General features: G+C 30.1%; 11 protein-coding genes across 16 annotated transcripts; 5 read left to right on the top strand and 6 right to left on the bottom strand.

The window, feature by feature from the left end:
- Positions 1-6,194: 6,194 nt before the first annotated feature.
- Positions 6,195-35,961, bottom strand: Frl (formin-like protein). The gene is made up of 17 exons (XM_018540259.1): positions 35,590-35,961; positions 30,324-30,407; positions 28,261-28,347; positions 24,646-24,725; positions 22,008-22,147; positions 21,448-21,623; positions 20,257-20,333; positions 19,633-19,948; positions 19,330-19,446; positions 18,195-18,435; positions 17,825-18,099; positions 17,000-17,267; positions 16,787-16,914; positions 16,264-16,708; positions 15,807-16,081; positions 15,383-15,496; positions 6,195-6,446 (listed from the first exon to the last, which is right to left on the bottom strand). The coding sequence occupies exons 1-17, from the start codon at positions 35,809-35,811 to the stop codon at positions 6,234-6,236; spliced, it is 3,258 nt and encodes a 1,085-aa protein (XP_018395761.1). The 5' UTR covers positions 35,812-35,961; the 3' UTR covers positions 6,195-6,233.
- Positions 35,962-36,707: 746 nt separating this feature from the next.
- mof (males absent on the first) lies at positions 36,708-41,528 on the top strand. Its single transcript, XM_018540258.1, has 8 exons — positions 36,708-37,032; positions 37,265-37,518; positions 38,970-39,060; positions 39,134-39,261; positions 39,362-39,592; positions 39,857-40,101; positions 40,186-40,416; positions 40,906-41,528. Exons 1-7 carry the CDS (start codon positions 36,834-36,836, stop codon positions 40,403-40,405), a joined length of 1,368 nt encoding a protein of 455 aa, XP_018395760.1. The 5' UTR covers positions 36,708-36,833; the 3' UTR covers positions 40,406-40,416; positions 40,906-41,528.
- Positions 41,529-50,328: 8,800 nt separating this feature from the next.
- Positions 50,329-56,317, bottom strand: cta (Guanine nucleotide-binding protein subunit alpha cta). The gene is made up of 5 exons (XM_018540263.1): positions 56,102-56,317; positions 52,248-52,508; positions 51,116-51,166; positions 50,762-50,979; positions 50,329-50,686 (listed from the first exon to the last, which is right to left on the bottom strand). The coding sequence occupies exons 1-5, from the start codon at positions 56,315-56,317 to the stop codon at positions 50,329-50,331; spliced, it is 1,104 nt and encodes a 367-aa protein (XP_018395765.1).
- A 1,618-nt stretch (positions 56,318-57,935) lies between these two features.
- Positions 57,936-61,366, top strand: LOC108774226 (uncharacterized). The gene is made up of 6 exons (XM_018540281.1): positions 57,936-58,080; positions 58,435-58,527; positions 58,597-58,724; positions 58,802-58,946; positions 59,565-59,845; positions 61,182-61,366. The coding sequence occupies exons 1-6, from the start codon at positions 58,016-58,018 to the stop codon at positions 61,298-61,300; spliced, it is 831 nt and encodes a 276-aa protein (XP_018395783.1). The 5' UTR covers positions 57,936-58,015; the 3' UTR covers positions 61,301-61,366.
- Positions 61,367-66,035: 4,669 nt separating this feature from the next.
- On the bottom strand, positions 66,036-73,794 carry Su(dx) (Suppressor of deltex). Its single transcript, XM_018540254.1, has 12 exons — positions 73,553-73,794; positions 72,852-73,010; positions 71,888-72,316; positions 70,116-71,466; positions 69,815-70,046; positions 69,074-69,381; positions 68,371-68,613; positions 68,052-68,211; positions 67,687-67,961; positions 67,067-67,292; positions 66,897-66,993; positions 66,036-66,342 (listed from the first exon to the last, which is right to left on the bottom strand). The coding sequence occupies exons 2-12, from the start codon at positions 72,907-72,909 to the stop codon at positions 66,170-66,172; spliced, it is 3,552 nt and encodes a 1,183-aa protein (XP_018395756.1). The 5' UTR covers positions 72,910-73,010; positions 73,553-73,794; the 3' UTR covers positions 66,036-66,169.
- Positions 73,795-77,600: 3,806 nt separating this feature from the next.
- On the top strand, positions 77,601-80,248 carry LOC108774230 (synaptotagmin-1). The gene is made up of 7 exons (XM_018540287.1): positions 77,601-77,740; positions 77,848-78,029; positions 78,711-78,898; positions 79,088-79,195; positions 79,303-79,423; positions 79,508-79,851; positions 79,909-80,248. The coding sequence occupies exons 1-7, from the start codon at positions 77,601-77,603 to the stop codon at positions 80,203-80,205; spliced, it is 1,380 nt and encodes a 459-aa protein (XP_018395789.1). The 3' UTR covers positions 80,206-80,248.
- A 5,526-nt stretch (positions 80,249-85,774) lies between these two features.
- Positions 85,775-88,321, bottom strand: RpLP1 (ribosomal protein LP1). Its single transcript, XM_018540257.1, has 4 exons — positions 88,083-88,321; positions 87,383-87,533; positions 86,318-86,419; positions 85,775-85,874 (listed from the first exon to the last, which is right to left on the bottom strand). Exons 1-4 carry the CDS (start codon positions 88,152-88,154, stop codon positions 85,861-85,863), a joined length of 339 nt encoding a protein of 112 aa, XP_018395759.1. The 5' UTR covers positions 88,155-88,321; the 3' UTR covers positions 85,775-85,860.
- A 200-nt stretch (positions 88,322-88,521) lies between these two features.
- RpL12 (ribosomal protein L12) lies at positions 88,522-89,928 on the top strand. The gene is made up of 4 exons (XM_018540261.1): positions 88,522-88,638; positions 88,740-88,813; positions 89,151-89,543; positions 89,893-89,928. The coding sequence occupies exons 1-3, from the start codon at positions 88,602-88,604 to the stop codon at positions 89,535-89,537; spliced, it is 498 nt and encodes a 165-aa protein (XP_018395763.1). The 5' UTR covers positions 88,522-88,601; the 3' UTR covers positions 89,538-89,543; positions 89,893-89,928.
- Positions 89,929-91,401: 1,473 nt separating this feature from the next.
- Positions 91,402-92,696, bottom strand: Der-1 (derlin 1). The gene is made up of 2 exons (XM_018540280.1): positions 92,055-92,696; positions 91,402-91,727 (listed from the first exon to the last, which is right to left on the bottom strand). Exons 1-2 carry the CDS (start codon positions 92,491-92,493, stop codon positions 91,408-91,410), a joined length of 759 nt encoding a protein of 252 aa, XP_018395782.1. The 5' UTR covers positions 92,494-92,696; the 3' UTR covers positions 91,402-91,407.
- Positions 92,697-93,543: 847 nt separating this feature from the next.
- Positions 93,544-98,367, bottom strand: PICK1 (protein interacting with PRKCA 1). 4 transcript variants are annotated; one of them, XM_018540241.1, is made up of 5 exons: positions 98,162-98,367; positions 97,852-97,919; positions 95,239-95,557; positions 94,777-94,972; positions 93,544-94,688 (listed from the first exon to the last, which is right to left on the bottom strand). In XM_018540241.1, the coding sequence occupies exons 2-5, from the start codon at positions 97,905-97,907 to the stop codon at positions 93,997-93,999; spliced, it is 1,263 nt and encodes a 420-aa protein (XP_018395743.1). In that variant the 5' UTR covers positions 97,908-97,919; positions 98,162-98,367; the 3' UTR covers positions 93,544-93,996. The 4 variants fall into 4 exon arrangements, with proteins under 4 accessions (XP_018395743.1, XP_018395745.1, XP_018395744.1 ...); XM_018540243.1 differs by lacking the exons at positions 97,852-97,919; positions 98,162-98,367 and adding exons at positions 96,611-96,723; positions 97,392-97,536; XM_018540242.1 differs by lacking the exons at positions 97,852-97,919; positions 98,162-98,367 and adding an exon at positions 97,551-97,654.
- Positions 98,368-98,797: 430 nt separating this feature from the next.
- On the top strand, positions 98,798-111,045 carry LOC108774234 (translocon-associated protein subunit alpha). 3 transcript variants are annotated; one of them, XM_018540297.1, is made up of 7 exons: positions 98,798-99,001; positions 100,862-101,035; positions 101,322-101,581; positions 101,753-102,024; positions 109,132-109,627; positions 110,241-110,392; positions 110,492-111,045. In XM_018540297.1, exons 1-7 carry the CDS (start codon positions 98,938-98,940, stop codon positions 110,895-110,897), a joined length of 1,824 nt encoding a protein of 607 aa, XP_018395799.1. In that variant the 5' UTR covers positions 98,798-98,937; the 3' UTR covers positions 110,898-111,045. The 3 variants fall into 3 exon arrangements, with proteins under 3 accessions (XP_018395799.1, XP_018395798.1, XP_018395797.1); XM_018540296.1 differs by lacking the exons at positions 109,132-109,627; positions 110,241-110,392; positions 110,492-111,045 and adding exons at positions 103,038-103,126; positions 104,314-105,346 and having other exon boundaries at positions 101,753-102,020; XM_018540295.1 differs by lacking the exons at positions 109,132-109,627; positions 110,241-110,392; positions 110,492-111,045 and adding an exon at positions 103,038-103,280 and having other exon boundaries at positions 101,753-102,020.
- The last annotated feature ends 5,445 nt before the right edge of the window (positions 111,046-116,490 follow it).

The raw sequence follows: 116,490 nt of genomic DNA, 5'->3' as shown, positions 1-116,490 counted from the left end.
TATATTAGGGTGGCTCTTATTTTATACTTGGCAAAAAATTTTTTTTATGTATTTGTTTGCCGATCAAAACAGTTTCAAATATAAAAAAAAACAATCTTTTTTGTCAAATTTGTTACCACATACCTGTCAGCATGTGTTCTTTTCATTTGATTAAATTTTAGAGAGATGATTTTTTAAATATTTGGAACTGTGTTATGGAGAGAGAGAAATCGACAAACTCTAATACATGAAGAAAAAAATCCTAATATTTATATATAATCTTTCAATGACATATCATTTTAAATGGCTTTATTGTATATAAATATAGAAATATAATTTTTTATGTTATAAAGGTGCCTTCAAAACGAATTCAATATATGATATATTAAAAATTATTTAAGCTTAAAAAAGTACGAAGATATTAATTTTTCAATTTTCAAAGACTCTCTCTTGTCTCTCTTTTTCAGCTCAGATAAAATACGAAATACTTATTTTATAATTTTCGTATTTCTATAAGAGAAACTTTTTGAATTGTATTATTCGTTCTAAGACGCTCTGTACTAAAAAATGGTAATGGCAATGGACATAATGTAATTATTGTCAATGTGTCGTTAATACGATTTGTTACAAGTAAGTACATATTCGAAAAAATGCAATGTATATACATTGTATTATATATTGACTTGTCACGAATATATGTAATTTAAATATATAGGCAATATATCATTTAAAATTAGATCCTATTCTTTTCTTAGATTAAAAACATTTAGTACCTTAGTGATAAAATACTTTATACGTTAATCATAACTGTATTATTTAGTATTATAATATCATGAGAGTATACAGAAATCTGATTTTAAAAACAGTAATCTATACTATTTAGAAATTTTTTAATCTTAGTATGAGTAAAGATAAAACATATAAGATTTTATAATTAATAAAAAAAATTAACGATTTATGGACCCGTGTGAAACTGGCCCCCCAATATTAAAAAATCGATTTTTTTCTTCATGCATTCGTTTGCTCATCGTTTGCTCACGATTGCTCAGTTGTAATTTTTGTTTGCTCACTCTTAGTTCAAAAGATATACGAAAATTATGTTTTGGAGGGCCAACTTCACACTAGCCCCCCAATATTAAAAAATCGATTTTTTTCTTTATGCATTCGTTTGCTCACCCTTAGTTCAAAAGATACAAGAAAATTAAGTTTTGGTATCGAATTAAAAAATCGATTTTTTTCTTAATGCATTCGTTTTCTCACAATCTTTTGAAGTAAGGGTGAGCAAACGAAAATTCCAACTGAGCAATCGTGAGCAAACGAATGCATGAAGAAAAAAATCGATTTTTTAATATTGGGGAGCTAATGTGAAGTTGGCCCCCCAATCTCCATCGTTAATATTAGAAATCGTACTATAAAGAAATAAAATTTATATACCTACATAAAATGTACGTAACTGTCGGCCGATCTTCGAATCGCCTCCGCCTTCCGCTGTCCCCCTCGTGGTAATATATTATTAGATAAAAAGGTTTTAAATTTTTGAGTATCTTTTTTTGAACATGGCTTGAACTTTTCATTTTTATATGATTTTTTTCAGATGTCACTTACTTTTTAGAGTACAAATATATCACAAATATATATAAAAAAAATGAATTAAAAATATATAACGAAAGAGTGAAATACGGCGAAAGAGAGGTGTGGTGGGGACAGGGGAGGGGAGGAGAGAGGACGTTACAAAGTTATAATACGGCCTTGAATGCGGATTGAGAAGAAGAAGACTTTACTTCATTTCTCATAAAAATTATCACTTTTCGACCGCTTGTATCTCCAGAACGGCTTGACCGATTTAAAATTTTTTTGGCTCAAATTAGTCGTAGCGATGCCGCCTTTCAGGACATATAACGTTTGATTCAAAATTTTTTTATATTTTAGTAGTTTTGCACCCCCGAAAAATGGACTTTGGTGGCTCGGGATAAGAGACTTGTAGTATCTTTCAGTTTTTGAACATGGCTGGAGACACTACTGCGTCTCCTGATATGTATGGAATATATCCTATGTATATTAGACATGACGTTTTTAGAATATTCTCAGAACATCATGTGCTGTCTGGGCAAGAAGTCATAATATAAATCTATTTCGTAAGCATATACACACTATACACATACATTAATTTTATATAATAAATGAGTACATCTCATTTTTTTTATTAAAGTGTTATTACATTTATTTATATATCGTGGCTTTATACAACGAGTATATTATTAATTTTTACAATTGTGTGTGAAAAAAATAGCTTAGTTTACAATCCTAATAATAGAAATTTCCTTCAAATATTGCTAATATGCAATATATGCTAAATGATACAGTACAGAAAATATTTCATTTAAATACATCACATTGGCAGTTATTTTCTAAGTAATTATAATAATTACATTATATTTGTTCAAATATTTTTTTTTATATTACAACATTTACATTTTTTTTTCTTTAGTAATATACTATATCAAAAACGCGTATACAAAAGTAAAAATATAACTTCATTTTTTCTAAGTTCGCGATATGTTTTCAATTAGGAAAAAGCTTGTAGAACTGTAGTCTTTTACTACTTGTTAATTAAGTCTACAACTAAACTGCTCACTTCCATATGTTTATTGCTGAACATGTTCGTATGATGTAAGATAAAGTCATCAACCACCCAAAATTAGGAGGGACAGTTCCAAATTTTGTCTGAAATTAAGAATACATAATTATGAATTGTTCCTCTTTTAAATGTGAAAATAATAAATGTGAAATAATAAATAAAAATAATAAGTATGAAATATAGTTTTCAACTAACATATAAAGAATTTTATGCTATTTATTTAAAAATCCACATTCATAAAAAACATTCAGTAAAAAATACAATTAAAAAAAATTAATCTCGTAACTTTCAATGTAATTTTTGCGATCTCGTATGATGTTATACATTAAGAGTTACTAGTTATTTACAAATATAATATTTTTCATGTATAATAATATAATGTTATTTCATTAATTAAAATTTTTAATAAAAAAGTGTTTATATATATATATAATTACAGTTAATATTGAATTTTTTAATGTCCTTTCTCTCTTCAGTAGTTGATTACCGTAAATTTTTTAGTTTCCAAGATAAAAAACATTTTAGAAAAAAATGTTAATTTTCAATATTACATAATTTAGGACCAAAGTCTCATAGATACAAAACATCAATTTAAAAAATGTTCCCTCTTTGAACTATAAACTCTAGTAATTAAGAACAAATAAGAGTACAACGTTGTTGATACGTACAGTAATAAGAAGTGAATTTGTTCAAATTATTAATTTATTTCATTTAAATAACAAATTTAGTATGTTTCGACTTACTTTGGAGTCATCATCAGCTAATACAAATTTAACATTTTTTCTTTGTTCGAATCACATTAGATTTACAAATTTAATGTTGTAACAATCTTTGTTGTATTTAAATTAGTAATTTGAAGAAATTTACTTCTTATTACTATCAGTACCAACAACGCTGTTTACTCTTATTTATTCTTATTTATTCTTGATCACTGGAGTTTATGGTTTTGAGTCCACACAAAGATTAGGTCTAAATTAGTTCCCTCTTTCTTGTTTAAAATGTATTTTTAAAAAACTTTTTTTTATGATTTTTCTTCATCGGGATATTTAAGTTTTTGTAAAATGCAAGAAATCGCAAGCATCCTCGAACAGTAATATATTGTATATAAATATACAGGGTCTGCCAAAAGTCTCGAGTCATCTGAATAATTTCTGAAATTCGAGATATAAGATTGAAATTTACAGGAATACAATGGGATCATAAAATCTATCATTGAATCCATTGATCAGTAAAAATACCGTTAAACAAATTTCGAACTACCAGAGAAAAATGAGCTGGAGCCCCATCCTACTGAAATCAAACATTTTAGAAAGCTTCTTCAGCAATATCTTGAATAGCCGGTATCACTTGATGTTTTAGGAAATTTAACTAATTATCTGAAGTTATGTTATCTTCAATGAAAAACGGTAATATAATACGATTAACCATTATTTTGGCCCAAACGTTAGTCTTCTGAATAACAATGTTCAAATGATTATAACTCTGCGAAAAAAATTGTTGTTTTCGTCTCGAAGAGCTCTTTCAAATAAGTCCTCACTCATTTAAGATTTTTAGGCCCCCTTTTCCCCCCTCTCCCCGAGAATGTTAAAGTGGGTGTTTTTGAGGTTTAATGATAGATTTTATGATCCCTATACATTTCAATCCTACATCTTGAACCATTCAGAAATTATTCAGGTGACCCGGGACTTTTGGTGGACCCTGTTTATAAATATATAGTGTTGGTCATTTAATAAACTCAAAATCACGTGCACTCACACATAATATACATACAGATAATGCATGTGCATGGGTGGACATACGTAAAAACATTTTAGCCTCACTTTTATCTCTTTCTGTTAATCAAAGTGAGCAATCTAGTTATAGAAGTCTTTTAACAATAAAAACGGTGAATGTTCACTTTATGGGATCCAGCTCCGATGATCTTGACCTTGACATATGTTGTCAAGGTCATGATTCTGAGCAACTTTGCCTTGACAACTAGATGGCGGACTCTTATAATTTTGGAGATATTCAGATTCCGCCACCTAATTGTTAAGGCAAAGTTGCTCCACAATCATAACCTTGACAACATATGTCAAGGTCAAGATCATCGGAGCTGGGTCCCCTAAAGTGAACATTTACCATAAAATCTTTAGAAAATGGCAGCATTGATCGATATGTGCTTTTAATTCACATATTTTCCTTACATTTTAGCTCGATATATATCGATTATTAAATATGAAATGCTCTTATACAGTTATTTATTTGTATATTTACGCGTATAACATATAATTATGATATAGATTTGTGTATATAATGCATGGTATTTAAGGAATGTAATATATGCAAAATTATTTTTGAAATACTTTCAAAAGATATCTGAGACAACTAAGAAATCTCACTTTCATTTATATCATAACAATACATGTTATATGTCACAGAAAATTATACATATACATTCCTAGTTACTTATCACTTATGTAATGTATTATTTTGATTTGTTAATTATTGTTATTGTAAGATACATTTCTGTAACTCGAAAGTATGACTCGAAATTTTTCTAATACCAAGTGTAAATATTTACATATTTTAAATCTTGTGCATTTACTTTCAAGCCGATAGGACTTGTGTAATTTCGTAATAAGTTTTCCTAACTTATTACATCTCTTTAGAATAACATAAATATGATAAACATTAAAATCTGCTACTTTTTTAAACCAATTTAACACACTTATGTTAAGAATTAAATGACTCTATCCGTTTGATATAAAGCAATTACATAGGTGTAAACAATTAATTTAATTAACGGAAACATTGATATGAAAATTATAAATATTTTCAACATATATAACAATCAACAACAATTAAGTTTACATAGTTCAACGTTTACATATCTCGTATATATGTTAAAAAAAGTGAAAAAAAAGATAATAGTGCAATTAAGTTATAAATAAATGTAACGTCAGGAAATGTTGACAAAAATATAATTACTTAAATGCGTAAAAAGTGCCTTAATTAATATAATATTATGCTAACATGAAAAGTACTTATTATTAGATATCTTTAATTGTGAGATTCACATATGAATTATGCATAAAAGGATAAATATGTAAAATATCGTGCATTTATGAATATCATTTTGTGGTAGATTTTCGCAAACGCGCGATATTTTTATAAATACCACATTCGAAAAATGTTATATCCAAAAACTGTTTAAATTTCAAATTTATACTATTGCATTTTTAGCACCACTATTCACAATTCGAGCACACAAGCTTCTTCTAATTGTACGTATTAAATATCGTCGTCCTACAATTCTTTGTATACTCATAACAAAGTATATTTGTAAAAGACTTCCAAAAATTGAAAGAATGTACAAGTGTATATTCAGTTGTGCAAAAGCTATTAATATTTTCAAAAGTATTCTCAAACTATTGGTGCTTCTTTACTGAGATTTCCATCGCAGTTATATAAAATTAAAGAACATATTCTGTAACTTTTAACGACTGTAACTGCAGCTATAATAGGTAAGAGTTGCAGAATAAGCTCCTAAATTGTAATGAAGTTTCATTATTTTACAAGGCAAAATTCTCTTCAGTGAAAAATCTTTGAAACGCGTATCGGTAATGTAAAAAAGTTAGAGTTCAAGCTCTTCAGCAGTGCGCGAGAGTCTATGATTATCGATACGTCGTCGTTGGCTACGTCTTACAGCATCCGCTCTGCGATATGGTTCGGATCTGAGACCAAGAAGAATATCCTCTAGAGCACCATTATACACTTCGTCTTGTTGCAGCAACTTTTTCTCTTGCACTAATCGTGTCTTATTCTTCAATTCGTTTATAACAGCATCCTAATAAAATGTAACAGAATGTTAATTATAACAAAAATTTTTTTTAATATTTATATAAAAGCTCTATATTTATAATAGTTATTACAACATATTGAGTAATATGTATATATACACATACACGGTACGCACACACACGTATACAATAAATACATATCAAATTAAACGGGTCTAACTGAATTCTATTGCAAACCAGTAGTCATTTAGAAAAATTACACAGGCCTATAAAAAAAAAGGTATTCTGTATTGATGTATGTCAGATTCATATTCAGCGATTAAAAATACATAGAATAGCTAGGTTTCCATCCCAGTACAGAATACTTTTTTAAAACTAATACGAGAACAGGGCTACGAGCCTGAGATTCATCAAAATCTTTAATTCTATTAATTATAATACTTTTAGAATACTTTTTTTTGTAGGCCTGTGTTAGAAACGAAGAGATATACATAATTTTTACATGATCAAAAATCAGAAGTTGGCCACCGCAGGGCCAAAACTTTATAAACCAAAATAATTAATATAATTTGTAAAATAATTTTGTTATATTATACATTGGTATACTCATTAGAACAAATGCTCTTTACAACTTTATTACATCAAAATATTTACTTTAACGTGCAAAAATTATGTATATTTGCTAACATAGATAAATTTTTCTAAATGATCATTGTACCTACAATACAGTTTAGTTAGAACTGTTTAATTTGATACTATAGGTATTTATTATAGTACACTACCTCTTTACGAGATAAAAAGGGGTATACAATACCGGAACACTCTGTGTATGTATACACAATTTTGTGTGTGTGTGTGTGTGTGTGTGTGTGTGTGTGTGTGTGTGTGTGTGTGTGAGTGTGTGAGTGTGTGTGTGTGTGTGCGTGCGTGCGTGCGTGCGTGCGTGCGCGCAGGGTGTATTATTTTAATTAACACACTAAAATATCTCTTTAATATTCCATTTTGGAGAAAAATATTTCAGACAGAAGTTATATGGTTTCGAGTGGGACATAAGACGGTGCTACTGGTTTGATCTTGAAAAATTTGAAGCTTAAGTCTTATTATAATATAATAAGACTTAAAGACTCTAACAGCTTACTTCGAGAGCTTTCAAAAACGCTATATACACTACACAAAAAAATTAAAGGATCACTTATTCCACCGTGCAAAAATAGGTAAATTTCGAAACAGAATAACTTCGTAAAAAATCATCGTATCGAGATTTTTAAAAAGGCATTTTAAAGCTTGAAATCTCTACTTTTCAGACTTGTACTTAAAAATATCGTATTACTGATATTTTATAAAGTTACACAAACATAAATGAAGATTCATCAGATCTCAAAATTTTTTACGAAATTTGCGAAGTTCTACGGGGCAATTTAAAAATTGAGGATGACCTTTATTACGTAACCTTCAAACAATTTTCCAAAGTCAAACTAATAACATCATTTATGTCCCCCTCCAAACTATATAACTTTTGTCTGAAACATTTTTCTTTAAAATGTACTATTCAAGAGATATTTTAGTGCGTTAATTAAAATGATACACTCTGTACATACATCATACACACGCACGCACGCATACATGTACACACACATCGAAATTCGTGAATCAAAATACCACAATAAGAAAGCTTTCGAAAAATTAAGTAAGAAAGTTATTTGTAAATTTTTATTTTAAGCAACAGAAGTTTGTGCACTAATAAGGGTTTAAATATGATCAATTACGAATTGCGCGTTTATAATGCTATAAAACTAATACTAGCGCTCGCGCAATTCGTAGATAGGTAACCGTTTAAACGTAATCTGTAATTGACTATATTTGAATCTTTACATCTTATAAACTTATTGCTTGAAATAAGTAAAAATGTAACTTTCTTTTTTAATTTTTTAAAAACTTTCTCGATACTTAAATTCGCACATATTTTATAGAACATCTTGATACATTTTATAAATATATAAGATGCTTAAAATCATCTATCATCCCTATATATTGGAAACGGTTAAAAATTATGAAAAACCACGAAATACGTGTTCATTTATTTAAAGAGGCTGTTCTTTTAAAGAGATTACTTCTGAGGGGGTTGCCGCAGGAAGCCTCAATTCAAAATGGAATTCTTCATATTGTATCATATCATTTGAAAAGGCATTAAAAAAAAGAAAATTTTTAATGTGGAGGTAGATATTTTGACCTATTCGGAAGTTATTCAGTGTCAAACTTTGAAAAATTATATTTATCCTTACGGGGAGACCTATCAATCTCTGTATTAAAAAAAAATTTTTTTTTTTATGCCCTTTTATACACAATGCTACAATATACAGGGTTCTATTTGAAATTTTTGAGTTACATAGGTCCACCCTGGGGCATCCCGTTAGGAAGGGCAATCTCCTTAACTTTTTTAGTTAGAGAAGCCCCTTGAAATTATAGAACATGTACAATTGTAAATATTTTATGATTTTTCATATTTCTAAACTGTCTCCAAAATATAAAAAAGTGATAACAGATTTTATAGGCACTCTGTATATAACTTATAAATTATACAGGATGTTTTCTTGGATCAAACTGTCAAATTTAAAATGTGAATTGAAGATATCAACATAAACAAAATTTTCTTCTGGAAGTTGCTTGCAAACACTTCGTTTAAGAAATATTAATTTCTTACAGAGGAAAATTTTATTTGTTTTGAAGTTCTAAATTTATATTTTACATTTGATAGTTTAATCTGGAAATTCTTTGTATGTTATATATTGATTAAGAAATTTAAGAAAATGCAAGATTTACTAAAATTATAATATCAAATTAAGAAAAATTTAACACAATAATTATTTGTATGCAACTTGAGTTATTCACTAATATGATACCTATATGAAACCTTATAGCAAAGTAAAGCGATGATAGAAGAATTCTCTCAGGCAACATCAATACGAGTTAAAACATGCAAATGCATACTTTGAATGTTATTAATGACTAACAGACCTGATATAATGAATATAAATATATACAAAATATTCAATTGTAATCAATAATGATATAAATAACATACATGTATATTAAATCAAATATAATATGTAATACCTATACGAGCCAACGCAGGATATATGTGTGTGAAATACATTTTATTTATTTAAAAAACAAGATATGTATACGTTTCGACTCTAGTTTCGGGTCCTCTTCAGTACAAAAAAGTTGAAACCTAATTATATACGTCTCATTTTGAAGATTGTGTCCAATCTTGTGGGATACTGTATATCAATTTGGCAAAATTACTATAAAGAAAAACGGAAGTTTGTAAATTCTTTTAAATGAGCGAATCTCAAATAATTTATGTCACTTACATAAAGTAATGATTCAAAAAAAACCTGAGTATTCTGTCATTAAATTGGTAAATTCACTGTATAAAGAATATAATTGTAAATTAATCGTTAGACACTTAATGTATAGAATTTTTCATAACTTACATAAAATAGAAGATTGAAATAAAGTTGACAGTTCGGACTAACAAAAACAGTAATGAAATATTTAATACTTACCAAAGTCAGAAGTGAAAAAGCAAAATATATACATAACTTGAAACAAAGATAGGCTATAATAATTTCATAATTAAAAATAATTGTAATAAAAAGAAAAAACAAAAGTCGGACGATTTTTTTGTACTGAAAAAGATCCGAAACTAGGGTCGAAACGTATACATGTATGTACATGTATACATTTTGTTTTTTAAATAAATAAAATTGTATTTCACACACGTATATCCTGGCTCATATATATGTATAGGCATTACATATTATATCTGATTTACTCTTTCGAACCTGTGATTAATAATTATTATATATATTAAACTTCTTATTTTTATTTATATATAAGATATAAATAATATATAAATTAATTTAGATATATTTTTTACTTATATAAAGTTGCAAATAATTATATATAAACAAGATATTTAATATTATATATCGTTTATAAATTAAATATATTTTACATTCCACAGCTCAACATAAAAATTATTTTTTCTCTCCAAAGTGCCGTAATTCATATCCCGAAGATTTTTTCGCGCTGAACACACCATTGTTAGAACTTGCATAACATATTAGGATTTTATTATAAATTAAGATAAAATAGTATTTTTGACTGCACTGTCAATTTATTTTCATCAAATTATTATGGCCAATTAGAATTTGGGGGAGCAGTTTGAGGGGACTATGTATATTAGTATATATTAATTAGTATATAAATTCACACGAAATTATATATAATCAATTAAAGCTAGACACTGTTATAAGCTTCGTATTCGTATTAGTTATGTTCTTATATTAACGGTATTTAGTATTGAATATTGTGTGTTTTTATAAGTGTTTTAGAACGATCTCATGATTTTATTTCATGCAAATTCTCTTTATTTACAAATGGCATTCAAAGAAACTTCAATGTGTAATTTCTTGCTTATGGCATCATGATTCCATTATGTACATATCAGGCATCAGAAGCCTTAATTTATTCAAAATCCTGACATGATACGCAAATTCTGATGACGGCATTGTGTTCAGCACGAAAATTTTAGAATACGTACTATAATACTTCGGAGAGAATACAATGTTGAATCGTGTCGTTTATCTTTCCTCTCAAACCCTATAAATGTATGAATTTATGTAGGTGTATGTGTGTGGGCGTACGTTTAATTTCTTGTACACTTAACACAAATTTCTTTTAAATAGTAATAATTATTGTAAATATTGTTCACGATAAAAGTAATAATATAGGTAATTACTTTTACTTGGATTATTATGTCTTTAATTTTCAAATAATAAACTTAAATAAAAATAAAATTAAATAAATTTATAAACTAATATACGTTACAATCAGCTATATTGTCTTCTGCTGTTATCCTGATTTTTTTAAATAATAACTCGCAAAATATTAAATCAATGCAAAAGTTTGTGCTCGATTTATCATTCAAAATTAATAATAAATAATAAAAAAAACTTTTGCACTGACTTAATATAATTATAGATGAGACTATTCATGAGTGTACGTGAATGTTTGCTGTACTTATTGCTAATTAATGATTGATATTATCAAGAAAAAAAAATAGAATTTAAATTTAAAAAAAAATTTTTTTTTAACTGTCATGAATACCAATAAAATTCAATAAAAATCCCACAATTTCATGAATAAAAAAGAAATTAAAATAATAAGAAAGAAAAAAATGCTATAAAAATTTCAGACCTTTGCAAACAATAAATATCTTGGTAATGTGATATGTGTGTAAATATTAAAAATCATATGTTAATAGAAGGGAGTGAGAGGGACTTACATGTTATGAATTGTTTCTACATTGTTATGTTATGAACTCCAGTTCATTAAGATGGCGGTGTAACAGACTCTTGTTCGAGTTACAGCAAAATTTCGGTGACTTTAAATCCAAATAAATATGTAACAAATAAAAAAAAACAGGTGTTTATAAAATATATGTTTAAAAAATGGAATAACTCTAAAAGGCACGCTCAAAATAATCAATGTAAAATCGTTTATAATTCCTATAAAACGCCATGCTACATCACAACATGCAACAAATTAATATCCTCTCTTTATATGATATTAATTTTTTGAGTAATCACTTATTCACTTCACTCTTTCATATGCACACATACGTATATGAAAATATTTATAATTGTAATAATTTTAATAAAGATTATGAATCAAACTATGATATGAAATTATAGTAGAGTTACTTTGAACCTCTAAATATGAGAGTATCAAAAAGTATAATTTATTTATTTCTGTAAGTTAATAATTATTCTGTAAGTGTATAATTATAATATTACATTAAAATTACCACTTTTCGACCGCTTGTATCTCCAGAACGGCTTGACCGATTTTTAAATTTTTTTAGCTCAAATTACTCGTGGCGATGCCGCCTTTCAGGACATATAACGTTCGATTCAAAATTTTTTATATTTTAGTAGTTATGCACCCCCCAAATATGGACTTTGGCGTGCTTAAACATTTTAATGTGCTTAAATGGAATTTTCCTTTCTATAATATTTTCTTTTATACTCAAAGCAGTGTATCCAAACTTTTGGACTGGAGGACGTTTCCATTATGTTTATTTTACATATAATGGAATATTTCGAAAAATATAAAAAGATAGAAACAATATTTCAGATAAAAGGAGCACAATATTAGTAAAATTAAAAAAAACACAATTTTTCGAGATTATATGGAAGTTATCATTTTGTTTAATAAAAGGATTTTTTTAACATAATATGATTTCTTTAAATATTCTGCATAAAAACTATTAAAATAAGCTATAAAAAATCAATAATTTATGACATTTTATACTAAGCATATTTTGACGTAAAATATTAAATATCTTGTAAACTATTAATTTTTTAATAATCATACCTTAATTATATTATAAACAGAATAATGAGATGAATCAATTGGTGCAGAGATAACAAAGTTGCTTTAAAAAAAATATATATGTAGAAAAAATGAATAATTTGTTAAATGAGCAATTTTGTGAGTGTGTGCGTGTGCGCGTGCGTGCGTGTGTCATAACCAACGGAAATTATAATTATACAACTATAAAATAACAAAACTTAATAAGTAAAAATTTATTTAATGAAAAGAAAAATATCCAAATAATAGTAAGATATAGATACATTTTGAACTTTTTTAATAAAGTAACACATCAGCAAATATACATCAGTAAAAAATATATAGTAATAGAAGAAGACTTACAATGGAATACAATCAATTGATCCCCTCCAATTTTAATAAGTTTTAGATATGTTAAAATGTAGATAAAAATAAGAGATACATTTTTTAAATACGTGCTGAGTCGCACGTATTTAAGAAGGTAAAAATCTTCCTTAATAAAAAATCAGATTTTTCTTTCAGAGTACATATCGCTGAAACTATGAGATAGAGAAGAATGTTTTAAATAAAAGTTAAATAATTTCAAGAATATATTGTATAATTCCATTCCACATTCAATAGCGCAACATCCCAAAGCGGAATAGAGTCTACCTTATGAGATATCCATAACGATAGATTTTGCAGAATTAGGGGAGGGGGGTTATTAGTTTTATTTCATTTTATCATTGTTTACCGATTGTCAGGGAGAAGATAAATATATTATAGTTTTCGTCCATCTTTATTGTATTAAAGCGATCTCATCATTTTCGTTTTATCAAAATTGTCTATACAATGTTACAAATTACACAAAACAAAAATTAACATGTCATTTCTCGCTTCTAACGTCACTATTTAATATGGCTGTGATGACTACGCAAGAGCATTAACATATCCAAAGTTTATTGAAATCGGAGATCAGTTGGTTGTGTTCCCTTATTAATTACACTAGTTTACAGCAAAAAATTACTTTGAACCGGACTACGTGTGTCTTATAGATTTTTGGATGCTGAAAACGATGCCGCAAGCAAACAAATTCTAACACGTCAGATTTCTGAGATAAATGAGGTTTAATACTTAAAAAAATGATTAGATTTCGCTCGTTTTTTTACAATGTAAAGTATAAAGAAAAAGCGATCTAAATCGAGCAATAAGATTTTTTTATAAAATAAATTTCTAGTTTACAATGTTAATACAACATAAAAATATAAAATATAAAAAAATATAATGTAAAAATAATATCGAACGTTTCGGAATTCACGGGTCCTTCTTCAGCGTTCTTATCGTTGTTACAATGTCATAGAGATGAAAGCATAATGTTGCGGTCTAAGCGACATGGTGTGGTACAATTTGTTCAAAGAAATTGATTCTTCTGTTTTTGTGTGAATGTGGGAATTGTGTGTAAAGTAAGAAATTCATTGTCGTCAATATAATATAAAAGTAGTCAAGAATAAGACAAAGATGAGTCATTTAAATGTAAATTGTCAATTATTGTCTATTATTGTCAATTTTTGTAATACGTCAATTAATTAATTATTTGATTCATGGTGATAAATGTTCGAAAAAAATTCTAAAATGTAGTCTGAGACACGAGAAAAAGTTTTATAATATTGAATATCATGCCCCCATTGTTTATTTAAAAAATGTTAAACAATTAGCGACCGCATCGGCCACAGGTCACACACATGGTGATAGACGTTCGTAGAAAATTCTAAAATGTAGTCTAAGACACGAGAAAACCGAAAAGCTACATAATTTTGAACATCGCGCCCCCATTGTAGCAAAAGTTCCGATTAGAGAACCAAAGTCCAATGACTATGACCCTGACATATGTTGTCAAGGTCATGACCCTGACTGTCCTCCAATAAGTTAGTCGTGCTAATAATCGTTCATAACATGGCTAAAAAATAAGGTATTGAAATTTAAAAAATGCATTTTATAGGGGATGAACAATACATTCGTATAACTCCTGATCGAAATTTCAAGATAACGTTAACCTTCTTTATAAAAAAAAAAAAGTCAAATATCGCAAAAAATCATTTTTTAAGTATTAAACCTCAATTATCTTGGAAATTTGTTGTGCTAGGATTTTTTCGTTTGCGGCATCGTATGCAGCACCTAAAAATCTATAAGACACATCTAGTCCGGTTCAAAGTAATCAAAAAAAAATTTTTTGTAAACTAGTGTTATTTTCAAAGAACATTACAGTGTCCAGGTGAGACACAAATGTGTATTTATAATACAATAATTAATATTTAACCTTTTTATAAAATGTTCGTTTTAAAAAGGAAGAACAATACGTATTTTTTGCAATAATAATAATAACGTATTTACAAATAAAAAATACGTATATTAAAATAGTGTTTTTAAAATGATACACTAGAACACATGCTAGGTATTAACACATGCTAGATATTAACCATTAAATAAAAAAGATTTAAGCGCTTTGACTTCATTCATAAGCTTAGATAAGAGTTAATACATATATATAAGAATTTTACAAAATTAATACATTAAAGGCACATACCTGTTGTTTCTTTTGGTTTAATTTGTTACGTTTTATAACTTCTTCGGAAGTGTTTAAAGCTTCTGCTGCAGCAGCCTCTAATCTACGACGCTGTTCATTTTCTTGATCCGCTGCCTGTAAATACATTTTATTATTCAATTTATGCAATAATAAATGATTTATTAAGACCGTATAACGGTTGAAACTGAAACTTAGATACTTATAAATAATTCTATGTGAATTTATGTACTATATTTGTAGTCTTAGCATATACATTCACATGGAATTATTTATGAAGCACCTAAGATTCAGCTTCGACTATTATAAGCATTATTTCTTGTTGTGTATTCAATTTGTATATTCAATATATGCTATTGCGCTTTCAACAAAACTAGAGTATATATTAAAAATTGTGATATCTATTAGAATGTAATTACTAATATACCTTAAATGCTCTCGCGAATCTAACAAGAAGAGAGAAGAAAGTGTTGGCATCAGCCTGCCTCGGGCTTTCTCCAAAAAATTCAACACATTCTCGGAATGTTTCACCAGCAGTACGTGCATCAAGTTTTAAACGGCGTAATTTCTCCTCAGAATTATTCAAAAAATCGCGCAATACCGTATTATGTTTCTCTTTGCCACGTAACTCAAACTCTTTTCGCACAAGATCCATTCCTTTCTCCAGCTCATGAACATCAGTCGTTATATTCTCTAGTGAAACTGAAATTGTTATATGTATATGTACAGTTGTGCAATATAAATAAAATTAATGGAACATTTTAAATCAGAACAGAATGTAAATCGAATTTTATACTAAACGCTGTTTCATTAACTTATTTTTACATATAATTTATAATTAAATATGAAAATTCCTATATTATAACTAGTCAAATAAGATATACCTGTTGCAGCTTTGTCGATGTACATCAACTCTGATTCAAAATTAGTAAGTTCTGGAAACTTGATGCGTATCGTGGCAACGATGTAATGCAAAAGGCACATCCTTTTATCAGTCGATTTTGTATCTAATAATGTATCTAAGCTTTGCAATTTGAAGCCATATGCAGGGCCTCGTTTGCTACTATTTAGGTAGTTACCAAAGGCAAGAATAATTTCTAATACTGATCTTAATTTCTTTGAACTCTTAACCGAACTGGATGCAGATATCACAGCATGTATTTGTGGCGTAATGAGATGTAAATTGTCAAAAAAGTTTCCTATGTAGTTCATAATTGACAACTTGGTAGATATTCTTTCGACTTTACCAAGTTGCATCAAAAATTTATCTTCTTCAGTCAACAAGTTGATATTCTTCTTTTCTATAATATATTCGCGGTAAGCCTTAATCTGAAATTAATTTATGTTATTGATGTTGTAAATATTTTAATAACGATAATATTTATATTAAATACAAAACAAACGTACTTCTTGATCCGTAGGCACCATACGTTGCAATAATTCTACATTTTCAAGCGAAAGGATTTTTAAGTCGAGAGCATTTACCGCCATTATTACTTTTTCGATTGGCATTTCCATTTTTCGGCGCGATATAGCTAAAATTGGAAAAAAGTGAGAAAAGAGCGAAAAGTTTATTTCTATATATCACATATTATCTCATGATAAATGAGATTTATTTACCAATATTTCGTAATCTTGTGTGCTCTAAAAGCGATACGTTTTCGGATTTCTTGAATCGTTTACTCGGAAAGTTTTGAAGTCCATCGATTTCACTGTTACCGTTGGCTACGTGTCCACTCATACCGATCTTAAATCGCTCTTCAAAGTCAGAAAAGTCGATTTGATTATGCAAACGATCGTCATCCAACTCATTGAAGATGGTACCCCGTACTTGATTAGGTTTCAGAGCAATCCAATTAAGTGTCGGAAGCTTGTACTTTGTTTGAACCTAGGAAGAACGTAATCTTATATTAAGTCAAAGTAATAATCAGAAAAAAAAACAATGAAACAATATTATTTCTTGCAATAAAATGACGTTGATAGCATATAGAAGAAATCAAGATCATTAAGGTGAGTTCTAAATAATTACTATATTAAGAGATCATATAAAATATAGTATCACACTGGACGGCTAAAACATTAATTGCGCATAAAAATTGCGCTTAATATAACAAATTATATACGAGAGCAAGTCAATAAGTTCTTAGAAAATCTGTCAGAGGGCACAGTGTTATGTCACATTACTTTTTGACAAGTAGAATCTTTCAGCTGATTACTGTCAAATTTTGAGCGGAATTCATCGAGAGGTTTTAATTCTATAGACAATTAAAGTGAACATTAAATATTTAAATTATTTAAAAAATTAACAATATTTATAATAGATAAAACGTTCCTTTATATACACAAGTGTAAAATTGACAGATATGATAAAATTAGATACATGTTCAACATTGATTAGTCAAGTGTTAATGCAATATAGAAACGCGAAATTAATGAAATATATACTTTTCGTTTGATAGTCATTGCTCCATTAGGTGCTTGCATCATGCCGGCAGGTGGTGGAGGTATCGGAACAGTTGGTAGTAACTTATGATCTCCCAGAGAAAGAGGTGCCATAGGAGGCGGCGGCGGGCACGGTGGAGGAGGTGGAGGTGGTGGCACAGGAGCCGCTGGAAGCGCTTCATGCGATGTTGGTGACGGTGTCGAGGCAAACATCTCTGACGTAATATTATCCGAATTATTTAGAGGACTTGTTGCGGTGCCATTTCGTAGACTAGCGGCTGAAAGATCGATAGGCATTTACACAAGATTTCGTTTTATGCCATCTATTAGTAATATACATACATATAAATACTTTGATCTAATTGTAAGATACCTGATGAGCCCTTCGTAAGTGTTCCCGTGAGAGTTTCCAGTTCGATAATTTTGTTCTCCAGGACACTCTGTCTTCGGGCAGAATCCTGCCTCTGTCTCTTCAAAGCTGTGAGTTCTTCCTCCACTGATCTACGCGTTTCTAAAGCCTCGGCATAATCCATTTTGATCGCACCTAACTCCGTCTCCAATTCCGCCAATTTTGCTAATGACTCTCTTTCTAATTCTGCCATACGATCATGTGCCTGCGTAAAACTCAATCAATTATATATATATATATATACATCAATTATATATATTTATATATATACACACACATATAAGGTGAGGCATTTTAATCGCCTCAAGCGAATATCTCAGAAACTAAGCGAGATACAAGAAAAAGTTTTATATGACGGTTGTAGGTTTTCTTGGAGAAAAGAAGGTGAAAATAACAGATTTTGGATAAGATAGGGTACACTACCAGGATCAGGTCAAGGTCAACATGAATATTTTAAACCGAACCATATCATCTCGAGATGTGCTATAAGAATATGCAATGAAAAATGGGGTGTTCCATTAAAAAAAATTAATGTGACCTTAACCTGATCGTGGCGACGTCACCCAAGATCAAACGGATATGATCAGTAAATAGATCTTTTTGAATTCTACAACTTTTGTCTGAAACACTTTTCTGTAATACTTATACTTTCCCTGATATTCAAGTGTTCCGGAACTTTTTAGACACTCTGTATATAATTATATAGATTAACGAATAACGACTTTGCTTTACAATAAAGCATTAAAATTGTCAATTTAAAAAATTGCAAAGCAATGTCGAAACATCATAATAACTACGTCAAAGAATAAAAATCATCGAACACTTCAATATTTAGTTGGGTACTTAAATCGTGAGTCGGAAATTAAAATTAAAATGTTAAAAGATTACCGTATAACTATTGTACTTTAATAAAAATAATTAACTAACTATTGTACTCTAAAAATAATTAATTACATATACATTAGTATGTGTATAAACAACAATAGTTAAATAAGTTCTAGTGCCTTTTATAAAAAGTTGTTTCTGTAAATTAGATTTTATGTTTAGCCCATTTTTACTTTCCTAGTGGTTCTATATAGAAAAAGTTTATATTGCTTACATGACCCAGTTCATCTTCTAATTCCGCTACTTTTTCCAATGCCGCAGTCTTTGTCTCACTGTCCTCCATCAAGGCAGCTACATCAAATACGTTATCTAAATACGCTGAGATTTGAACCTAAAAACAAGAGAAAACGTATAATAATTCGGTAAAAATGTAGATCAGGAGAGCCCCCAAATATATAAATATTTGTATACTTTTAGGACATTCTATGAATACTTTAAAAAATTCTGTGCTGTATGTAAAATTTTATATTAATAATTTAATTATATTAATGAATTTTTACGCACTTAATTTACTGACCTGTAGATCTTCGCTCTCTGTGTGTCTGAGCTTCTCAAGATACTCGTCTAAACCAAGCTTCGTGAATTCATACTGTAGATGCACTCTGAAGTTCATGTCTTCTACCGAATGCACTACAATATTAACAAATTGCATACAAGCAACCATAAACTCTATATGGAAGCTGTCATACTGAGTAAAATATTCCATAAGCGTCGTAAATCTTCTCCTTTCGGTACACATCTCTTTAAAGTTATCAAACGCTGACAAAATGATCTCATGGCCACCCTTCACTAGACAAATTGCAGCGAGGAGTTCCAATACTAAAGCTTTCGTCCTGAAAAAGAGTGATACATTTATTGTAATAGCTAAATCATGGGATTATTTATTACACAAAACAATGTAATATACAGAGGATCTGTTAAGTTTTGACAAAGCTTGGATGCAAGTAGAACGGTTTAAGTTGTAAAGAACACTAATTGTAAGTCAAAAATTCCTGTATTATTTTGAAATTATCACAATAATTTATGAGAAATTAATAAGTAAATATCGTCAACTTGGAGGTATTATATACGAATATATTCGTTTAAAATCATCAATCTACGTAATATGAGATATAATAGTAACAGATAATACATGACTTACCTCAAACTTTTGTGGATTAAGCTCAACGCAATGCAATTAATAGCTTCTCTGTGTTGAATAACCATGTTAAATCCATACTGTGAAAAATCAATGTAAATATATTCACATTTTTGAAATACATAATTATTTAAAAATTGTGCTCTTGATTGCAGATAACGGTTATAAAAATATATAAAAAAATTTTTTAGAGAATACATAAACAATTTCTGTTATACGTACATCGTTTCCATATAATTTGCAGATTAAATCATTATGTTTAAAAAAATTAATATCTTGGATACCACAGATTGAAAATCTTGTGTTATTTTCAATGCAGAATAAAGAATCTTTAAAATCGAAATATTTTAAGACATTAAAGAGTTGTTCCTTGTTTTATAGTGAAAATAGGTTGACAAGTGAACAACAAGCACGCGCCGGCCCTGAGCGCCAGAGATCAGAGCGCTTATTCGTTAACTTCAACCTACTCTCCTCTCCTGCAAAAACTACTTATCAGACGCAATTTTGCAAAAGAAAAAAATTGTTTTTTTAGCGTAAAGTATGACATCTTGTACTTCGCCGGCGCGAATTTGAAAACACCCTGTATAAATTCACATAGAATTATTGAAGCCATTCAATATTTTCATTGTAGAAATTTTTTTCCATCTCTTATAGTTTCAATGACATTTGCACCGAAAGAGGAAAAAATCGACCTTTTTCGAAGAGAAAAAGGTTTCACACCTTCAAAGTGACTTAGGGCACATATAAAAAAAAATACGTTATGCAAAAATTATAAAAATTTACGCTTATAATGTACGGGACTCGTTTTTCTAATTACAACGATATAAACATATTAAAATAATAAAAATGAGAATCTTTTAGGATTTTGATGATGGTCAAAACTTTTGACCGAAACGTTTACTTTTATCTTACTTTTAAATATATGACTATGCTTATAACATCTTGCGTTGTGGCTGTATGCTCATTTTATTTATGTTTTAGGATTTTCAAATATTAGACGGGAAGCATAGACTCTTGCATAACGCATAACACATAATGCATAAGAAAATGTACCAATCAAAGTCTTTCGTTTCCTTCCTTTCCATGAAATAAAGAACTCTAATTGGTTGAATTTCTTATGTGTTGTGCAAGAGTCTGTGCTCCCTGCTTTAGAATTATTCTTAAACAGCTGCTTGCATAAAAATTAATATTTACCTTATTGTTCATAATGGCACGCATGCATAATATGCAAACATGAATATCATCCTTTGCTTCACCCATATTTAGGCGTGCCACATGTCGAGATCTCCTTCTGACTCCAGGACTATCTTTAAGCTCGTGAAGAGGCGGCCTCAAGCATCCGTTGTTTAATGGTGAGGTATCAGTGCTCGCTGTATTAATATTGTCACTAATTTATTTTTGAAATATAAACCAATTTGTAAGATAATCGCGTAAGAACATTAATATCTAATTAATAAACAAGTTCGAATATAAACCGCCTGATCGAAGAGTTCAGCTAATAATCTCTCGACCTTGTTGATTAAAATCCTCTTTATTTTATGTTATAATTATTAGATAGTAAACTTAGTTTTCGCGGATTTTTGCTTAAAAACTTATTTATCTCGATATCAAAAGCAAAAAATATGTTATTCAAAGTATTTGCTTCCGCTAGCTATACATTTTTCCTATCTTTTGGGCAATAAGTGGATACATCTAAACTAATAAACTATACAGAATAGATGGATTCTCTAGTTTTACTTTTTTGATTTTCTTACCGGTTTGCAATTTTTCTTCAGAATTTGTGTAAGATTCCAAGAGCCGTTGCTCATGTCGCATCATTAATAACCTAAAGCTGAGATAGTCTATCAAAGCATCCAGGCCTTGATTTTCTTCGTCCAAGAATTCTCTCACCCATCTACAACAATGCTCGGTTCAAAATATATGTAGGACATTCAAAAAGTTAATTCATGTGAATAAATAATCGTATACACGTCAGATAATATTAGTATAATTATTTATATGGTCAATGACTAATACAACGAAATATGTTAATACATTGCACAAAATGAAAAGAGAATATATATAGTTGCAATCATTTCTCTCCTTCATTTTAGATATTAAAAAATTTCTCGATAATTTTATATTTCAAGAGTCTGAAAATTCACACACATTTAAAACTATTTTTTTGACAACGTATTTGAAGGAAAAATATAAATATCTCAATTATACTGTGTGCCCAATTCCAACTTTTAAATTTTTCTAAGATCACGTGTTTGTAACAGGGCGACATTGCTCTCTATTATTTTTCCAAGGAACATAGCGAAATTAGATTTTATCAGAATGGAGAGTCGATTTAAAGTTGTGAACTTTGAAAGAATAATACAAATAGCGAGACTTTTAAGATTCTGAAGCCAAATATGACAATATCACAAATACACATACTTACGTTCGTTCGCATACCCGCACGCACGTGTTCTGAAATGCTTTTTGGATGACACCCTTAGCAATCATTGTAACAAAACTAATAATTATTGAATTCCTCGCATTAAAGCCCTCATCCATAAACCACAGCAAAGTAAAATCAAGTTGAACTTTATTTGGATCTCCTTTTACAACGACATTCTTGACAATGAAATTAGCCAAACGTGCCATATACGCAAAGATATCAAACTTAATTTTAAGTTCCTTATGCGGATCTTTACTCTATCTCCAAATCTCATTTAAAAACTAGTTTTAATTACATTAAATGCTTGTCATTAATCAAAAGCGAATTTTATTTTAAGAATATCTGCTCCAAGAATAAGAAACCTTGGTTTTATCGTATGCAACTCACATGCATTCTTATTATTACGCTAAATTGTCTTAAGAGTAACTACTTCTTAAGACTTCTCCTGTTAAATATCATTGATAATAATCCTTCCTGCAGCTATATGCAGACATCCTATATATCCAAGAGGCCTTCTACATATTATCTTTAACTGCCCTCCGTCTGAACCACACGCAACATCCAGCTTATATACGCTCCGCTTTGTAAGAACTTATTAATTCTGAAAATATTCTCGATTACATTATCCATGCATTACATAATCCTTCAACTATAATTTGCCACTTATTCGTAAGCTTTGGTGTAAAGTCTATAACTGCAATCTATGACTCATATTCGCGCGGCTCTCACTCGCGGTACTTGCGCAGTTGCGCGGGCGTTTCTTCGGCTCCTGGCTCCTGACCTTTTCACCCATCCCAGCAACGAACATCACGCTACTTGTTCCCCTACCGCAAGATATCGGAGCCACTGTCGGCTTCCTGTCAGCTGGTGACTGCTGACTTATGTCGCTATCCAGCGCTAAAACTCTTGGGGTTTTTCCTTGCATACTCTATGTCACCTTTTAATGAAATCTACGACGAGATCTTACATTGTAGAGGCAGAAGCCAATAAAAAAAAAGAAGAAAAACAGCTTACCACAGAATAATCAGACAAAGGAGAAAAGCTTCATGAATAAATCATATACAAATACAATGCCTCTATGTAAAAAAAATCTCTATATAATTAATATAATTTTTTATTTCTATTAACTCAACTGCCACATAAATTAAAAAAAATATTAATGTAATTTATTTAATTTCAATATAAAATTTAACGCAGAAAACGTTGTTCGTATCTACGTGGTGTATACGCGCGCACATGTGGTGTATGTGTATGTGTATGTGTGCGCGAAATCATATTTGGCCTCACAACCTTAGAAATCGTGCTACTTGCACTTGTCAAATTTTAAATCGATGCTATATTCTTATAAGATCTAACTTCGTCAAATTTCTTGAAGAAATAATAGAAGTGTCTCTGACACAACCAAACCTACATTCTTGATTTATAAAAATTTTTTGCGACTACACTGAGTATAGTCGCAAAATTATTCTCTAAATTTCTTAGAGTGAAATCTTACTTCAAAAGAATCAAAATACTATCAATTAAGAGAGTAAAAAATTTGCGCTCTTAAATAAGAGTAGCTGAATTTTGAATCTTTTTTTTTAAGTGATATTTATGCAAAAGAAAAAATCTTACTCCTTTCATAATATGAATCTCATTTTAAAGGGATGATGTACTACTCCAAAAAAAAGTGAAAATTTGCTACTCTTATTCAAGAATACAAATATTTCTTTTTTCAATAGTGACAGTATTTTAACTCTTTTAAAGTAAGATTTCACTCCATGAAATTTAGAGAGTATCAAAAATAGTTTATTAAGAGTATGATTGTTATAAAATTTTTTCATAAGAGAGAGAGAGATACTCGAAATAAAATATGTATTAAAATGTAAAATTATTCAAGTTGAAAAAATTATTAGAGAATGGTTAAATAATTTAAAAAATATTAAAAATATTATGATGGTTAAATAATTATTAGAGTCAGTTCTTACTCAATGTGATTTGTGCGTAAGGATATTTCCAAGTCACGTAATACTTGAGTTGATGTAGATTCTCCGACCATTTTTCTTTTCTGGAAGAACATAAGGAAACGATACGACTGTGTAATCATTAGTATCTGTTTGATAGTGAATTTCTTGCAGATGGATATACAATTGTTAATTTAAAAAGGAAAAGAAATTCAATATCTTTTAAACAAGAGAATTAATCGAATAATGCTAGGTGTTATTTGTTAACTTTATAATCCTATAATTCATATAAAAAATAATAAAAACAACAATACATACTAAAAAAGTAATAAAATAAAACTTTCGACTTTTAATGATTACCTTCAGTTTTACATAATTACAAATTATAAACGCTGTCATAAAAGATATTGTAAATTAACAAAAACGACAAACAAATTCTGTATTAGTTACTATAAATAAATAGCGCGAAATATTCCTTTTTTATATCGTGAATTCAGTTGTTCAATCCTATTAAGGACATTATATTCAAAACTAACTCTCTCTGTTGATCAGACCAATTTGAGAGATTTATTCTGGTTCCCCAACCATTGTACAATCACAATACACGCATTGTATAGTAGGATAAATCCGATGTCTATGTTGCATCTAATACAAAAGCTTAATTTATTAAGTATTACTAATTACTATGTTTAAGGTAAATAAACTGTACCAGTAAAAACTTTGTACTATCTGCTATTATGAAAAAATTATTAAAAATCCGAAATATTTATTTTTCATATTTAAACAAAATTTTTTTAATCCTTTCACTTTTGCCGTATATCTCATAAAGGCAAAATACACTCAATCCCAAAAAAAAAAGCGGTATACTATTATATAAAGTTAGGAAAAATGTACCAAATTTCAAATAATCATAACTTGGTGAATAATGAAGACAAAAATATGTTTAAAAAAGCAAAATGAAGCTTGAAATGATGTCCACTTTAAGATTATTTGAATGAGAATTATACTAAGCCATTATTTTCAAAATGGTCGATGACAATAATGTGTAAAACTGATAATCAAAGGTCAAATTTTGTGATGGTATGTATGGTGTGAATCAAGTGTCGCTGCTTAATGGGACAACATGAACGTAGAAGTTTGGAATTTTATCTTTAAAATGTTTTTTACCGACATCGATACGACCATTTTTAAGTTATTCCAGATTTAAGATACCGCTGTCATTCACTCAAATTATGATTGTAATTCTTCACCCTACAAATTGCGCATGGAGTTTGACTGATCGGAATCACATTGCGCGCGCGCGCGTGGTGTGTGTGTATGTGTATTTGTGTATCATGCTCTTAGCGTTATCCAGGATCAACACTGTGGACGTGATATAAATGGAATACAATTGCAAGACGAAATTAAAAGACTGATAATGAGTATGCTAGATTGTACGAATGAGGTAATACGCGCACGAGGAGGTCAACACACTAGTAATATACAGGCAAGAACGCATTCACGCAACCATACACACACAAACCGCAATTCCGACCAGTCAAACTCCATGAGCAATTTGTACTGGGAAGAATTACAACCATAATTTGAGCTAATAACAGCGGTATCTTAAATGGAATTAACTCAGCGAAAAAGGATCATATCGAGGTCGATAAAAAAACATTTTAAAGATAAAATTCTATACTTCTACGTTCATGTTGTCCCATTAATATGGCAAGTCGTTTTACTTTTTAAGGGAGCATAAAAGAAATTTAGTCTAATGTTAAATTCTTAAAAAATAATTGTCTAAAAAAATTACGACTTTTAATGAATTAAAATTATGTCGTAACATAATAATATTTCCATGAATTAAAATTATGTCAAGGCACAATAGAAATTCCGAATTTTTATTATGTCGTGATATAATTTTAATTCGAATTATTATGTCGCGCGACATAATAATAAAGTTGGGAACCATTGGGTATTACTGAAGAAGAGAAGGGAATTCTGACATTATTTTTATATTTACGATGAGCAAGAAAATTAGCATACGTTTAAACAAACATTTAGTCTAATTAATAGCAAGTATAGTGAAGAATAACGACATTGGATATAACTTAATTGGCTGTGTGGGGGGAACTGATTAATCACATTTGTTGTTTAGTAGAATACCATATTTAAAAATCTACGTGGTATTATCCTTATTTTCTACAGTAGAATACTATTTTTCTCAAGTTATTTCAACAATCGTATATAAACTTATCTTTTTAAAAAAAAAGGTAAAAAAAAAGTGCTAAAGGTGCGTGCTTCTGGTAAAAAAAACCATTTGGCCAGTTTTACCAACTCCAATTACTTAATCGGCTGTAGAACTGACTAATCACATTTGCTGTTTAGTAGAATTTAGATTATACTATATATATATAATATATATATATAATTAGATGTATATATATAGTAATGTTTTGAAGGAACATTGAATAACTAATTACTACAACACTTTAGTTGGAGGAATAAAAATGATTGAATGAATTGTGTTTGAATTAATTGTGATATAATTTTTTTTAAAGACGAATTAAACCACTTAGATTGGAAGATTTTTCAATAAGAATACAAAGACATATACTTAGGTTTCATTGTATATGAAGATAAAGATAGTATCACATAGGTTTTACGTTTTACTTTAGTAAAATTTAAATAATAGTAATATAGAGAGGCAGGGCAATGAGCCTATAAATTCGTATTTATAATATAAATGTGTATGTTGAGAAATAAAAATGAATCAATAAAAAAAAATGTGTTTTACTATGTTTTTCTCAAAACTTATTGACTTGTCCTCGTATTCATAGTCCATTCTTATTTTAAAACCGTCTTAAATTCTACTAAATAGCAAATGTGATTAATCAGTTCCACAGTCGATTAAGTAACTGGAGTTGGTGAAACTGACCCAAATGGTTCTTTGACCAGCAGCACGCACTCTTAGCATATCTTTTTTCTTTTTTTTTTTAAAAAGGTAAGTTTATATACGATTGTATAATAGAATTTAACATGACGCCGACTATTGATGTCAAATCTTTTACAATGTTCTAGTTTACATAACAGCAAATGTATTCTACTAAACAGCATTGAGATAAACTACCAGATAAAGCAACTTACAAAGTAAACGCAACAAGAAAATCAAGATTACTCCAAATACTTGGTTTTAGTACACATTGTATTTTAATGACATTTATGTATCTGGTAGTTGTCTCGATATTGGCTACATTTACACCGTGCGCTTAATCCACGACCTATACGGTAGGTGTCTTTGTTTAACCTACAGGATATACAAGGACAAATATTTTCTTGTTAATGCTATATAAAGTAAATATCAATTAATGTGCAATATTACAATAATAACAAAACTGAATAAAATTTACACTAGAGCGCTAGTGTGGTAAACGAAAACGCAATGGAAAAACGGTTTGTTTGTTCATGCATCTATCAGTTCGACTTCTACGCGACTTCTACGTGACTTCTACGCGACAAATTATAATAAGCATATGCAATGAACATGTCTTTAAAATACATTGATTTTAGTTAGAAAAAATAATAAGCGCACACACGCACGCACACGGTACGTGTTACCGGGAAAAAATATGTGAAAAATATATTTAAAAAACATACTCGATGACTTCTTGATGCTGTAGGATCCAGATAGGTACGTAATTTCGCTAAGTAATGGGACGGTGGATCTTTAGCTTGTACTCTTTCCTGCAAATGTAAATGTTTCATTATAATGAACTTATCATGAACATAATTCAATTATAAAATTCTCAATTTTTCTTATAAAGTAATTTAATATTTACTTATAAACTCTTTCCTCTGTTAAAGCATTAATTTTAGAATAATCAGACAATAAATTGTCTTTTCGGTTTAAGTTCGGGGTTGGCACAGAAAAATCCAGGTTACAAAAACCCAAGTACAAAAACCTAGATTTTTAGTAATTAATATCTATATATTGTTGATGTAGAAGACGTTGCATCTGATGTATCATTTACGTTATAATAATCGTTACTACCTACATATATCGGATATGTTAAGTTAGCACCCCAACTATAGTACTCAGGAGTTCTGATTAAAGTTCCCACTTCCTTTTGACGAGACGAAGAGTTCCCTATAGTTAATAACAAGAGTTCCGCTCAATAAACATTTTTTTTACATTTTTTAAAAATGGGGTGCTAACTTTTTAACGAAATTCAAGGTCGCATAGTACTGATCAGCTTAACAGAACTATTTGGTGAATACCTAGAGTTCTTGATACATAAAAAACATTTTTGAAATATAATCAAGTTTAAAAAAAATAGTAGAAATCTTTGAAAATTTTTTTGAGAGTACCGAGTAGTTCTGAGTTGCGTTTCTTATAGTACTCGACGTGTTATATCGAAAATTATAAGATGAAAAAGCGATTAGACCAACGGTTTGCAAGATACAGCGACATTTGTCGGAAGATCAATAATTTTTAGAGTGAGTATATCTCGGAAACCATTGGTCCAATCACTTTGAGCCTTGATACTTTTCGACAGAACTCGCCGAGAACTTCGAACAGAACTACTCGGTACTCCCAAAAAATTTTCCAACGTGGGACTTTAAAAAAAATTTTTGGTCTAATTTTTGGTTTCTGAGATATACTTATTTAAAAATTGTATGATCTTACAAATGTAACAAATATCGGTATACCTTACAAACCGTTGGTCCAATCGCTTCTTCACCTTACAGTTTTCGATAGAACTCGTCGAGTACTATAAGAAACGCAACTCAGAACTACTCTGTACTATCAAAAAAATTTTCAAAGATTTCTACTATTTTTTTTAAACTTTATTATTCTTCAAAAATGTTTTTTATGTATCAAGAACTCTAGGTATTCACAAAATACTTCTGTTAAGCTGATTAGAACTATGCGACCTTGAATTTCGTTAAAAAGTTAGCAACCCATTTTTAAAAAATTATTAAAAAATGATTATTAAGCGCATATGTCATTAAAAATCATAGAGAACTCTTCGTATCATCAAAAAGAAGCAGAAATTATAATCAGAACTATAGTATCTAAAAATTAATTTTTCAAAAATTTCTAATTTTTTTTTTTATATTTGAAAATTTTTTTTACATATCAGGAACTCTAGGCAATCGCAAATTGAAGCTATTAAGCCGCTCAGAACTATTCCACCTCGAAATTCGATAAAAAGTTAGCACCCATTAAAAAAAAATGTTTATTGAGCGGAACTCTTGTTATTAACTATAGGGAACTCTTCATCTCGTCAAAGGGAAGTGGGGAACTCTAATCAGAACTCCTGAGTACTATAGTTGGGGTGCTAACTTAACATACCTCGGCCTCTGTGAAGTTAGCACCTCAACTTTAAAAATCAGAAATTTTAATAACAGTACTGTTTGCACCCGCAATAGTTGTACAGTTCCTGATAGGTTTCATGAATAGTTCCGTTGATTTAGACCGAAAATTTTAAAAAATAAAAATATGCGGTGCTAACTTTGCGTGGCACCACAAGATTCGAGAAACTTAATTTTTTTGACGGAATCTTACAGTACTCGAAGAGTATTACAGTTCCTGATCGATTATAACAATAGTACCGGCTATTAAATACTTTTAAATAAATTTTTAAAAAAAGAGCTCGTACCTCAAGTTTAAAAAAAAATAAATTTTTGTATATTCATCAATATTTTGATGTACTCACTTGATCACATATGATGTCCCATTTCTTTTCGTTGTCATACTGCTTCAAAAGTTTCGCCTTATCCGGTGGTAGATCCATGGAGGCCTGCAGCACAAAAAAACACTATATCTATTATTTTAATCTATCGGCGCATATACATATATGTGCAAATTAAATTTTATGAATTTTATAAATGTATAATTTATGTTACAAATAACTATTTTTACTAAATTAAAAAAGTAAATCTTAAGTATATGATTATATTTTAAAAAATGCAAGTGGAACTATATTTACCAAATTTAAAAGTAAAACCAACTGGTATTATTTTTAATAAATGTAAGCGGTACCATCCTTACTATTTACTTCTAATAATACGTATTATTTGTACAGTTTCACCAAGGCCAATTATTTAATCGACTGTAGAACTGATTAATCACATTTGCTGTTTAGTAGAATACTATTTTTACCAAGTCATTTCAATCGTATATAAACTTACTTTTTTAAAAAAGGTAAAAAACGCTAAGAGTGCGTGCTTATGCTAAAAAAATCTTTTGGACTAGTTTCGCCAACTTAATCGGTTGTTGAACTGACTAATACATTTGTTATTTTATAGAATCTTTAAAACGGTTTTAAAATAAGAATGTGTTTCTACGTCTTTTTCCATGCATCGAATTCAGAACAATTGTTCTTTATAGTCGCAACTCAAAACAGCGCGCGATTATGGTTCATTTAAAAAACGACTGTCTCTTTCTTCGATTATGATATGCACATTGCGATTTATACTAGGTTTCTTGTAACGCCCCAATATGGAGACAGTATGTAACGCACGCAGCTACATATGCTGACCGGACGGAACATGCTCGCAATTCCATGCCTAAATTCTTTTTTGCACGAAAAATATTGCAACGCTCGTCGCCGTCGACTTACGTCGTATCGTACGATACAGTTCGAATAAAATATAATCGCTGTTTTCTTTTCAATCTGTCCTAACATACAATAATCGAGAATTATTAATCATCTCTTGCGATTTAATCAAGTCTAGAAATACAATCAATATCGTGTTATTATAATGCATCTTACACAATTAGTAGTCGTAACGAAGAACACCGAGTATTATAATTAAAGAAAGAATTAGCGCTTTCTCATTCTTAGGCCTACATTCTGCTAAATAAATTATGTTTATTATATATTAATATATTAAAAATATATTAATTCGAGATGACTTAGATCTTGGAAATATGTATTTAAATAGATAATTCTATGATTTATATTGCAATATAATATAAATCACACAATTATGTCAACATATCAATGAAATAACTAATTTAGAGTTAGACTTTATTTTGTATAAACTTGAAAAGAAAAGGGCACTAGGAGTTTTTGTTATTTAAAAATTATTATATTTTATTTCGTATTTAATTCACATATTTATATATTTTTTATACAGTATGATATAATCTAAAATAAATTAAATTATTATTATTATTATATATAAAAAAACTCATAATTTTCAACTTCAAAAATGAACTATAGAATAAAGAGATTATTCTTTATGTGCAAGTTATTTTATTAATATTTTAATAACAAAATTAATGCTAAACACTGGTATAAAATAAATATATATATATAATTACAATTATACAATAATTTTACCTTAACAATTAACAATTTTTATTATAATATATACTAAACCAAAACTGTACATAAATACAATAAAAAAATATTCATTGAATTAATGATTGGTCCAATAAGTTTTCATAATAATTTAGATTATATAACTATTACTAGAATTCATTGCAAGAATAAATATTTAATTATATTAATGTGTGAATTCAGTTATTGAATTAATAAATTAACTTCATTCAGTTGAATACTAAGTATTTGTCATTGATTAACAATCATTCATTGGATCAAAATTTTTTCAGTGTAATTATAATTATGGAAATAGTGTTACATCATGTGTAACCTTCAACAATTGTTAGATATAAAATTAAAAATATTAAAAATATAAAAATAGTGCACATTAATTTAAATTTCTAAAGAGAAAGAAAAATAAACAAGATATATTCGAAATTTAAATTCTCATTGAATAAATAGTTGAAATATACACATTAAACGTGCCAAATTAACTGAACTGTGCAAAATGTAATTTTCACGGCCAAGTAATAAGCACCGACCGATAGATTAGAAGCGACCAATGTCCCTTGACTGGTAGGCTTTTTTATTAAATGCCCAAGAATAACTCTGTTCGCACGTGTACACCATTTGGCCACGAGCCATTTCGCAAAGCGTATACTTGCTCTTCTGTGACTTTTCTTTGTTCTCTTTCATGAAAAGGAAGTTCTATCCGGTCAACATTAACAGGATCCTAAAAAGTAGTCTGTATTACCGACTAAATCGTATAATTTTTGTATCGTAAATACTTTTTTTGTCATTCACAGATTCGAAAATCCTTTTACAGAATTAAAGTATACGCATTAATACGTGACTGTGAGGTAGAATCTATGCCGAAAACAATAAAAAAAATTTCGAAATTGAGTCCTTTACCATTTTTTAGTCCAATATGGCGCTCCAGAGCTGTCATGTCGTTGCACGTCGTAATAACATTTATTTTACATAAAAGATGCGCAATCTGTACTTAAGAAATAGTAGTCCACCACAGGCATGTAGTTTACATGAAGAAACAACGTAGAGTTCTTAAAATTAGATTTAGATGTCTAATTAAAACGTAATTACGATACAAAAATCTACGTATATATGTGGCTTTAAGGTATTGATGTAGTGATGTGTCAATGACACGTAATCGTCTGTGTGTAAGTGCTATTTCCAATATGATTATCTGTATTTAGGATCCCCTTAACGACGTCGATTTTACTTGAAAACTCTGTCATTGCATGTAACAATAATATGATGCATGTGCGTGAAGTTAGCACCGCCAGCACAAATTTTATTTTATTTTTTTTGAAAAAAAGCATCGATGATTAATCGTTAGAACTCTTCGGGGGGCTACTAGAACTCGTATCAGATTGCCGAATTTCTTTAAAAAAAAAAATTTTTTTCTGAAAAAATTTTTTTGAAAAAAATTTTGGAAATTCGGTGTTTTCTTGAGAAGCTGATAGCCCCCCAAAGAGTTCTATCGATTGTCCTCTATAGACCAACGTGCTAAAATGAACGGTTTAGAAGTTATAGCTCTTCAAAGTTGCAGAATCGTGAAGTTGGCCCCCCCCGTAATTTCAAATGGTGTTTTCGCTGCTTTAATCAATAGAACTCTTCCTAAATTTGATAGAGAACTCTAGAACTCTTCGGGGGGCAACCAGAACTCTGCTTATTTTTTCAAAATTTTGACAATGAGGGGCCAGCTTCACAGATGTGATTTCTATTTCTTTCAATCAAAAAAAAGTTTTACGTAAAAGATATGACACTCAATCCATTTTAATCCATAATGTGGGATTGAATCTACAGAATTTGTATTCCTTTTAATAAAAAAAAAAGTTTTGCGAAAAAAATAAGCCATGCAATTCATTTTAATCCATGACATAGGATTGAAATGACGTAATTCTTATTCTTTTAATCCAATGCAGGTTTGAGAGCTTTAAATCCATTTTCGTCCATAATACAAGATTGGAAGAAAGTGTGAGTCTTATTCTTTTCAGTTGAAAAATAGTTTCGTTAAAAAGATAAACCATGTAATCCGTTTTAATTCTTGATATTGTATTAAAATGACGTAATTGCTATTATTTCAGTCCAAAACAGATTTAAAAACCTCGAATTCAGGGATGGCCCTATAAGGGCTTCTGGCACACAAAAAACTTAAGGCAGGAAGACTTAGCAGTAAGCGAATTGACCAATCACAGTAGAGGCCGTAAGGCCATAACTTAAGAAGCAGTAGCAAATCCACAACGTTGATTTCCTTACTGCTTACGTCTTACTGCCTTAAGTCTTTGTGTGACAAGGCCTTAACAGGTGTAATCTTATTCTTTTCAATAGAAAAAATTTCGCGGATCATGAATCTATTTTCATTTATGACATAGATACAAAATTATACATTTTTACTTCAACAATGCACAAAGATTTTCTATCTACATGGATAGAAAGTGATTCAATTTTACTACATTCAATTCCCTTCCATCCATATATGCATGAATCAAGAATTTTGATTCAAATTAATTAACTTATAAATACAAAGATAACGCTTGTCATATTTAAAAAAAACAACAAATGATGATAGTAAAATACGGTATTAAAAATAAGCAACAAAATAAAAGATGTCAATATCTATCAAATTATTCCATAAATTTACAAATGAGAAACGTTTCGACTTTTACATAAGTCCTTTTTAATCTCATTGATATAATATACACAATAATATAAATTGTAACATTAAAACGAAATAATATGATTAATCGGTCAAATTATTGTCCATCAAGTCAGAAGTAAAAAGTATAAAAATTGTTTCGCAAGCCAAACCAAGAAAATTATCTGCATCGTAATTCTAAATAAAACATGCTTATTAAGAAATAAATTGAATAATTTAAATCAAAACTGAAAATATATATTGAAGTTACGGCAATTAGATGCTATGTGCAATTTTCTTCTTTCAAGTGAAACAATATAAACTAAGAAATGATCTGTACTGTACGACAGTTGTCCCAAGAATGATTAAATTAATTAAAACACATAAAAAATTTTCAATCTATTTTAATCTCTTTTCAGATGCTGGGTGGGTACAAAAGTGAGCAAATTCACTAGAATATTAATAATTTAATTGGTCAGTAGGTATCTAATGAATTTTCTCACTTTTGTAATTTGCTCCTTACTTTACGTATAAATAAAAAAAATGATGACAAGGACGATATAAGAGTCAAAAAGAATTTTCGTTCAACAATAAAACATATAATCAGTCAATATTTCCAATAAAATTAATTTAAACATTACTTAACACTAAATCGCCTACAATTAACTATGATAATAAAATTACAATAAAAATAAGTATTAATAAATATAAAAAACGTTACAAGTTTCGGCTCTCGACGTGAAAAATGTTAAGTAATGTTTAAATTAATTTTATTGGAAATATTAACTGATTATACGTTTTATTAAACGAAAATTCTTTTTGACTCTTATATCGCCCTTGTCATCATTTTCTTTATTTTTACATGAGTAATCCTTATCTCTTTCTTATTTTGTTATTTACATATAAATACACAATCGAGTCTCCAGTATCGTCTGCTACGATTGCCCCGCGCATGAATATAGAGACTGAAGGAAAAACTGGTGTCGCACTCACCAGAACTTTGGTGAAGCGCCTCTCGAGCTCGACGGCATCCGGCATCGGTTGTCTGGGCGCGTTACGCATACTGCCGCTGCGCGTGTGAGGTCCGCTCAGACTGCCCATGCCCATGTTCAATTGACACGCGTGATGAGGCATGCCAGCCTTCACGCTGCCGACGAAAACCTCACGTACACCACCACCATCGCTCTCCCCGCTGCGACTCTGCACGATACCCATATTTCCGCCGTAGCGTTCGCGCGCGCGCTCGCACTTCCTCGCGGCGCCCGCCGGCGGATACTACGGACGGAAATCTTCGGAGAGACTCGCTCCAACTGTATTACTATTGTACTACTGTTACCCTGGATTCCTCGACGCAGCGCGACGACGCACCCGAGAAACGTACAGCGATGATACACATATATGTGCGCACATGCACGCGCGCGCACGCACACTCCCTGTCAACGACGGCGCATCACATGCGCATCTACGGGGAAACGTCAACAACGGGCAACAGTACAGTCACGCAGCGCATCCTCGTTCACGTCGATGGAGCACTTAGGAGGAAAGCTGATAAATGGATGAGGGAAAGCAGTTCGTGTCGCCGTGTGCAATGGGTATCGCCAAGCGGGTGTCCATCGCAAATACCAAGACGTGTCCGTCCGCTCTATTCTCGCAAGGCACACAACTCGGTCCGTGTTTAGTTACACGAAACGTTCTCACACGCACACACACACACTGCCACCACCCAAATCCACAACACGACACGAACTGTGACTCTACTCTTCCGACAACTCGCGAGTCGCGATCCTCGCGACCGTCCGTCCGCGGCGCACTCGTCTGCGCCTGCGTACAGAATCCCACAATCAGGCTGCGTTCCGAGTTTAAGGTGCCTTTTCACGAGCTGCTGAAACTGCCCGTTCCAGCGACAAAAAACGAACATGACGCTTGCTATTCGTCAATTTTTATCACGTGACCTTTTTTGTTTCAGCAGCTCGTGAAAAGGCACCTTAAGGCATAGAACTCTATTGTAAATCCGGGCCAAGATGTGAACCCGCCCTCGAGCATCAGCATGAAAAGGCACCTTTATTAACAGATATCTGCGTTTTTGACAGTTTCGAACCGCAACTCTGCTCCGCTGAGCTTATTCCAGGTTCCAGATCGTTTTGTTGTTGCAACAGCGGCTGCAATGTTCAGCTTTTTAGGGATAGTTTGCACTAACTAGAGAGATTCGCGTGATATGTGAATTACGATCACAGAAAATGGCCGAATCCGAACAGAGAAGTAATAAAGATGGTTGTAATACAGCGTCGTCAAAGGAGACGATGGTGAAACAGGAGAAGCGTGACAGTACGTTAACGAATGGCGGGAAGGGCTCCAGCGATGATGCTGATAGCTTCGAAGAGTCACCGCTCGATATAGGCGAGCATTATCTCGTTCGCCGATCAGCTGACTCCTGGCGTGTGTAACAATTTTTATCTTAATTTTTCTTAACCTTGAAAATTAAATTATTACCGATTTTCCATCATGTTTTTAGTTCCTCATATTGTTATATTATGAGATTTTACCATAATAAGAATTCTCTTTTTTGTACTTTTATTATGATTATTTTATTGTACTTGAACTTTAAGTTAATAGGCAGAATTCTGTACTTTTGTTTGATTTTATTACTCATCATTTTATTGTTACATAGATCCTGCTGAAATTATCCAAACACGTTATAATGAAAATGAAAGACATTTTGAATATTACGTCCACTATGACGGACATAACAGAAGATTGGACGAGTGGGTGCCTCGTGATCGAATTATGTGTAGCAGATTTGATATGACTGAAATGGAACGGCATGATAGGAATTCTGGAACTGATTTATTAGCAGATTCTTCTGATCGTAAAATCACTAGAAATCAGAAGAGACGTCATGATGAGATTAACCATGTACAGAAGGTAAATATATCTATTGAATAGAATCATATTGCTGCGTAAATAAAAAATTTATTAGTCATATTTATTAGATATAATTTTCAAACACACGCCAACGAAACGATACTTGTTTATATACACATATATGGATTAATTGTTTTAGTAAATATTTATTTTAGGTTTCACTTAACCAATTTCAATGTCCTTTAGATATATTGTATGGGAGAGTGTCCCGAGTGATTCCCCGCAAGATAATTAAGTAGTGGATGGCATTAGTTTAGGAGATAAGATAACTTTCATAAGTGAACTGTTGCATGTAAATTTCAATGCAAAGTGAAAGCTATCTCACACCAACAAATGGGTTGGGTTATAATAACTTATTCTTATCATCAATAAGACTTAGAAATTTGTACAGTCGCATATTGAAACTCTTGTTAACAGACTGCGAGAAGTACGTTGACTGTTCACAAAATACTTGTGACTGTGTGACTTTGACTTTGTTCACATTCTTTAAGAGATCAATGCAGTATATACAAACTTCACTATTCGTATTATACTCCTTACATCAGTATTATTTTCTACATATTATAGAAGTCCCATATAATATAAAGGCTATGAGCCAAAAATATATATATTTAAATCAATAACAAAACACTAAAGAATATAATAAATACATTGAAAAGACATAAACAATTACTACAGAAACAAAAGAGGCATTTGATAAACGGACCTCGTTTGGGTCATCCTTAATGTTGAGACGTATAAATTCAAATGATAATTAGCGAACCTTATCAAATAATGAAGTTATTTGTTGCACCATTCCTAGCTTCATCATATGAGCGATGTTAGCGATGTTGCTGATTATTATTATTAATTGCTGTTTTACATTTGTATTAAACTTTTGATTGTATCTCATCAAAGTAAAGTAACCTGTTGATTTTCATCTTTCAATTAAAGGGCTGGATTCTGTAAAGGGATACGCGTGGATTACATGAGATAAGTATTGTCCGTAAGGCTAATTTTGGACAAATTTCAATTTTAACGACTGATTCATGTAGAAAATTTCATAGCGCATTTTTTTTTGTCTTTAAATAAAATTTGTAACTTTTTTTTTATGTTATAAACAAAAAAAGTAATTTTTTAATGAAAAATATCTACGTTATTTATTATAGAAGTTTAATTTACTATATCTTCTAAACTAATGCCGTCCCCCACTTAATTCTTGTGGGGAATCACTCAGGACACTCTCCCCTATAATATATCTTAAGAACATTGAAATCAATGAGGTGTCACCTAAAATAGATATTTACCATTGTTCTTATAAGATAAAATAGAAAATTCTTATACATTTTGTACATGCGTTCTAAGTATTTATACAAAATAAATATTGTTTCAAACATAAAATATACACAAGAACTTTGTTTTACATGTTATTACTGAATGTAATACATATTAGTATATTTTTATTATTTTAGACTTATGCAGAAATGGATCCTACTACAGCGGCATTGGAAAAAGAACATGAAGCAATAACAAAAGTAAAGTACATAGATAGAATACAGATTGGTAATTATTATTCATACACGTAATCCAATTAATGAAGAAAAGGATCTCATAATTTCTAAAAATTTGTTTGTAGGCAAATATGAAATTGACACTTGGTATTTCAGTCCATATCCAGAAGAATATGGTAAACAATCAAAACTCTGGATTTGTGAATATTGTTTAAAATATATGCGACTCGAGAAAACTTATAGATATCACATGGTATATATATATATATATATATATATAAAAGACAAAAAAGTATATTTATTCAGCTTTTATTAAGAACATGCACCATAATTATGATATATGTCTGTTTCAGAGTGAATGTACTCATAGACAACCAGTTGGAAAGGAAATTTATCGAAAAGGAACATTAAGTATTTGGGAAGTAGATGGCAGAGAGCACAAAATTTATTGTCAGAATCTGTGTTTGTTAGCAAAATTGTTTTTAGATCACAAAACTCTATACTTCGATGTAGAGCCATTTCTTTTTTACATCTTATGCGAGGTGGATAAGCACGGTGCACATTTAGTTGGCTATTTTTCAAAGGTACAGTACAAATTTAATAAAATATTCTTATGTATCTATTTTAATAAAATAATCTCTCTTTAGTAAAATTATTGTATTATTTTATTTTAAAAAACAAACAGTGATGAGTTTGTCTAATTTAATAAGTTGATGTTTTTATCAAAAATATAATTATTTGTGCTATTTTAATTTATTTAGAAATTATATTTTTCGAGTTTTTTAAAATTTTATATAAATATTTTTCTTTCTCTCTCTCTCTCTCAACAAATTTGATTCTATTTTTAGGAGAAAGAATCACCCGACGGTAATAATGTTGCATGTATCCTAACTCTACCACCTTTCCAAAGACAAGGCTATGGTAAACTACTGATAGCTTTTAGTTATGAATTAAGTAGAATTGAACAAACAGTTGGAAGTCCAGAGAAACCTTTAAGCGATTTAGGAAAGTTATCTTATCGCAGTTATTGGAGTTGGATTCTGTTGGAAATCCTTCGAGATTTTAGAGGGACTCTTAGTATTAAAGATCTTAGGTGAGATATATAAATATCAATCATACATATTATACTAAAGAATGTTTCGGTAGTAGTAAATAAAAAATACCAATTTATTTGCAGTCAAATGACCAGCATCTCACAGACTGATATTATCTCGACATTACAAAGTATGAACATGGTTAAGTATTGGAAAGGACAGCATGTTATTTGTGTCACACCCAAATTAGTAGAAGAACACATAAAAAGCAGTCAGTATAAAAGGCCGCGTCTTACAGTCGATAATAGCGCATTAAGATGGGGAGCACCGCCTCGGAAGAATGTAAAACTCGGCAAGAAGTAACGCTTAAATGGGTGATGTAATATTTTTCTAATTAATGATCATTTAATAATTATATAAAATTTAAAAATTCGATATGTCCAATGTTAATTTACAAGTGGCATCAATTTGTTGGCTATTTCGTAGCATGTTTACAAATACGTTTATAATTTGATAAACAATACAAATCATGATACGAAATTTTGTCGCTAAAAATATAATGTAATATTTATTACTAAACAGAAACATAACTTTTAAGTTTTGACGAATACGATTCATTGATTCAAAAAAGATATTAAATTTGCGATCTGCGAAATACATTTTTCTGCTAAAGTAGGAAATTTAAACATGTACATTTATATGCTTTTGATGAGTCCCTGAACGGGATTTAACAAGCTCTATTTATTAAATGTATCTCAGCAAATGATACATGTACTATTAGAATTTATGTAAGCTTATTAATAAAAGATGTGTACTCAAATAGAAGAAAGTTTTCAACAAAATTTTTTGTAACAATAATACAGGGTGCGTCACCAAAATCCGGACAAATTACGATTTAAATTTTCCACTATATTGTGCCTCCGCCAAAGGATATTGTTGGCTTTTCAAGAAAGCCTGATGTTTCTAGTGAACAGTCATGTCCTCAAAATGGCCGTGAAACCAAGTGCGGAGTATAATCGAAGAGCTTTCGCGCTGGGTGCTCAGCACCTTATTTCAATGGAAATAATTTGATTTTTTGGATACCTGAGATCAATCGTTTATATGTTGGTGTAAGCAAACCAACAATGCGTCGAATTGCGGAGAAGGACCTTCGATACAAATCGTACACATTAAAAATACGACAGATGCTCTCTGAGGCTGCCAGGACAAGGCGAATTGCTTGCTGCAATTTGCTATTGTATTTCTTGAAAAACAAATTTAAATCCTTTGGATTACTACTTATGAAGCGTAGTTGAAAGGGTCACTAACAAGTCTCGGCATCCTAATGTGATGTCATTAAGGACCACTATTGAGGCAACATTCGTCGGCATGGACAGCGCTACATTACAGCGTGCGTGTGAACGCTTTAGACCGAGAATAGAAGCCATTCAAGCAAATGGGGGATATAAAGAATAATTATGCTCTATAGGGATCCCCAAGTGCTACGTAAAAGGATTTTTGTAATATTTAATTTTTCATTAAAAACATTTTGTTTAGGATTCCCCGTTGGAGTTATTATATTTATAAGGTTCTCGAATTCTTCGAACGTCTGTCTAGCGATTGCGATAGACTGTTTTTCCCTTTTCCCCGTGGTCGTCAAGCCTATCAATAGATTTCGCCGAAATCAGCTGTGCATGCTCCGATCGCAGACCTTCTCTAGCCGTCAGCAGTTAAACATCTCTTGCCAAAACACAGTTTTTGCCTCGTTTGTGTTTGTTACGTCTCGTATCGGTCGAAGCAAGTCACGCTGAGTAACGATTACTTCGGCGGTTTAAAAAACGATTGAAATCGTCGCGATTATTCGGAATGCATTTGCGGCAATTTGTACTACTCTACATAGTAGAGTCGATCGCCGATCGGAGCATTCATATTAAGACATTTCGAGTATCGGTTACAGCCCAGCGGAACGATTCAGAGTGCATCGCGTCACCAATCGCTTCTCAAGATTTCGCATCGATACTTAATAAAGAACATGAATTGATAATATAAAATTCAAAGTAGAGAGAAATTTGATCGATCCTTCCTAAAAGGGCTGTTCCAACAGCCTATGTCATTACCGAACAGCATGTCACTAAAGGAGCTATTAGGAAACAAAGAGTTCGCGCATTTAAATATACATGGTTAGACGAAGATATTTTTAAAGAATTTATATTTGCATATATTGTATAATATTACACTTATTTTATTGTTGGTTTTACTTTTATTTTATTTGTTACTTAATTTTCTAGAAATTTATGAATATCTTTCAAAAATAATACTGGGGCTGTAGAGCGCCCTATTTTGCTTAAGTACGGATCTTTAATTGCTTATACATAATTTCCACATCCAAGCTAGACTGTTATAGGCTTCGTATTTGTACTAGTTATATTCGTACATTGACGGTCTTTAGATTTGAATATTGTTTATCAAAATTATTTTTAAACGCTATAATTATATTTTACAATTTTATTTCAACACAGCACACTACGCATCATATAATTTTAGGAGCGTTCAATAAAATTTTCAAACGGTTGAAATGCAACCTGATACACTATTAAAACGCGAACTTCTGCTGAACACAGCCAATAACTTATAATAACAATACATTGATGCAATTAAATATCCAACGTTTTCTTTTCTATAAACAAATAAACTAATATCACACTTATATCTATATTGTTGACTTATTATCACATAAATTAGCATTTATATTTTTTATTAATCATTAATAAATTAACATACCATTTATATCTTTTAAAATTGTTTATTATTTGTGTATAAACTACATTGTAATAATAATTCATGTAAAATATTGTTATATACAAATGTACAATATACAAAAGGCACGATATATCTACATTCTTTAGCTTACATATAATAAAATACAAGATAATAAAGTAAAAATACGAAACATAGAAAGTACATATAATTAAAAAATATTACAAAAATTTATTATCAATAATTGTTCATAGTACCAATTAAAAAATTAAATATATTATTGTGCTTTCAAACGTCACGGATTATTGTTCATCATGCGTCTATACCAGTTACATTATTTTTGTTTACTACTATTATATCGTTTTTTCATTGTATTTTTTTAATTGTATTTCGATGATACACAGAACACTCTTTTATACTTTTAAAGAGACATCATTATAGAAAGAGGAAGGGAGGAAGGGAGAGAGAGAAAGAGAAAGAGAATATACGATTTAAACAATTTAGCTTCGTTACATTATATGTATACATAGGCTGTAAGTTATGAGACTGTTATTTATTTCACTGAATAATGGAGTAGATTTTGATGTAAACTTCTAACAGAAATATTACACGTTAAAATACCTTCTAATTACAAATTCAAAAAAAAAGAATTTTAAATAATTAAATTTAATTCTTCGTGATCACACTGGGGTCAAAACTGATCCCAAAACACATTTAATCTGTAATTTTTTTGGCTTCGAAGTTTGAGTATACAGTAATCGGTTAAATGCATTATGAAATTATTTTGACTCCGGTATAACTATTATGAAACTTTTAAGAAGTAACTACAAAGAATTTAAAAAATAAGAATTCATAATCAACTTATTTTTTATCTTTTCTTAAATTTGATTTTGACAAAATTTTCATTTAAACCTTCGTTAACTTTTTTAATATCAGATATAAAAATTTTGAAAAATTTTACGTAATACGATAATTTTTATTTTATTTTTTTTCAAAAAACTTCAATTTCTTTAATTCGAACCAACTTGATTTTTAAATATTTTATGTTATATGTTATAAAATAAGGTAGTTTTGTGTTTACAATTTATGTTATATTAATATAAATTATATGATAATTTGTCCACTTCTATTCAGAATGTATACTTTGCTACAAGTGTTCAGCATTAATATGAAAGAATATTATCCGAGTTCCATAGAGTTCCATGGAAACGATCATTTTTTTAACATTAAATTTAAATGAAATATGAAGAGCATGGTTGCACTAGAAGTAATGAGAATACTTGAAATTAATCACATTATCTATGTATACATAACATACACAATCTATTATTCCTTCGTTTTAATATTTATATCCTCGTTTTTAACTATACGAAAAAAAAGTAAATAAAATAGTCATTCCTATTTCCCTTTAATTTACAAATGTAAGTCAATAAAAGTATACACACACATACGCACGCACTTACACACACACACACACACACATAATATTAAAATGCATTTAAGCCAAACGTTGAAGAAAAATCGTTATATATATTTCTCCAACATTTGGCTTAAATGTATTTTATACAATTTTTTTTATGACATGAAATATATTAAATAGATTAAATTAGATGTTATCTCAAAATCATTTTAGAGAATTTGAGTAAAATAATATAAAAATTATATTTTGGAACTTTTCAAGAAACATATCATATTTATTACAGTCTCACACAATTTATGTTATGATAAAATTTCAAATTTGTGTCATTATATGTATATATTTTTGTTCTATTCATAAATAGGTTAATAGACACATCCATCATATATCAACATACAGTTTCAATTAAATAACCGCAGTATAAGATATATATCAAATGCACTATTAACATTATTTTTCGAATTTTAACAGCTATGACTTGACTATTTAAATATCAAAAGAATTTTCTGTTAAGCTGAGTTGTTCATTTTATAGAATATGATTACTAGAACTTATACTTATAAATCTGTTTGTCTGAGAGAGATAAATATCAATGTTTTTTTTTTTATCTCTTGTGAATCTTTTTATAAAAATTACAGATGTTCTCTCTGTGTAAGGGGTATTAACATATTAATCGTAAACAATATACACAAATAATAACTAGTATAAAAACAAGGTATGTTCAAGACAATACTATTATTACAAAAACGACGAAATTGGACCTGGTTATCTTTATAGGAATGTAAAAATATTATTTACAAAATTATACTAATTACCAATGATTTTTTATACAATCAATTGTTTGTATGAAATAAGATTTATGTATAAAAGCGCTTAAATGCGATATATTTTTTTCTTAATATTTTTTTTTATATTATACATAATAAACAGACGTACAGCATATATACATAATACACGCACACATATACATACATATATACATACACATGTGTAATTTAATACATAATTAGAATAACTCTGGCTAATAATGAAAACATGCGTATTATAAATTTATTTATTAATAAAATTATTCCGCTTTATTAAACTTTTACACATTAAAACAAAGATTTTATGTAATAAATAATCTATAAAATTGGAATGGCTTGTAGCATAATGACGTTTGGAAAAATATGTATTGCACATGTACCGTATACATACTTGTGTACAGAGTCCTGTGATATCAGAAAAAGAGCTAAATGTTAGATGAAAAAATAAGTCGAAAACGTATAGTTTTTTCAAGAGGCTTTATTTAAAAAAAAAGTCGACTTATGCGCCGGGTATGTGTGCATTTAATTATGTCTTGACTTATAGATCGGAATGTAAACTATTATCTCTATTCATGTTTGTATTCCTTGTTGTACTGGGTAATCGAAAATACATAATAAAAATAAGACATTTACGGACAATAAATTTTATTACATTTACATATAAATTGTTAAAAATGTTATCCATTCTATCAATTTATTTAAGAAATTTATTTCAAAGAGCAGAATTATATACTTATATAATTCTGCTCTTTGAAATAAATTTCTATGAACGCTTTCTGACGTGTTCTAAATAATTTTAATTTATAAATTAAATCTGTAGATACCCAGCGAATATTTAAAGTACAATTTCTCGAAAACAAAGCCTATTATAAAATTCTACTTTTTCGATTTTTTTCATGTAAAAAATAATCTCCTTCTCGATTGTATCACCAGTTATGAATTTTATGTATGTATGCGCATGCGTGTGCAGACCAAATGCACTTAGTGTCTGCTAATTATTAATAACGCTCATGGACAGATATAGCAAACTAAACAAGTCAAAACTGTCAAACTATCATTTTGTAATTTAAAAATAGTTAACAAAATATTAATTATTAAAGATCACTGAATGAATGTGTATTCGCTCGGTGTAATGCCAAATGTAAGCGCGCCACGAGATACAACTCATATGATTGCCTAGAGATGGAACGAAACCGTGAAACTCGAAGCTTAAAAAAGTTTCGAGTTTCGAAAACTCAAAATTTGGGGAGTTGTTTAACGTATAAAAATTATTTTTTGATTATACACATAGAATTCAATTAATCTATCTCCAACTAATCATCAACATTATTACATAAAATCTTTAGGTACAATTTATATGCATATGCACACAGTACAAAAATACTAGCATTTGTTACCAGAAACATATAGTTTCATAATTTATATTATTAAAGAATACATGCTTTTACTTTCTTCAGAATTTTTGGTATACTACAATATTCAGTCCAATTGTGTCAGATTTTTGAAATCGACATTTATTTGCAATTTAAAATAACAAAATTCATAAACAAATATGTATATGTGTCAACAAATACATTATTAAATTTATGATACTAGATTAGATATTCGGATCAAATTAAATATTAGATATATTTCATATAAATTGTTGTTCTATTCTGGTAAATAATATAAGAAAGTAAAAAATTTGATTAATTCGCACAGTATAAAAAAAATAATACTGATTTTGTTTTTCTTTTAAAAGTGTGATAATTAATAAAGGATCAGTTATCAAATATACAGAATAGACAAATAAAACTTATTACACTTATGACATGATATCATTACATTGAAAATCATTAAAAAATTGAATGAAAATTATTAAATTAAAAACAGCTGCTATTATATTTCTTTAAAATTTATCATTTTGTACTTCATAATATTAAATTTAAGAAATAGAGAAGAATTTCTTCTATATTAAATACATAAAAATACATATAATGCATGATACATAATGTATAAAAAATTAAATATCTTCATAAAAAGAGATAAAGAATCATAATATTCTTATATATTATATAATAATAATAGCAGCCTACAATTTATTTATAATATACACAATGTGAGAAACAAAAAGATTTAAATATTATTATATCCAGGATTGGGAAATATTAATTATTTGTAACTTAAGATGCTTTCTTCATGCTGACGTTTGGCATTAATTTTTAGCGTCAAAACAGGTTAAATGATAAAAATTAACAAATATCAAGCGTTTTAACGCTAATAATGATCGTCTAACGTCAGTATAAAAAAAAACACTTTTACAGTTACTTTTTTAAGTAACTTCAATGTTCCTTTTCCAACTGTAACTGTAACTCTCAGTAGCCTTTTTTGTTGCTTTGTTTATTGTATTTTAAGATTGAGAGTTTTAAATAGTATAGATTATTTTTGTTTGAAATTGAATCTTCACGTAATTACATTTCTTTTAGTAACTAGTAACTAATTTGAGTTACTTTTACAGTTACTTTACACTTATTTATTTTTAAACTTATTTTTTAATTTAATGTGACTGGCTAGAATCTGAAGCTAGTTGCGTTACTGCCTCTACTTATTGTACAGAAAACAAAGGATGTGTTCAAAATACAAACAATAACCTTTAATTTAATTTTGCTTAATGTCCACTGGTTCTTTATCTCTCGTAAACGAATTATCTGTACAAATATCACATTAATAGTAGCGTTTTACAATTTAATCATGCTTATTGTCAATGTCTACTGGTTCTTTATCTCCAAACAGCTATCTACAATGAAAGTAATAAGTTGTAATAAGAAATAATAAATTATAAGCAGTAAGAAATCGACCAACTACACTCAAATAATAAAAAGAATCAATTAAGATTGATTAATTTCTTACTACGAAATATTACTCCCTATTGTCTAATATTGTAGACAGTCTATAAATGCGAATCTATACGAACTTATTATAATATCTGTAAGGCAATAAAACGTAAGCAGTAAGCAAAGTAAACATCACAGTAGAAAACATAAAGTTTACTGTCTTAATTTTCTATCATGATTAGATAAATTCACTTACTATTTACATCATACTTCCTGACGTTTTTCTATATACTTCTGGCTTAATATTTTTAACTTTTAAATAATTATACAGGATATATCAAAAGTTTGGAAACAATCGAATATCTTGAAAACAAAGCATTTTCGAGAAAAATGTTTCAGACATAAGAGAGACTAATAGTTTTAAAAGATCTATTTACTGAATCACATCTGTTTGATCTTGAGTGACATCACCAAGGTCTGGTCAAGATTAGATTAAATCAAGATTAGGTTAAATAAATTTTTTTAATGGGACACTATTTTTAGTTTCAAAAATGAGTAATAGGTCGAGTAAAAAGCTTTTCAAAATATTATAATAAAGTCATTTTTTACTAAATTTTGATGTCATAAGCCACGAAAGTTACAGTACCGCCGGATACACCCCATCTAATATGTACAAAACATGTAATCAATCTTTTTCTTTGTTGGTCTTAATAATATCAAAATGTTACTCATATTGTTCTGTAATGATAACAAAAAAGGAGAAACTGAAGTTATTTTTTGAATAACTATAACTTGTTATTTTTTAAAATAGGTGAAACCGTAACTAGTTACTTTTTGAAACAAAACAAAATCTATAACTGTAACTGACTACTTTTACAAAGTAACTTTCTCAACCATGAATTATATTAAATAACATTGCTTCTTCGGAAAAAAATGGGTGAACTTTTTCCACAGCAACTTGAACACAAATTGGTTAGCTTCATTTGGTTTATATGGCTTGAGAAACTAATATTTGGTTTTCTTATTTAATCATTTGAGTGCCAAAAACGATTGCAAAAACTTACGTCATGTCAAATCTAAAAATCATCATGTAGAAGCACGATTATGAATATAAAAAGAGCAATCATTCTCTTTGGCATTTCGTACGATTAATATATTCAGTAATAAAAAAAATTAATCTTAAGTAAAAAAAAAATAAGTTAATTGTGGATTGTGAATTTTGGTTTAATATATCAACCAGTAATAATCTTTTATATATATAGTATATACACACACATATAGTATACACACACACACGCGCGCGCGCACATATAATTCAATGTTTTTCCATGATATATATAGGATGTGTTAAGAAAAACGCTATTTGTGCTATTTTATCTTCATGGTTCGTACATACAACAAGGATAGAATGACACAAATAATACTAATAACGTCTCTCCGAACACAGCCATAGGCTATAAAAACAACATAAGAATTTAAACTGAATTATTTGCAACTGATCCTTTCTTTTTATACAAACCATTATCGTAGAAATTATTGACAATATATAATAGAATACAATATTATGTACAATAGAATTTGTAGTGATCTCGAAATCGTTCAATATTTACCAAAAGTATAATGAAAACGTATCTCATACATACATACATACATACAAATATACATACATACATACGTACGAAGATGCTTAATGTAAAAAGTGTAAGCAAAGCGAACAAATATTATGATTCACCCTGTACACACATATACACATACATACATACATACATACATACATACATACATACATACATACATACATACATACATACATACATACATACATACATACACACACACACGTACGCACGCACGCACGCACAGGCTGAATCATATAACGTACGGTCTCAACGTTTTACCATGAGAGATGAATACTTCTCTCTTAGGCATGATCTTCACACTCTTTTCAATTACAATCAGTAATTCATCTCCTATGATCCGTTGAGTATTGAGATTATAGGTCTGTCCGCCTTATTTACACTTTGCTTACACTTTTCACTAAATTGAGGTAAATATATATCGGGCGTCGAAGAGAAAGAAAACGAAGATGCTTAATGTAAAAAGTGTAAGCAAAGCAAACGAATATTATGATTCACCCTGTACACACACACATGCACATGCACACGCACGCAATGTTTATATTTTTATTTATGAACACGCACATGTATGTATACGCACGCATACATAGTGTATATATAAAGTTAAATTTTTTTTAATATATCTTTATATTAGGCAGTAATTTATAGTAGGCAGTTTTTCTTCTTTACTATAAATGTATCTATATATGAAGTAAATATTCAAAAGTTGTATAATTCATACATATATATTGTCTTATCAAAATGTGTTTTGACGTAGTGTATATTGCAATATTCTTCAAAAACTACAAATTGGATTAATAATATATTAAATGTGAATTTCTGACGCATACCTTTGTTTTACTAGCTGTTTTATCTGGTTATTCACTCCATTTCTACACTATTGAAGCATAAGAGATTCTAAGTTTCGGTGCAGAATAGTATCCTTCACAGCATTAAAGACAACTTTAATATTTTCTGTATCTACTGCAGTGGTGAAATGATGAAACAACGGTTTCCTTGGATCCCTTTTGACCGAGACGAACATATCGAGGATAAAATTTTGCACGTCCTTCATGGAATGTGGATCACCCGCAAATTGTGGAAAATACAAACGGATATTTGTATCCTGTGACCTCACTTTTTTATCGAGCAAATCCGTTTTGTTTAAAAACAGAATTATAGACACACCACAAAATATCATGTTGTTCACGATTGTATCAAATATATTCTTAGATTCTTCCAATCTGTTAGTTCTCCTATAAGATTAATTGCAAAAAAGCATTATCATTTATTTTAATCTTCTTGTAAAGTAAACAAAAAAAATAACTTACCTATCTTCCAACAAGACCTGATCAAATTCCGATGATGATACAAGAAAAAGTATAGATGTCACGCAGTCAAAGCATTGATACCATTTTTGCCTTTGAGATCTTTGACCGCCAACATCAACAAAGAGGAATGGAATATTATTAATCGGTATTACAAATTCAGAAATTCCTTTTGTTGCCTTTCTACAGTGTAGAATATCCTGATGTGTCGGTGTATAATCCTAAAAAATATTTATACACTTTATAAATAATAACAAAAATTAAAAATAATATATCCACAAATACATTTTTCTTTACACTTTACAATAAATAAAAATATATTTAATTGTTGTAATTATAAATTGTAAAAAGTATTACCACTCTTGCAATCCTATCAAGATTATCTAAGAAGTACTGGACAGAATCACTCTGGAAATATAAAATCACGTATACAAATATAATATAATCGTTATGTATACAGAGAGGGGCATTTAAAACAGGTCACCTGAATAACTCGCTTGTTTTTGACAATAGAAGAAAAAGTGTCAAACAAAAGTTGCTTGGTTTCGAGGGGCACATAATGTGATGTCAATAATTGTTTTTTTGGTGGAGGCGCTAAAAAGATATGAAGGTCACCTCCACTTTTTTAAATGGAATTATGTAATTTTTTTTGTGATTCCTCTAATTATTTTGCATATAAAGGTATTAAGGTAGAGATACCAAAAAACCAATAGTTTTCGAGATATTTTACACTTTATTTTGATACATATTGACACAAAATGTTAAACTCGTAAACTGTTGACTTTTTGATTATCGTACCTTAATACTTTTGTGAACAGAATAATGAGATAAATCAAATGATGTAAAGAAAACGCATAATTGCGTATTTAAAAAAATTATCCATTTTGTATACATATTTTTTTTAAAAGCTATGTGTTTTCTTTACACCATTTGATTTATCTCATTATTCTGTTCACAAAAGTATTAAGGTACGATAATCAAAAAGTCAACAGTTTACGAGTTTAACATTTTGTGTCAATATGTATCAAAATAAAGTGTAAAATATCTCGAAAACTATTGGTTTTTTGGTATCTCTACCTTAATACTTTTATATGTAAAATAATTAGAGGAATCACGTTATCTAAAAAAAATTACATAATTCCATTTAAAAAAATGGAGGTGACCTTCATATCTTTTTAGCGCCTCCACCAAAAAAACAATTATTGACATCACATTATGTGTCCCTCGAAACCAAGCAACTTTTGTTTGACACTTTTTCTTCTATTGTCAAAAACAAGCGAGTTATTCAGGTGACTTGTTTTAAATGCCCCTCCCTGTATAGCTCATAGTCTTGATTTGAAATATATCGTTTTATACAAACACATAAATTAAGAAACAATATAGAAGTAATAAATAATTATTACATTTATATTGGCTGCACAAACACATATACGCATGCACAAAATTTGTATCTTTACATTTAACAAAAAAAGAGAGAAAAAGATCTTACTAATTGGAATTCTCTTCTCCTGTCGAACGCTCTTTTAATCGATGCATCCGTCCATAAACTCTGCAATGCTGGCACATAATGTAGAAATAATCTAGTATCCAGCACCATAGTATTCTCAAACTTGAGTAATTGAAAACCGATGTCATAATTCTTAGAATTCTCCCAAGGAATATTTAGTTTATCCCGTGCATCTACTAGAACCTTCATACCCTTTATTATATTCTGATAGATTACATGTTGGTATTCCTTAATCAGTTCAGGCTGAAAAAATATAACACATAATATCAACTCTAATACTAAATAAAAGAAACTAAAAAAGAGAAATACCATATGATGTTTATGGTTTTATAATATACTTTGTGATATGACATTAAGTATTAAGAAAAATATATTTAATGTTTAAGATGAAATTAATGATAAGTGCTACTTTTATCTACAATTAAATGTTTAATGTATTGCCATTTTCAATAAAAAATATTTATTCTAACTAAAATGAGTTTCAGTTTCGAAATTTTCAATCATTTTTAAATGATAAATTATAAATATTTTAAATGATAAATGATAAAATACTTTGTAAAAATTAACTTTAAGATGTGAAAAAATATCACATGTTAAATTGATCTTAATGCTTCTTTCATCACAGTCCGTGGTCTTGTTCCTTATTTTTTTTATCTTCTATGTATTTTACATAATTTATTACACATATAACATATACACATACTATATTACTTATTTACCATATTACTTATATTTGACTTTTTTCTTCTTTTCGATTATAATGCCAACTCTTATAGAGGTTCTACAATGAGTCGTTAATCAAAAGTCTTAACCAGTCTTAACCTTAAGGTTTGAGCACAAAAATTATCTTAACACTTACTTAGATTTAAGTTGTAGAGAAGATGTAGAATTCAAGTTTAATTCTTTCTTCATATCTGAAGAAAAACCGCATAAAATGATATCTATAATGATATTTTAAAATGTAACACTTGAGTAACACTAATGTAACACTCAAAATGTTAAACTGTCAGAAATTGATCAATTATAGTTGATTAATCTCCTTACATTTGATTGTAATGGTTAATTGTATTGGTTTAAGCCATAAGAAATTGGTCAATTTCTTATGGCTTAAAGCTTTAAAGATTTATGCCTTAAAGTCTCATTGTAGATGCTGCTTAATATAATTAGCAAATATTAACCTCAGAATATAAATTAAAAATTAATTTTTTATTTTATTTAAAACAATTATTTATAACTTCAAAGTCAGAGAAGTCACAACATTTGCATATACATACGTTATAGTTTATATTTGTTTCTACCAATGTAGATTAATTTTAACCTCGGTTTAACTTATTCTTTATCTCTTTCAAATTCTTAGAACTATAAGAAGATAAAAAAGTAAATTAAATCAAGAATAAATTAATCTACATTTTGATAGAGATAGAAATACCATTAGTCAGGGCTGTGCCTAGCAATTGTGCGATGTATGCATAGCACACAGGCGGCCAAAGCCAGAGGTAGCCAAAGCCCAAAGATATGGAACTAAAATTCAATATAATGTTAGAATGTATCAACTATAGACAGTATAGTATATATCAACTATAGACAGACTAGACTGCACAATTGTCAGAAATTTGAGGAGTGAGGGTAGATTTTAGACAATGTTACAGGAACGACTTGAAAAATTTATCAATAATATAAACTCCAGTAATCTAGGGCGAATGAGAGTGCGGCATGGTACTTCGTCCGCAAAACAATAATCCGTGGATTTGTGTAAAAAAAATTCTTTATTCCATAAAATTAGAGCGTTTCGACTCACTTTGGAATCTTCTTCTTCAGCTAATACAATATTAATATACCTCCTCTGTATCAATAATTGGAGTCACATCAGATTTACAGATGTTAAAATCTCTGTTAGAATTTAATGTATCAATAATGTGTCATACAATATTTAAATGTTTTAAATAACAAATGACTCACCTAAAATTAATACAAAGAAAAATATCTTAAAAAATTGGATTGATCCATTTTACAAAAACATTTACCAAGAATCATCACAGATTAAATTACTTTGATCATTTCTTGATACTAAAATGTGTCAAGAAATGATTCCTAAAAGATTGATCTCTGAAAGCATTTACATTCATATAGAAGATAATAGTTTGAATTTGCGCACTAATACCGATGGTTTACACTGTTTACACCAAAATTAGATACAAATTCTTAATGGCATAAAACGTGAATTGTATAATGTACTTTAATATTTTTAATTCTAATCAACTGCTTTCACTTGACTCTCTTGATAAAGATATTTATTTTTATTTTTAGTTTTGTTTGATCTATGTATTATCCTTTTACATTTATACTGTCAATACACATTTACTGTAACATAAAATCGTCAGTCAAAGATTGAAATATAAAGTATGTCAGTGTCAAGAAATGACTATAATAATTTAATCTGCGATGATTCTTGATAATTGTTTTTGTAAAATGTATCGATTCAATGTTTCAAGACATTTTTCTTAATATTAATATTAGGTGAGTCATTTATTATAGATAGTATCTATTATTTAACGTTAAGTACAGTATTGATATATTAAATTTTAATAGATATTTCAAATCAAATTTGATATAAACTAATTTGTATAGTCTAATATTAGAATTTGCTTTGCAAAAAGTACACAAAAATTGTTTTCTGTAATATTTGTTTATAATAATAATAAAATATTAATATCATAAAATGAACATTGATGGTATCTTATGATTCTGTGTATTATAATTTGTAATTAATTTTGTCTATATTTGTTACATATGTATAGAACATTGTTTTTTTTTAATCGAGGATTTCTAAGTATTCGTAATTTGTATATGTATACACGCTTTTGGGGCGATAAAATTATTTTTGCACGTAAGCAGCCAATTCCTTCTGCACAGCCCTGCTATTAGTATAGATGTCTGTAAAATAGTTTGAAATTGAAATCACAGAAATATATGTTGTATTTTTGAATATTTTATTTTAGGAATATCTTTTTATATTCCAATATTCTATGTATCTTCTTGTCAGAGAAGATTGAGCCATTTCATTCTTTTTGTAAAAAAAAAAAAAAATGCACAATGCAAACACAGTTTACAACAGACAAAATACTGTGCTCAATTGTAAAAAGATAAGATAAAAAATAGATCCATTAATGTGTAAGTTGTATGAAGGTTAAATATATACTTGGTTAATATGGTTGAGATAGAGTAATTTAATCTAACTAATTCAGTTATCAATTAATTCGATAGATTGAATTAAGCTGATATTGAGTTTATGTTTAGCTACATTCGTAATGCATGAATTTCTTATGTTATTTTTGATGCTCTGCTCACTCTCGTCTGATCTGTCGTTCGTTGCGGATGTAAGGCCTTACATATTATTTTATATATTTATAAAGCGTTTAATACTAATGATGATCTGTAAGGATGGTCAGGATGTATCAGATAAGTCTAATTAATAACTTGATTTATCCTATGTAATTCGTTAATCGATGTGAGCAATTATTATTTCTATTTTTCTCTCTTAAGATATTTGTCTATTGTAACATCTCGATCACAATATTAAAATGTACACGATTAAAATATAATTGTGTTTATTTAATAGTATTACTAAAAGTTGTAATACAAGTAATAGTCTTTATAAGAGAAACGTTCAATTTCTATTGTAAGATCTCAACAAATATATCAAGTACAAGCCAGGTGTTGGTGCACGAAATGACATCGATCGTACGTGGATGACCAAACCAACATTTGAAAGCGAGACGGACACACCGGATTCCATCACGTGGTGCTAGCACGCATGGAACTCCTTCGGTCCTTACCTCGAACTTGATCCCGTGAATGATCCGCATCTGTTTGAGGAATGTCGACTTGCCGCTCTCTCCCGCGCCAAGCAGCAGCAGCTTGACCTGCCGGCGAAACGTTTGCCGGTCCTTCTCTAGCATCCGGTCGATCTCCTGGCTCTTGTAACGCTGCTCGATCTCTTCCGGGCTGAATTTAAAACGCAGGCAACACGACCAGGTTAAGGAGCTCGCCATCTTGCTACCGTGCCTATCTCTCTCATTCGTCCTCACTTCTCACGCCGCCTCCTTGCTGTCCTCTCTCTCGCTTGCTTTTACTTCTACCTTCCGGAGTGGCCCAGAGCTCGACAGCGGAAGCTCACGCTCGTGCTGTCGTCTCAGCGACACAAACCGACGAAACGCACCGCACCTCGGAACCGAGAGAACACGCCAGCGCTGACCAGCGCTCTGACAATACGACGATCTCGCGTCCCTCCTTCGTCCCGTCACTGTCCGTCGCGGTGTGTCGCCACCCACTCCGCGAAAACGGAAAGCGCAAATCGCACCGCACCGCACCACGCCGCACCACGCCGCCGCGCCGTGCCGTGCCGTCGCCGATTCAGAACTGCATTTCTCGAGCAGGCGTAACCGGCCGGAATGCGTAACCACTAATCCACTATCACCAACTATCACCAAACCGAGCGGGTCGAGCTCTCGCTGCGCTTTCTTTCCTAATCGATTACGGACTGCGTGTAGTAGCTTTTAATATTGTATTGTTATAACACACTGTTACGATACAATATATATATACATGAGGAAGAATGTGACATGCAGAAGGTGTTTCACGCAAAGTTTCGCATTACCGTTTGTACCATGATCTTCACATTTCACATTTGCATTCACGTCCCTATATGACAGTAGGGACACCGACGAAATACTATTGAGGACAACCGGTCACAAATTTTTGTAACTATCAATCAGGTGCTGGGACGTGCTGGAGATCCGAGGATAATTGAAGACATCAGTAATTGATACAAATTTGCGATTTTTTTACATAATTAATATTTTGATAATACATTAAATTCACGACTTTTTGTTATATAAATGCTGCATAAGTAAGTACGCATACTTTTATTATATATAATGCTATATTTTTGTATATTACTAAAAAATAATAATCGAAAACTCGGATGATTACGTTAAAATCAGTACAGTTTTAAATACTTATTGAGCTGATATTAAAGACTCTTCAATCCACTCCGGATTCAAAGATCTCGTGGAGCTAATGCAAGATTTTGCGCCTGAATTGAATATAATCTTTCAAATTATAACCTTAATGTTAGAATCCTTAAATTTTGGTAAAAATACACCCGATCGATGCGTTTTCGCACAAAAAAAAAGATTTAACCATGATATAAATACAAGGATACGTTATTCACGTGACAAAGAAGTGACCAATAAGAATTCTTTCAAAGTAGACGTCATCAAAACGAGGGAAATTTAAATAGGCAGCCAGAAATAAGACTAAAGATGCCTTTTCATGACTTGGTGAAACACTGGCCGTTCCAGCGACAAAAAAGGTCACGTGATAAAAATTGACGAATAACAAGCGAATATGACGCTGCTGGAACGGCCAGCAGCTCGTGAAAAGGCACCTTTATGCAAAAGCGTGTGCTGCGGCCTATAAGCGGGGAGCACAAGCTTTTGCATTAACGCATAATACATTGTGCACAAGAGAATCAACCAATCTGAAGCCCTCCTTTCCTTCTACTTCAACGAAAAGAAGAACTTTGATTGGCTGATTCTCTTATGCACTATACGTTATGCGTTATGCAAAAGCTTGTGTTTGGGCTTATGGTAACACTGGTTTGAACAATTAAAAACATGCAAATCATGCAGTTTGTTGCGTTATTTTGACGGTTGTTACCAGTTGTTACAATTCTATTTATTTCAAAAATGACGTTTTTCGAATTTTTTCAAAAATTTCTTGGTGTAAAACGTAATGAGCCTAGTACAAGCAGGTAAAAGACTTAGACTTATGATACACGAAAAATGTTAATATATATATTATATATATGTTACATATAAATGTTAAGATCCTTTTTATTTTTTGATAATAATAGATTCTAATTTTTTTTATGTAAAATGAAAATTTGAAAAACAAATATCATCATTCAATATTCTAAAAACAATAATTAAATAAAATGATATATTTGAGAGGTTAAAATGTATCATCAACAATGTATAAATAAACAATTCATTAAGTATAAGATTTATATAGAAAATTTGTATAAAAAGTTGTATAGAGAATTCTAATAAAAATTTTTAGGGATTGCATCATCAATTTTAGATTGTAATATTAATATACTTTTCAGATTTGGCAATTATGATTCACATCAAGAAAATTTTCGAAATCCAATTTGGCAGAGCGATGAAGATGATGATGACGATGATATAGTTAACTTTTGGTAAAGAAAAGAATACTTGTATATTCAAAAAATTTCAATAAATTTTCATTCAAATTTTTTATTTTCTAGGCATCCTGAGAACTCGCGCAGTTTTCAGTTCAACATTGATAGTAATCCACTCGAAATGATGTCTTACTTTGAATCCCAGATAGATAATATGTTGAACAATTTTTTTAATTTTAACAATACTTTTTTTGGTATGTTTCTTTGATGAAAAATTTGTCATTCTGCATGCTTATTTATTAAAATATGTATTTAAAAAGAATTCTTACAGGTGATAAAGCCATTACAACATTACCATTTGCTACAACTGAGAAGAATGACAATTTACGGAACAGAATGCTGAAAACGGAGCCTGATACATTTGTCATCGCAGATGTACCAATCGAAGACAAAGTAGACACAGATTTAGATGGAAGGTAGTACTAATTCTTTAATTATTTATTATATCTTATACAAGTGCTTAATATAATAAAATTGAAACTTTTATAATAAGAATCATAAAAATATAACTTATAATATAAAACTTTAGAAAAATGTTTTAAATAAAAATATGTTTAAAGCATAAGTAATGATATAAAATCAATTTCCAATAAAATTAATTTTTCAAAGTAAAACTACCGTTTTTAAAAATGTTTTTTTTTTTAATTTCTTTAAAATATAATTCTAGTTATTTTAAATATTAATGTGGATCATAAAAAATTTTAACAATTTAGTTTTTAAGATATTTTGTATTTTATTTTGATATATTCTGATATAAAATATCAGAAACTATTTATTTTTTATAGAAAAAAAACCATCTTAATACTTTTTATACTTAGAATTAAATTAAATAAATTAATTGGTAAAAAACGAACAAATAGCTTTTCAAAAGAATTTAATTAAATATAGTGTTATCTCAAAACTAGAAGAATCTGTATGACTCAAGATTATATCGACTTTCATTATGTGTAAAAATCAAATTCATTGGTGAGGTTAAACCTTTCCACAATATAATTACCTACATTGTGTATATAATTTATTAATTTGTATTATAGGGGGACTGTAGAATTTTCAAAAATGTGGAATAAAGAAAATATGGAAATAACAAAACCTTTTGTACCAAATAATTTTTCATTTTCTGGAAGATCTGTTCGAAAGGAGATTATACGTAGAGCTGATGGAGCTATCGAGAAAAAGCAAATAATCAGAGATAGTGAAGGCAATGAGGAGACAATTATTTCAAAGGAAGCAAACAACAAAACCTATGTTGTTACTGTAAAAAAAGATAAAAATGGCGTTGAAACAAGATCTGAGGATATATTTAACATGGATGAAAGTATGTATGAGGGATATACTAAATTTAATTAAAAATTAATTTTAAAAAAATTATCAATGAAAACTTGTATAAATTATAGTTTCTAAGATTGCGTTCATTTATAAATTGTATACATTTATTTGAAAGTTAATTGTGATAAATAAGTAAATTATCAAATTTCATTGTGTTATGAAAACTAGCTATAAAAGGAAATTTCTATGTAAACTACATTAATATTGTCGACTGATTGATGAAGAATATTAAATTTTTAATCTGTTAAAAAAAACGCTTTTTTATTAATTTGGGAACACTTTAAACGATTTCTTTTCTTTTTAGAGATTGTATGATATATATACATTTGACATCTAAACATTTTTTATATATATCCAACAGTATGTAACATTATAGGCCGCAGCACACACTTTTGCATAACGCATAAACCATACACATAAAGAATTTGATTGGTCCATTGACTCATGCATAAGAAAATGGGCCAATGAAATTCTTTATGCACATGCTTTATGAGTTATGCAAAAGTGTGTGCTGCGGCCTTATAGCTGTCTTGAAGGTATTAATCATGAAAGTTAGTTTCAACAATGAAACTTAGTTTTGTATTAATTTTTTTGTTGTTTTATTTACTACAATATACTTTTTATATGATCGCACCATTAACAGCGAATTTACTCTCACTAGCCCTTTTTATTCTTGCAATTTCAATCATGAAACTTTTTCTTTAGGATATAAAGTAAAAAGTGAAAATTTTTAATTTTTTAAATTGAAGTTAATGAAAAAATTTTTCACTTTTCACTCTTCATCCTAGAAAAAAAAAATGATCAATACCCTAATTGGGATGCTCATGTGCTATAAGCTTCGCTCTTCCTTTCATGATCGATTGATTTTAACATCTTGAATCATATTTTAAAAGAATTTTCGTCAGTGTAACTGAATTGTCGTAAAAACTTAATAAGTCACATAAATCAAAAGTGAATAAGAAATGTTCATAGTCTTCATATATATAGTTTATTGCATTAAAAATAAATGTGTCAAAAATTAAAAAATGTAAGTAAGAAAGTCAGATAATTGATAAAGTATAATAAAGCTCACAATGCGTGAGCATCCAAACTGAAAACTATTTATATATTTTTATAATACTTAGGTCACGTAGGATATTATTCATAGTCAATTCTTATACCTAAGATTGTCTTAAATATAGTCTTAAGATGTCATACGCCAAATTTTGGACTGTATTGGCATTTTAAGACATTACTTAAAACGGTTTTAAAACAAGAACGAAATATAAATACCGCCTTTATTCTAGCTCTTTATAATTCAAATAATACAAAAATTTTAATTGCAGGTGAACTGAACAATTTTAACGAAAAGTGGAAATCTACAAAAGATAACATAGATGGCCACAACTCGACTTTTCATCATTTTTCATGGGAAAAATTTTTTGGCCCTAATCCAAAACTATAGCAAGAAATAGATGAAAAGTTATAGTCATTGTTCCTAATATAGATTTAATATATCTTCTGTAATATGTACGAATACTAATAAATTAATTGAATCAATAATAGAGGTACATTTCATGATTTCTAATCACAAAATTTTCTTTATTTGATAGAATATATACTCTATACAACATTTAATATATACACAGAGATGTATTTATAATTTATAATCTGACAAAAATTTGTTTTAAATTTATACAATCGAATCGTTTTGCTCAAACATGCAATAGTGTAAGAAACAAATTATTTATTGTTAAGACTTGTTTTTGAATTACGTGAATCTTGAGTGTTCTCACATTGTAATACCATACGTAGTGCTTATATCCATATTAAATTATATTGATTTTGACACATGCCTACGAATATTTTTGAAACAATATTCTTTTTTGAATAAGTAGAGTATAATATTAAATATAACAAAATTAAGACAATTTTTTGCATAAGCAACAAATATAATTCGATTTATACATAGAATTTTTAATTACATGTGTATATATATTTTTCTTCTAAAATTATTTGCATTTATTTTTTCAAAATTTTAAATATCTCATAAATTATAATTTTTCTTTTTACATTACATTAAAAATAATTAGAATATCAGAAATAATCAGAATATGAGAAAAATAAAAGATGTGTGTGCATACAATAAAGCACTGAATCCAAATTACCTATAAATATATTTATATGAATCAATATTATACAAGAGAACATAAAAAATAAACATGTTTTACAAATATTAATGCATCATATGATAGTATTCAACATTTTATAAGCAGGTATTTTTATTTATTTGATACTTAAATAAATGTTTCACCCTGTGATTAATTTTAATAAATCCAAATATCTTATAGATATGTTTAAATAATATTCAATACACACATATATGCATCTATTTATGCAGTGATACACGTAAATAATTGTGTTTATACTGCATAGATGTTATACATATACATAAAACATATTACAAATCAATGCACAATTTTATAATTTCCAATATTACATTATTATAAATATAATGAAAAATTGTATTATAATATAGTTTTAGGTAATTTCGTACATGTGTAAGATAATATGCAGGGGATATCAGAAATCTCTAAATAAATAACAATACAAATGTATGAGAAATATATCTGATAATAAAAAAATATCCAGAATCTCCTTTCTACAATAAAATTGGCCGTTATATATAGCAAATATTCATAATGTTATTTAGATAATGTATCTAAATTAGTATAATTATTAATATTTGCTATTGTAGATATATTGTACATAAAGAGATAACTATAGTCACTTCTATTCTAAACTCCCTAAGATGGAACATAAAATATCTTATTAGTCACTTATAAAATATAGTGTCCTTGTAATGGTGGGAAATATTTCACGAACATACAAATTAGATAAAAATAATCCTATAAGTTTTTATACATTTTTTTTCCTACAATATACATAATTGTTGAAATACTTGTTTCCAAAGTTAAAATTCAAAAAACATTTTACTTAAATAATTTTTATACTACTTTCATATAGCTTTTACGGAACAAAATTATATTTGCGCACAATGCAGTCAATCGATCAATCAAAAAAGCACCGATGGATGCGTATTTCTCGTTAGATAGAAAGAGACAGTAAGTGCGTTGTATTAAAAAGTTACACGCAAACTCGAAATAACATACATATGTGTATTAGAGAAATAATAACAATATCATTTCCTTTAAATAAGACAATGTAAAAAGCAAATCCGAGAGTCGTCGCTAAATATAATTAAGAAATCAATACATTAAAAAAGTTAATTAAAACTATAATTAAAAAAATATAATTAAAAATTGTTTTAATTATATTTCTAATTTTTTTAATGTATTGATTTCTTAATTATATTTAGCGACTCGGATTTGCCTTCTACATTGTTTTATTTATTGTTTTGACATCGAGAGCTATGTTTTATTAGTATTTATTTTTAAATATTTCCTTTCATTCGCGTAAGTACTTAATGAATAATTATGATTTAAAATGTAATAAAGCATAATTGGAATTTATACATATTTATATGGCTCGAGTTTGCGTAGTTAATATCATTCTCGTAAAAAGATATACTCTCTCGCTCTGTTAACTCGATTCCCTGATTACAGCCACAAGACGTATCCATGCATATAATCTATGCCTAATAATTACAAATTGTCAACACAGTGAGTAATATACCTAAAAGTTATTCATGAAAACTACTTTCCAAATCTTAACTTTGAGATCAAATATCTTGATACGGTAGAATACAAATTTACATAGAAACTTATATAGGATTATTTTCACCTGTATTCTTAAAAACAAGTGAAAATTATAAAAGTGAGCAAATTCACTAGATATTGATCAATGAAATTATGTAAAATATTCTACACACTAAATTTGCTCACTTTTATAATTTTCATTTTATTTCAAGATATACGATCAGACACACCTTCATGATTAATTGTCAACCATCCTTGTGATTTTAAAACGAAAATTTGTGATCCAGTTATTTATACAAAGTGTTCCATGTTAATTGCCCCAGGCAAAAGTTTCGAAAAATCATTTTGGCACGCAGTTTAAATGATTGCATACATAGTATATAAATTTACATAGAATTATATAACTTGAGATCCAATTAGGTAATTAAAAGGCGTTTATCTTCTATTGGTTAAAATTATATAATTTTTTTACATAAAATAATTCCTTTAATTCTGCATATAAAAGACAAGTTACTAAAAAACATCAATATTTCACAATATATTTTTTTATGTTAAAATATGCCAGAATAAAGTATAAAATATCTTATAAACTTCGTTTTTTAAATAACTACTTTAATATTTTTAATAGAGTTTTAAAACATTATTTTGAAAGTTTCTGAAATGTTTCTCTTTGTCCATACTTTTTCAAGATATTGTTTAGGACAATTAAAATACTGTACATAGGTTGTTCCAAAGTCCCTGATGAATAGTATAAGAAAGTTTTTTAGAAATTAATAAAAGTATGTCATTTTTTTGCTTTTGAGCATTATATTTCGTGGCCTAATAAAATTAATAAATGAAAGAATAAATGGATAAATTAGAAAAGATTAGGTACTGGGACACGTAATATGACTTTAATGATCTAAAAATATGCATTTATTGTGTTTTTGAATTTTAAATCAGGATTATATTATACGGTAATATTGCGTATATACAAGATGTTTTATTCAAACGTAATGGATAGAATATTTCGAAAAATATGAAAGATATGGAAAAAAATGTTTCAAATGAAAGTTGTGTAGAATATCAATATTAATAAAAGTAATTTTCGAAAAATATTGGTTTTTCAAGATCATATGAAGATTACTGCCAGTTTTTGAAATAAAATTGTATGATTTTTTTTGTATAATTTCTCTAATTATTGCGCATATAAAAATATTAAGGTAAAGCTATTAAAAAATCAATAGTTTACAAGATATTTCATGTCAATATGTACCAAAATCAAATATAAAATATCTCGTAAATTATTTTGTACAGTTTTTAATTCCATTATAAAAAAAATAGCGGTATAAATAACTTTAAAAAATTGATTTTTTTCGAAAAATAATTTTATCGATGTTTAAATAATCCCTTTAGACCGTAAATTTTTTTCATCTGAAATATTTTCTTTTCATATTTTTTGAAATATACAACACGTTATGTTTGAAATAAAACATTGCGTGCATGTGCGCGCGCGCATATACACGCACGCAAGCATGCAATCTATTTATTTACTAATAGTAAATAGAAATATGTGTATTGACACAAAGATCGATACCTAATATTTACATATGTGCAAAAATATATAATATTATATTTATTTATAATATTTATTATAGTTTTCATGGTCTAATAAAATACATAAATGAAAGAATAAATGAACAAATTAGAAAAGATTATAACAGTTATAATACATTTTATAATTTTTTAAAATGTACGTCCAATAAGATTCTTATTAGTTATAATAAATCATGACATATATGCAATTAGATTGCAATTATTAATTAAAACATACTTTATTAACAATTTATTAAATTATATATATACATATACATATATACATATATATATACATATATAATATATGCATGACTTACGAACAGACAACCATTTAATTGTAGCTCTTAAAATTAAGCAGTTTTAAAAACTTGCAAAATTACTGCATGAAATAAGAAATGACATGTACTTTTACTTAATTTTTGAAAAATCTTTCTGCATTAACATTTTAGCAAATTGTAGTTCATCCTCCCTCCCTCCCTCCTTTCCTTCCCCTCTCTTTCTCGTTCTCACCCCCTGTGTGTACGTGGGTAGGTGAGTGGGTGGGTGAGTGGGTGAGTGAGTGAGTGAGTGAGTGAGCGAGTGTGTGTGAGTGTGAGTGAGTGTTTTATGTTATAAAGAAACATTAAATTTTACATTCTCATATAGTTTCTTTATATATATTTATATTATTCTTATTTTTATTATAAATGTTATGCCTTATTAATGTTCTATTTCATGTTTGTGGATAAGTTAAAAATATCGATAAAATATGAAATATATTGGAATAAATTATAATAGAGTAATACTTATATATTATTACATTATTTGTATATAATTTAAGACATTTCATATAAATTTTTGGAACAATATACACATCTTTAATTATTTGCAACTTTTACAATGTCAATTATAGCTACCCTAAACAGATTTTAAATGTAGCATAGAAACCATCAGCATAGTTTACCATCAGTTCGCGAAACTACATTAATTTTGTTTTTGTCATCCATTAATACACTAATGCAGTGTATCTACCATATCATTAATTAATGTGTTTACAATTATTCTTGGCCAAAGCCTTCTGTTTCTTCGATTGCGTAATTCAGTTTTTCTACTAATTGGTCGTAACTTTTGTAAGGTGGTAAATCTAGTCTGTTGAAACAGGTATGTGATCTTGGTAGCCAAGTATCTTTGCCAAATTTCTCTATACAAAATCTTTGTGGCCCATTACTACCTGTAATACAATATAGCACAAAATTTATATTTAAACAAAATTCATTGTTAAACTTTATTAATTATCAATTCATAGTTTAAATCAGTAAATAATAATATTGATCAATTCATGTTTAATTAATTTTTTGCTGAATTGTATCCACATTTATAAAATAAAATATATGGCACGCACCACGCACCCAGGATTGGGTAGTGCCTAATTAAAAAATAAAAGTTAGGTAATTTTAACTTCATTTAGTTACATTTTAGATTCGTAATTTTTAACTTAATGTAGTTACATTTTATCGGTAATTACTATTAATTTTTAGTTTTACTTTCTTGAAGTTAGTAATGCTATAAATAAACGCACCGTGAAACATCAAACGCCTTCCTACAACTAACTTTACATTATGAACCAGTCTCACTAACTTCGATTAATCTAATGTATATTTTTTGGTAGAACTGGTGAGTGATGTACACTCACAACTAGTTTTAAAAAAATTTAACTTATCAAACTCTGAACATTATTTTTGAAAAAAAAAAAAAGAAAGGTAAGTTTGTCTCTTTAAAACTTACCCATTAATTCAGCAAATCCACCAACAGGTACACGGCAAGTACCAGTTACAAACTGCAACAATCTAGCTCTCTTTTCGCTATCTGTTCTTGTTACAAACTAAAATACAAATGGTACATATTTGAACTTGACATTGTCTATAATAATTGATATAACATTAAGAATACTGTACCTGCCAAAACCACAAAATCTGTTTGCTGTTACGAGTATAATGTCTATAAATAGTATTGCGTTGCCAGTCTTCAACGTCTATTTCTTGCATACCGCAAAGCATAAGCTCCAACTCACGTTCATCGAAATATTTGAGCCACTCAAGTGGTACAACCGAATTGAAACCTTCTAAAAATGCTTTAGTCTGTTCCTCTATACCCCTTGTCATCCTCCATTCTGTCATCAATCTGTTGTCATCAATATTCATAGATAAAAATGTATCTCTTACAGCGAATTCGATTGAAGACATTAGTACGCATTAATGTATCAAATCAAATTAACTACTACAAATACGTACGTACATACAGATTGTTATATTTGATAAAAAAAATGTGACAGTTATCCTAGATACCAAATGATACTTTTTTTTATATAGAGAAAAATCTAGAAATATGTAATTTTTCCATAAAAAATATATTAGTCTAGGGTCGATTCCCTTTCATTTCAAATTTTCTTTCACCTCAAAAATGCTAATTTTTTTATTTATGTCACTTTTCTATCTATGAAACAATATACGCACATACGTAGGTTCTTTCTTATTATGATTTTCTACATTACAATTTTTATTACAAAGAGATATACCTAATGTAGTCTTCCTTATTGTCTTCACCTACTCTAACTTTATCACCACCTTCCTTTAACTCGTGATGTATCACTTGACCAAGAATCTCAAAATCCACGCTATAATATAATTCTAGGCCGCATTCATCGATATTATTTTCTTTTATCCATACGAGAGATTTGTAGAATTCTGGATCGATAGATTCTATATCCTTCATTACTAATTTTTTATTTAACATGCGTTTATAAAACGGCATTGTAAATCCACTATATATAAATCGGCCATGATAAAGAGCCTAAAAAGTAAAAGGATAAATGATTTTCGTATAATATAATATCAGAAAATGAAACATGAACTATTATCTATAAATAGAAAAAAAACATACCATTGCAATAAATCTTCCTATAAACTTAAAATACTGTAAATGATCCGGATTAACATATGATGCTGGATTTATTTGTAAACTGTAATTACTTTTATTGGCATATTCAAATAGGCAATACATCGGATTTAAAACTTCGTGACTTAATAAGAAAAACCACTCCCTGAAAATTATAATTATTTAACTTCTCTAGCAAGTGAGAATGAGTACTGTTCTTATATAAATAAGGTGTAATACTGCAGCTTTTTGTACAAAGTAGATGTGTGATTATTCAAAACATTTTCTCTTTATTAATTTCTTATTATATATTTGTATATCATACCTAGATACGCCTCCATAATCTAGTCCCTCCTCTCCTTTAAATATTATATATAATCGTCGTCTTAGTGCAAAGGCTTCCGCGTTCATTATTTGATGATAAGAATCTTCAAATAATGTTTGCCGACTAACGCTGATCTTAATATGATTAGGCAGCGCATTAGTCTGGCACAAAAATCGGAATTGAGACAATTTCCACCGGAATGACCTTTCATATGCTCTCGGGACGCGATATATACCTTTTGGGCTGCACAAGAAAAACAGAATATATATATTAGATTATTTGAAAAAGCTTGTTTCAATTTTGTTCAAAATTGTATGTACATTTCGTAAAGAATGAAAAAAATGTAAATTTGAAAAAAAGGGTTTTAAAGCTTGAAATCTTTACTTTCAAAAGATTACTATATTTTTGAGTTTCTATGAGTTTGGTAATTTTTAAATATAAAAAATTACTAGCTGAAAAAGATCGCTAATTTTTTAAATGTACAATATACTACATATTTTGAGCTAAAACATTTGAAACAAACTTTCCGAACAACTTAATAGTTATAACACTTTTATTTCACGTTATAACCGTATTCTGAGATATATATATATATATATATATATTATTGTTAATTTTAATTTGTTATATATATATAGTTATTCGGAAAGTGTTTCAAATATTTTATGCATACTAAGTTTGACACAATGTATTTAATACTAACCCTTTAGGTGCACCTGGTCTTGGATCCTGAAATGTCGTCGTTCGAGTGTTATGATCCACAAAATATCGAACTCCATCTTCTGTCAATCGTATTTCCCAACCATCCGGCAATGGTGGCTCATCTATTCCAGTCTCTTGACCTTGAGTTCGAGGATCTTCCCATTGCGTAGTACGGTTCTTATGATTTACATAATAAACTCTTCCTTCTGGTTGTTTCCGTTTTTCCCAACCTGCCGGTAATGGTCCCAGAGCATCATCATCATCTACCATGGATGTTGATGGACCAACAGAAGCTTGACCACCATGAGCCTACGATAAAATAATACAACAATCAGTCAATCAGTATAAATACTACAAAATCGAATTTAATGTTTTTTTTTTATGTTAAAATAATTTAAATGAAAGTATACGTATTAATTTTCTATTTATTGCTTTATAAATCAATTATCATTTTTTATCTCATTTGGACAATTATTGATGAACACAATCATTTACTATGGGGAATATTTAAAAATTTGTGTATATATATATATATATATCTTATTTATAATATTATTATTCTTATTATAATATTATCATTTGTTATGTTATCTGTCATAGAGAATAACCAAATTAAATCAAAATGTTTGATTTCACCTTAATGTATATCTACAAACTTTATATCAGCATGATCAATTAACAATCACTGATTTTTAATGTACATATTAAATAATTTCTTAATTTGTTTAATCAGTCTTGTTACCTGCGGATAAAGAAACCTTTGATTGCCTTGTTGAACAACATATTGTCTTTCACCTTGCCAATGTTGGAAATGTTGTAATCTTTCTGTATTTGGCCTTTGCCATGTGGTACTTCTTGTATTATGATCCACGTAATAAATTCTACCTCTTGGATCTCGACGAACTTCCCATCCAGGAGGTAAAGGCTGTGGTCTCTCCCAAGACGTGCTTCGGGTATTGTGATCGACGTAATATCTAATAGTATAACATATATATGATAGAGTCAATATCTAATAGCATGAGAAATGAGATAGAGACAGTTACCTTCTCCCATATAAATCATATCTCATTTCCCAACCAGGTGGCAAGGGTTCTTCCGAATGATTGATATCTTCAGTGAGCACTACGGAAGATCCTGGTTGTGTCACAGATTGTCCAGACACAGATGCAGCAATAGATTGATTTGAAGCTGTGGTCTGTGATATTCGTGATACATTGGAACGAGAATCTGGTAGCACAACAGGAGATACATGTTCCACAATAGGAATTGTTCGTCCATCAGAGAGAGGGATCACTGCCGATTGATCTGATCGAAAAATTACAGCACGACTATCTGTCAGTGGAACATTTGCATTTTGCTGACCACGCGAAACTCCACATAGATCTAAATGCGGTGCTGTACTTATCGATTGTTCTACACGTGGAATTCGTAATTCCTCTTGCGAACGAACGTTCGTGGATTGTTCCGACTGCTGTCTTGTCGCACGTAAATCTTCACAAACGTTCGTGGATTGCTCGGATTGTCTTATTCCACGTAAATCTTCAGTCGCACGAATTGTTGCGGATTGTTCTAATTGTTGTCTTATTATGCATTGATCCTCATTTGTCATACTCATTCGCCGAGTGTTTGCCGGCTGATCAGATTGTCTCTGACACAACAGATCGTCCGGATCCAAAGGAATATTATTCACCAACTGTTCCAAACGTGCCATTACACGGTCGTCTGCAATAATCGATTGCTCTAACCGTAAGGCACTAGCACTACCACACATATCCACATGCGACGATGCTTTTGCATCTGTCTGAGAAGCACTGGAACTGTCCATATTAGGAAGCACAGATTGATCTTGTCGCGGAATCACACGGACATCCGCGCAAATCTGTTGCCCAGATATCATCGAGGAAGATTGTTCTGATCGTGGCGGGCCACGTGAATCTGACTTGACCATTGCAGATTGATCTGAATTGCTGTTATTGCTCCATATATATGTTCGTCCCTCTGATGAATTAGCTGACGACAGCTCTTTAATGGCCGATCTACCTGCGAAAGTTCGTACATCTGTGGCATACCGATTTCCTGGTGACACCATAGATTTATCTGTCATTAGAATCGTGTGCCCGTTCACTACAATCCTTGTAGAAACGTTGCTACTATTAGCGCTACTACCGACATTGCCACCCACTGTACCATCTGTATTCGAGATTGTAGTAGAAAGTCCAACGTTTTTGTTGCTGTTTGCTTGGCTGTTTCCATCACTATAATTGGGACTAAGATGAATATTTGTCAAACCACGATATATAGATGATGCAAGATTATCTGAGCTATGTAATCTCATGCGTGCACGAACTCCACCATTGAGAATGCTTCGGTTATTGATTGTATCATTTGTGGCACCTAAAATGATACAATGGAAAAAAAAGGAAAGAAAATTGTGATAACATATATTATATTTAATCTCTTTTAATACATTTTATATGCCAGACTAATTTTAACTGAATTTGATTTCACCATGCCGCTTAGGTTGCACGCCGATAGTATTTTTGTTTGAATTTTTTATCTATTAAATAATATACATTTCGAATGAAAAAATGCAAAAAATATCAGATAAAGAAAATAGTCTAATGTATTGCATCAGACAACATAATTATATCAATAATTATTTCATAATTACGTTTTATTTATAGTCAAAATATCAAATGGTAAATCCAGCATGGTAAACCACATGATATAAAAAGTGTTAAACAAACTTTAGTTATAGATATTATTTTCAAAGTTTTTTATGTATAGATCATTGTAAAAAAAATATTGTTCTTACCATCAGATTGAATTTGGCAAGATGGTTCAATAACATTTACTAGCATCTCATTAGTAGTATCAATTCTAAGTCCATCAAATACCGTTATCAATTCGCCAACTTTGGACAGTTGAGAATCATGTTTGCTCTCACTCATTAAGTCAAATGTTAATTCTAAATTTTCTAGTTTTCCATTATAATGCGATAACACTTGGAACAGGTCTATTCGCTTTTCTCCTATCAATGTATCTTTGCGAAATGTACTGTGGTCAAGTAATCGGAAGTGTAACTGAGAATATGGTGTAACAAGTATAGTAAATTCTTCATTCCATTTTGGTTGATATGTAGACTTTGATACTTCTGTTTTGCGAGGACTTTTATCATCGACTGAAAATTCTATGTATGGATTAGGCTTTAAAAAGGTTGAACTTCTCAATATTGCTGCTTCAACTGAAATCGAATATTATTATTAGTGTAGATAAAATAATTGTACAACTTCTGCATTATATTAATTTATAATTTATTAAATTAATTTTATGGAAATAAAACACTGAATATAAAAATTTTTTTTTATATAAATATAAATAATTATATTACATTTATTTTGTATTTTACTAAGTAAATATGTTCATATAACAAAATATTACAAATCAAAACATTATGTAAAAGAAAATATTAGATTGACAGCAAATAATTAACAAGCAAATAATTGATATCAATTTCGTAAACAAGATAATGCATGTCATATAATTTAGAATAAAAAGCAACATTGAACATTGTTTTTATTATAATGTTATAAATGATGTTATTTATCTTTCTACTTTTTCTTTCAGCATACAATTCTTTTAAAAATAAACAAATTTTTTAAAGATTCTGATTTATTTACAATTATATTCCTTTCAACAAAATAAAATATTTACAATAAATAAAGATTAACGATATTTTTTAATCTTTCTTATCTAGAAATTCTGTAAGTACAACTTACTTGTAATGCTCAATTGGTGAAAACCAGGAGATGCAGCATCTTCCTCGCAATGAGACATTGTAAAAAATTTATTGCAATTCAAGGTAACTTATTCCTATTTTAAAGAATTCATAATATTCTCACTCTCTTGTGATATCTACAATGTCCGCACAATAGATTCTAGAAGTATAGTAACTATACAGATTAACTTATTATATTTGTATGATATCAACTGATAATTATATATAGGTATGCACATAATTTGCTGCATGCATGTGTGTGTGTGTGTGTGTGTGTGTACATATCATGTATTCACACACATAGTAGCATAAAAAAATTAATCACTTGAAAAAATATACTTGTACTATTGTGATTTCGAAGAACAATGCAATTAGTGTAATTATGTAATACATTTAATCTCGTCTTAATAATTTTGGTAAACTCAAGTATGCATATAAAAATAAAGAATATTTGAATGTGTGTGTGCAAAAATAGAATTTCTTGATCGCTACGATCCGTACGCGACAATTTTACATTGAACTTTATCTACGACCAATTTTTTTTCCAATTGAAATTATTTATGTACGAGGTACATACATATGTATATGTTACAAGGGATTATCGCCAAGCCTTTACAATACAAAGCGATCGAGGTACTATCATTCCACGAGTTGCGAACTCATCTGTATTGTACGTTATTGAATATCATCTCAAATACGAACCTAAATTGGTGCCTCCGACCTCCAACTGTTCATAACATCTCAAGCGCCTGATCTGTTGTCCATTACACACTGGACTGATGGTCTTATTGCGCAAAGGACAAGTGGAAATATTCAAGATTTGCGTTATCAAACCTCGCTATCGGTCGGTCACCATCTTTTTATACGTCAAATGTAGGCTCTTTATGTAGCGAGAGAGTGCAACTGCAGTCATTACAGATGATCATAATTGAAAATAGCTCAACGATCCGACGGATCTTCATGTGAAATTATATACGAACTGTACTTTCACTAGGGATGGACGATTTCTATCGATTGATCGAATACACAGATTATTTTATTCAATTTATCGATTATTTTCACCGATTATTTTTTCCTTCGATTCATCGAAGGACAATTTTTTTTTTTGCTGAGATAGGACTATTCCTTTTGATCTAAAATTATAATCCAAGCGAGACGGATCATAAAATGGTTGCAAAACTGTTGAGTCTGCTGAACGCAGCCAATAGGCGCATCGAGGGCCTCTTTCACCAACGCCGATTAATCCATTGGAATTGACCAATCGCATTTATCATTTAGTTTCGACGACAGACGCGATTGGTCAATTCCAATGGACTAATCGTCGATTAAATTAATCGGTGTTGGTAAAAGAGGCCCTCAGCGGACTCAACAGTTGAGTGAGCGCTCGCTGTTATTGGTGTATTCTTTTAGATCATCCAATCAAATTTTAAATCTAGAAGAATACACCAAGAGAGCGCTCACTCAACTGTTGAGCCCGCTGAACGTAGCCATGTTTAATCCGCACCAACTTGATACGCGTACCAATCAATTTAACGGTGTAAAAGGGGTCATTATTAGCGTCAAGACACGCACAGCCCTACATTGGTGCAACGGAGACATGAGAGAGGCCTTACACTTGACGCTTATACTATGTAAAAATACCTTTCGGTTTGGTGACTAATCAGAAATGCACTACGCGCAGACCACTTCTGTCGCTTTCTGCCAATAAAAACCGCTATAATTCCACCATCTCGACGATTCAAGATAATCTCAAATATTGGACCAGGAGTGAGGAGGCTCACTATGCTCGCAATGATACTATGTCGCAAACATTACATTCAATGTTCAAAAACCGGTCTTTAAAATATTTAGGCCAGTCAGTAGCAAACACAGTCACTTTAATTGTTAGTATTGACTGAAAATATAAAAAAAAAAAACAAATATAAAAATAAAGACACTGACTAGGTTTTAAATATAATTTTTCATTATTTCGAAAAATGTATCTAAACAAATATTCTGCTATATAATGTGTACCGTTTAAAAATAATTCACTGCTTTAAAAGCACAAATTAACTGCTAATGTAGAGAATTTGTGTATTTAAAGCATTGAATTGTTATTTTCAAAGCAGTGAAGGTCCTGTTGATCTAAGAATGAACATCGTTTCTGCTGAGACGCACGACTTCTATAATTATACTGTTCCACGTGAGTTTCACGTGTTTGTGTTGATATTATTTCAAGTTCATTATCATTTCCCGTATCTATGAATAGTCGTTCGGTTTAGTTTTTTCAAGTGTAAGTATACAGTTGTTGCTACCCCAGTATCTGAGAATGGATTGAAATGGATTAAAATGAATTCAGATTTTCAGAAATACGGATTCATGAATGTTAAAATGAATCCTTTTCAATCCGAATACGTTTTGATTCATTTATAGGAATTGCATGGAGCACATCTGTATATCTTTCAATCTAAAAATAATATCAGTTTTTTTAGTGCGTTTCTGACCATATAGTGAATACTGTACAATTCGAAATTTTGAATAGGAAACGCAGTTTTTCAATCCAGGTGCATCCAATTGAATCTAATTGAATCCAATTGAATCCAAAAAAAAGTTTTCGCTGTTTAAAATACGAATTCGATTAGACAAAATGTTTAATCCATTTTAATCCATTCTCGGATGCTGGGATAATATTAATTCATACTTTATGTATATAATTAGTGTTTCTTTACGACTGAAGAGATGGTTTACTTAAAGTTGAAAATTATTTCATCATTTAATATTAAGAAGAAAATAAACTTTGTCTTTAAGCTTAATTGTATTTTCGTTTGCTCGTATTTTTGGTTTTTCATTGAAATTTTCGCTTTATAATCTTCATTGAATTTCTAAAAAAAAAAAAAATGATATGATCTATATAGATACGTTAAAAAAGGGCCTTACAGAACCTTTGTAAGTTCGATGTTAATACAGCATTGATGCCATACTCGACGCGCATGCGTCAAAAGGTGACTCGTCCAACACATTGACGGATACACTCCTTGAGGGTGCTTGAGGGTGAGTCTACGGGGGTAGAAAATGTATACGCGTCAATGCACATATACTGTGATGAATCATAAGCGGTGAGAGAGACGTTATTTTAATATGCATTGACAAATTGTTTGTTGATCTGATATTCTCTGATATTGTGACACTCATTCTTTCGGGATTAATTCGCTACTCACGCTCGTGTTTTGGCTAAAGTATAATACGTAATGCCGAGCGGATGATAAGGGTGAGTGTATTCAACATGTTTTACCATATGTTCAATCAATGATATACATACACCTATTTAATTTTTTAGAAAAGCGCATATTTATGCTGTTTATATTTTAAAAAAATTCACTTTAGTACAAATATAATGGCATGGATTACAGACGATTTTCTTTTTTACAAATCCCGCACTTATCTACACCATCTGTTAAGTGTGATTCAGTTATAATTATTCTGCCTCTTAATAATTGTAGAGGTTATATTAAAAATTAGAAAAATTCAAGTATAAGCACGTTACACTTAATAAAAGTGACCAAAATAATATAATCTGCGATGTAATCTACTCATTATTATTCTTAGTAAATTAATCGATCCAATGTTTCAAGACATCTTCTTTGTAAGGTTTTTATGTAAAGTTATTATGTAAGCCCTATCGTGAAAGTCGCATAAGACAAAATCATATGTCATGGTATACGTAAATGGGATTCGATTTGTATAAGATGTGAATAGCATATGCGAATCTTATACGAATCGTATACGATCATGCAATTAACATTTTATCGTATGTCTTTCATATACGAATCTGAACCCTTCATATACGATTCTTATATCAAATTTACGGTAGAGAGGTTTCAACATCAAATCTGATGTGACTCGAATAATAAATACAAAGAAGGAATATTAAATTTGTATTAGCTGAGAACTCCAAAATGAGTCGAAACATTCTAAATTTGTTATTTCAATGGAATAAATTAGTAAGGAAATTTACTTCTTATTACTTGTGTACCAACAACGCTGTACTTTCACTCCCTTTGAATCACTGGAATTGTTGGTTTTAATAATTATAGTCATAAAAAAAATAATTATAGTCAAATTGTTAAAAAAAAAAAACAAAAAAAAAACATACGCCAAGATTTTTACAACATACGCCAGATTTTTACTTAAAAATAAACATAAAAAGTGCAAATAATGACATAGGAATGCACCATACTTGTTGAAAATAAGATGTATATAATATCAATTTCTTCACCTCTAGATAATTTAACAGGAGATACCTCCCAGATATACAATGGAGATATCTCCTGGATAAAATTATCCGAAATTTATTTAGAAGAGTGAAAAAATTGGGCACATAACCCATAGGAGTCAAACGATTCATTACAGGGAATCGTTCTTGTGGAGACTTTTTATCAGGATGATAAGATTTATAACATATCAAATTTTCAGTCAGTTCGATCAAAATTCAATTTCCATGAGATTTATGCGGGGTCCTTTGCATTACTAACAATAATTAAATTCTTCATCTCAAATTGTACCAAATTGATTAATAGTGTATATGAACGATTTTGCTTAAAATGATCTATATAGCAAACACATTTTAGAAGTTTGTGGAGCATTTTGTAAACAAATTAGATTATTTAATAGTATCATATATCTACATGCAACTATTATGATATCATAGATCACTTCTCATGAAAAATTAAATTTGATTGTAATGTCTTATAAATTTAGGTTCATAATTAAAATGGATGTTCACGGTGCTGGAGTGGTTGCAGTTCTAAGCACAGTTGGAGCCGCTACCGGGGCAATTTCTGCAGTGATCGTTTATACTATTTGTGCGCGTCGTCGTCGATTACTTACTTCGGTTGGAGGACCACTCAACTGGCACGTATCTTTGTATTTTTCTTTCTGGTAGAATATCACAAGGTATCCCATTTTAACTGCCTTAGGCAAATATCTCGAAAAATAAATAAATAGTAAATTTTTTTTAGGTTTGAAAAAGATTTGTTAGATAGAGCTGAAGAAGCAGCTAAATCATCAAAGAATGTTTTAGCTGGTGTCGCGCTTTCACGAGATAATAAAATTATCAAACGTAATGATAGTCATTCAGATGATGATGAATGGCAATCTGATCACGTATTCGATAGTATTGCCAGTGATTCTCCCAGAAGAGGTAGATATACAATACATTTTACAAATTATATTGCTAGAGTTATAGAAAGGGATGTCGCAAATTTAAAAGTAGGCAAATTATGATTAGTTGTAGGACAATGAGATCCGAGGACTTCTCTGTCCTACAGCCAATCAAGAAGCTTCAAAAGCTGTACAACATATGAAATATTGGGCTAAGACATACCGTAAGGTCGGAATCAGACTATGCATTGAAGATTGAAATTTGACCAATGAGGATAAAGGAATTTTAGCACCTGTTGATTTGACAAATCAACTCAAATTTCAATCTCTCAATCTTCAATACATAGTCTGATTCCGACCTAAGAGACGTAAGAATTAATTAGCCTGTTCTAGAATTATTATAGTAAGAGTAAAGCCACCAAGTGATGATTTTTGATTGGTTCCACTATATTCGCGGAAACGAAAGCGATAAGTAAGACAGTATAAAATAGTTTATTATAACTTGTTTTTTCATTTTATCTCATACTTATGTTCTCCATTAACGATAGACGCGCATGCGCACGAGACAGGTGTTCTAATTCTTACTAGACGAATTCTAGCCAGGACTAGATAAAATGCTTTTCAAATTCCATTTAAAATATCAGTGTAAAATACATTAAAAATGTATTTAAAATCCAAAATATAAAATGGTTTTTCGGAAAAATAAAAGTTTCTTTCACAGTTATACAGCATCTTTCGGAATCAGATGATATTTCTCCATCTCCAATGAGTCCGCTTGCACCACCTATTCCGGATGGCACATTGATAGCATCTGAGAAACGCATGATAATCGTCAGACCGCCGCGGAGTATGGATGGATCTCACTCCAGATTGAATAGTATCGAGATCGAGTCAGCTTCACAACACAAGGTTTATATTTTCGTTGAATTTTTCATTAACCAATAATTGTATTACTACAAGTACCTAATTATAATCACACAATAATAATAAAAAATCTTATTTCGTTTTATTTTATTTTATTATTGTTGATTATCTTTATATATAAAGAGTCCTTTATTTTTCAATTTATTTGTATCTAATTATAATTTTATACTACAGTTGTCATCTTCCTCTTCAACTTCTTCGTCCGACGAAATTAGAGGTGAATTAAAATTAGGATTGATATACGATACTAACGCTGGAATACTTACTGTGAAACTTATTGAGGTATTATTTATATAATTTTTCACATATTCTATACTTACTTCTCAAGCACATTAAATATTACCGTTGAATATATAGATTGAAATAATTACTTTTTTTGTTTTATAAAGGCACATGATCTTCGTGCTCGAGAATTGAGCGGCATTGCAGATCCTTATGCCAAATTACGTTTGTTACCTGATCGTAATAATGTGTGGCAAACTACAATACACAGGCGTACTTTGAATCCTGGTGAATTTCTTTCTTAAAGGATTATCGCAAAATGACTCAACTCTCTTTAAAGCAAAATATTTTATATCTAATTTCTTTTTCTAGTATTCGACGAAGATTTCATTTTTGAAGTAACGCCTGTAACATCATTGGCTGAAAGAACATTAGAAGTTTTGCTCTATGACTTTGATGCGTTTACAAGACATCGTGGTTTAGGCTATGTACAACTTCCTCTTTCTTCCGTGCCGGATCTCGGTACAAACTTAGTCACTATCGTACAACCAATTTTACGATATGGAACAGAGGGCGGATTTAGAGTGCCGCCACTGGGTGAATTAATGGTCTCCATTTCATATCAGATGTCTATAGAGAAACTGACAGTTATTATTGTCAGGGCAAGAAATTTACCCGTTCTCGATGACCCCACGAATGCTAATTCGTATGTGAAGGTATGTATGTATGATATCTGCCCTTAAATTTTCTTACTTAAGATGAAAATTGTTTAGGTATCACTTATACAAGACGGTAAAAATCTTAAGAAGAAAAAATCGAGTATACAACATGAGGCTACAAGTCCCGTCTGGAACGACATTCTTACCTTTGATACTAATAGTGACATATTACCGGAATGTATCTTACAATTTTCTGTACTACGAGCGAATGGTAATCTCTTAGGGAAGTGCGAAGTATCAGGCTCGTGCCAAAGAGAGTTATTTCAACGTGTGTTATCCGGGAAAGGTGCTTCAGCACAATGGTTGCCATTGTCAGAACCAGAAGTACAACAAAATGATAACAGGAATTAAAAAATTAAAAAGAAATTGCTATTGGAATCTGTGTGTGTATATATACAAGGGGTCGTTTGAAAAGTTTAAGCCTAACATAGAATCAAGTATTTTTTCGGTCAAGTTCAGTTTTATTTTTCAACATAGTCTCCATTTAAGTCGATACACTTTTCCCAGCGATGCTCCCATCTCTTTAACTCATTCAAATAATAGTTGGCATTTTGCTCTGCAAAATAGTCTTTTATGGATGCAATAACCTGCTCAATGAAAATGTTTGTCTTCTGAACCAAACTTTGAGCCTAGGAAACAGAAAAAAGTCGCTGGGGACCAGATCTGTTGAATACGGTGGGTGATCAATCATTCGAACCGTAATTCGTGAATTTTTGCCATGGTGATTGTCGATGTGTGAGATTGTGCGTTATCTTGATGAAACAGCATTTTTTCTTCTTCAAATGCGGCCGTTTTTTCGCAATTTCTGCCTTCAGCTTATTAAGTAATGTTGCGTAATAAATCGCCGTTATTGTTTCACCTTTTTCAAGAAAATCGATAAACAATTCCATGACTATCCTAAAAAAACAATCGCCATCACTTTCCCGAATGAAATCGTTCTTCGGAGCAAGTTCAATCCATTGTTGTTCAATCCTTTGCCATCCATTGTTTTGACTGTTTCTTCGTCTCAGGAGTGATGTAGTGGATCCAAATTTCATTAACAATTATTAATACAAAAACGCAAAAATCCAACTCGTTTCGCTAAAACCGCTCCAACAGAGCCTTGGAAATGTTCATTGAAATGCGTTTTTGGTCTACAGCAAGCGCGATGCGCGGTTAGCTTATATATGTATATACCTCATTTTTCACTTAAATGAAAATGACAAATGTCTACAATTTTCACAAGCATCTTTCAAAGCATGTACGATTGTAGTACCAGTATAATTTTAACGAGTAATGCCATCTTCATGTCGAGGCTCAAAATTTTTCAAACTACCATCGTATATACATGGTGTCCTAAATTTTTTGATACAGCGCTTGTATACAAGTAGAACGGATTAAACTGATTTGAAAAGAATAAGGATATTGATGATTTAAAAAGCTCTGTACCATTTTGCAATTTTCGCATAATACTAATCTCTAGAAATTAATATTTTGTTAAGTATTGTGCGAAAATTGTAAAACCATACAGGACTTTACAATTTATTGTCAGTCTGCTCTATCTACACATAAGCGTTGTCACGAAAATTAATTGACACCCTATAAGAGATAGTTAAAATATCTTATCTCTTACAATATCTTAGCAAAAACTGTTTTAAAAAAAATGTTGTTTTGAAGAAAACAAAGTAATAACCTCAATTTCATATTGGCATTCTCAAAATCGTAGCAAGATGAATCGGGAAAGGATCTTACAAGTAAACCTACGAAAGTGTCACCGATTTTAATGAAACTTTGCAAATTTGTAGAACTATGAAAAATATTTGACACATTTTTTTTACCGGCGAAGATCCACTCTGAAGAGTGAAAACTATCCCTTAAAGGTAAAGGGTAGATTTAAAATATTAGGAATAACATATGAAATAAGTTGAAAATTTTAAAAAGTAAAATGTGTTAAAGGAGTGTTTTTGAAGTCGCTGAAACTAAATCTTATGTCAAAAGTATGAAATTCAAAGTGGCTGACCCAATACGGCGTCCGGATATTTATTTCATATAATATGAAGTTAAAAACATTGTAAATTTTAAAAAGTAAAATGTGTTAGGGAGTTTTTGGGATCACTGAAACTGAATCTTATGTCAAAAATATGAAATTCAAAAATTTTCTCCACGTGTAATCATGAGACGCGGCGGACACACAAGCGTTTTCCCTTTTCACTGACGCATAACTTATGATATAAGATTTAATTTCAGCAACCCCAAAAACCCTCTAACACATTTTATTTTTTTTTTAATTTTCAATTTATTTTACCTAATATGTTAAATCTATCCCTTACCTTTAAAGGCTATTTTTCACCCTTCAGAATAAACCTTTGCCGATAAAAAAAAATACGTGTCAAATATTTTTCCTAGTTCTACAAATTTACAAAGTTTCATTAAAATCGATGAGTGATACCTCCGTAAGATTTACTTGTTAGTTACTAATCTAATATTATAAGAAAGGATATATATATATATATAAACATAAAATTTTTAAAAAATTATGATTCGGTTTAAAAAAAATTAATCATGAAAAGATCTGGAATTAAAAGTGCAATATTTATATTTTTTTTACGTAAAATTGTTTCTCTTTTTATTTTTCTTTTGATTTAACTCTAAAGAAAAAGTAATTACTTGATTTCCCAATCAGAAATTATTAATCGAATAATATCGAATCGATGTTGATTCAACGTCAACCTATCAATCATTTCTGATTAGGTAACTTTTTTTACAATGAGATTGTTTCAAAATAATTGCTATATTGTTTTGAACAAAGAGGTAAAAACCTTGATATCTTTTTGTTAGTAAGTTAAGCACAAATTATTTTGTTAAATTAAATAAAAAATAAAATAATTTTTTAAATGAACTTTTTTCAAATATATATTTTTTAAAAATAATATATGCCATATAATTAATAAGTAAAAAAAAAAGCTTTATCATAAAATTAATAGTATATTCTCACTTTTAAGTTATTTTTTTAATTAAGGTCTACAGCAAGCTTATAAATATGCATATCTATGTAATAATACAATTATCTATCTTTATGCACTTTTAACAATTTTTAATAAAAAATTGCATAATTTTTTGACCTGTATTTATTATTATCTAAGGCTAACGTAATGTTGCCTTTATCAGTTTTTTAAATACAATATCCGGATTAAAAAAATGTTTTAATCGGAATAGATAAATTTTTAATTTGTAGATTTTGGTTTAGGACTTTATTAATGATAAATATTGACAAAAGGGAACTCAGCTCCAGTGACCTTGATCTTGACATACATGTGTCAAGGCCATGATCCTGAGTGAGAAAAAATTTCTCTTAAATGTAACAAGTATTGGATTTTCTTCGAAATTAGAATAAAGAATAAACTTATAAATTAGTATTTGCTGATTATATGAGAAGAACCACGTCTTATATTCTCAAAATCTTTCGGTTCTACTTTAATTTCAATTGTCTGTTGTGAAGAAATAATTTCATGAAAAACAATCAAAATCTTTCGTTCCATATATACGGTCAAAAACAAAATTACAGCAGGTAATTCACAATCGGACACGTCTTGTATTGACGCTTCCATGATTTAAATTTGCTCAGTTAACAATGGTTGCAATGAAGACAACATTTCTGAATACAAAAATGTTATCGAACATATTCGAAAAAAACAATATATATAAAATACTTGCATAACCGGTTTTTTTTTCCTATGATAAAAAAAAACTTGTAGTAAATTCAGTTGAATACACTCAGTGCGCACTAATGTATTATGAACAGTCATACAAATTGTAAAAATGTGTATTAATACATATAAATAAAACGGATTAACCATGAAATCTTCAATAGATTTTATTGTGTTGTTAAGTAAAATTTGTATTTTATAATTCAAAATATTTGCATTTTACTTTTACACAGATTAAATCAGTGAACAACTTTAATATGCACTAGCGTGTACTAGTACGTCCAATCGAATTTGCTATTTTTTAGATGCCCTTCATAATCATCTAAATTTTGTAGCGACACACATAGTTATTGTTAAATAAGATGGTCTATTAAAAATAAATCCGTTGACAAAAGCAGGTTCTTTTAACGACGGAATAGTTGTATTAAATGCTACGCAAGAGATTAACTGAATTTATTAAATATATTAGATTGATTTAAAGATTTTAATGAAAATTGGCTCATTGCCCGTATTTCATTACATTAGTTGAATTTATTAACACTTATTATTGATCAAACCATGGATAAAATGTAATAGTTAGAATTAAAGAATTACTCTATTGAATATAAGTGGTATAAAAAATAAAATTCTGATATATACAAGATATAACAGAGTGACCGTACCAATCTGGTTTTATGGAAAATTGAATTTCTTCTTGAAAAAAATATTTCAAATAAAAGTTGTAGGGTTTTAAGTATTACAATAAATAGCAATGTTAGTATAATCTTGAATTATATTATTAATGTAATGTGTATGTAAGAATCATTTTAAAACTTTTAAAAAGAAATCTATCTTCGAAAAGCTTTCGACATCAGCTAAAAAAAATATAATAAAAATAAGGTTTTCCGTTTAAATTCATTCAAAGTAATACTTCAAAGCAATTTTTCCGTTACCTCATCAACACTATCCAAGATCACACTGATATCATTATCTAATGCATTATTTAAAACCCTACAATTTTTGTCTCGAACATTTTTCAAGAAAATGCACACTTTTTGTTAAATTAGTCTGATACAGTTGCTTTGTTACACTGTATTATAAACGAAAAATATTTCGAAAATATGCAATTGAGGAACATTCCAAATAAAAGTGATAACACGTCAAAAAAACATTCCAAATTAACCAAATTAAAAAACATTAAATTAATAACTAATAATACGTCCGAAACGTTCGAATTTTTTGTATCAAAAAAAATATATTTGTACATAATTTGTGCACCGAAAACAGCGTTTGACTCTGTATAGCCATTAATATCTTACTTAATTAATTATTGTGATTTTGTTTTAATCATTAAGAGTCTTTAATTTAATTTTGATTATTGTTATTCATTTATGAAGAATATGCCGACTGAAAGAGATGCGTTATAATAAAGGTTCGTTTTTTAAATATATTCTAATAGTTTACGGTATAAATTACCTCTGTTGGTACATGAGAAAATAATATATATTAATATTACTACGTTTCAACATCGTTCTCTCCAACATTAGGTAGCATTATTGCACATTTTATATTGTTGCTGATGATGGTCCAAATAATAGGACCGAAACGTTCGAATTTTTTGTAGCAAAGATATATTTGTACATAATTTGTACACCAAAAACAATGTTTAACTCTGTATAGCCATAAATATTTTACTTAATTAATTATTATGATTTCTAATTAATAAATCAAAATAATAAAATGAGGGCTATATTCCGATTTAAACTGTTATCTGTTTAACATTGAGAAGGATCTAAGATCGAAATGTATGTTGTTTACTATATGATGTGAATTGTTTTAAGATAACAGCATCAAACTTGCGCCGATTTATAACTATTTTATTATTTTGATTTATTCATCTTTTTGAGCCTGTTCGTTTTCGATTTAATTCCAAATTAAAGTTGTGTGGTACAGAGAAACGCAATTACATCCTTCTACCTTACAACTTCAATTAAAAAAATTTTTTTTTGTAAAATTGCATATTTTTAAAATACTTGTCTGATTAAGATTGAATATGTGAGTACATGTGTACACACACGCGTGCGTACAAACATAAAGAGAACAGAATCACGAAATATATTTTTATCCTATATAGAGAACATCAATATGTTTTATGCATGTTTCATACATTATGTATACATAAATAAAAGAAAGAAAACTAGAATTGACTCTTACTTGTGATTGGTTTTCTTTGGTTGAAAAAAGTAGACATTTTCTTTTTATCAAAATGTTTCATTATTTATATTATTTATATGTGTACAATGCCATTGTACATAAAAGGAATGGACCGCAATCCCTGATCCTAATCAAATAGACCTGTAATTGAATCATATTGCGATTAGAACAGAAATAGTTATATCCATCGAATAAGATAATTTTTATTGTATTCTCATTTTTTCAAATATTGTCATCATGTATACTCTGTAGCTAATACATGCTGTATTAATCACTGAATATTTGTTATAATTTTCTTTCAAGATTAGCAAAATTATATTTTTTTAAATTTATGCCAGTGGTAAAAACCATAATTTATACAGATAATTCCAGATATCCGTAATAAATAATACATCCTATTATTTATTACATATTAGTTATAATAAAAGTTTTTGCCAGTTTATTCTATTGGATAAAGTCTGGGATAATAAGTTTTAGAATTAATTATGGTTTTTACCATCTACTGGATTTTTTCAACCAACTCTATATTCAATTACTTTTTGAGATTTAATTAATATAAAATTGATGTAAATTTGATAAATTACCAAAACCCATATCATCATCTGATTCTTCTTCTGGTTCTTCCTTTTTCTTTTCTTCTTTAGCTGGAGCAGCTTCAGTGCTAACGGGCGCCGCTGCAGTTGGAGCTTTAAAACAGCAAAATAAAAATATTTTTCATAGAAAAGTAATAATTAATATAATAATTAAAAAGATTATATTTGCCTGAATAAATTATTTAAAAAAATAAAAATTTATATTACGTCATATTATAAACGATATTCTAATGAACATTACAATTTTTCTATATTTTTCATGTTGTTAACAAAACTTTCAAGATTATATCTTTATTGATAAAATCAGAAAGTTTGTCAGCAGTTTTTTTTGACCTCTTTTGCTAACCGAGCTAGTAATTTAAAACTAGATCAGTGGATGAAGAGGATAAAATAAACATTTGCAAGTTTTTCCATATTGCTTATTTAATCATAAAATTCTTTCAATCTATTTTAAATATATATATATGCAGTTAAACATTTGTTAATATCAGGATATAATTTTACATATTTTTTATTTCAATGTTTTCTTTATTAATAGCAATTTAAATTTCTGTAATTCTTATGATATCAAGCAATAGGTAGCTCAGGAATTCATGTATGATCTTGCGACAATAGATCAAAATTCGATCAAAATTCATTGTCGAAGATTGATGGAAATAAAACAAGCTAAAAAAGTTATTGCATTGAAAAAAACTTAAATTCACAGTCAAAATATATGCGTGTTACACATATAAATTTGTCTATCAAATACATCTTAACTGCTTGGAAATCGTATTTATTTGCTTTATGAATATATAACTTCCATACTAACTGCGGAAAGTCATATAAATATTTTTATTTGTATTGATTAAAAAAGAGTTTGCAACTTATTATTTCTGAATCTGATTTTAAAAATTGTAAACAGAACTTACATCAACAAATAAAACGATATTTGAAAGCATATCTATATATTTACTTAATCTTGCTGTATCTTATAAAAAATAATATAAAATAAACATAATTGTATTACAATTAATACTTATAAATAGTTTGCCAATATAAAAGTACATATATTACCTGCTCCTACAGGTGCAGCTCCGATGCCAGATCCGATGTTGGTTATCAATTCCTTAACATTTATGCCTTCTAAAGCTTTAGCAAAAAGTCCAGGCCAATAAGATTCAACATTTACATTAGCTGCTTTTAAAATTGTTTGTATTTTCTCGCCCTGTAAAATTAAAATATTGTAACTCAAGCTAAATATAGTAAATCAACTTCCAGATTTCATAAAATTTGAGATTAAATTTAAATTGCATTTGATTTTGACGTTTTCAGCGTTTCTTTCTTTTATGTCTAATAAACGATAAAAATAGAATTATAAGCGTCCAAAACTTACGCTGTCTTGAGCTTTAACTTTACTGATATTTTTAATATAAACGAACACGTGTGTGATCAATCCAGCAGACTCTTAGGCTAATTCTACAATGTGTTTCCTGTTTCTTGTTGTTTGTCTCTTGCCTTCTTAATCGAAAAATCAAGAGACAGAGATAAACAGCAAGAAACAGGAAACAAAAAGCACATTGTAGAATTAACCTAAATAGACACGATAAATTGGAAACCTTATTAAAACAAGACATAATACAGATGATAAAATAAATTAATAAACAAATATGAAAAAATGCTAATGGAATACATCAAGAATGGAACATACCGGTAAAACGTACAGAAATACAAAAATGTATAGGTGATATAGCGTGACGATATACTTTATACTTACAGTTACAGCGATATCATCGTCAACGAGTATCAACGCAGAATAAACGCAGGCGAGCTCGGCCTCGGTCGTCATTTTCTCTGTTTAGATTTAATTAATGAAAAACGGATGGCGCTTAAAATTGGTGTAAGTCGTCAATAAGACCTTAGCTCTACAAGAGAGAACAAACACCCAAATCCGCGACTCCAACGGAAACGAAAGAGCGAATTTTATTTTACCACTTTTTCCGGATATCACGTGACGAAACAAACATGGTAGAATTAATAAGCCGTTATTGGACAATGGAAAGAAGTGAAATAAAATATTGGTGCCCTGATTGGTTACACACTTCGTTTGCGCATGTGCAGTTCGTTTATATACACGGTGAAATTCATGAGAGTTGTGTGTATACTGTGGTGATGCTTTATGTTTTGTCTCCATTTCTCTTTTCCGTTGTAGAACGTGGAGTTTAGTATCGTGGTTTTGTCGTAATACGGTTTTATCTGCATTTTTTTTACAAAATCTTCAAAAGAAATTACCAAAATGCCTCCCAAATTTGATCCAAATGAAATAAAGAAAGGTATTTTATTTATATTTTTTGTATAGTACAGAGATGAAAAATTTTTTAATTTCATAACCTTGGAAAAAGAAAATTGCTAAATTACTTTTGTTTCATACTAGTATTCCTGCGATGCGTTGGTGGTGAAGTAGGAGCTACTTCGTCCCTTGCTCCTAAAATTGGTCCTCTTGGTTTGGTAAGTTTTGATTAAAAAGAATGTAATTTGTATATATATATATATATTTTTTTTTTTAAACTTGTGTATTTTCTTCTATTTTTATGAAAAGATGTAATAATTTATTTGTATGTCTATGATACTCAACTCTGTTATTTAATAATGTGATTTTTGTATATTATATTAAATAAATAATAATGTTATCATAAAAATAAATTTAGATTTAAAATTTGTATGCTTTATAGACCAAGTATTATAAGATATGTTTCAATTAAAATGTATAATTTTATTTTTATTTCTAAAAGAATCTGAAACACCCTGTATATATCATGTACTGATAATAATATTCATATTTTAGTCGCCTAAAAAAGTTGGAGATGACATTGCTAAGGCTACCAGTGATTGGAAAGGTTTGAAAATCACTGTTCAATTGACTATTCAGAATAGACAAGCCACAATCTCGGTTGTACCATCTGCTGCTTCTTTGATAATTAAAGCTCTGAAAGAGCCACCCAGAGATCGTAAGAGACAAAAAAATATCAAGCATAGTGGTAATCTAACGTTTGATGATATTGTTTCTATTGCTCGTGCAATGAGATCGAGATCAATGTCGAGAACACTTGGTGGTACAGTTAAAGAAATCTTAGGTACGTGTCAGTCAGTGGGATGTACTGTGGAAGGTAGACCACCTCATGACCTTATAGACGACATTAATGGAGGGGAACTGGAAGTCCCAGAAGAATAATTGTTGGTAGGTATTGAGCTCTTAGTTCAATCTTTTCATTGTGGACAACAAAATTTGACTACATACATAATATTATCTGTAATATTACGTGCTTATTACGTACTTCTGAAGTTTTAATCATTTTAATTCCAAACACGTGTATAATAATCACAATGAAAAGTGTTGATTTTGGGCTCTTGGTAGGGGTTGGCATCCCATCCACCTGTTTAACATCGAGTTCATCTAATGATGGCTTGTGTGTTTAGCAGGCATTTAGCCATTGAGGAAAACAACCTCAATAAAAAATATTTTAGTAATCTTTTTCAACAATGTGGAAATAATTTTACTAAGTATCTTGTATTTTATGTTTTTACAGATTTTGTAAGGTGCCGAAAAATAAAAACATTTAAAACGGAGTTGTATGTGTTGTAATTTTTTTATTTCATTAATCACATACTTATTATTTTGTTCAATTTTATAAGTACGCATGATATCAGAGGACGCGGTAGTGTGTCTCGACGCATATATTACATATAAACAGTTAGTAAATTGAGCATCGAAATTCTGCTTTAGAATAAATGTGATTTATAAATAATTCTTTACGCGTCAAACAAGATATTAAAAAATTGATTGATTCTTTCAGAATATCTTATTATTGAGATTTATACAATATAATGATATAAATATGGAAATTTTTAACATTTGTGGTTAAAACATTCATCAATAGAATTACATACTTTTTCCTTTAATTCTACACTTCTCCTTTACTATTAAATATAAAAATGTGCAGAAAATATTTACAAACTTACTGCTAAATGTATTTCATCAAGAATATAATTAGCGGTGAATTATTAAATAAGAGGTCTGTAAAAAATTCATAAATCTTATGAATATATCCTGTGATTATATTCAGGGGACTGAGTTGACAGAACAAGAGTGTATTGAGCAAATTTGGCTATAATAATATAAATATGTATAAACTTCAATTATATTTTATTATATTAAATATTGTTCCTATGTATGAAAGGAAATATTACTATTCTGCCAATATACAACATATCATCACCATCATTTTTGCTAGATTAATTATAACACTATATATATATATATATTAAAAAATGTCTGCATAATATAATTAAAATTGATCTTTTTTCATTTCGAACGTGTTACATATTTAGTACAACAAAAGATAGACATAATGCATTTACTGTTTCTTTCTAAAGCTAATGGAAAAGGCGCATCCAGGTGTATAGATGAAAATATCAAATTATAATTATTTTTATATTACCCTTAATCTTATATGTAGGCTGCTGGAAAAGTTTATGCAAACAATATGAAAAGGCATGTAAAATTCGGCTCTATTGTTATAAATGCTGCGTGAAAGTTGGCGTTGTCATGATGACGATTTCGATTTGTTCTACGCAATTTATTGATGACTTCTGGCAAATTGTTGTATATCAATCAGCACAATCTAATTTTACGGATATGATAGTAGTAAAACGTTGGCACCATTGGAAGTACTAGATTGCAGAAATTTCCAGCAGCCTACATATTTCAGAATCAATATTTTGTCGCGCGCGTGTGTGTTTGTGTGTGAAAGAATCAACAATGTATTTACATAATGCAAAATTATTACATAAGATGTAAGAGGATTTTTGTTTAGTTTTATAAATTTATAATATACATATTTGTTATTAAATTGCATCAAAATGCACATCTTAAAGTTATGATAATTATGAAAATGAAATAAAAGTTTACAAAAAGATATTTGAAAGAATTGATAATATAGAAATAAGGACTGATTCTATAATACTAATTTTTTTTGTAACAATAAAACAAATACAATAAAAAAACAAAAAAATTTTATTGAATTATAAGTTCCTTCTTTTAATTATTGACCCAATACGTGACCTCTGCCCCAGTTATGTCCTCCAAATGTATTTCTTCCTTGATTCTGTTCCCTTGTAGGTCTAGGTGCAGGTACATTTCCAAACGATCGAATTCCACTTCTTTGAGGTGGAAAATAACTTTCAAGTAACCTGGGAGTGTTGAGTAATTCTGGACCACCAAGTTCCTGGGGATATTTGAATTTCAAGAAGATATACAGATGTCCTACTAGAATCCCAAACAATTCCATCATTCCGCCACCAGAAATAATCAGATTAAATCCAAATAGAACCCATGGCAGATACATGGCTTTGAATTGTGTACCTGACAATAGATTTGTTTCATATAAACCAACATAATGTTAGTATCATCACAATATAACGATATAATCATTAGGATAGGATGAGCTATTCCATCAGTTTCAACTTTAAATAAGAAAATTTACAATAGCGAACAATATCTTTTTGCAATGACACGTTTATAATTACTTTATACAATTATAATTGCTTCTTAAGAACACAAGAGCAACCTTTAAATAATGAATATGTACTGCTCAGAAACAAACATTATCGCGAGAAATAAATAAAAAGCTCCACTCTATCCTATGTATAATATATAAATAAAATATGACATAAAAGGAATAGAGCATACCAAACCAGAAGTTTACAATAGCATCTTTATTTAGCTGACACCATACGTATAACACACTGAGCACCATGGGATCCATGAGCAGGGAGAAATCGCCGATAAGTCCAATGATAACGCAGCATATCCAATTAAATAAGAGAAGAAAGCAATAATCCGCGGGCTTTCCATCATATTCTCCGCGCTCTAACCTTAATGAGTAATTGTACAAGAAGTAGCAATTGATCAGGAAATGGAAGCCGGTCCTTTGACTGAGAGGATAGTAAAAGACACTTGTCACCGCTCGCCAGATTTCAAAATTATTCAAAAATCGGTCGGGCCACAACACCAATGAATGCGGGCTCAGAAGGCCAAATCTGCCGAGTAATGTCAGAACTGCGGTACACAACAACCAATATCTCGTAAATATAGGTAGAGAATTGAACCAGTCTCTCACATCTGACATTTTACGTAATCTCTACAATGCCGTTTTCGTGCTTATAATATCACGCTACGATTAATCTTCAGTTACAGTCAAAGATTGCGGAACAATGATGTATGTATCGTACGCCGTACGCGTGTCATGGATGTGATAAGCAGTGATAAGGTGACGTCGACGACGACAATGACAGATGTTTATTCAGGTTATGGTCTCATTCCGGATCTACAATACAATGTCTTAAGCCGTAAGAACCAATTACGGTTGAATTCGAGGAGAATAATCGACTATGATTCGTCCATTCCTTATGGCTTAAGCCCATGGCACATAGAAAAACGTAAGGCCGTAAACGTAATCAGTAAGCGAATTGACCAATCACAGTTGAGAACGTAGCGGCCGCCGCTTGCGTTCTCAACTGTGATTGGTCAATTCGCTTACTGATTACGTTTACGGCCTTACGTTTTTCTATGTGCCATGGGCTAGTCAATTTGTTTACAGAAATTTACTTAATTACAAGCAGAACAAAATGTTTACTGCAGATAAATTTGTTAAAGAAACAAACAATGTTTTGGTATATTTCTCTTAAATATATACATAATTATATGAAAGCAGGGCTAAAAATAACATTATTATTTTACCGTTTTTTTCTAATAACGATTTGGTAATTTATATTGCAAATTTTTATGACAATAACTAACTTTAAAGATGGAGAAAGATAATTTTCGAAGATTAATTTGTCATCATCACATATTTATTGGAATAAAGTAATTCATTACTTGGAATGAGTTAAATATGAAAAAAGATACTTATATTAGATTTTCAGTATCGTTAGTAATTATTGGAATACAACCTAATACATGAAATACAAAATATATTTTTCAATATTTAAACTTTTTATATAAAATATCTTTAATTAAAAATAATGTGTATAAGAGTAACGACTGAGTTGTACCATTATTATAAAAATATTTAATGATTGTTAATATTACAAAAAAGTAACAAGTTTCATCAAATAAAGTAACAAAAACGATAACAACGTTACAAGTAACGTTATTTTTAACTTTGGTAAATCGTCCGTTTTTATAGCTGAACTAGTATTTATATATACTTTTGTAATAAAATAGATGTATGTTTGTTATTTGGTAAAAGTAAAAGAGAGAGTTCTAGTGCAGTTTAGTGCAAGAATAAAAAAAAGACCACAAATGTATGAGCACAAATCATGCCCGATTAGAAAGATGATGCCCTGGCGTTTAAATGTCACGCTAATATCCCTTTGATTAAAAAACATGTAATACAAGACTATTCTACTGAGTTATTTGGTCTACTTATTTAGTTTATTTATTCCACTCTGTACAAGAGTGCTTTCAGTAATTATCAGATGCTCTGTACATATAACGCAAGACTTATTTTAATTCTATAATCACAGTTGTATGGAAAGCAGAAATTAAATTACAATGTTCTCATATATAAGTATGTGGTGACAAAAAATTATATTCATCTTGAAATTCTTTAGAAACTCCAGAAGTATCGCTATGTATTATCAGTTAAATTCAATGAGAAATTTGTATCAATGAGAAGCTCTTCATTTATGTTCTGTTTTTCTTCCGATTCGTACTCTTCGATGTCTTCACTTAAATCCGTTAAAATTTGAGGCCCGGTAGATTTGTACTGAAATGCGGAATGTGACAAATCGACTTCAACCGGGAATAATGTTACTGTCGACAATAAATCCCGTGCATTGGCATAATACTTGGCCAAACCTGCTGCAAACTTGTGCAACTGCCACACAACATCCTGAACGTGCTTATTGTCCAACAGTTCAAGCTTTACTAGTACGTCTGAACGAAGCTTTGCGAATCTCGCGCGAGCTTCTTGTCGACATCTTAATATCAGCCGATATTCGTAATTGCCTGTTTCCACGCGATAAAGAGGTTCTTGCAGAGCGACGCAGCTTTGCTCTTCGTCATCTAATTCTTTCACCTTTAAACAGTAAGATAAATATTCAAATTTTGCATCGGCGTACTTGCTAATGGTTAACCGTGTATCTGGTATAGCCTTGTTAAGATATGTTCCCAAGTCATTCAGTATTGGTTTTAGAGTTTTTAACATTATCATTCCAAATTTTTCCATTTGCCTATGCTGCTCTCCAAATTGCCTAAAAGCTTCACTGGCACGTGGCTGTGGTTCTCGAACTCCTATAGCAGCAAAAGCATCCCCGAATACTGAAAAGAACAATTGAATGAGTAAATATTGTGTAATAATTTAGTGCAGCTTTCTGATACACAATACTTATTCGTAACACTCTTATACCTTTATAAATTTGTATCAGATCAAAAAAGGCATGTAATGTAGTTTTAGCATGCGTTACGAGACCTCTATAGAAATTTTCTGTGCGCTTCAACATCATCAATCTTTGGACAAGGGCATCATTACAAAGGATAGCTCGAGATAATCCAAGTGCGTCAGCCGTAGTGCTACCCATTCCTTCAACTAATCTATGCTTTACCTATAAATTTGAAAATTTAATTGTTATATAATTTCAGCAGATTAAAAGTTGTTATAAAATATAATTATATGTCTGATATATAATTTATAAATTACAATTATAAATTTTATAATTAATTATAATATTATAAAATATTAATAAATAATATTATAAGAAAAAATATAAATATTATAAAAAATATTTAATCATATCACTTTTAATATTTTATTGTATCATTAAAAACAACAGACATTTTAAACGCTCAAATTAGAGGAAATAACTTATACCTTTTTCAAAGCAATGTCGAGTGTACGACCTTGTTTTGGATCAGCATGTAACTTGTTGTAATTAATACTGACTTGCGAGTCGCAAGATTGTATCATTTTTGCAACTTCCACTTTAGTTTTACCCTTAACTGATGCTCCATTCACTGCCACAAGTTCGTCTCCTGCTTGAAGAGTACCATCTACAGCAACAGGCGTATTGTCGAAAATTTGTACAATATAAAGACATGGGCAAAGTGGTGCACCGCCGCCGATGCTTATACCGATTAGATTACTAGTATCCTTCTGTATTACGATATTCCCAGATGTAATTGTCATGCCCCTGAAATTTAAAGTTATAGAAAGCATATACAGTGCGTGTCAAAAGTCCCGGATTGACTCATTATCTCGAAAAGTATTGGTTGGAAAAACGTTTTAAACAAAAGTTGCGCGCAGGGTTTAAAAAGATCTTATCAGACCAAATTCAGATGTATTCTCTTAACGGACTCTCTAGCATTTTTCCAATAAACCAGTACTTTCTAAGATAATTAGCCGTTCCGGAACTTTTGGCATGCACTGTATAATAATCTTTAAATAAATATAAATACGTATACTTTAAATCTTTTAGAAAAAAATTATTAAATATAGAAACTTCATAATAAGCGTTCCTGCCCTTTTTTTCCTTTTCATATTTAGTTGATCTATTCACATAAAATATTTCTAATCTTAATTGTTTATACACATTGCTTTTCAATCTGTATTTCTCTATATTATATTAGTTATTGCCATAAATATTGCCTCGGTGATTTTTAATTGGGAGGACGTCCTCATGGAATACGAGAGATACGTGTTCAAATCTAGATCGAGGCAATATTTTTCTGAAGAACTTCTTTACGAATTTTAAGATGCTAGTAGCATGAAATCAACACGTTCTAATTTAATGTGGAAGAATTATTTTATCAGATTAATTGTGTTGTAAGAGAGTAATCGGCGCGCAGTTATATTTTCGCAATAAAATTTATTCGAACCCTGTGAGAAAGAGAGAGAAAGGCAGGGGGAAAAAGAGCGAGCACAATATTCCTTGAATATTATACAGGGTGTAATATAATATATATAGACACATATTATATTTACATACAGACGTTTAAAAACGGGATTTCTTTTTCCCAATTTGTGTTTTTATTTTCATGGCCAATAATACGTACTTTTCTGAGCTCATAATATATATTTGTTTTCATTTAGTACTGGGAACCATATTTTTAAGACAAATAATATTCGAGATATACTTTAGGAAAGTGGTAGATTGAATGGTGCGGCATCGCCGAATATGTGCTAATCCCGTTTTCAAACGTCTGTATGTCGGTCAATGTTTGTCGCGTATAAATTAACAACCTACCATTTTGTAGGAAATTTTCTAAGCTTCAATTTTTATCTAAGGTATTTTTTACGTATGCAGAAATTGAGATATTTACAAAAAAGGTACCGCAAATCGCCTTTTTATGCCAAAAGCTAAAAAAAAACAAGCATTTTTATAGCAACTGTTTTTCAAAAAGTTTTTAAACTATTGCTGATACAGGATCATGTACATATATATATATAATATGTAAATTAACAGAAAAATATAAATATTAATTTTTCTATCGTCATTACATATGTTTGTTTATACAAAAAGTCCGATTTTTTCATAAAATCAGCACATTACGAAATTTTCCAAAGGCTGTATCTCGAAAACTATTCATCGGAGGTTTAAAAAAATCCCATTTTAAAGATAATTTTATAAGCTTCCACATAATTTCTATACATTTTTCACCTCAGGCAAATCAGAAGTAAGTTATTTACAAAAATGTACTCAGAAACACGTACAATAAAGATTTTTCAGTTGCAAATTTACGTAACATTCAAAATAAGAGGTCCCTTAAAAAAAATCTATCTCGAGAACTATTAGTCGTACTTCGTATACTCTTATTACTCGTATCAACAATTTGTTGATAAGTACATTCAAGTATTATGAATGTTGCCTTATAATACATTATAAATGTACTAAAAACCACAAAAGTTTATCTAACCAATTTACTTATATTTGATTTTTCAACGAATTCTCTGCAATATTATAACACAATAAATTGATAATACAATATAATTTTTTTCATGACAAAAGCCTTAATAATAAAACTTACAAGTTGATGAGTTACAGCTGTATATTTTGATGTTGTGTGACCAGTTCTATATCTGGTCTAGGTCCCAATAAACAACAGTGTAAAAGGAAAACACTGAATTTGATAAGCAAAAAGATAAATATAAAAAATCAATATACATAATACAAAAACAGTGCATACATGCGATCTTCCATCATAACCAGTTGGTACATTTCCATGCTAGCCGATGGGTATGGTAGTTAAAGCGATAAAAGTTTTATCCAAAGTTGATATACATTCGGACTTTAAAGCATGCTAGTGTTTGCAAATATGGTTGATATAATTAAATCGCTTGTTATACTTTTCCACTACACTATGACATTCAGGCATGCATTTTACGACCAAAAGAAAGTATATTAAGACTGTAATATAGCACAACAAATATAGTATAATAAATTATAACTGACAAACATTAATATTCACAATTTTCTACATAACCAACATTTTATCCTCTTCAAAGAAGAAATCATCTTCAAAATCCATGCCCAGGCCAGTCATACTCGCTAATATCTGTAATATCGATGATTATTATTTATACGTAACATTTGTTCTTCAATCCCTACTTTAGTATGAATATAAATCGAGAGTGATATGATCCTTTTTTTTTTATATCATTAAGAAAATTGGTACAAACTAATGGCCTAGTTTACATTGTGCACTTGATACAGATAGTACTAACTAGAAACTTTCTATTGAATTAATTTCGGCGATACGTGTGATATGAATATTTAATTAATCATTTAGATACGTACTATATGTATTGATTTAGGATCGGTAATTACACAGCTTAGCTGCAGCAGCTCAAAAATTAATAAAATTAGGTTAACTCAATGCGCGTTTGCATGAAATGAAAGTATTTGACAGAAATGAACGTCACTCTGTCCCAAGAACCGATATATTAAGCGTCATTAAGCGTTAAATTTGATGACTATTGAGGTTAAGAAAACAATCACATCTGTGAAATCTTCTTCTTCTAAGCTTTAAAGCCCATGGCACATGATGTGATCGAGTTGCAGCTACGAATGCTTCAAAGCACTTGACTGACCAATCGGAAAAAAGAATTTTATTAACTGGCCAATCAAAAAATGCTTTAAAGCATTTGTAGCGGCAACTCGATCACATCCCTATGTGCCATGGGCTTTAAGCTTAGAAGAAGCAATTATAAAATTGCAAAATATCGTTTATTTTCCAACAAAATAAGCATAATTATCGTTATTTACTTTTTGAGGATTTGTGCTTCTAAAAAAATTAAGATTTAGGGGAATTTGGGGGGATTTCAAATATAATCTGGAGTGAAGTTAGAACTTGGTTGGCAACACTGCAAGTTCCACTGGTTCCACTTCCACGTTGACGAATTGACGACTGTACCTGTAGTGGCGAACATAACAGCAAGTTCCACGTAGCATCAGATAGAATGTAGTCACGACAATTGCACGTTATGTCAGAACGTTATAGGCTCAGTGAATGTTGAGATAGAATTAATTCGTGTATTCTTAATAAAAGCATATCTTTTGAACAGCAAATTAAAATGAGATACTTCAACATTTTCTTATTCTTGGTTGTTTCAACAATTGCATTCGCAGCAAATACAGGTAATTTGATTTATAATTTACTTTCAAAACGTATTTCACAGTATGTGCATAAGAATCAAAATATGAAATAATACCTGACTGAAGTTTTCAATTTTTATGATGATTTAGTCAAATATTTTGGATAAACAATTCAATTTTTCTTTAATTTTCCGACATTTTTCTCGTTTTTATCATTATTCTTTCATGTATCTACTAGAACATCAAAGTACTTAACATTATATTATATTAATTAGAGAATATATATAGAAAGAACTTGTTACTTTAAACACAATTAACCTGATTCTTCAGTTGATAATCAAAAATCTTAATGGGCTTTCTACAATAAAAAATGTCTACAATAAGCTATAATTTAAGTGTAAAGTCTTAAATCATAAGAAATTAATCAATCACAGTATTAGAAGAATAATCAATTATGATTGGTTAATTTCTTATACCTAGCTTAGGCTTATAACTTAGATAATGACTTATTGTCAAAAATCTATAAGGCCTAAATAGGTGATTATGGTTTTTTGTATCTATAGGTTGTTAATTGTACAGCGTCATTTAAGTAACAGTAATGATAATGAGTTAAAAGAATTATTAGGATTCAAATTTTAACAAACAAAAAATATAAAAAGTCAAACAGTGTAAAAAGATGGTTCAACGATAAATAAACATAAATAGAAATTAACATACAGCTACAACGCAAGATGCCATTTGCAAAAGTCATATATTTAAAAAGTATAAAGATTGGGTTAATGAGGGTCAAACGCAGTTAATGCTGAAGATGACAAAGCTAAACCCAAATATTTATTTATTATTTATATTTAAACTTAAATGTGTGCGTGCATGTTTATAATTATATACAGTTAACTGTATTTGACTGTTATTAGCTCAATCTTTTGTTTGTAATAATGAGTTACTTTTAAGAATCAGTAACTATATATATAGTAACAGTAACTATATATAAAATTACTTTTTTAGAAACTTGATAATCGATAACTATTTACTTTTGGAAGTAACTTTACATTCTTTATATTGAGATTTGTAAATTAAAAATTTGTACTCGTTGGATTCATATATTATAGTTATTTTTAGGAACATGTTTTTACAAAATATATTTATTAAAATTAAGTATTTTTATAAGATATTTTATTTTTATATTCTAAATTTATTTTCTGTTAATTATTATGACTATTGATATTATATTTAATTTTATATAATATATTACTTGTTGAAATTATTTAAATATATTAATTTGTGATAAATATATTTAACATAAATATATATTTACATTTATTTTATTATATTGAATTTATTCACATTTTATTAATATAATTTAACAAGCAACAAACCGAAATAAAAATATTACAAAGAAAATGTATTTAAAATAATAAAAAATAAACAAATAACAGACATTTTGACATCAATCTGGTTATTTTCAATGTTGACAAATTATTAAATTATTAATGGAATATACAAAGAACAATAACGGATTTTAACAATTTCATTATGAGTACATTGCATTAAATAAGTTTTAAAACATTATGCTGATCGTTAGGATGCTTGCCAAATGTAGTCAGGTCAAATTAAAGTAGTCCATCATTAAAAGTCGTCAAAGGTAGTAAAACTCAGGAAGCATTGTAACGGTGCAACAAATAAAACTTCTCTAAAAAATATAGCAATATGAAGTAAAATTATAATGAAAGTTTACATTGATGTAGTATTAATATAGAAATAAAATACTTTCAATGAAAAAATATTGTACAACGTATATTGGTTTATTTATTATTGTTGAACCTTCTCTTAATGTTATTATTATTATTTACATTAAATATTATAAAATTTGAAAGATCATTACATTTGTATTTATACATATAGGATATGTCTATGCTCAAGAAGATGAAAATATTGATGATATTATCGATGTAGAAGGTGAAGAAGGTAGTATAATAACTGATGAAGAAACAGAAGAAGATATCAGTAATGCTTCAACCGATGCCGATACAACTATACTTTTTACAAAACCGGTTCATAATACGTTATCTACTCTCGGTACTTTTATTGATTTTTTAAACTGTTTTTTAAGGTTAAAATGTACTCTTATATATACAGGGTGTTATTGACTTACGACATCAGCGAACATAAGCAGGTAGAACAGACTGAACTGAATCGAAAAGTCTTGTACCATTTTGCAGTTGCAATAATAGTTAACGAAATATTAATTTTTAAAGATAGCCGCATTTGCTTGGCCTATCATAATCGCTGATGTCGTAGATCACTGACACTCTGTATATATATTTTTTTTTTATAATACTAAAATTCATTTTAATTTTGACAGAATTGCCAGCTGGAAATATAATAGAATTTCTTGTTGGATTCACTAACAAGGGTGAAAATGACTTTGTTCTGGAATCATTGGATGCTTCCTTCCGTTATGCAATGGACTTTAATTTTTATATTCAAAATTTTTCCACGTTCACATTTAATAAAGTTGTGAAATCCAAACATGAAGCTACTTTAGCTTATTCTTTTATACCATCTGAAAGTTTCGCTGGAAGGCCGTTTGGCTTGAATGTTAACCTGAATTATAAAGATACCGTATGTATAATGTCAAATATAAGATGTTACATAAAATAATGATATTAATAAAGTATAAATATGCTTTTTTATTTATTATGTATATTTTTTGCAATATTTCTATATGTTTAGAAATAATACATAACTTGCACGTATTGTGTGATATATTACTGTTTTTTTTTTTTTTTGCAGAATGGCATTTCCTACAATGAAGCGGTCTTTAATGAAACTGTACAAATTATAGAGATAGACGACGGTCTTGATGGAGAAACTATTTTTCTTTATGTATTCCTTGCAGCATGTGTTATATTGACTCTTGTAGGAGGTCAACAATTGTTGTCATCTCTGGGGCGCAAATCGCGTTCTTCTACTACTCGTAAAGTACCAGTAGAAATGGGTACATCAAATCCTAACAATGTAGATTATGATTGGCTGCCAAAAGAAACTCTCAATAGAATCAGTAAGTAATAGACGTATCAAAAGCTAATAAAAATTGCTTACATCTGAAATCAATCAAGTAGTTTATTTATTATCAGATAGTAACTTTTTGATGTAATTGAGAAATTGTACAACTGCACATCTAACAATAATTTAGCGCTTTTAAAGCAGGAATCATAGCGGAGATATTTATCGAATTTCTGGTCAATTAAATTATAGCTAAAATACTGAAAAAAATACAATTATAAGATATTTGTTATTAGAAAAGTAGTTCTAATATTTGCATTATACAGTACAGTTGAGGTACATATAATTTTATTTATTAAGTTGTAAGTACCAAATTAGGTCAATCATTAACCAGAAATTGGTGAAATAGACCCTTAAATAATCTTGCAAATTAATTAAATATTAATAATTATTATAAAACCAAGAAATCCTATGAAAGGGGGCGAGTGAGAGTGCCACGTTGTTGGTACGCAATCAATTAAAAATGGATCCCTTGAAATCCTTTATTATTATTTATCAATACAATTAGTAGTTTAAAACTCTTTTTTTGAGTCCTTTACATCTAATACAATAATTCTTCCTTTTGGATTTTGCAAGAAGTCACAACCAATTGAAAGATTTGATGTTACATATTAGGAGACGCGATACTGTCTCCTGCCATGTTAAAAAAAACTACTTAATTTAAATTAAAAGATCAATAAATGACACTACATGTCTCTTATTCCGAGCCACCAAAGTCTATTTTTGGCGGGTTCTATGAAAGGATTTCTTGGTTTTGAAGTTGGAGAGTCAGTAAGAAGATTTCTTTTAGAATTTGGTTGAATTGTTATAAAGATTTTAAACATAAATTTTAGTTTTTGTATTTCCATTTGATGATAATAGATCTTATTATCTATCGTATCTCAATTGCTATTATAAATTATATTCATAGTTGATATTTATAAATTTCTAATTTGTATTATTACATTAAAGTGTATTACTTGAAGAGCTTATAATAGAAAATAATATAAAAAGAAATCATGTTTGTTTACAGATAAATCTCCTAGAATTCCAAAGCAAAGTCCAAGGCAAAGGAAAACAAAAAAAACAAGTGGTTTTGATGATTAAACTGCATACTTGGAGGTGCGTGTGTGTATTTTGTGTGTGCACGCTTGTGTGTGTATACATATATACAAGGTTTATTTTAAAAAGCATCCACAAATCATATAGCGCTATTTTTGATAAAAAAGCTAAATATAAAACTTATGAACCATTTTGTAATTTTGACAATACTTAACGAGACATTAGAAAAATTATCGAATAAGTGGGTAAAATTAATGAATAAGATAATTTTAAGATTTTTTTTCTGTGTGAACTATCTTAAAAATGGAATCTTACAAATTTCTTAAAATTGGCTCATGTGTCGATTCTAGACATCCTATTTTTTTGTAATAACCAAAAAATTGCAAAATGATTTATAAGTTTTAGACTTACAAATCAGTTTTTTTTATCAGGAATAGCGCTATATGATTTATTTTGTAGACGCTTTAAGATACTCTGTATATGAAGTAAATTATCTAATTATCTAATAAAAAAGTTTACACTTTTGAACTCAGTTTGGTCCGTTCTATCTACACAAAAGCGATTGGAAGAAACTTTCCGGACACCCTGTATATATGTATATCCACACATACGCGCGTGCGTGCGTGCGTCCATGCATAATTTAAAGCTAATGCAGGAAAATCTGTATTACAAGAGATACCTGCGATCGTTATTGAAAGATAATTCATTAATTCTCTAATCTCTTAAGAAACAGAATGAACAAGAAATATTCAGTTTTGATTAATAATACAAAACAAATGGTGTTTCTTAATAAGTTTTTAATGAGATTATAGTATTATAAAGAAAGCAACATATGAGCTATATTCTGTAATATCACAGAATGTTGAACTTTATACACGTGCGTTTAAAAGCAGTAGAAAGAATGATATGATACTCAATTATTTTTTTTACACAAAACCTTTACATATAGTTACATAACATTTAGGAGCTTTTTTGTTTAGATTAATTGCCCACTTTTTGTTATATAATCTACATTATTAGAAAAAAATACGAATGGATACATGTATGTATGATACATGCATGCATGCGCGCGCGCGTCTTGTGTGGTAGAAACAAAATTTGATTATTTTGTAATTGTATTAATATATAAAAATTCAATAAAATAATTTTTTATAGACGTTTTTATAAATTTATTTTAAGAATACGACTATCTCTATGTATATACATTTTATATTAAAATTCGACTTTTATTCATTGATTTGAATTAGGATTATCTAAGGGTGCGTTCCACTTAAGTCTGAGACGACCACGACCGCAGTATTATTGCCGTTCCACTACGGACGCTGCGGGCGAAATCTAACAGACGACGAAATGATCAAGCTGACCGGATCAGCCGGTCCGTGATGGACCATGAGTTCTGAAGAACTATTCGACCGCGGCGGACGCGTTTCGAATCGGGTGCTTTCAATTTTCAAAAGTTTACCAAACGTTTACCAAACTCAGGACTTTCCTTGCTAAAAAAAAAAAAAACTAATCTAATTTGGCATTTCTAAAACGCTGTGTTGTCCCAAAATTTCTACAAATCAAAGATCATTTGGGCATGCGTATATCAAAGAACATGTAGAACTGGACGATTCCTCAGGAACGTATGTAGAAACATCCTTTACTCTACATAGTAAAAAAAACGTGTCCGACAAGAGCCTGAATCAGTGAATTTTTTACCTTTACTTTAACAAATTGTTTGATATTATTAAGTATTTTTGAAATCAACTATTATCTCAAATACTTTTTCTATCATAATTTCGACAATATTCGAATCAAAATAAAATAACATAATCTAATCTAAAAAGAGTTTCTTCCCTGCGTATACCGGACACATGTCATGGCGAATTCGACAGACTGCATTAATGCAGCACAGCGTTTTAGAAATGCCAAATTAGATAGTTTTTTGGTACAATTTGACTGGACTATTATTAGAAACAAGTAGTAGTAGTGATGATGAAGATATGTTATGTTTAATAAAAGAAGAAAAGCCGGAAATTAATTAAAAACAAAAAAATTAAATTATTATTATTAATTAAAAATTAAATTATTAATTTAATTCTTAATTAGTGTAGTTTTGCATTCGCTCCGTGTCAGGGCAGCACTAGAACCGTGTAAGTGCATATGTATCGAATGTGCCATAAAAAAATACGTATCCCTTATTTTTATTTAGAAAACATTTTCAAAGCTTGAATCAGAGAGGCACTTCCATGCCTTTCATTGTAAATAAAATATCAAAAATAATCATGTATAAATAATAACCCATGCATAGCACAGAATTGCTTGAATATTGCTGCTGTATTACTGAAATAATCTACTGTATGGGGAAGTAATAATAAACATTTATTTTACAATAACTTAAAAATAAATGTATACTTACTATTCGCACTAGTGTCAAGAAGATTTGAAATTTCGCAGTTATGCTTCGCGCGATTATAGGCGAATCCACATTGTGCTATATGAAGAGAGCCAATAGCAGCAAGGTTGCATTATATTGAGCTGTATTAAGCCTACGGCACACGGTGCTTGTTTTCCTGCTGGATTAGAATCTTGCCACCGTATTGGCTGCGGTGCTGAAAGTGCCAATATCGCAGCCAATCCAATGGCAAGAATCTGATCTAGCTAGTAATCCAGCAGGAAAACAAGCAACCGTGTGCCGCTGGCTTTATTGGTTATTATCACGTGTTTTGGTAATAGAGCTTTAGGGTTGATTTATACTGGCCGTAAACTGTTAACTTATGCCGTAATCTGTAAAAATTGACCAATTATAATCGATTATTCCCCTCTCATTCGACTGTGATTGGTCAATTTTTACAGATTACGGCGTAAGTTGACAGATTACGGCCAGTATAATCCGACCTTAAGGCCATCACACGTACAAAAATTTTAGTATTAATCGTAAGGTCTTAAGCAGATCGGCCAATCACAGTTTAGCGTATTAAAATGTGAGATCGTAATCTTGATTGTGATTGGTCGATTTGCTTAAGACCTTACGATTCCTACTAAAATTTTCGTACGTGTGATGGGCCTTCTACAATAAGCCGTAAGTCACAAATCATAAGGCATAAGCTAGAAATGGACCAATCACAGTCGTCAATTTTTAGTTTCTTACTTCCGATTTATAACTTATGGCTTATTGTAGAAGGCCCATGATGGCCTTGAGGGTGTTCAATATAAATACTAAAGCCCATTCTACAATAGGCAGTAGCAGTGATGGATTAAGGAGTAGGCGTAGAAATCGACCAATGATAGTTAATTATCCTCTTCGATTATGATTTGCTGATTTCTACGCCTACTCCTTAATCAACAAGTGTACATATATCCTGCGCATTTATAAATAGAGTTAATTTTTCACGTTTTCGCCCTGGGGGGAAAAGTTTTATACGATCGATCCCCTGGGGTGCGTTCCAAAAACCTGAAAACTCTATAGTTGACGTAAACTATAAAGTTTCAGTTACTATAATTATGCTTTTTGGAACGCAACCTCTAAGTGCGCTCACTATCTATCTCAATAGTTAATGGTTAAGTGATAGAAGAACCTCCTTTACGGAAGTCCATTGTGAACATATTCGACATCACGCGAGAGCAAATCGGCCGGGATTACGTACCAGATAATGCAAGTAATCGGGTCGTCGCGTTAAGAAAAGTGAGTGTCCGTTCGTCCTGTGTGATAGATGCGGAGATCCCGACAGAAAGAAAATATTCGGGTCGAGTCCGAGGCGTGTTAGATTCGAGAGCAATTGATTTTTCTCGAAACGCTCTGAAACGCTCTCTCTCCGTTTACCGGACGCGAGTTGTTAAACACAAACGGTAGTCGTGAGTAAACGCGCTTATATGTATGTACAGGAAAAAAAAAAAAAAAAAAACTGACATATTCGAATTTCACTAATGTGATGTCAAGAGGTTTATATTAGCAGGAGAGGAAGGATGGGAGGGAAGGGGAGAAAGAGAGATACGTAGAGAGAAAGTGTGTGTGTGTGAGTGTGAGATATGCATGCGTGCGTGTATCTGTGGCTAAGTGAATGAGATAGAAAAAGAAGATGCGCGTGGACGAGAAAGAAAGGGTATGAAAATAAAAAGGGGGAAAAAAAAGAAAAAAAAAAAAAAAAGTGCCGTCGACCTTCGCTTTAATAAAATGAAGCGAGGAGGGGCTGACGCTGGCAAACCGAGCGGATGAGTGCGCGCATGCGCTTTATTACCAATCGCATACAGGCTGTCTCCTCTCTCTCGAAAACGGAACGATTCTTTCCTCTCTCGAAAAAGCCATCTCTCGCCACCGTGGCAAAGGGGAATTTCGTCGCAGGCAGCGTTACCCGGGTAACGCCCCGGCTCGAGAGCACAGTGCCGCCCCCATCGGCACGTACGATCGTCCTCCTCGTCGTCCGTGATCCACCGTGATCTCTCGAAGCATCTCGAAGCCCGCGCAAGGACTCCGACGTGTACAGTAAATTGCAGTATACTGTATATGGGCCTCGTACGAGTCGCGTTAAGAAAGGGAGGAAAGAAAAGAAAAGAAGAAGGGACAGGACATTCATAGAAGAGAATCAAGGTACACGAGGTCGCGCGTCGCGAGTGACCGTGTAATCGACGGCTGGCGATGTGCCCGTCGCCGCCCTGCCGTCGTCCCGAAGGCGATGTTGGCGGCGTTACGCCGCGCGTATATCAGACACTCGATATCGTTAACGTGACACCCGGGCCGTGCGAGTTCGATTCGGCGGCTTCCTTCGGCCGGCGGCTAAACGTACGTACTAAATTGAGCATGTGTGCGACGTCCTACGTCCGTCGTCGTCGTCGTCGTCGTTGCCGTTGCCGTCAAGTGCCGTCGCGTGATGGAGCGCGTTACACGTCGCGTTACTCGGCCGACGCGCACGAATATGTTCCGCTCGGCGCGCGGCATCGCAATAATCGCTCGTATTGCGACCATCTCCGCGGCTCGTGACCACCCCGGCGGGGGTCATCGGCGGATTCGTACGTGCTTGTACCGCGCGCGCGCGCGGTAATCTCGAGTTCTCCGGAGAACTTTGAACCCGCGTTCGTTTCGCATGCGGAACATAACGCGGCACGCATGGATCCTCTCATTGGACACCCGCGGTGAGTGAACCGATGGTAAGACATCGCACATCGGCGATGTGTACGCCGATACTCTGGCCACGAGGATGTATCACGTACATACATATTAAAAAAAAAAAAAAAAAAAAAAAAAAATAATAATCGGAGTCACGTGAGAAAAAGTCCCCCAAAAGAATGCACTTTGCTATCTTTAACGTCTCTCGAAAACCTTAATGACGTTTCAATCAGATTTGTGACATGTAGAATTTTTCACTTAGGCCTACTGGTCGATTCTAAGGACGAGTGCTTCTGAGACTTCCTATGGTCTTTCGGACATACATTTCCAGCAGTTTGGAGCATTATCCTTATTAGGTGCAGCATATTGTCTATGGAGGATTAATATTATTAATATCTGCATTGTATTAGACTGATGTGCCTGGATTGACAAAGTATTTTTCTGCTGTATCTTCGTCTTCCATCTTGTACTTTTGCTGTAAGGTAAATATATTTTAATCTATCGCAATTTTGTCATTAAAACTGTCTATTTTTAATTGATTTCACTTTGAAACATTTAAATTAGCAATACATGTATTATTTTGTATTCAAAATATAAACGTTTGTTTATTTCAATTTACTTATCGATATAATTGTTATATTTTGATTAAATAATAATGTAATGCAAGTAGAAAGAAATTAAATTTGTCGACAAAAATTAAATCCTTAGAAATGTCATCCCGAGATTATGATAGAAGAAGAGGCAGTAGCAGCACCAATTCGAGCAGGTTGCGAATGGACACGAGCGTATCACAATCCAGACCACACGGAGAGAGTTTCAGTAAGCGAAAAGAGATAGATAATGTAATGCGAAAAGCACGAGAGTCACAATCGAGCTATTGGAACAAGAAGCTATTGGAAGCAGAGGAGCGAGATCCAAATAGATGGCGTCATAGTGGATACAAGGAATTATACGTTGGTAGCAGCAGTGAACCTAGCAGAGGACATCCTAAGAGCCCGAGGAGTCCAAGATCCCGTAGCCCTCACAGTCCACGACCCCGCAGTCCTCGGACAAGAAGTCCACGATCACCGCGTGAACGTTCTTCCCGCGAACGCAATAAAAACAGACCAGCCGCTCGTAGTTCTAGCACAGGCAGTACATGTTCTGACAGATCATGTTCCGTTTGTTCACCGAAGGAACGACGACGCGTTGCGCCACTGTCTCGTTCGCATTCGAGATCGGTTAGTCCGGTACGAACTAGGACACATCACAAGGATGTAATCGCGTCGACGAGTTCACGGACCTTACAGTCGCGCACGAGACCACGGTCGCCGCCTTTGCCGCGACCACGTACCCCACCGCCAGCGCCGCAACCGCCGCTGCGTCATCAAAAGGATTACAAGAACATCAAAGAGAAAGAAGCCAAAGTTCGCCGTAAAGAGAAACATCATACCAGATTACCAGAAGATCCGCGAGTACCAGATCCTATCTCATTGGTAAAATAACAGTTTCTTATTATTCTTTCATTCTTGTAATTTTTTTAAAAAAGATTTTTGTCAAACATATTTTTTTTTTTATGTTATTGTCAAACTTGTAGTAATCAATTAATCTCTAACAAATATAAAATTATATATCAACAATTTCTTAAACACTGGATAAGTATATTACATTATACATAATAACGCGTTCAAAATTACAGTTTGCATATGTTAGGAATATTTTCATTAAAAAACAAATTGGAAAGAATAAAGGGCGCAGAAGACGTCACTCAATTAAAAAGTTTTCTGTTTTTCTTTTTCATTCATTTAGTTTTGTCTGTCATTTATTCTGTATCTTAATTATCACAACGTGGAGGCACTCACCGTTGATTGAAAAATTGTATTGAATAGTTATGTAAATTAGTTTGCTTCTCTAAAGAGGGCTAAAAAGTTAGCCGAAACATGTAAGAGAGCTACTGTCATAATAAAAGAGAGTTATTCGAATAAATGGGTTTTGTCACTTAGTAGTGGTGTTTTCTCCTATTGCCTTTTATTCTCTCTAATTTGTTTTCGAATTATATAAGAAGTCTTAATTGATTTTGTTATTATAACTTTTATTAAAATTGTGTAGATACGTAAACCAGTAAAAGTAGAAAAAACACATACAAGTCATGGAGCATCACAAATAATACGGCCTCAGCCAGAATCTTCACCCAGCGAAGACAGTGATAGTTCCTCGACTACATCCCATGTAGGACCACCAAAAATGACATTATCTGAACGGTATTAAAAATCAAATGCAATATTGTAACATTCAAGTTTAGTCCACACAATTCTAGTTTTTCCATCAAAATAGATAATAATCTTATTTAATTTTCACAGATTTGGTAAAATGGCGCAGTGGAGTGTAGATCGTAGGGATATGGAAAATATGCGTATCACGAAAGATGGCGAGAATGCAATGAAAGTCGTTATAGAGGGTGAGGAGAGAATCGCGCGTTTAGGATATGATTCACCACCTCCCGGTCATTATCCTGAATCACTTTTGGCGCAAGGACCAAGAGGTTTTGAATGCTGGGATGATGTTCGCGTTCGATATGATTATTACAAAGCGAGGGGATATCTTCGTGATCTCACTTTAGATGATTATATCAAATGGGAAGAATGGTGGTACAAGTATCAGGAATGGCTCGAAGCTGAACGTTTCTATGAGCAATGGGCCTCGACAAATCGTTCATCCGGTGGTAGTCGCAAGAGACGAGGACGACGCAATAATGTTACTCACTAAGGTATAAGTCACTGTTATGATTTATACTTGATTTATTGACAAATTATGCAGTGATATCTGTAAGCTTAGAGGATACAAAACAAAAAAAAATATATATATTATGTATGTACAAGCTATGTATCGTAATAAAAAGGATGATTGTGCAAAATATTGTTTGAAAAATGTAGTTCGCAATTTTAGAGATTGTATGTTACGTTTTATCGATAACAACTGTCTACTACCAAATACAAGCGTTCTTACTCAGAACGCGGTAAGTAAGAATCAATTGTTCAGTGAATTTCGAAATATGCTTTGTCCAGGTATATGTAAGTATAACATGCCTAAAAAAATAGATAAATTTATTTTTATTTTTGTCTCTCTCGATTGTAACCCCGTTATTTTTTAGACTGCACGTAAATCATTTAAATACATCCTCATATAATTTGTTCCAGCTGTGAAAGAATAAACTAGGTTCTTCATAAAGGCCTAATTAAAAAATCTTGATTTTGATAAAAATTAAAATAATTTGTTACTTTTTCATTATATCACATGTACATAATGTCTTTGAGAAGTTACATCTATTATGATCAATATTTAAAAAGTTATTTGCAATTCAAAAAGAGTATTTAGTCCCTTTTTCCGAATATTTGATCATAGTATTGTAGGAATCGATAGAAAGAAAAAAATATAAACTATAAAAATGTTTTTATCTTCACGCTCTTGTCAAAGAAATACAAAATGAATATGAAATACACTTTACTTTTACACTTTCCATTTAAATTTTGGCGACTTTTATTTATTGGATGTTGTGGCTAACATATTCCTTAAGAGTTCTGTGTAAATTTAAAGTCTTCATATGCATTTATATCGGAGCAATGTTAATTTAAAAAACGCTATTCTCTCTCCATAATCCCTGCTTTTACCTTACACTTTACTTTTACACTTGTATGTACACCCACGATAATCGATTTTTTCCTTATAAATTTTTACAAAACGTAGTTATTACATCGATAAAATTAGCGTTTTTGACGTTTTCGTTGTATCAAGGCAGGGGGAAATCATATAGCAGAAAGTACGTCAAAAATGTAAGAGACGTAATTTTCAAAACGAAAACAGATGTACGGACGATTTCGACGGTAACAGGAAAAAGGCCGATATGAATTCATTTAATTATTTGAATTGGTATTTAATTTTCATAAATATACGAATGTAGTTTCTAACCTATATTCAGAATGTGCACTATCAACGTAAAATTGCGTTTTAAATATATGCCAACTTCTCTGTCCTCAGAAACCACACTCTACACAGCATCAAAATCTGAAAATTATTGAAAATTCTACGCGTCGCGTTTTATACACTTCAATAGAAAGCTAGCGGTGATCCAACCAGCGCTTGAAGCAGAGCATCGAGCGACATCGCGCTCATTGGTTGACTGCGAGTGGTGGGGTTCGAGTCTGATCGGAGCATATAAGTATCGCGTAATTCGCAGTTACACACTTTTGCGCTTCGGCCAGCGGACGAGTTTGTACCTGTCGTCGCTTGTTATTGGTTCGCTCTTCGATCTCTTGTTTCGCACTGGAATCTTTCCTCTGGAAAGAATTTCCACTATCTCCGCAAGAATTCTGATCTCCACTATCTTCGGAAGATAGTATACCGATCCTGCGCTATCGTTGGAAATATCCTGATCCTCCACTTATATCTTCGGAAGTATCCTGATCTCCGCCAACTCCAGAAACGTCCTGATGTATCCTCATTTGCAGAGAATAAAACAACGAGAACGACGCGGAATTATTTACCAACGAGGTAACTAATAATTATTATTGCATTATTAATATTTTAACATATGTGACGCGAGAAATATTTTAAGAACAATCGTACGGTCTTTGAACTCTCGAACGCATAATTTTACTCGTTTGCGCGAAAATCAAGACAAATAAGTGATGGTCGCGATCGCGTCGCTTTTTATTACGTATGAAGTTGGTCGCACGCGGAAAACAACGCCACTTCCCTATTTTTCGATAACATTCGCGTTTCATTCGCGGAATGGATTGGGAATGACGCAGAGTGGCAGCGCAAATGTGGTAATTAAAACATATGTAAACTTGCATTTAATCACTTTTCGATATTTATCACGCAACTAAGAGATTCGGTATTTGTGTACTGTAATTGTTTGCGTAAACGATACGGTCGTAATACGTAGTTTTATACAGGGTGTTTGAAATTTCACTTTTCGCGTTTCCGCTGTAGAGAAAAGATCGCTAGTTAGATATATTTGGGTATCGATCATAAGACTTTTTCTTTAGAATGAAAAATAAAAAATTTCTCCATTAATTTCAATGGTAAAAGTTTTCACTTTCCATCCTAGAGAAAAAATTTTATGCTCGAAATATGGAAAATGCATGAACACGACGCGCGACGCCAAGAGTGAGAAACATATATAGCGATACTATTGCAGCGCCTTGACGTCGCGTCGCTTTAGACGCGCAAAAACGAAGATTCTTTGCCATCTCAGTTAAACTCTACGCGTCATTATTTAGTGATTTGTAAATTGTGGTGGATATGAGACGGATTCTAAGACGAGTATGTAATGATAATTGAAACTTAAACCTATACATTTGTCGTTTATTGCAGAGAAGGACGCGCATTTAATTTAAAAAAATGATTGCTTCAACGAATGTCTACGCAAAATAATGGGAGGAGAAGAGAAAAGCCGGCTCGACACTTTGTGCATGAAAAGGAGAGGGAGACATAAAAAAGCATAATTGGACGCCGATGGAATAACATTGCAGTGAGTAGGCTTATTTTGCTAGCATGCATAAAAACATTAGTCCAATCAGGTTATTTTATAATATCGATGATTAAAAGTAATAATTAATGAAATAATCCTTAATATTATGAAAGTTTCTTTTTATGAAAACAATTTTGAAAAATGTATAATTATCAGGGTTTTGCCACAAAAGTCAGGAGTCAGGGAAAGTCAGGGATTTAGCAAATTTTTCTATAGAAAAATAAAATAGCTGTAAAGAAAATTTAAAACATCTGTTTAGCTCAGTGTCTGTTTCATTTATATTTCTGTAGAATCTTTATAATTATTTCTATGTTAAATAAACGTTGAGTGAACACGAAACTGACAAGTTCAATTTAAAATATTAATAACGTATAACAATGATTAAACTGCAAAAATATGAAATATACAGTAAAGTGATTTAAAAATAAAACAATGCGTTAGAAATAATGATCATTCTATAATTATATCAAATGTGAACATATTTTTCAGAAATCAAGTAGACGCAATGGAAACTTATTTAAGGACTATAGACAGGATGAAGGCCTGAAAAACAGGAAGTCCTTTGGGAATTTTTTAAAAATATATGATAAAATCAGGTAACTTTTATGGCGTCTTTATTGTATATCAATACTGAGGTATGTAAAAAAATTTTTTTTTCTTGATTATAATAATATATAACGGCAGCTGTACAAAGGGTAACCTTGAACAGTTACTTTTGCCTCGTTGACAACAAATCAAGTATATGCGCTGTATCAAACAAAAAATAAATTATAATAGTAAAAAATGAATATAGCTATAGCCGGATGTAGAGAAATAACAAAATTGCAAAAAGTAACAAAATGGCGGACGTGAGAATCTTTTTTTATAATTTGGCCACAAAATCAGAATAAATTTGTAAAAAATAATGTAACAAGTAATAAAATATTCAACAATATTCATGTTGAATATTTTATTACTTGTTATATTATTTTTTACAAATTTATTCTAATTTTATGTTACAATTTTTTAATTTCACAATTTTATTCAACCTATTTGTTACAAAAAAGTTGAATAAAATTGTAAAATTTTTATTAATTAAAAAACGGCTACATCCGGCGATAGAAGCAAGTTTTCTGAACAAAATGCAATTTACAGCAAGTTAATAGGTCGAATAGATTTTTTGATTTGTTGTCAACTAGATTGAAAAAGATGATTTTGAGAAAAATGCGTTTAAAGTTGTATTTTTAGATTATATGTTAACTGCACATTAAATTAAAAATTTAAATTACTTACTCTTATAAAATGTGTGTAACGTGTCTCAGAGTAAAGTGATGTCTTGATTAAAATACACATCTTTTTTTATAAAAAATGTAAACAATGTTTACAATATTATGTTAGATATTCCATCGAAATTGCATTTGAATTTGCAAAGGCATAACAGCCCCAACAGATCGCGTGATATGAAAATAAAAAAATATTAATACAGTTATAGAAATTTTAATCCTAATAAATATTAAATATAAAAGTAAAGGACTCTTTTAGTATTCAAAATATAATAAATAGGCTAATAAGAGTAACAGGCTAATAAAAGTCAAACATCTAAAATTAAAAATTGAATCAACGTAAATATATTGACATAACCATATAAAAAAAATTAACATAAAAATTAAACATTAATAAAATTATGTAATGTGTTTAATAATACATCAATCATGACATGTTTCGGCCTCGGGTTTTGGCTATCCTCAGATGTACAAAATTTAAATTGCAGTAAAACGGACTAAAGATGGTTTTAGTTAAGAATTAATAAAAAATATACAAAAAATACAAAACTAACAGAAAAATTGAGTGACTATTCGGAGAAACCCTGATACTCGTCAAGCCATTGGATGACCGGTTGCATAGATATCTCATGATTGTCTAGATCCCTCAAATGTAACACAAAATCAGAATAAATTTCTAAAAAATAATGTCACACGTAATAAAATATTAAAATATTCAACAATATTCATGTTGAATATTTTATTACTTTAACAATATTCATGTTGAATATTTTATTACTTTAACAATATTCATGTTGAATATTTTATTACTTGTTACATTATTTTTTACAAATTTATTCTGATTTTATGTTACAATTGAGGGACCCAGACAATCATGAGATATCTATGCAAACGGTCATTCAATCGCTTGACGAGTATCCGGGTTTATCCGAACAGTCACTCAATTTTTCTGTTAGTTTTGTAATTTTTGTATATTTTTTAATAATTCTTAACTAAAACCGTCTCTAGACCGTCATAAGGTTTTACTGCGACTTAAATTTTAGACATCTGAGAATGGCCAAAACCCGAGGACGAAACATGTAATGATTGATGTATTATCCAACGCATTATATAATTAATTAATGTTTAATTTTTATGATAATTTCTTTCATATAGTTATGTCAACAAATTTGGGTTATTTCAACTTTTAAATTTAAATTTTTGACAGTTATTAGCACTTTATCTATATATTATATTTCCAATAAATATTATATACCTCATTTAAATTAAGATTATTCACGTCACATAAAGTGTTAAAGACGAAAAGTCGTGAAACGACAAATAGAGAAATTAATTATAAAAATTATCATAAACACCTTCACAATAATTCAGACAGAAAAGAGCGCAATACATGTATTTCATTATTATTCCTTTCCTACTTCCTAAACACGTTTATTCTGAAATGAACTTTCCTTCCATATTAGTCACTTCGTTCCGATTTATTTAAACACTTAATTATGCCAGTTTTCTTTGATTGCTTGAGACGAGTGTTATTTTGTTACATGTCTCTTGCAGCCGTCTCCAT

The sequence above is a fragment of the Cyphomyrmex costatus genome, unplaced genomic scaffold, assembly GCF_001594065.2.
Source record: "Cyphomyrmex costatus isolate MS0001 unplaced genomic scaffold, Ccosl1.0 scaffold24, whole genome shotgun sequence".
NCBI classification, from domain to species: Eukaryota; Metazoa; Arthropoda; class Insecta; order Hymenoptera; family Formicidae; genus Cyphomyrmex; species Cyphomyrmex costatus.
This window is presented reverse-complemented; position numbering and strand designations above follow the sequence as displayed.

Coding starts and splice junctions, on each gene's coding strand:
- Frl (XM_018540259.1), bottom strand. CDS start 35,811: ATGGGTATCGTGCAGAGTCGCAGCGGGGAGAGCGATGGTGGTGGTGTA. Junction 21,624..22,007: donor TGAAGAAAAATTGCAAACCG/GTAAGAAAATCA, acceptor ATATTAATACAG/CGAGCACTGATACCTCACCA. Junction 16,709..16,786: donor TGGTGCCTACGGATCAAGAA/GTACGTTTGTTT, acceptor AATTAATTTCAG/ATTAAGGCTTACCGCGAATA.
- mof (XM_018540258.1), top strand. CDS start 36,834: ATGGCCGAATCCGAACAGAGAAGTAATAAAGATGGTTGTAATACAGCG. Junction 37,519..38,969: donor AGATTAACCATGTACAGAAG/GTAAATATATCT, acceptor TTATTATTTTAG/ACTTATGCAGAAATGGATCC. Junction 40,102..40,185: donor CTTAGTATTAAAGATCTTAG/GTGAGATATATA, acceptor ATTTATTTGCAG/TCAAATGACCAGCATCTCAC.
- cta (XM_018540263.1), bottom strand. CDS start 56,317: ATGGCGAGCTCCTTAACCTGGTCGTGTTGCCTGCGTTTTAAATTCAGC. Junction 50,980..51,115: donor TTGATAGGATTGCAAGAGTG/GTAATACTTTTT, acceptor AATATTTTTTAG/GATTATACACCGACACATCA. Junction 50,687..50,761: donor CAGGTCTTGTTGGAAGATAG/GTAAGTTATTTT, acceptor TTAATCTTATAG/GAGAACTAACAGATTGGAAG.
- LOC108774226 (XM_018540281.1), top strand. CDS start 58,016: ATGACGTTTTTCGAATTTTTTCAAAAATTTCTTGGTGTAAAACGTAAT. Junction 58,081..58,434: donor AATGAGCCTAGTACAAGCAG/GTAAAAGACTTA, acceptor TATACTTTTCAG/ATTTGGCAATTATGATTCAC. Junction 58,725..58,801: donor TTTTAACAATACTTTTTTTG/GTATGTTTCTTT, acceptor GAATTCTTACAG/GTGATAAAGCCATTACAACA.
- LOC108774230 (XM_018540287.1), top strand. CDS start 77,601: ATGGATGTTCACGGTGCTGGAGTGGTTGCAGTTCTAAGCACAGTTGGA. Junction 78,030..78,710: donor CAGTGATTCTCCCAGAAGAG/GTAGATATACAA, acceptor TTTCTTTCACAG/TTATACAGCATCTTTCGGAA. Junction 78,899..79,087: donor AGTCAGCTTCACAACACAAG/GTTTATATTTTC, acceptor TTTATACTACAG/TTGTCATCTTCCTCTTCAAC.
- RpLP1 (XM_018540257.1), bottom strand. CDS start 88,154: ATGACGACCGAGGCCGAGCTCGCCTGCGTTTATTCTGCGTTGATACTC. Junction 87,534..88,082: donor ACGATGATATCGCTGTAACT/GTAAGTATAAAG, acceptor TTAATTTTACAG/GGCGAGAAAATACAAACAAT. Junction 86,420..87,382: donor AGCTGCACCTGTAGGAGCAG/GTAATATATGTA, acceptor GCTGTTTTAAAG/CTCCAACTGCAGCGGCGCCC.
- RpL12 (XM_018540261.1), top strand. CDS start 88,602: ATGCCTCCCAAATTTGATCCAAATGAAATAAAGAAAG. Junction 88,639..88,739: donor TCCAAATGAAATAAAGAAAG/GTATTTTATTTA, acceptor GTTTCATACTAG/TATTCCTGCGATGCGTTGGT. Junction 88,814..89,150: donor AAATTGGTCCTCTTGGTTTG/GTAAGTTTTGAT, acceptor TTCATATTTTAG/TCGCCTAAAAAAGTTGGAGA.
- Der-1 (XM_018540280.1), bottom strand. CDS start 92,493: ATGTCAGATGTGAGAGACTGGTTCAATTCTCTACCTATATTTACGAGA. Junction 91,728..92,054: donor TATTGTAAACTTCTGGTTTG/GTATGCTCTATT, acceptor ATCTATTGTCAG/GTACACAATTCAAAGCCATG.
- PICK1 (XM_018540241.1), bottom strand. CDS start 97,907: ATGACTGGCCTGGGCATGGATTTTGAAGATGATTTCTTCTTTGAAGAG. Junction 94,973..95,238: donor TCGACATTGCTTTGAAAAAG/GTATAAGTTATT, acceptor TCAAATTTATAG/GTAAAGCATAGATTAGTTGA. Junction 94,689..94,776: donor TCTGATACAAATTTATAAAG/GTATAAGAGTGT, acceptor TGTTCTTTTCAG/TATTCGGGGATGCTTTTGCT.
- LOC108774234 (XM_018540297.1), top strand. CDS start 98,938: ATGAGATACTTCAACATTTTCTTATTCTTGGTTGTTTCAACAATTGCA. Junction 101,582..101,752: donor ACCTGAATTATAAAGATACC/GTATGTATAATG, acceptor TTTTTTTTGCAG/AATGGCATTTCCTACAATGA. Junction 109,628..110,240: donor TACCAGATCCTATCTCATTG/GTAAAATAACAG, acceptor AAAATTGTGTAG/ATACGTAAACCAGTAAAAGT.